General features: G+C 48.4%; 1 protein-coding gene across 1 annotated transcript; it reads right to left on the bottom strand.

Moving 5' to 3' along the window:
- Positions 1-18,460: 18,460 nt before the first annotated feature.
- On the bottom strand, positions 18,461-119,515 carry LOC138567559 (zinc finger protein Xfin-like). The gene is made up of 4 exons (XM_069645897.1): positions 119,216-119,515; positions 96,410-96,536; positions 48,939-49,049; positions 18,461-23,877 (listed from the first exon to the last, which is right to left on the bottom strand). The coding sequence occupies exons 1-4, from the start codon at positions 119,243-119,245 to the stop codon at positions 19,754-19,756; spliced, it is 4,392 nt and encodes a 1,463-aa protein (XP_069501998.1). The 5' UTR covers positions 119,246-119,515; the 3' UTR covers positions 18,461-19,753.
- Positions 119,516-144,179: the final 24,664 nt, after the last annotated feature.

Consider the following 144,179-nt stretch of genomic DNA (forward strand, 5'->3'; position numbering starts at 1 on the left):
AGGGACGGACTCCCCGGGAGAGGCTGCGGCCATATGTCAGCTATGGGAGAAATGCAAAGCCCTCTGGGAAAGATTGAGTAACCTAAATTACAAGAAATACATTGAAAGGCAACATGCGGAAGGCGATAAACCAGGCAGAGTGCTGGCCTGGCTGTGTAGGACTGAGGTCCCCAGAAAAGCAATCAGAGAGGTATGGAATGAGGACGCGTTAGTGGAGGACACTCAAGAGGGAGTGAATGAATGCTTCCACAGTTATTATCAAAAACTATATGCGGACAAGACTGAGGAAGAGGAAATGGACATATTGGATACACTGGAGGAGTTCAACCTACCTAAGCCCAGAGAAATTGATAGAGAGAAACTAGAGGCCCCTCTCACAATAGAAGAACTGGAACGTATGATCCAGAAACTGCCGACTAATAAGGCTCCGGAGACAGATGGTCTCCCAAGCGAGTTTTAAAAGACATATAAGGCAGACATACTCACACCGATGTTAGCTATGTTGAATGAGGCATTTGAAAAGGGTAGGCTGCCAGAAACCCTCAGAGAAGCGATCATTATTCCACTCCTCAAGCCAGATAAACAGAGCACAGACTGCGGATCTTACAGACCGCTGTCGATGCTCAACCAGGATAGCAAGATCCTCACGGCGGTAATGGCAAATAGATTAAGCCAATGATAAATAAACTTATACATCACGACCAGCCAGGATATGTGTTACGCTCACCTGGTATCCACGGGGACGCCACCCAGCCCTGGTTGGATGATTTGCACTCTCGAACCCTCTCCCAGTCCCTTGGGTCTGCAATATAGGAGAGCTGGATTCAATACCAGATTGTCTTTATGTATTCCCACCTCCCTTGGCTTCAACTCCTTCCTCCCCCTTGGGCCTTCTCCTCACCTTAATATTGTAAAAGGTGGATTCTCTGTCCTGCTCCTCGTGGCAGAGCGCTTAGATGTGGGGGGTGAGCAGTGGCCAAGTTACTACACTGGTGCAACCCCCCCTGTGGGAATTCAGGCCTGCTGCGACACCGTAGATTTGCTGCTTTAGTCTTTATATTCAGTTCTTATGTTTGTCTTAGTTCGAATAATGTCTTGTTTCTTTCCTTTTAGGTATGGAAAGGCATTTTGGTGTTGTCATGCAGTTTGAAGATGAGCATGGGCCGGTAGTCGAAAGCACGGTGCGCGCGATGCTGTCCGTTGAGTAATGTGCGATGCGTGGCACTGTTTCGCCTTTTATATTGCTAACCTGTGTCTTTTCTCTCCTTGCAGGTTGCGGTGTTCCTCACCGAGAGCCGTAATGTTCCAGCAGTGATACTGACCAGGAGATGAATTCCCAGATAAAAATTGTGTGGCTTTCTTCATTCAGGAGGAAGCGTGAGTAAACGCTTACTAATGCTGTCTTTCTTTCTCCTCTTTCCAGGTTATGGTATTCCAGGAAGCATGCGGTGCCGGATGATGGAGTTCGTACCTTCAGGTGAGTGGAACTGAAGTCAGTGATGGATTGAAGACGGGATACTGTTCCAGGTAAGTTCTGTAGTGTTATTTCTCTCTCTGCGGTCCTTGGTTTCAGGTAAGCTGGCATCAAAGAACTGGACACGGTGAGCGTTACGCTGCCCACAGCAGAACAACGCAAAGCATGTTCTGCTGTTTGGGTGCGGTTTAAATTGTCTCAGGTAAAGTAGTCCAGGTAAAATAGTCCCAGGCCTGCCACACCCAAAGTAGTCCAGGTAAAGTAGCCCCAGGCCTGCCACACCCAAAAGACTAGACCGCATAGCTCAGTTCCTTGTAACTGAGCTATGTGTGTGCCTCCATGTTGGCTGAACCCACCCAAGTCAAATAGTCCCAAGTAAATACTCCCATTCTAATGTTGGTCTTCATGATGGTTATGAACCTGGCGCCAAAGGCGCCAGGACTGACTCCAAGAGAGTCTTGGATGAGGTTTTAAGGCCTTTGACCTGGCCCTAACTGGAAGGCTGACTTGCCAGTGAGGGCCAGGGGCAAGGATCATGACAATATGTCCCACGCAGATGTATTTCTGACAATCTTAGGAGGCTTCACCACGTCATAGACCAGACTAGGGGGAGTCTTCATGAATTCGCGATTATCTCATTGGATGGCGGTTCTGAAGGAAAGCGGGATAGGGATCAGGGTATCTGAAAGGGCTCAACTGCTGTACAGTGAGCCGGTGGCATGAGTCCGGATGGGTCCGATCATTTCGGAACAATGGACTCTAAGTAGAGGTACCAGGCAAGGGTGCCCCTGGTCCCCGATTCTTTTTATCTTGGCCCTGGAACCTTTGGCGATATACCTGAGATGACACTATAGTGAAGTAGGAATCGACACGAAGGGAGGACAACATCTGATATCACTATATGCAGACGACATGCTGCTATATTTGCAATATTCAGAAGAAAACCTGCAATATATTCTAGAGGTAATGGATGGATATGTGATACTCTCCGGCATGACAATAAATCCAAAAAAGCCCACCATATTCCCCCTTGGCAGGTATGTGGGAATACCACAATATGAGCTACCAGTGTTACAGATAGGATGGACAACTGACACCTTTAGGTATCTGGGGGTGGATATATATCAAAAGGTTGAGGATGAACACAAACATAACACAGAGAAGGCGGTTGGGAAAATTGAACAGAGCATAGTGTTCTGGGCCGGGTTACCCCTTACTATGATGGGCAGAGCAGCAATATTGAAGACGATAGTACTGCCCAGGCTACTGCACTACTTTGCGAATTACCCGTATTGGCTACCTAAGCGGTTCTTCAAAAATGTACAGAGCATATGTAGGGGGTTTATCTGGCACAACTCTAGAAACAGGATAGCACTGTGGAAATTGCAGAACCCCTACGAGCAAGGGGGGGATAAGGTTTCCTAATTTCGAGGGATACTACCTAGCTGGCCAACTCCTATATGTAGCAAGATGGTTATCCGAGGACTCCACACCAGAGTCCAGATTGCTGAGGGCGGAGTGTGCACCTTATTTTTTGAATGAATGGATCTGGTTAGCAGAACCTCCGAAGTGAAGGGGGGCGGCATTACTTACCCTGGGGAGGAGGACCTGTCATAGAGCTTGCTAGATGATGGGAAGTCCTCTCCCATGCTCCCCGCAGGTTCCCTTGGTAGCACTGAGAGGGGTGGATGAGCAACTGACGAGGACTATCAGAGAACACTGGGAACCAGTGGGGGTGACAAGCATAGGGGATGTGTGGCAAGCAGGGGAAATGATTGAATTTAATACACTGATAGAAGATACAGGATTACATAATGGGCAATATATCACATACGCTAGGCTGATGACACTGGTAAAGAAAACGAGGTCTGAGGTGGAGTTGACCCAACAGCCGGAGGCTGCCATAGAAAAGTTTCAGGCGGTATCTGATGGGGGCCACGAGGTCTCCCGAATCTATGAAATTGTGATGTCCAAAATTGTTTTGTTAAGAGGTAATGCAATTGAGAAAGGACTGGGAAGAAGATGGAGGGGAAACAATAGACAATGGGCTATGGGGAAGAATGCAGGGATATCATATGAAAGTGCCTAGAAATGTGCGACTAAAACAAATTCAGCTATATGCCACCCATAGAGCATATATGACCCCTAGGAAGATTGCTAAATTCACGAATACCATTACACAGAAATGCCTGAGATGTGAAGAGATAGATGCAGGGATGGTGCACATGTTCTGGGCCTGCCCGGAAATTGGAAGATACTGGGAAGAGGTAGTACACCTCCTGGTAGGAAAAGGATTAAAATTTGAAGTGAACTCTCTATGGGCGTGTATGGTAGGTGGATTTCCTAGGCCGCAGCGACTCAAACATGTGAGTAAGCTCAAAGACCTAGCATTTATTCTAGCTAAACATAGGATAGCTATGAATTGGAAGGCAAGCAGGAGACCAAATGAAGAAGAATGGTGGTGGGACCGCCTGAAATGGGCAGATGCAGAAACGGTAGTGTGGAGGGAAGCGGTGGTCAGAGGGGGTGAGGAGGAAGCGTACACACTCTCAGCCTGGCTACAATTGATCGCCTCATTGGTGGGATCTGGACGAGATGACACTGAGGCTGATAGTTCCTCGGACAGAGAAGAAGACATAACACCTACAAATTAGGAAGCGAAGGCTGAGAACCGTGAGGCTCAAGGGGGGAGGGGTAGGATGTGGGGGGGTAATGTTGGGGAGTGGTTATTATGCACCGTGTTTTGGTGTAAGTGTGTTGTTTGTTATGAAAACCAATCAAGCATGTTTAAAAAACTGTGTTCTCACGTCTAATTGCTAACCTCTGGAACACCATGCCAAAAGAAATAAGAACTACAGAAGAACACATCACCTTCTGGAAACGACACAAATCCTGGCTATTCAACAGACAATGACAATCGCAAAGGGACACCGGCAGCAATAACATCTCATACAAACAACTAGAGAGGAGGCAGGATGGGCCGACGAACCACGACCACAGTAGGTAGTTAGAATGGATGAAGTATGTGGATGGAACGGGTGAAGTACGTAGTTGGTACGGGTGAAGTATGTAGTCGGAACGGTGAAGTGTGTGGATAGAACGGGTGAAATATGTGGATGGAACGGGCGAAGTATGTGGAAGGAATGGGGGAAGTATGTGGATAGAACCAGGAAGTTCGTGGGTGGAACGGGTGGTGTGGATGGATGGAAGTGGGAAGTGGGAGTGCATAGAATGGTGGGAGTGCATAGAATGGTGGGAGTGCATAGAATGGTTGGAGTGCATCGAACGGTCGAAGTGCATGGAAATACTGGAGTGTGCTCAATCTCAAAGATAAACTACCTTATCACATCTCCATGCTTACTCTCTTCTCTACACCACCACTCAACTAGAACACAGCAGTACTATGACACCATTCGGTATAGCTGTTCTCATACCATCACTTGCCTCATACCCCCAATCATCCTATCTAAACACAGCTGGTTTCACACGCACCAGCCTAGGCGTTCACCTCAGGCCTAACAAAGCCAGAATCGGTCCGGATAACAACCTGCCAGAACAAACACATACTCTTGATCTCCCAACCACCACACCTAACGCTAAGAAGCAGCTATCACAGGAATGCAAGACCGCTGCACACATATCCGGTGCCCACACGCACCTTATGACTCTCTCTCTGTCTCTACTGACTTGAACTTCGGTTCCCGAGTGCGTTCAACCTACCAGCGCCTTGAGATCATACCAATGGTACATAAAGCGAGATATAAATGCAAAATAACATAACATAACAACAGGGAACCTGGCTAGATACCATCAAGCGGCAACCAAAGTGTCAGACCAGAGGTTCGAACAAACCAACAGACTTACTAACCCACTTCCCCTTCCTGCTCCTCGTACATAATCAACGCCACTACACCAGACCTTGGGCTAGTCACGCTACAGATAAACAAACCAAGAATCAATTCTATGTTCACACACATAATCTCTGAGATGCTGGAAGCACACCTAGAGTGAACCACCCCAAATAATCCATTCAACTGTGAACAACGCAAGTACACACCAAGACACCCGATATTTACAGCTACGGTAACCCGCGACTCTGTATGCCCTATGCACACTATCTAAACCGTGTGCACAACCACAACACCACACTGCACACTAATACCAACATAAACACTATCACACACTCAAGGTACTGAATCTCACCAATACAGTTACAATGTACGGGGCTTCCTGCAACTCACATGCAAAACAACACTCACAGACACAAGTTCCTCAAGGTTCTGAACCTATCCTCTCATCTTATCCTCACTAACCTCCCCAGCCCCCACTCTTGCAGAGCCACAGGAGCGACTGGAGACTGCTCCTGGGTGGTAGCGGTGTGCAGTATAAATCAATATAGCATAACATAACATAGCAAATACTCTTACAATGCTGTTCTGCCGAGGTATCAAAAGCAGCTGTCATGATGACACTGTCCAAAGCTAGAACTACTACCATTTCATATCACGCACGTACTCAAACTGAAGCTGTCTTGTATCATCCATCAAGTTGTGATGATTGTGTGGAGCAGCGGGTAGATTGCGGAAAACGGATGGTGAGGGGATGAGTTGGTTTTGTTCAGTGGATGAGTATGCCCATATTGGGACCAATGTGAGAGATGATTGTTGTAGGGATTTTCCCTGTGAAGGAACAAGAACTTGGATTACTAGTTGAAGTATTAACTAAAGGGGGGAATGTTGGGGTGGTCAGGAAAGGTTCAGATGAGAAAGAGGGGTGCACGTTGCATGCACCATACTGTTGCAATTTTATATGTATCTAGCATCGTTAATGAAAATGGGATATGTGAGAAACCAGAGGGTGTCCCACCGCTAGTCTCCAGGGATCTCGCTCTCAGGTGGCCTTTGGATCCAGACCCTGGGGGTGGACCAGTGCGGTAGGATCACCTGGGTGAGGGGTCTTCGGGAAGTGGGGGTGAGACAGCCGATGGTGAGGTGCAGTATTCCCCCATTTTGTTCATCTACCCAATCCTATTGTTTAGGATTTTCTGAAGTCCCAACTCCCCCACCCCTTTACACAAACACTGGGTCGAGGAAGAGGGTGACTAAGAGTAACCAGACTAACTCTCTCACATCATACTGGACATGTCCCATTAATCGGGACAGGCAAAGTCAGGCACTTTACACTAAGTGCATACACCTGATACCAGTTAGCTCTCCTCAAACAAATAAAAGGCAACACCTAAAGATACACTCTGAGCAAGGCAGAACATGAGTATGAGCATAACTTCTGGGACGAAGGCACACCTACTGGAGCAGAGCAACAGACCAAGCGATAAGAGCAGCGGGCCGAAAGCCCCAAGGGTTCCCTACTAGAGATCGTTACCTCCGACAGACCGTGAAAGACACGTGGAAAAGGGCAGATCCCATAATTGAAGATTGCATTGTGTTTCAAGGATGCCAGCGACCCTCCCGGATGAACGGCAGAGTTGGGGAGGCGAGGCCAAGCCTGTGATACTAACCTGGATGGACTCGTGAATTGGGAATAGCAAAGCAAGAAAGAAGCGCACACAGCCGGTGGTTGACAAGCGACCTGAGAGACAGGTGTGTTTTAAAACAAAGGGAGTAGCAGTATTATATCACAAGTGAAGGCTGCACATGTGTGGATGAGATGCGAAGAAAGGCAGACCTGTGAATGAACTTTGAAGTAAAAGGCAGCTGTGAGATCAGAGATACTAAGTAAGAGTGGTCCGGCGAAAGGAAGTAGCCCATTCGAAAGTCTCCATGAAAGGTACTTTTGTTTGAAGTTTTAAAGCGAACAAAGAGCAAAAGTGAATTAAGCAAGAGTAAACGTGAACTTTGAGTCGAAGTGGTCCTGCGGTGGTCTGTAAAGAGAGCCAAGCACATTTGAAAGTCTTCGACATCAAAAAGGGGTCCGACCCGATTGAGGGAGACCCGAATAACAATAAGCTTGGTGAAGGGAGCCCCCCTGGCAAGTTTGTGTTGAACTGTGACGTGAGAGGTCTGAGCCCGACAGAAGGGTACTTACGTGATCAGTGTGCTGTAAGGTCTGCGTCCGGCAGAGGTGGACCTTTGTGAAGTTTACGTTGGAATACAATTTTGAAAGTTAAGAAAGAGACTTTAATGTGGCAGGCCAGGCGGGCCTCAATCCATGGTTTGGAACTGCTTAGAGTATGAGAAACCGAGCCAGAGTGTGTCATCCTGCCTACAAGGACAGCCTTCCTCTGTGATGTTTAACTTGAGGAGAACTGGTTCAACTACCTTTATTCTTTTCAAAACTGATTTTTCCTTTGCATACATTTCTCCTTTTTACACTTTTTGTACAAAAGATAGGGCAGGCATTAGGTTTTTGTTAGCATAGCCCATTTTGATTTGACAGACTCCACTTGGACTGTTTTATTTATCGTTTGATGGTCGAGACTACTTTCATTTTAGGGAAAAATAGGAATTTCTCTAACCCCAACATTTTCAATAAAGGTTTTACAAATTGTATCCATTGTGTCAATGTCATACTCGTGATACCATGCCTTCCCTACAGATATATTACTTTTGTGTTAATTTAAGTTGATACATTTAGATTTGCACGTGCATAGCAAGATAAATGTCAAAACCGCTGATGAAATATAGAAAAGATATGGGCATGGTGTGCCACGTAAGTGCCTAGAAACTGGGCAATGAGGAGCGTCTTAATGCTCATGTGAGAAAGGAGATTTGCAAATGAAGAAACCACTGTTAAAAGGACACAATAGTTTTAAACATGCATGCACCGATATACATATATAGGGGAAATGTACAAATCTGTATGCCATGTGCTCTTCCATAAATTTGGTTAGGCTCTGTAATAAGCGCTTGTGTGGTGAACTCTGAATGACTGAAAGGACTGGTGTTACGAGGTTGAAGGCAGAGGAAGGGCAGCTGCAACAATAATCAGATGGTCACACACAGGCGGGCCTTGGTATTTTATGGCTTAGCAGTATCGCAGAAAGGAGATGCAATCTTTTAAGTGCATGGGAGCTTGTTATTTATTGTTTGGGGAATCCGACCATTTGTTTTTTGACCAGCAATAAACCTGAGGTGAGGGAACGGCTGAGGCCGGAGTTGATCGATACATATATGTTTCAACTATTTTCTCAGATTGTGTCCGGAGGTCATGTGTGTTGAATTGGTAGTCGTTCAGATTTAAGTGTTCCAGAGAAGCCAGCAAGTCAGGGTAGGTGAGATGGTTAACACCAATTCAAAGGAAACTTATTTACTCTCCTCCTCCTCATATTGTTTGAAGTGTTTTTGTAAACCATGTGTAGTCACGTCTGGGGTTAGAAGGTCCCAGGCCAGCTGAAACTTGTATTGAATTATGTTTAAATGTATAACTATGTGATGATGTCACGACCTACCACAGAAACATCCAAAAAGGGGGTGTGCTGAACACATGAGTTGATGGGAGATAAGATAAAAGGTGACCAATGAGAAGGGGAGAATTGGAGAAGTTTGGATTTCTTTTGTATAGGTTTTGCCCAATCATGTGTGGGGGTGGTTTGTAATAAACACTTCCATACATTTAAACTGTTGCAGAAATGTCTTAGTTACTTACCTGTAACTGTATTTCTCCAGCATTGGTATCTTTCATAGATTCAGATGTTTGAATATTCCCCGTCGTCAGACTGGGAATCCTCGGTGATAAATTTAATAATAATATATTTATTTTTTTTTTAAATATACACACATTGCTACCTAGCAGTGCATGTACATAGCCCATTATGGCCTATGAGCCATTTCATTGTGTAGTCCCCCCACCTCACTTTGGTCCTTTATGGCCCCAGCCAATGAGGTGGCAGGGCTTAAGCTCCGCCCCCGGCAGCCATCTTTAGATTTTGAACCGTCGAGATTACAGTATGATGGATGCCGAGCATAGAAGCAGCCTCTCAGGGGAGGCGGGCGGGCGCATGTGAATCTATGAAAGATACCAATGCTGGAGAAATACAGTTACAGGTAAGTAACTAAGACTTCTCCAGCATTGGATCTTTCATAGATTCAGATGCTTGAATAGAATACCAAGCAGTTAAAACATGCCACCATTATCTATATATATATGCATAAATACAGAAAAAACATATTTCTGATCAAACCTTTACCATGCAGCAACACAACGGTTACATACTTCGGGAAAGGTGGGAAAGGAGGCTGGTCCTACCTTATACAAAGAGATGGCGGAGCACTGCCTGTCCAACTGCAGCTTCTTTGTTGGTATCTTCAGTCAGGCAGTAGTGTTTGGCGAAAGTATGCAGAGTGCTCCACGTGGCGGCTCTGCATATGTCCTTCAAGGCCACCCCTGCGTGGAATGCTGTTGACGCCGCCCTTCCTCTGGTGGAGTGCGCAGACGGCGGTCTAGTTAAAGGGTCGCCTTTCAACTGATGGCAGTGGGTGATGCAGGACGATACCCAGAGTGCCAGACTTTGTTTAGATATATGCTGACCCTTGGTACGGCCAGAGAAAGAAATGAATAGCCGGTTTGAGGAGCGGAACTCCTTGGTTCTTTGCAAGTAAAACTTCAACACTCTAGCAACGTCTAGAGAATGTAATGTTCTTTCCGCTTCAGAAGCGTGATTCTGGAAAAAGGTTGGTAAAACAATGCGCTCAGTGAACGACATCTCCGAAAGTACCTTGGGGAGGAACTTCGGGTGAGGCCTTAAGATGACGCGGTCCTTCTGGAACAAAGTAAACGGGGGTTTAGAAGACAAAGCTTGTAACTCACTGATCCTTCTGGCTGATGTGATGGCTATCAGGAAAGATGTCTTCCAGGACAAGAATTTCATTTCGCATCTGGGTATGGGTTCGAAGGGAGGTTGCATGAGGGCTGTTAAGACGGTGTTGAGGTTCCAGTCCGGAACTGGTGTAGGTGTAGGCGGATAAGTACGCATCAGTCCTTTCAGGAAGATTTTAACCGCTGGTAAGGAAAGTAAGGCTTGCGTCTCCGCGGTTACTGTGTAAGCCGCTATGGCTGACAGATGGACCTTGATAGAGGACAGTGAGAGCCCTGACTTAGCCAGGTGCAACAAGTAGGGCAGAATCTGATTAAGCGAGGCCGTGAGGGGATCGATTGCAGAGGTCTCGCACCATTTGGAAAACCTGGTCCATTTCCTGGTGTAGGTGACTTGCGTGGACGGGGCTCTAGCGGCCCTGATGATATCCCAGCATTCTGATGGTAACTTTAGGTGCATCAGTTTGCGCTGCTCAGGAACCATGCTTTGAGAGACAGGCTCCTCGGGTCGTGGTGGAGGACCTTGCGGTTCTGTTGTGTCAGTAGATATTGATGTGTCTTGAGACAAATCGGGGGTTGACAGGATAGATGCCTCAGCGTCGGGTACCAGACTTGCCGTGCCCAATCCGGTGCATTTAGAATCAAAGAACAATCCTGTTCTTTTACCCTGCGAAGTACCCTCGACATGAGGGGAATGGGTGGGAAGGCATAGAGGAACTTCCCCGACCAATTCACTGAGAACGCGTCTCCCAGTGATTGGTGCTCCGGGTATATTGAAGCAAATCTCTTGCATTTTTTGTTGTTCCTGGTGGCAAAAAGGTCGATCTGCGGATGGCCCCATAAGGCAAATATCCGTTGGGTTTCTTTTTCGTCCAGCTCCCACTCGTGGGACGCTGTGTATTCTCTGCTTAGCCTGTCCGCTAGGACATTGTCCACTCCTGGAAGATGCTCTGCCCTGATCTGCACCCCGTAGTGCAAGGCCCATGCCCAAAGCTGTTGGGCTTCTTGCGACAGGATCTGTGACCTCGTGCCTCCCTGCTTGTTTGTACAGTGCATGGAGGTCGTGTTGTCTGTCTGGACTGTAAGAACTTGACCAGCTATCACCGGTAGGAAGGCTTTCAGCGCCAACCTTACGGCCCTGAGCTCTAACACGTTGATGTGGAGCTGGGACTCTTGTGTCGACCAAGAGCCCTTGGTTTGGAGGTCCGCAAGATGAGCGCCCCAACCTGATAAGGAAGCGTCGGTCCTCAGCAGAAGGGTCGATGTCTGTGCTTGAAACGGCATCCCCTGCAGAAGATTCCTCGGAACATTCCACCATCGAAGGGCCTTGTGCAACGTCGATGGAATCTGGACAATGTCTTCCCAGCCTCCGAAAGCTTGTTTCCATTGGTGGTCCAGAGCTTCCTGCACAGGTCTCATGCGAAGCCTGTAGTTCGGTATGAGGAATATGCATGATGACATCATGCCCAATAGGGATTTGTAAGAGCGTACGGATGTTGTCTCTTTCTGTAGGAAGTTCGAAGTTGAGCGTAGAATCGCTGCTATTCTTTCTGCGGATGGCCTCACTCTGGGAATGGTGGTATCGAGTTCGGCTCCCAGGAAGAGAGTTACCTTGCTGGGAACGGGGCAGGACTTTGTCTGGTTTATGGAGAAACCCAACTCTTTTAGGAGGTTGACAGTCCTCGACACTGCCGAGCGAGCCTTTGCAGCGGAACTTGCCTTTATCAGCCAATCGTCCAGGTATGGAAAAACGTCAGTTCCTGCCCTCCTGAGACTTGCCGCTACCGGCGCCAAGCATTTTGTGAAAACTCTCGCAGCCGATTTTAGCACGAACGGGAGCACTTGAAACTGAAAGTGAAGCTCTCCCACCGTGAACCTGAGGAACTGCCTGTGCGCTGGATGGATCGGTATATGGAAGTATGCGTCCTCCAAGTCTAAAGTGGCTAAGAAGTCGTGCTTGTTTAACCAAGGTAGCACCCCTTGTAAAGCTACCATCTTGAATGTTATGCGCTTGATAAATTTGTTGAGTGCCCTCAGGTCCAAGATGGGTCTCCATTGACCGTTTTTCTTTCTGACGAGGAAGAATCGGGAGTAGAAACCTTTTCCCCTCTGAGAATAAGGAACTGGTTCTACTGCTGCCTTCTGGAGCAGTTTTTGCACTTCGGACATGACCTGTCTTAGCATATGCACTCTGCGAGATGTTGGAGGCAGGGAAGGAGGTTGGTCCAGAAATTCTAAGGTGTGACCCTTTCGGATCACCTGCAACACCCATTTGTCCGATGTTATTGATTGCCAGCGCTGGAAAAACTGGCTCACCCTTCCCCCCACCGGGGTGTGGTGAAGAGGGGAAAAAAATTGGTCGTCAGTTTTGCTTGCCTTGTGACTTCCCTTGGGCGGAGCCACGTCTGCCTCTATGGGCGTATCTGTTGGATGACTGATATTTATTGTCTTGGTACGTGCCGCCTTGTGCTTTTTGACCATACGAGGAACGACCGTATCCTCTGAACTTGGAAGATGAGCCTCTAAAGGGACGAAAAGACCGATGGTCCTTACTTTTGTCCGTTAAAGAACTGATGGCTCTGGCTGTGTCCGTGTCTGTCTTGATTCCCTTCAAATGATCGTCTATCTTCTTTCCAAAGAGATCTTGTCCATCAAACGGCATGCCTAATATCTGAGCCTGGACTTCAGGTCTAAAGTTAGTAGCCTTCATCCAGGCCTGCCTTCTGAGCACTGTGCCGTGCGCCATCTGCCTGAAGCCTGATTCGGCCACATCAACCGCTGCGTCGATCATGTGATCCGATGTTGCTTCACCATCCGCGATTATCGATTTTGCCTCCTCCTGGAGCTCTGGTGGTAATTGTTTCGCCAATTTAGACATGCGGAGCCAAAGCTCGCGATCGAACCTTGCGGTCATGGCCAGCGCATTGCCTGCTCTGATTGTAAGCGATGCAGAAGATTATACTTTCCTGCCCATGGCTTCCAGTTTACGTCCGTCCTTATCCGGTGGTGCCGACAACGGTGAGGAGGGGTTGGCGAGTTTCTTTCTGGCCGCCACTGTGATAACCGAGTCTGGTTTCGTATGACCTCTCAAACAAAGAGGTGCCGAATCCGGAGCTTTATATTTCTTTTCTGGCCTGGACACCAGCGCCGGAGTCGATAAGGGTGTGGATAGGATCTTGGATCCGGAATCCCAGATGGTATCGAGGAGAGGAATTGTGGTCACTGTCCTCCTTCGTTTGTCCCTGTGCTCATAGAGCACTGATTTCCTTTCCTCAGAAGAAACCTGAATTTTAAACAATTCTGCGGCTTTACCTATAATGGTGTGGAAAGAGACGAGATCATCCGGCGGTGAGGCCTTGCCCGGCGAGTCTCTCCTCCTGGGCTTCTCGACTACGTAGTCATCGCACTCACTGGATACGTCTGGCTCCTGTGTTATTTCTCCTTCTTCTGGTTCCGAGAATTCTCTAAAAGGATCCTCCTGCCAGTCTGATACCGAGATGGTGGACGGTACCATAGTAGGGTCCACATCCGGAGATCGCGGTCTGTGTGATGACTGTGGCGACGGGACTCTTGTAGGTGAAGCACTGTGGGTGCTGCTCCTTGGTCTTCGAGCAGGTTCCGGTGATCTCATCCGTTTTTGCGGTCTACTCCTGTGAGGAGAACAACCAGATGTGCCTGGAATCGGAGATGACTCTCTAGGAATAATTCCTGATTCTATGGGATCAATCGGGATTTGCTTCTCCTTTTGCCGCCTGTAAAATTCTTCTACAATCCTCTGCACGGATAACATGAGTATCGGGTCATGAGGGTATTCGGATTCTCCCGTGGACGGTTGCCAAGGAGGGCTGTATTGTTTCGGTAAGGGACCGGTGGACTCTTCCATCACTTCCGCATCAGAGAATTCTTCCTGAAGAATTACATCCGGAAGTTCTGCCATGTGACCCAAAGGTGAAAATTGCTGTACCAGTGGTTCAGTCTCAGTATTCTTCTCAATGACATTGCTTTCAATGACAGGAGTTTCAAATGTGGAAGGCAGCAATTCCTCCGTAACTGCCGAAATTTGTGGTGCCGCTGAAGGTGTTATGGGCGATGCTATCTTCGTCGACAAGCATCCCGTATGAGATTTCGTCGACGACTGAGATTTTCCCGTCGACGAGGGCTTCGCCGTCGACGACTGAGGTTTTCCCGTCGACGAGGGCTTCGCCGTCGATGAGAGCTTCGTTGACGAATGTGGAATGCGTTCCGTGGACGACTGCGTCATGGATGAATGCTTCGTGGACGAGTGGTGTTTCTTGCTCGTCGACGATTGCTTCGCGGTCGACGTGTCCGATGACGATGATCTTATTGTCGACGATGTCTTAAGCGTGGTCGTCGTCGTTGCTGGTCTCGTCAACGGTATGGCCGATGACGGGCCTTTACCTTTCCCTTCATTCGTGGGCGGTTTCCCCGCCGACTACTGCCCCCCCCCCTGTTTTTTGCAAACTCCTCCTTACCTCTGGAGGCAGATTTTGCTGACCTTTTCTGGCTTGGTAAGTCAACTGGAGGCAGAAAGGGTATCAATTCCAGCTTCCTCTTTTTGGACTTGGGAGAGGAACTCCTTTCCACTGAAGAGGCCCTTCTCTTTGAAGTTTGTCTCTCAGATGGAGTGCTGGATTGGACAGGAGCTGTTCTGACAGACTCTTCGTCCGAAGATTGATCCCTGGATTCCAGGTAAGAAAGGAGTCTTCTATGCCTGTCATGAAGGGTCTTGGTGGAAAAGGTTCTACAAATCTCGCATTTTTTAATGTCATGTGGGTACAGACAATAAATGCAATGCTCGTGGGGGTCTTTGTTGTAAACCAATTTCTTTTTGCACCTCGTGCAGTCCCTGAACAGGGAAGGCTTCCTGACAGCCTGAGGTGCCTCCATTTCTGAAGAGAAGTTCAGTCGACGATTTTGAGAGGAAAACAACAAGTTTTGTCTCCCAGGTTAATTGGAAACAAAGCCCCTGAGAAGGGGAACAAAATGGAATATATTTACCAACTATATTCCACACAAAAGTAGAAAGAATTTGAAAAAAAAAGCTCAGAGAGCTTGAGGATTCCCTGTGTCTGTTAGACTGCGGTGAAAAATCTAAAGATGGCTGCCGGGGGCGGAGCTTAAGCCCTGCCACCTCATTGGCTGGGGCCATAAAGGACCAAAGTGAGGTGGTGGGACTACACAATGAAATGGCTCATAGGCCATAATGGGCTATGTACATGCACTGCTAGGTAGCAATGTGTGTATATTTAAAAAAAAAAAAAAAAAAAAAAAAAAAAAAATTATTATTAAATTTATCACCGAGGATTCCCAGTCTGACGACGGGGAATGTTCAAGCATCTGAATCTATGAAAGATCCAATGCTGGAGAAGTATATAATGTGTCAAATTGTATGGTCCAGGGAGACCTGGGTTAGTTAGAATCTACAGAATCATCTAGCTCCTCCCGGCTGTTTGTACAATAAGCCTGCTTTATATACAAACATGCAGTCACTTTTAAGTGGTGGGCCTGTTTTGGGTTAATGTGATAAGAGGCCCATGCCCACACTTAAATTAGCATGTGTTGCTACCCCACAATGCTGTGAGTTCTACAATTGTGTGCAGCTGGCTCTCACGCTATCTGCAACTTTCTCTTACTAAATACTCTCCCTCTAGACCGCTGCGGTCCTCTGGCACCAACTCTTTGTGGGTAAAGCGTTTCGCTAAACAGAGGGCTGGAAGCCAATCACTTTCTTCAGCTGGCTCCCTCATATGCAACAGCCTCCCCCTTCCTCTTCATCTTGAGCAGTACTTCCTCAAATTCCGGAAGCTCCGCAAGACTTTCCTCTTCACCTCCTCCTTCCCTTCGTCCCTACTCTGCTAATCTCACAGTCGCTGTGATTGGTGGCCAGGGCCCTTATGTATCCCTCAGGGACTTGGCCTCCCATACCCAATCACACGAGCCTCTGCCTACCTCTCAGCATCCACCAGCCTCAATCCTGTAGGCATGCACTTTCTACCCAACGCAGCTCCAGGCCGCATAGCACTTACCATACTATGCACTTCATCTGCTGCTCAGCCACGAGCACGGACATTCCAGCACTTTCACCCTCATCCCCACTTCCCCTATTCTCACTGCACTTGCACGTTGTGAATTTTCACAAGGAATAGTAGGTTTGTCTTTTATCTTCCACTGTATTCATTGTTTTTCAATCCCATGTTGCCTGCCTGCTGCCCTGTGGGAGCTTTGAAACAGAATTGAATTACTGTAAAAGCACTTAACAAATGCACAAATTAAATTAAATGCATCTGGTAATTGCTGGATTGTAAGCAAAACATTAACTTAATTGATCAAAAGTACGGTTCTGCGTTGACGTGCTGACCAAGCTTCTACAGTCTTGCTTTTTTGCCGTGAGGTCACATGTACCTGGTCTGGCAGCCCTTGCTCTACATGTTTATGACAGTCGCTAGAACCACAAGTGAGAGTTCTTGTTAGAAGCGGTTTCATCCAACTCTGCATGCAACAACACATTCTAGCATACTTGTCATTCACTCACAGGTCCATAGCTGTAATGTCACTATTTCTATCAAGACTAGTTTATGTAAATAGGCTTTATCTTGAATCCTGGGAATGGCCAATGGGAAAGCTGCAAAAAGTGGCAGCCACATTACTTCTCAGGATAAAAAGGTTCAAAGACATCACCCCAGTACTTCCTATGCTGCACTGGCTCCTGATTAAAAAATGAACACATTTCAAAACCCTCTGTAGTGCCCACTGCACTTATCATGGATTTTTCAGCATTACGCACCCCTCCAGGATACTTAGGTCCAGTAACGCTACCCTAGTCCTTGCTGCAGACTTCAAGAGTAAATGACAAGAAGGTTCCTCCTTCTCCAAACTGGCCACCAAACTGGAACCAACCAAACATCTTTGCATGGACGCGAAGGACCAAATGTTCAGGAAACAACTCAAAACATGGCTCTTCAATTAAGCTATTTCATATACAAAAAAACATCTAACTACAACCCAACTAGGATCGCCGGCTTCAATTAATCTGTAAAAATTAAATCTCATCAAGTTTTCCTCACTCATTTGCTCGTTGTCTCTCTTTCATACTCTAGATCAGAACACTACCTCTGGAAACAAAGGAAGCATGCCATGAATGCACCTGGAGAAATCTTGAACACTTATTCCATGCCACTCCAATGCATCCATGGCTCCCCTCCTGCTCCTGGGACCGCCCTTCTGGGTAACACGCCACAGAGGACTTGGGCTGTCTGAATACAGTAAATCTCACACCAGCAAACAGGTAACAGATGCTTCCAACCTGCACTCATTAAAATCACTCTTTGTTTCTACCTTCCCAGCTATTCCACTAATACAAACACCCTCCAGTTTTTATTACATAGCCACGTTCAGTGGGGCCAACATTATTGGTAGAAAGGTGCTATACAAGACCAATTTACCTTACCTTAGATACTGCAGTCAAGTCTGCATCTATAGTGAGCCAGAATCCCTCTGGTCTGGGAATGAGATGAGCACAGGTCATCAGTGAATGTAGGTCTTTGGCAGGCTCTATGAAAAGGCCATGGGCCAGTCTGGTTGAATGTTGCTACCTCTCCACACCCTTGATAACAGGCACCTTCATACATGCCACTTTTAGGCCCATTAGTGATAGACTTACCCGAGTGGTCTGGAGTGGAGGTTATTACCTCAAACCTCTTTCAGCCACACAAAAAACAATGGATGCAGGTAAGGGAGTTCTGGAATGATTGCAGAGCAACGTAGACTGGCAACCGCCCTATGGTATTTCTCACAAGAAATAGGGTGCAGTATGTGACAACCCATTCTAAGAACGTTTTTGTCTGAATTTCCAGAAATAAATCTCTTATTCCATGTGTATTTACAATCAGTTAGGCGTGTTTGTTACTGGACTCAACCAACACCTTGGCATTTTCCTTGAGATTGTTACAAACAACTCAGCCTTTTAGTTTCATATACATTTTTGAAGCAATAACGGTGCTTCGGGAGAATCAGTATTTTCAGAAAACACTAATTTTTGTTAATTCCAAAATTCAGATGGACTTCACAGCCGAGGCCTTCCCACAAGAACTGCTGTGAAATCACATTTGTGGTGTGTGCTGCGTGAAAGGTGAATGTCACAGTACAACAAATTACTTGCCGGTCTGTTGTTTGCTTTATAATGAATACCGTGTCTTCAAGAATTACACATTTTATTGGTCAAGTATTGAATCCGCTTACAAGGAATCCCACTCTGCTTGGATTGGACAAACTGCCAGAGGCTACTTTGCCCTTAAAATTTGTGTCCTGCTGCAAAGAAAGTGCTGTCCTGATACATATTATGCACCAACCTAAGTTCCGAATCTGGGTTTCCCCCAGAGGCTGTGCTCACGTGAGTTGTGCACTTTCACTTCCTGTCTCTACATTTCTCTGGTGTTGTTTGCTTGCATATTTTCTGTTGTGGGTTTCACATAAACATCACGTTAACCGTGGGTAAAAATTAGATTTAGTGGTTCACCCTAAACCCATCTAATCATGTACACCAAATGCTACAGAACAGCAATGATTCAGCTCCCGGCTTGTACTATTATTTTGCCCAAGGGGTTTATATTCTAAAGTTACAAAAGAAAGTTCTCCTTGCAAGGAAAGGCATAACACAAACTGACTTGCAGAATTGGAGGTGGCCACCCAATAATATGATTTCATGCCCCCCAATCTGCAAGCGACACCAGTCTGTCACGGTAGACTAGCTGGAACTTGCGTTCGGTAGCTTCCAGGATTTGGTAAATTGACCCAATGAAGCAAAGTGCAGAGAATTTACTGCAAATTCTTTTCTGTGAAAATATCTTTCACATCTCATGATGTGCACGGAAGAAGGCTATGCAATGGTAGCTGATGAGCTACACTGCCTGCATTTTTGTCAAGGAATTTCACTGGTTTCATACGCTTAAGCAGTGCTTAATTTGTGGGGGTGTTTGCCAGGGCTCTGCCCTGGCATCTATTTCGGAACCCTGGTACTTATTGTCTCCGACTCAGATTGAATATGAAGTAATGACATCCAGAGCATCCATCATCCCCAATGAGCAGGTGAAAGCTATAATTTACCCCCAAATGTGTTGACACTGTGAGGGGCAACTGTGGGTGGTGGCAGCAATGGTGGGTAACTGCCCGCCCACAGTGTCACACGCGTGCTAGAAAATATTTGGGTCCTGGCACTTATCTTCTTACAAATTAAGCACTGCCCTTAAGGCCACTGCTGTACTTCATTTGAAAGTTCACTTGCAGTCTCTCAGCATATAGTGTGTGTGCCGGTACATTTTGAAAACAATTCAATATTGCACCGTGCCTCATAAAGGGAACTCTTTGGGTGTTGAAAGAATGCCGTTGTGCAGCATTTTTGACAGGCTGCACCTTTTCAGCTGATGCCTCATTTTTTATTTCAGAAGCTTCTTTGTAGATCTTGTTCCAAGAACATCTTAATGGTTTTGCTTATGTAATATCAACCTCTTGGAGTTCTTCTTTCTCTGCAAATTCTGGACCACAAAAGAGGTTGCTTAGATTGTTCTTAAAATTATCCGAATGATGTTGTGAACACAAGTGTTGGTGCTTGATAGCTTCAGAGTGAGTGCGAAAGCTTCTCCCACATCCCTCGCAGGAAAATGGTCTTACCCTGGCATGACAACGTAGATGCTTCATAAGATCAGACTTCTGAACAAAGCCTTTCTCACACAGAGCACACGAGTAGGGTCTCTCTCCGGTGTGGGTCCTAAAATGCTTAATAGCACCTGACTGATCAAGAAATCGCTTCTCACACACAGTGCACTGGTAGGGCTTCTCACCTGTGTGTGTCCGAAGGTGCTTGGTGAGGTCTGAGTTCTGCCTGAAGCTCTTCTGACAGACATTGCACTGAAACGGTTTTACTCCCATGTGTGTGCGAGAGTGTCTGATAAGAGCCGAATTCTGATTAAAACCTTTCCCACATTCAGGGCACAAGTGCGGTCTCCCGCTATTGTGGGTCCTAAGGTGACTTGTTAGAAGCAATTTGTGAGTAAAACTTTTCTCACATTTAGGGCATGGGTACAGTTGCCTTTCCAGGATTGTTTGGGGTATAAATTCCTCAGGAACTGTGTCAAAGGGATATAATGTTATTTCACAAGTTGCCTCTGGAGCCTCACTTGCATACCATCTCTGAATTAAACCTTCTTTAGACTCATTTCTTCCTCCTATATGAGTTCCTTGATGCTGAAAAAGGGCTTCATTCGTTAGGAAGGTATGGCCACATTGATTGCACACAAATATTTCACATGTATGAGTTCTTTGATGTTTCACAAGAGATGACCGTTCAATAAAGGTTTTGTTGCACTCACGGCATGTGTAGGGTCTCTCTCCTGTGTGTGTTCTATGGTGCTTCACTAGGTCAGACCTTTGTATGAAGTTTCGCTCACATTTATCACACTGATATGGCCTTTCCCCAGTGTGAATTCTTATGTGTTTGACAAGAACTGACCGGTATCCAAAGCTTTTCCCACATTCGGTGCAATGGTATGGCCTGTCTCCAATTATGGTGTTCTTCTGTGCTGAGATGGTGGGATCTGGATAACTGGAGACATTCTCGTATACTGTATGTTGAAAAGGTTGCCTTTCATGTGTGGCATTAGGATGCTGTATCCATTCAGGGTCAAGAGAAATGGTTTGAGGTTTGGCCATTTGACCTGGCCCCTCTGTTAGGGGGATAGCCTCCAAATTAAGTTTGTGGTTGCTGCTCATGTGCTTTGTCAGAAGGGTTTCTTTGGTGAAACATTTAGCACATTCCGTACAGCGGAAAGGCCTTTCTTTGGTATGAATTCTCTGGTGTTTCATGAGGGATGAAACTTCGATAAACCTCTGTTTGCATTCGTTACATTGATATGGCTTCTCTCCCGTGTGGATTCTCTGGTGTTTCATTAGGTCAGAGTTTTGTATAAAGCTTTTTCCACAGCTTAGGCATTTGTACGGCTTCTCCCCAGTGTGTATGCGCATGTGCTTGTTCAGTACAGACTTCTGAAGGAAGGGCTTCCCACATTCCCCACACTGGAATGGCCTCTCCCCAGAGTGAGTTTTCTGGTGCTTTATGAGGTCACAGTTCTGGATGAAACTCTTCTCGCACTCGCCACACTGATATGGTCGCTCTCCTGAGTGGGTCCTCAGATGCTTTTTAAGGTCTGAAGATTGACAGAAACTTGTCTTACACTCATTGCAGAAGAAAGGCTTTCCGTCACTATGACTTGTGGTGTGCTTGATGAGTAATGACTTCTGGAGGAAGCTCTTCTCACAGTGTGGGCACTGGTGGAAGTTGTCTCTTTTCGTGGCACACTTGCCCTTTGTATGTACATTCTTAGTATCTACTACAAGGTTTTGCTCTGTTCTGATGCTCTCTTTGGCATGGCTCTTTAGGTGTTTCACAAGATCTGAGTGCTTAATGAATGCTTTTGCACATGCATTACAATGGTATGGACGCACTCTGCTGTGAATCCTCTTGTGTTTTATGAGCGAGGATCCTTCTGTGAAGCTGCGGCCACATTCGGAACAGTGATAAGGTTTCTCTCCTGTATGGATTCGCTTGTGTTTCACTACATCAGAGTTCTGAATGAAACCTTTTTCACAAATGTTGCATTTGTAAGGTCTTTCTCCAGTGTGACTCCTGATGTGCTTGGTTAGGCCCGATCGCTGTGCAAAACCCTTCCCACAAATGCTACACTTATATGATCTCTCTCCTGTGTGTGTCCTGCGATGTTTAAGGAGATCTGATCTTTCTGTGAAACTTTTCTTGCACTTTAAACATTGGTAAGGCTGTTCACCTCTGTGAATCCTCCAGTGTTTTACTAAGTCTGATCTCTGGATAAAACTGTTTTCACATGCAGTACATTGGTGATGCTTCTCTGTTGCATGACGCTGCTGGTGTTTTACCAAATCGGAGTTTAGAACAAAATGTTTTGCACACACTGTACATTTGTAAGAAGCCTCTACGATGTTCAGCCTTTTGTGATTCACAAGAGTAGTCAACTTTGGAGAGCTCCGATTACTTTCCTGATGCTGGTGTGGAGGAGTTTGTGAAAGGTTGTTCTGCGTGTGATTCTTTGAATCTATAATCGCTTCTGGGCTCTGCATTGATTTGTTAAACCGACACCGTCTCCCCTCTGAATGGATTCTCTTATGCTTAACCATGTCAGAGTTTTGGATGAATCTTTTTCCACATTCTGAACATTTGTACGGCCTCTCTCCTGTGTGGATTCTATGGTGCAAAACTAGATTGGATCGCTGTGTGAAGCCTTTTCCACACACTGAGCACTTGTAGGGCCGTTCTCCTGTGTGAGTTCTGTGGTGCTTTGTAAGTGCTGATTTTTCAGCGAACATCTTCTCACAATACATACACTGGAAGGGCTTCTCACCCGTGTGAGTCCTGCAATGTTTCACCAGGTCGGATTTCTGGACGAAGCCCTTCTCACAAAGAGTACATTGATGAGACCGCTCCCCAGTGTGTGTTCGAGAATGCTTCAATAAATCGGAGTTCTGAAGGAAACCTTTCCTGCAATTCATGCATTGAAAATGTTTCTCTTTCATGTGCCCTCTTTGGTGCTTAGACAGGGATTGCTGCTGGTTAAAACCCTTTCCACATGTCCTACATTGGTATGGAATATCTTCTATGTACTCTGTCTTGAAATTTTGGGCATCAGAGGTTGAGATTGGGTTGTCCTGAGATGCAGGATGCTGCTGTATATTATCACCTAAGTGGGAGTTATTCTGTTTATTAAAGTTGGACTTATGCCTGAAATTTTTCCCACAGGCAGAGCGCAGATGTGGCCTGTCGCCACTGTGAACTCTCACATGCTTAATCAACGACGAACTCTCAGTGAAGTTTTTGTTGCATTCTGGACATTGATAGGGTTTTTCACCTGTGTGCGTCCTCACATGTTTCACCAGGTCCGATTTCTGGATGAATTTCTTCCCACACTGAATACATGGGTACGGCCTCTCACCGGTGTGCGTTCTCTGGTGTTTTGTGAGAGCGGACCTTTGATTAAAGCCTTTCAAACACATTGTGCATCTGTAGGGCCTCTCTCCGGTGTGGGTCCTCTGATGAGTAATCAAGGCAGACCTTTCAGAGAAGGTTTTCTGGCAGTCGGTACAGTGATACGGCCTTTCCCCAGTATGAATCCTATTATGCTTCACCAGATCAGAACTCTGGATAAAACTTCTATTGCACTGTGTGCAAGGGTATGGTCTCAGACCTTTGTACATTCTCATGTGCCGGATAATGGCTGAATAGCAGCTAAAGCTTTTTCCACAGTGTCTGCAGATATGTGCTTTCCCAGCAGATACTGATCCTGGTTCGGGCACATGGTCCAGTGTCCCAGTGACATCCCTACAATCTTTGGTCATGCCTATCCCATTCTCTGCTGCTTTTTCCCACTGCCTCCTCTCTTTAGTCTTGAATATGGGTGCCCTCAAAGCTTCTAAGCAGTGAACATTGTTCACAATCACAACCTTTGGTAACAATTCTGCATCTGCAGGATCAGTTTCAGCAGTGACGTTTTTGTAGAGATGGCTGGTTTCATGTTCTTTCAAGAGCCTACCTGCTGGATAAAAGAGAGAATTGGACAATAGATCATTTGGTCATCTCTTTTAGAGTCGCATGAATCAATAAAAAGAAGAACATATACATTGCAACTTTAAGTGATTTCTTTGACCACATACAGTTTGTATTTTGACAGGTGAACACCTGTTAGCACCTCCAACAGTATTGTCCAGTGTATTTCTGGCACTAACCCTGGAGCAAGTAGATGGTGCAAGGGAGCATGGACAATAAATAGCCATTAAGAGTGTCTGTTTGAATGCTCTTCTCCTGCCTTTCGATGGGCTGTGCAACTCAGCGAGGGAAGGGGCCCTCAATTTCACCCGCTTCCTGCTGCTTCCTTCTGCTGCATGGGCCAAGGGAGGAGTAGAGCTGAAGGATCAGGTTTGAGGCTAATCTTCAAAATAAGATTGGAAAACCTTTGTGTGAATGTTGTATGGTGTAGGTATGAGCAGGTGTGTATTTTAATCTGAGTGAGCATGTGTGTACAAACATCTGTGCATGCCTCTGTATGCATGGAGTGTGTGCGCGTGGGCAGGGAGCATTGCCAATGCCCTTGAGGGGCTTGTACATTGGGATCTTTAAATTGTGCAGGCAGGATATGATTGCCAACTCTCGTGACAAGTCTGGCATTAATGGGTAAAAGCAACACAAGCATTCTTACATACAGAAGCAGTATTGGTATTATTGGGCAAAGTCAACGCAAGTGTTCATAAAGAGGCAGTGCTAGTATTATTTGGCAAAGGAAATCAAGTGTTCGTACAGTGGCATTAATGGGCAAGGGCAACACAAGGGTCTATGTACATTGGCAGAACTGGTATTAATGGGCAAAGTGAACAAGTGTGTACTATGCAAATGTCCCATGCTTGGTTATGGGGATTTCTAGTGGGCTAAGTGGGTGAGCACCTCCTCAAACAGAAGATGATGGGCCTGGAAGTGGTATGCGGAATCTTCAATTACTGACCACAATAAGGCAGGGCACAATCACAGGGAACACATATCTCTCCAGTCCCAAAATCTCTCCACTGGTTCCCGGTCGCTGCAAGGATCAAATTCAAGACCCTTTGCATCAGCCATAAGGCTGTCTGGGGCGTGGGACCACGCTACCTGCAACTCTCTCTACTAAACACTCTCTCTCCAGATCCCTTTGATCTCCTTGCTCCAACTCTCTGCTGGTCATACGCTTCACCAAGCAGAAGCTGGGGGCAGATCACTCTCCTTGGCTGGCTCCCTCCTTTGGAACAGTCTCCCTGTCTCTCTCCATCTTGAACCGGTTCACCTCAAGTTCTGTAAACCACTCAAGACCTTTCTCTTCTCCTCCTTCTCCCCTCAGTCACTTCCATGCAAACCATCCCCACAGCCTCTGGGATTGGCAGACTAGTCCCTCAAGAGTTCATTAGGGTCCTGGCCATCTGCCCAAACACCACCAGCATCTGCCCCCTTGAACTGCTCTCCGGGCCCACACCTGCCAGTTGACTGGTTTGTCTCAGCCCTGCACTTACCTGATGGGCCTCAACCTCCCTTTTTGGCTTATGATGTCTCTGCCCATGCACTTATCTGTTGCTTCCCCAACAGGCACCACCCACCCCATTAGGGGACGCTTTTAGCACTTACTCACACGCCCCCCCCCCGTTCGCTTTCTCTGCACTTGCATGCTCCAAATGTCACAAGACCTAGTAGGAACGCTGTTTGTTTGTTTTATTAATTGTCTTTTCCACTGTTTATTTGTTCCCTTGCTCCCTTCCCTTTTGCATTGTGGCACTTTGAAACATTGTCTTGTTGTATAAGCGCCATATAAATAACCAATGAATAAATTAAATAAATAAATACTGGCCCTTTAAATTACGTCTAATAAATACCCCCGACACAGGGACAATTAAGAGCCTAGTCCTTTGCAGCAAACCTTTGGCCCTAAAACAAATCAACCTTCTCTTTGTATGCATGAACCGGTCAGTGGCACTATCCCTTTTAGGTGGGGCGATTCGGAGTGGTTCCCGGACTACAGAGCACTTAGTGGAAAGAGTTGCTAATGCGCTTTTGAGCCCCCACACAGAGAGCAAGAGCTCTTTATCAACTCCTGCATGTCCACACTCTCATTGTTGTACAGACTGCGAGACTGGGGGAAGAACTCCAGCGTGGATTGCAGTCAAGTTTGTGGGGGACCAGGAATACCGCGAACAATGCTGGCAACTCCCGCACCACGAAGGGAGCAAGTATCCAAGGAGCGGGAGAATGTAACCCAAATACCACATGCCTATTAACATTAACAGCTAACAGACTCACTGAAACAGCACAGAATATCTCCCTGGCCCCACGCGCAGATTCCTGCAATCACCTGTGTAGAATTGAAGACAGCAGACCAGCTAAACAACTGATCCACCTTCCCCATCATTTAGTGAGCTTAAGAGAAGTTGTCACTCACAGCCTACGCCAGCCCCTCTCCCATTTTCCCAGACAGGTGCAGATCCTCAAGGGTTGTCCGTCCCATGGGGAGTGCATTACAGGGCTATATAAGCTCAGCCTCTCAATCTGACAAGGTGCATGAAGTAATTGGTTTTGTGAGAAACCTGAGGGTGATCTCACTGGTAGACCCCGGGGATCCTTTGTTCGGGTGGCCAAAAGGGCCTTCGCGTTTGGACCCCGACCCTGGGGGTGGACAAGCGAGGGCACATCACCTGGGCGAGGGGACCTTGGGGACCACGGAAGGAACGCCCTCAGTTGAGACGCGGTATCCCCTTTCCTGTGATACACCCCTACCCGATAACCCCTCTGTCTTCATGGGATATTGCCACCACAGTCCCATCATACCCCAGTATTTCTCTTTAAGAAAAGACAGGAGAAAACACCTTTATCCACTAAGGCACATCTGTTCCCCCCTTTCTGACAGTAACCTTTCCTCCTCTTCAGTGGAACTCTACAAAGCCCATAATCCCTGTTTTCTTGTTGACAAACCTTTCAATAATCATTCAGCCAACCTTCTTCAAAAATCTGCAACTCACATTTCCCAGAATCCCCTTCATTCACCCTGTCTTTCAAATACTGTGAAGAAGAGGACGCAACAAGGAGGAATGAGGATTACCCATAGGAATCCCTGGACCATTAACTCCTATGTACGACCACCATTTGGTCCTGCTAATGAGAACAGGCGAAGTCAAGCATTCCCTTACAACCAGGCACACCTGAACCAAATCACCACTCCGAGGAAGTATAAAAGGCAGGGCAGGAAAGCACACTTTGAGCGAGTAGGGGATGCTGGAAGGTGCACGAATCCAGAGAAAGCCCGGAAGAGCGCCAGAGACCCTGGGACACCTGGAGGAGGAAAAAACCGCCCTGACACTGGCCATGTAAGTCCAGGAGAACTGCACAGTGGAGAGTAGGCTGTACATCCAGAAGGCAAGACCAGGGGCAGCTGGGGTGGCCTGGCGGTACCCACAGTGGTATCCGGTAATAAAATTGCGCCAGAAATGTCGCTGGTTAAAAGAATTGCGGCAAAAATGCTGTGGTTTGACCTGGTAAAGGTGTACTCCATTATACCATTTAAGGGGAGCGGAGGTTGCAGGGTTGTCCCCCGCTCCACTTAAATGGTATAATGGGTCCGGGGCTTGCGGGGGTGTCCCCCGCATCATGTACATAATTGTGGTGCAAAAACCCACAGCATTTTTGCCACGATATTTTGTATTCACAGACATTTTTGCTGCGATTTTAAGACACGAAACCCCCACAGCAGGATTCCTGCCCTTGTCAGTCAGGAGAACCCAGGTCTCTGATGGTCAGCGAAAGAGACCCTGATCCCAGCATAATATCCCCTTTTAGCTCCTGCAGTTCCCAATGCCAAATGCTGTTTTGAGGAGCTGAGAAGTGGAGCAAAATCCTGGTGTATTCTGGGACTGGAAGACCCAAAACGCTTTTTGAAAACTGTGAGGTTTGAGAGGAGATTCGAGTTCGGGTGAGGGAATGGTGGGGAACGCCAGTTGAACTGTGATTTTGTGAAGCCAGCACTTGCTATAGGCTAACAGATTGACCCAGCGAGACAAGATCGCCCTTTGGAAGTCTCTATTTAAATTGGGAAGGGCTTTGGGAGGCTGGCGCTGAAAGAAGGATCGGAGCCCGGCTGAGGGGGATCCTACGGTGAAGAGTAAATCGCCTGATGTGAAGATTTGCAGAAGGACCCTTTGTTTTGTGGTTTTTGCATATCAGGCCCTCTGAAGCAAAAGACTTTGTATGAAAAGAGACTTGGGCACAGAAGGCCCTGATATAGAGAAAAGGAACTGTAAGCTTGTGCCAGAGAAGCCCAGGAGTGGGCTGTGCTCAAGAGTCCCGCCTTGTCCCATGCAGTAAATGTGGGGAAGGGAGACTGCGGCCATAACATCTAGGCTTATCATTTTGTGATTACTCCTTTCTTTTCTTGTGAACATCATCCCACACTATTTTGTAGCATAGCGTTAAGGTTGGCAATAGTTTTTTTTTTTTGGTATAGGCTCTTTTTATTTGACTAGACTCTACTAGGACTGTATTATCCTTATTTGATGGTCATAGCTTGGTCCCATCTTAGATATGGGTTTAGGTTAGGCGTTTATCTCACCCATTGTAAAGTTTAATAAACACCGTTGAACGGTGATCACTTGTGTCTGTCTTACTTTGATACCATGCCTTCCTTACAGTTTCTATTAGCTTGAATCCTCTCATGCTACTGTAGTCACTGGATGACATATGTCCTGTTTTCTTTTGACAGGTAAGCCTATTCGAGCCAACAATGAGTCGAATCTGGAATTTTGTGACTCAGCTCGAATCAGCTCATGAGTCTGATCAGGTCAAGCTTATTTCATCCATATTTTAAAACAAGTCAAGCCACGATCGAGTTGAGCATTTTAAAGCTCACCTATTCCTAACATAAAGATTCCAGTTGAAGCACCTCCTCATATACCTTGAGGAACTTAGGGAAAAGGATATCCACACATTTAAAATAGTATTCTACAGGTAGACCATTTCCTTCCAGAGCCTTTTCCTGGTACAGATTGTGTATAGCCCATTTGATGTATACCACTTTCAAGGGGCAACCGAGGCATGCAACATTGTCATCAAACAGCGACAGTAGGTTGACCTCCTCAAGTAAATTGTGTATCTAGAAACACACAGAGACTCAAGACGTGCCTCTCACTCAAAAACTTTCAAAGTCATGTACTGGTTTTCACAAGTATTGGTTGATATATTGTATATTTACAATCTCATACAAAGGATAACAGTTACTCAATCAAGCAAAGCAAGTAATCAACCATTTTGAAACTCATGTACGATATATCAGATAATCAAAGAAAATAGGTAATCAGCCAACACGTGTTTTGAGCTTTGCTCTTCCTCTGGGCTGTTACTGACAAATATAAGATTTACCCCTTCGGGTTCTAGGAGTACATATTGAAAATCACAATTTGGTCATTTGTAAGAACATGGCAAACAGTCAAAAACAAACAAACAACAAAAAGAAAAATAAAGTGAAAATGTAAACTCAAATTAGTGTGTTCTCTCACTAATTACCTTAATTATAACAAAAATAACATCAACAGATTTGAAATCTGGTTCTGTGGCTAGGCTTAATATCTAACTGCATTTGCAGAATACCTACAATCTATTTCTCGCCGAAAGTGCATAAAGTATTCTAGCATATCCCTGTGTTAGGCAGAAACCTGTGAAGTTCCCTTAGGGACCACTGCAAAAGGCTTAAGACTACAGGTGTTGGCAGTAAACCCAATTGGTAGCAGTCTGTACCACCCAGATTTACCTGCTAGCTGTGGCTGAGCAGCCAGACTTCTCTCAAGAAGAGTTAGACAGTATATAGAGTATACAAAATAGGTACAGAGATACAGTAGCACAAGCAAACACTGACCAGAGCTTTGGTATAAAAGTATATAATTATTTATTTAAAAACACACTTGTAAAATACACTAATATGGCAAGCAAGTTCAAACACAGTCACTATCAATATATATACATCCCTGATTACTTATTGAACAAGTCTTAGTTAAAACACCACTTATTTGCAGACAGAGGTGAGCGCTTAACCTAATATGGCACTCCAATAAGTTAGTTAAAAAGGGAGGGAAAAGGCAAAATTAGGAAAGCACACAATACCAACACTTTTAAAAGAACTACAGCAAGTCAGAAAAGGCAGAGTCTACTGTTAGAGCAAGAAAGTTCATAGGCCAGGCCCACTCTTGGAGAGAGCAAGGCGGAATGTGTCCAAGATCACACAGTTGAATTATATTTTAAACGTCTTTGCAGATAGTTCAAAAAGAGTTGGATCAGTTCAGAGAAAGTTAGTTAGCATGTCCCAGGTCACCCCAGGATAGAAAGTCAAGGATTTACGGGACACCTTGAACAGTCTGCTGCAAGGGCGACCAGGCGGAACACAGCACCTGAAATGGTGAGAAAGCTCCAGCGGGGGCAGTTGTTCCTGGCAGCGGGTGCAAGTCGGTGCTTTGTCCAGGGGAAGAGAAGATCTTGACGTGGAGGAAAGCTGGAGGTCGTTGCACTGTCAGGGAAGAAACCAGCCGCGGAGTTTCCCGGTTAAAAGGTACTACCCTTTTATTCGCGGTAGTGGTGAAGCGTGGCTATCCGGTCGCTGGGGTGCTTGGCACGGGCGATTCGTCTACGAGATGATCCAGGAAGGCGAAAAGAGGGCGAACTGGTTATCCCCACCAGTTCAGAGGAAGAAGACTCTCCGGGATGAAGATCTTCTCTGTTGTCGGGAAGTGGTGAGGCGGTTCAGCAGGGCTCCACTGATGGTGTCGTCATTGCAGGTCGGCTCAGCTTCTCCCTCTTCGGATTCTTTGGTCCTGTGGCGACTTCTCAAGTTCCAGTCCCCAAAGCCCTGCTTTTATGCAGAATACCCCCATTCATCAGTCCTAGCTGTCACTTAAACACACTAAGTGGTGAGCCGGGCGGCTCACCACTGGGCCAATCACACAAGAGTGCGACTTGAGTTGCCGAGGCAACTCAGTCTAGGTTGCCTAAACCCCCCTCCCACACATCCTGTAGACCCAGACAGAGTGGCACCACTTTTGGAGGCTTCTGTGCAGAAGCCCGCCAAAAAGTGGAACAAAGGGCTCGACTTGGGTTGGAGTTACAGAGACAAACACAAACGCCATTTTAAAACCGAGTCCTGGCAAAAAGACCCAACCGGGGAATAAATATTAAATAAATAACCCAGCGGTATCTTTAACATTGCACCAAAAATAGTGGTGCGTTTAAAATGAATGGGAAAATCCCATAGGAAATATTCCGGTGGAATATTTTGCGTGGTAACCACTGCCACCAGCCAGAAACTCGACGAGGGGGGACTGCACAGTGCCCCCTCGAAAAACAGACCCAAAGGCAATCTAATTACCCCTACGGGTACTTCCACAATATGATGTTTTGTACTGGTTCTGTTCACAATTTAAGACTAGTAAAGTCAATGGTGACTTTACATGCCCTGGGAGACAGTAGTCAGTCCCAGGGTATGGAGTCTATGTTTGGGGGTCACTATGACACCCCTGTGTTACTGCACTGAGGGTGCTGTGTAACTCATTTACCAAAAATACATGACACCCCATGGAGTAAAGGACCCCATAGCCCATAAAACACATTACAAAGTCAAAGGATATCTCAAGAAAAAGAGTCTCACTCTTAGCAGGAGAAAAAAATAAACCCCAAAAATCCAGCAAAGCTGCTGGGGGACTCACTAGGTTTGGGAAATTAGCCTTAACAGAGAATTCTCCCTAAAACCCTGGGATTAGGCCAATCATGTCAGGTATCGGTTGGGTAACTGAAACCCTCTCCAAATATATTGACACCTATTTCGTACACCAGGGAAATTCTAACTCCTTATAAAACATCACTTGGCATTATCACTACTTTTTGGTCACTTTTGATGTTAAAGCTCTCTACACTAGCATCAGGCATGACTTGGCACTGGCATCAGTATTGGCTCAAAAAATAAGTCTTCATCACATTATCAGTTTGCTGAAATGTTAGAATTTGCACTTAATAACAACAACTTTCTGTTTAATGGACAATACTATTCCCAGAAACAGGGAGTAGATCTAGGAGCTAAATGTGCGCCAACACACTGGCTAATTTCTTTATGTGACAATTTGAGACCACATATGCATTAGCTCCCAGTTCAGATGGCTTGGAAAAACATGTACTACTGTGGAAACGTTCATAGATGATATTGTTGTCATCTGGACTGGGGACTCAGCTCAACAACATCCATGTACTTATAAACTCAATGCCAGCCTATTTGACATCGAACTAACATGCCCCTCCAATCCTAATTGCATTACCTTTCTAGATTTAGAAATTAGTATTGCTAACAATCACACCTACAGGAAAGAGAATGGGGTCAACTCAGTTCTGCATGCTCAAAGTAGTCACACCTTGGACCTCCTGCCTCTGAGTTTATCCATGTCTTGCCTGATCACGTTTAGATTATCCATTTTACCAACCAGTTCTTCAAGGCTCGAAATTGAGATTGGATAAGCAGGAGCTATAAGAAGCTCCTGGGCATCCAGTAGTAACCTGACACCAGGATCTACCACTTGGGGAAGGAGGAGCTAGTACATCGCGTTATGCAAATCGAAATTCCGCATAAAATGCAAACTTATAATTATATCCATTATTTATGACCCCTTATGTTTTAAATGTTATATAGATGTGTCCTAATGTTTATCTATACGATGTCCCAAAGGCAGATTAAATTCACATATTTGTGTTTGGTTGGCATATGTTGACCTGCTGAGCCAAAGGTAGCTCCTGGTAACTTGGTTTTAAGCTAACCATGCTCTTCTAGGATAGAAGCAGGAGCCAATAGCTCCCAGCTCCCCTCAATTTCGAACCCTGTTTCTTTATTTCTCAATAGAATTATCATTTTTAATTCATGTGTGGAAAGGGCCCCTTCAGCTGATCCAGTACTGCTCCCCTTTGCGAGATGTTGTCATCAACTGCAACATGTCAGCGGACTTGTGCTTGCTGATCCCTCATTGTGCTGCCTTGCTTAGCCTTATTCCTACTCTTATACAACTACATGGTGCACAAAAGGGGATGATGGGATGGGACCAAAATTAAAGTGATAAAATGGCTTCAAATCGGGCTTGAAACTTGCCCCCTTCACACAGATGACAAATAAAAGACAGAGTTGGGAGTTCAGCTGCTTTAACATTCACACTGCAGCGATGACTGTGAAGTGCTAATGTGCTATATATCTTAAGCACAATATTGATTGGCCGATTCATGGAACAAAAGTGTGCCGAAAATCCCAGCGCAAGGAGGCGCAAGCGGGAGAAAGCAAGCGCACGCGTGCGATTCAAGGAAGGCGCTGCGCTATTTTCCCACTGGTTGTGCGCCAAATCCGTGCATGGCGCACGCTGGCGCACAGGTCTCCAAACAGCGTGTGCTAAGCACACAGCGAAAGCCCACATAGCGCAGTGCACACAACAAAAGTGGGCGGAACAGTGGGCGTAACACGCGAAATGGGGAATAACGTGTGAAAAAGAAGGCGTAACTGGGGAAGTACTGCAGGGAACTACACGGAACGCCCACACGCACGCGAACAACCCGTATTCATGGATTCGAATACGGGAAACCCGCGCACGGCAAAAGACGCGCACAGGCGTCAACGCGTCCTCCACACGAAGGCAGGCGGAAGCGTCCCCGCGCACAGCATAAAAGTGCGCGCAAACATCAAACACGTACATACAGCCACGATGAATGTCCCATTTGTCGCAGCACTGATCGTGGGACACCGCAGGAGGAGCATAATAGCCAGGGCACGCATTTTTTCACCACGGACAAGCCTTTTTGGGATGTCTGACGACCAGGTCTATGGCAGGTATAGGTTTCCACCCCATATCATCCTAGACCTGGTCAGGGAGTGGGAAGATGACCTAACATCCTCCACCCTCTGCTCACAAGCATTGAGCCCCTTGGAGAAGGTGCTCAATGTCCTGCATTTTTTGGCCACTGGGTCTTTTCAGCGGACTACTGCCATAGTGGGGGGGTCTCATGCTGCCTACACCAGGTATTGGCAATCATGACAGCGCACCCCTCAGTCCGCAGGCACATATACATGCCCAGAACACCCGCAGAAAGGCAGGCCGTTGTCCAGGACTTTTACAGGGTGGCACACTTCCCCAAAGTGCTCGGTGCCATAGATTGCACCCATGTGGCCCTAAGTCCACCTAGGGCCACTGAGCACATCTACCGAAACCGCAAGCACTGGCATTCCATCAATGTACAGGTGGTATGCGATGCAAAGGGAATCATCACCTCGGTCTATGCAAACTACCCTGGCTCCACCCATGACAGTTTCATATACAGAATGTACGCCCTGAGCCGGGCCCTGGAAGCTGGGCAGCATGGCGACACATGGCTCCTAGGTGAGTACAAATGCCCATGCACATGCATGCATGTCACACACACACACAAATACACAAACCCCAATAATCACAACCATTATCACCTCTCCAGGGGACAGTGCCTACCCTCTGAGCAACCACATGATGACGCCAATCCGGAACCTCACCACACCACTCCAGGTAAGATACAATGCGGCCCATATTGCAACCAGGGCCATAGTGGAGCGCACATTCGGAGTGCTCAAGTCACGCTTCCGCTCCCTTGACCGCTGTGGCGGGCAGATACTCTATCCACCCCCAGTAGTGTGCAGGATCATTGTGGCAGCATGTGTCCTGCACAATGTTGCAACACGGCAGGGCGTACCGGTGGACATGGTGGTGCCCCCACATCCCCAACCACAGACACAGGCACAGGCGCTGCCCATGGGAGGGGATAGGGCACGTGGCGAGGAAGCCCGGACCCAGCTTGTGGCCAGATTTTTCACCTAAACTCCCAACCCTGCGGAGTGCACACAGGCCTGGCACATACCAGGTGACAATCGATGATGACAAAGAGACAGTCAACTGTCACAACCTTACCACCCTGAGATTGTTGCCATGGAATTGCCACATTGTGTGCATCCCTAGCTACTTAAACACAAGCAATCCTGTGTGACCAAAAAGCACACATGCAAGGTGTGAATCACACAGACCTGCAAAACAGGCCATGACTATCACTGATATGTCACTCAAACCCTCCCAAACCACAACATGACATGGCAAGCAATAGCCATACACCAACACAGTACCAAAAAGGTACACATTGCCATGTGAAAAATGTAAAAGGGCATCAGGCAATGATGCCTGACATGGAATCAGATGAAATGACTGACCAACAACCTCCCACCAAAAATAAGTCATACCCAAATGCATTCCAAAAGTTGTATTTTAAACATAACAATGAATGCCTGTCCACATGCACAATGTGCATTGCAAAATCAACACTGCAACTACTGTGTGCCGTGACCACCTCCTGCAACACACTGCTCAGTGCACAGCAGTGAACAGCCATTGTGTGTGATGCACACCCTGAGCATCACATCTAAGCGACAAACTACATAAAAAAACCAAAATAGGCATTTGTAGGATCCACAAATGGTCATCGAACATGTGCTGCAGGGACACAGTGGGCACCAGAAGGCAAACAGAGTGTACACGTGGACATGTAAGGGTGGTTGTACATGTAGTGGATCATAATGCGAGTGTGTGGGTCAGTAGGGACATGCACTCAACATATGCATGTGAAATCAAGTGACCATCAGTGTCCTCTACACATCACATGTGAACATTCACCATGTGTATACCCCAGCATGTAAAATCACAACTAACCCCTCACACCTGAAAGGTAAACACAACACATGAACAGGCATTGATCAGCAGAATACATCATGTAAATAGGAAAGCACAATTACAATTTCAGGGTGCCCATCACACTGCAGGGCAAGGCAACTATCAACAACAAAACACCCCCCATCCCTCACAAATCACCACGACCCACTGAACAACTGCATCTGGGTTATTCATCCGACATCCTTGAATTCCACCTGGCCACAGGATCACCCTTCCCCTTTGTCACCATCTCCCACCGTGTGTGTAAAAAGTTGCCAGCACCCTCAGAGTCGACCTAGATTTGCAGAAGCACAAAATCCAACAGAACTCAAGGCAGGACAACACAGAAGCCAAGCAAATAGCCTGCAGGCAGTAGAACAAACCAGAACAGCCTCCAGTAGATGACTTGAATTAGCAGTATGCCACAAAAGGCCAAGTACTACCACAAAGATGTTAACAACCAAGGTAGCACTGTAAAACAATGTCACAACAGGATCTGAACCACGTGTGGCACATAACATAGAATGATGCACCACGAACGGATGTCTACTGTCACAGCTCCTGTGTACAGGCGCAGGAGTGGCACGAAACAACCACCCCCACCGTGGTCTGGGTGCCTGCAAGGTCTAACTCACATAGGCCTCTGAGACCCTGGTGGGGAAGGAGGGTCAGGGATATGCAGTCGGGACAGGCATTGGCATACTGGATAACCGCAATGAGGGGCAGGAGAGGGGAGTAGGATTGACACGGGAAAGTAGGGAATGCACCAAAATGTAGTACACACATTAACACATACACAATTAGATCAAACTTGTTCACATGCACATAGCACCAAATTACTCAAATGTAAGTCAAAGAGAAACTTATCTCTGGGGTGAGTGCTGGCCTCCTGTCTGCGCACTCTCAGGTCCGGTAACAGGAGCATTTCAATGCTGCAAAGAGAGCCACAGTTAATAATCTGTGCATGCCCAAAACACACAAACACACCACCAAATATGCCCCAAAGTAACACAATACACTACAAACAGACAAACTTGTGTGGATGCTTCATACCCATACGTAACATTACCCCTCTGATGGTTCATACACAGTCAATGCAGTAGGTCAGGCACCGGTGGGTGCATGGCAAATGGAAAACCAATGTGTCACGATTCACACAACATGCAATATTCCCTGTGTAAGCAGACAGATGCATATAGCAAGGTCTGACTTCAGAACAAGTCCTGTACCACCATGACCAAAATAAGGTTGCCAGTGCATGTATCAATTTCTGCTTGGAAATAAAATGCACTGCACCCGAGTCTGTCCCTTGCTGTCTGTCCCTGTGAGCTGCTTCATTCCATGTCTCGGAACGCTACATGGCTAATACAAGTGCCTCAATGGACCATGGTGGACCGGAGGGTATGTGCCACTGCCCCTGCAGGTGCCCCAGACAACTTTCACATCAACTAGTCATCAGTCCACTAACACATCTGAGCTGTATTGTGCGCTTCTACACCAATATTTGTCCAAGTTCACCATCAGTGCTGCTACTAAGTATGCATGTTCAACTGGCCAGGTGGAAGGTTTGCTGTGTTGTAACCCCCCTGTACTGCTCACCTTGCCTGGAGTCCCTTGAAACAAGTCATCGATTTTCGGATGTACGATTGCAATCCCTGTGCCTCTGCTTGCGCACACATGCGCATGTCGGCAGCACCAAACGTGCCTGATTCCAGACGTCCAATGGCCCATGTCTGCTGGCAAAGGTGGTCTTGAGGCTCATCCCCCTGCAGAAAGTGCATGAAACACATGATTAATGCTTAATATTCATCTGTGTGTGTCTCTTCAGGCATTAAATGACTGGACCATATCAGAGACGTACATCAGAAATCACACATCAGTCAGTCTTTCACAGCAACAGTGTGGAACACACTATCTACGGCATGATTTGCAACAAGCACATGTTCATTAAAGATAAGAAACATACTACACAATGCATAGCAATGAATGTACACATGAATCATTAAACACCCCATCTAGCAAAAGAAGAACAGTGGACAATTACACCCCAATCATCCCCACAGCAGCAGACATGCCACAGATATGACAGTCCATTGCACTTGTGTAATAGGCTGTTACACTGAACCATCCTTGCGAGCCCATGGATAAGGGAAGCAGGAGTGGCATATGTGAGTCAAGGACCCCAAGCAGCAAACACATACACAAAACAAGCTTGAAGGGCCCAGCTGGAAGAGACACTGGATGCTTTCAAAAGCCACAAAGCACCACACCGTCACATGAAAGCACAATAGACTAGCAATTTTAAACTATATTAACTAATTACACTAACTATGAAAAACCTACTTTACCTATTTAAACTAACTATCAAACAGAAACTTAACTAACTAAACTAAAAGAAAAATCAAAAATGGCCACATACGACCCGGGGGGGGGGGGTCACCCAGGAGGGGGAGGTAAAGGGTGCTGCTCAACACCCACATGCGATGATGCTGAGGAAAAAAAAAACCTCCATGGGCTCAACGCCTGCACAGCCCGACCTATGTGGGAGATAGATTGTCGTCCGTGTGTGGCTCTTCCTGGAAAGGAGGACGTGGCACAGGAGCATGACCACGCCTAGCCGCAGCTTGCCCCTCGTCGGCAGCAGGTCTGCCGGACAGGTGAGCCTGGTTCTGTGTAGTGATGACATGTGGGTCTGCATGCAGAACCTCCCGTGATACACGTGCTTCCTCTTGCAAGGTAGCACGTGTAACACGGAGTTCCTCCTGCAAGGCCTGGCTTGACAACCGCTGCACCTCCCGGCAAGCATGTAGCTCAGCCGAGATGGTATGCTCAAGCTGTGCAAACCTCTCCTCTGCCCGCTCCCTCTGGGACATCAGAAGGACACCCAGAGTGGATCTGAGGGAAGCATACTCCTCCCTCAGGGCCTCCATGTGTGCCTCTGCGTGAGCAGCAATTGCTTCATGCAGAGACATGTCAGCCTGGCGTGCCCTGTCTGAGGCCGCGATGCCCAGCCTGAGCGAGCGGGCCGTGGACCGTGCCGCCTGCTGCTGGAGTAGCACCTGCCTAGCAGGGGGGAGCACAGATCGGGCAACACGCTCCATGCTTTCAGCGATGTTCTCCATTGCTGCCCCCTGGCGTTCAGAATTGGCATCCATGTCTTGCTCCCACTCAGTATACAGCGGTTGCGTGCGGCGACCGCGTTGCTGGGCTTGACCCCTGCGGGACCCAAGTACTGGGTGTCCTCGTTGTGTTGGCACCGCCCGTGGCTGCACGACTACATGCCCCCGTCGACTTGATGTCCCAGGCACATCAGTGACTGGTGTGGAGGGTGACCCTGCGTCCCGATCCACCACGGGCGGAGGTTCCAAGGCTGTCTGACCCCTCAGTGCAGGTGTCGCGGACAGAGGAGTGTCCACATCAGAATCACTCACCCCTGACATATGGACCTGATGCTCATCCAACTCGACATGGTCGTCAGAGTGTTCATCAGGGCTGGACTCATAGGCAGCCAGAGACAAGATGGACTGTAGCACTTGGTGGTTTTCGTGGCCTACCACGCCACGACCCCCACTTGTGCTGGGTTGATGTAGTGATAACAACCCTGTGCCTGGCATGACAACACCATCCTCCGGCTCCATTGCGTCATCACCTGAAAAATAGAGAGGAAAAAGGTCACTACACATGTTAGAAGCACACTACACACACACACACCGACACCAAACACATCAGGCAGACATGTGACACACAAAATAGAACCTGGCATGCATGCTGGGTAAACTTGAAATTGCTTCTGTGATTAGACCTGTGGAAAGGTGGCAGTGTGCACTGAAGTGGGTCTATGCAGTGCAGCAAATATGTATGTTACTCACTATCTACATGTACAAGGACTTCATGGTGTGTGTCAGAAAATGTGAAGGCAGTGCAAGGTCAACTTCAGGCATCACGTGCAATGTGCATTCAATGGGTAGCATATCTACAAGCAAACCACCCCTCCCCCCAAGTGTAAAAGCAGGGATGCCTAGCATGGTATCAAAAGGCTGACCATAGACCTGTGTATTGACAGACGGTGTTGACTAGCATCAACAGCATCATGTGAGTCAAGTGACAACACAGCAAATGATGATGGAACAGTAAGCAGGACACGTGATGGAACCTCTGGAGTACACCCACGTGTGAAGAAGACACTACACCAGTTGGACAGAGTCATTGGCCATTAAACAGGTTGAGGCCTGTGACCCACACAGATTGTCAGACCCTAAACATGTGTGCAACGCAGTACTGAGCCACAGTTGACATGGGAAGGCAGATGAAATGCCATGCAATTTGGGTCATCATGGACTTGTGCAACAGTGATCATCCAGTCATGGACACATATGGGCATGCGTGAAATGCACATGGAGCATGAATGGGCACTCATGTCCCTGCGGGGCATCTGACCTCTACACAGTCCAAGTGAGACACCCTGCATCAAGTACTAAGGATGTACCTCAATGGATATGTCTGGCAGATTGGCCGCTGGATGTTAGAATGTACACAGGAGGTATGACCAGGGAAGTAACCAAGGGCAATATTGTAGCAGACCAGTGCTAAGATGGAATTGGGGTGCAGAGCAGGGGGTTGAGGGGCAAGGGAGCATGCCTACATTGGCTACCCCCTTGCAGGCAGAGGACACATGCACGTCAGTCATGCTATGCATAGTTCCTGGGCTGAGAGGAAGGTCCCCCCACGCTACATGCAGAAGTGCCAGTGAGCTGGAACATGGACCGGAGGGGCATACTGGTAGCCAGCATGTGACTAGGGTGCAAAAGTGGTGATGTGGACAGTCCCCGTCTGCTCCACATGTCCACCATCCAGCAGAGTAGACATGCATCAGGGAAGCATTGCATTACTCACACATCATAACCATGTATACGTGACATGTAGTGGCAGTCATGCACAACACATCACACAAGTAAAACACACACGTCCTCGACAAACACGCATAAACACGCACTGGACTGGGCATCAAAGTCCGGCATCTCTCCCACTCCTTCGACCAATTCAGATGGTATGAACTCCGCAACGAGTGACTCATGCGGAGTGATGTCTTCCTCCTCCGGTGCAGGCCCACCGCCAGTCACCAGAGTCAAGTTGTAATTTGAGGCATGCTTAGCCTTAGCGCTGCGTTTGAGGTAATTCCAAAGCTTTTTGCACTCTTGCGCCGTGCGCACCTCATGGCCAAATGCACTCACATGTTCCGCAACTTGCTTCCAGTGGGTATCATGGTGGGCAGCCGTAGTCTGACAATTAGCACCCACTAGCATGTCACGGCTGTGTTTCCACACGTAGCCCACGAGGAAGTCCAGTTCCTGTTTGCAGAAAGGCTTCTTCCTCGACGTGCAGGAGGTCGTGGCTGTGTGTGGGGTCCCGGCCTGTGCTGCAGGTGCAACCTTCCTCCTCTATGATTGTTGTGCAGACCCTGGCTGGCTAATGCCGCCCTCATCAGTATGGCCAGTGGGTTCGGTGGATTGAGCCAAGGGAGTGGCAGGTGGAGGGACGACCAAAGGCCTGACTTGTGTCAGTGGCAGCTGGGTGCCCTCTAATGGACCCTGAGCAGCAACATCCGCTGTGGCAGGGTCATTGACCGCAACTGTCCTGGTTGGCAGACTCACAACCGGGGTGTTGTTGGGTGCATCTGCCCCTGCACTTGCCAATACCCGGCTGTTCGGGGCTGCAGATGACATAACTGCCACAGGGACACGTTTCTTGGTCAGGGCAGCCCTGCGTGCCCCTACGGTTTCCCTCCTGGCCTGTTGGAAATCTTCCAAGGGCTCTTCAAGTGCCAACGCAGCCTGCGCTGGCAGACCCTGAGCCTGGGTGGTGGTGTCCACAGCTGCACCTGCAGCTACCACTACCCTTGGGCCTGTGGCAGTCGATGAAACGGACTGCCGGGTCACACGGCGCCAGTGCCAGATGCAGAAGCTGCATCTCCCGGAACCACAGGGGGTGGTGGCATGACTGCATCGACACATGGCACAACATCGTGCTCAAGTGGCGCACCCCTGCCTCTTCCCCCTCTGCGGCCACTCTGGACACCCTGGGGTCCTACTCCCTGGTCAACCCGGCCATGTCCCCGACCACGCCCGCCACGAGGAGGACGCCCAGCTGAGGCGCCCCTCACCTTTGGTGGCCTCCCAACCATGGCACAGATGTAGTAGTGCCGGCACAGATGGAGTAGTGCCAATGGGAGGTGTACACCACAATTGACCTGGGCAATTGGGGTGAAGGGGGTGAGATGCAAGATGTCAACAGCCCCCCTGGACCTACAAGGGTGTATGTGACCCCGGTGATGTAGTGACGGGTCATGGAACGCTCAGGCACCCCAAAACTGCAGTAAAACCGTGCACGCAACCCTGCAGCCTACGTGCGTGGAATCAACCTCCCGCAGTACACGGTGGCACCCAGTAACACGAAAAACGCGTACGCGTGGGACACGCAGGCTACTATGACCTCGAAAACAGGTGCGATACACAGGGGCACCCGCAGTGGGAAAAAAAGCGTGCGCGACTCACCGTCTGACTAGCGCGATGCAGAAAAACACACGTAGCCAATACCCCCGCCAAAAGAAGAGATACGTCCTTGATAGCTGTGAAGTTGTGATGGGGCGCGAAACAACACGAAGCAGGAACACACGCCGGTCTCCACGAAAGGCACGTACAGCGAACTGCTGGCCCTAATCACCTTTAACCCGTGCTGAGGGAAACGCCCGCGCGCGTCACGTCACTTACGCGCGTATGCTCTTTCCTCAGATTACACGCATTCACACGCGGATGTGCAGTTTTTTCACGTGCGCTGAACCGCTATGCCCACGTCAGGAGGGAAACGCCAGCGCGCGTAACGTCACAGAAGCGCTTACGCGCTAAGGGCCTTTGGTCCAATTAAATCGTGTACGTGTGCTGACGCGCTTACGCGCTAAGGGCCTTTCCTTCAATTACACGCTGACGTGCAATTTTTTCACGTGCCAAATCACTCCGTATCAAGCTGGCCACGCAACAACACATGGAAGACCACGCTCCTGCCCAGAAGGCCAAATTACTGCCCCCCAGAGCCCCGAGCACGCTCCCACCTGCCATCTGCTGCTGCCTGCCTGCTGCCCACGTGCCCTGCTATTTGGTGCCTGCACGTCAGCCAGGGTTCCAGTTGCTGTGTCCACCCCTGCTGGAACAGAAGACTCCCGACTGGGATACCATCGCTCCACAGCCAAGCCCCAGGACCCAGTTTCCCACCCACGCCTGCCTCGGGGGTCGCCATGTCGGGGCAAACACCATCTGAGACCACTGGCGACCCACAGCCAGAGAGGCAGAGGGCCAAAAGCTTCAGTGTGAAGGAAGTTGGTGTCCTGGTGGAGCATGTCCTGGGGCATTTTGATGCCCTCTTTGGAACATCACGCGCCAACAAGGAAGGACGGGAGAGGATCTGGGACGACGTAGTGGTTGCCATCTACGCGGAGGGGGTGGCAACCCGCAACATCAAGCACGTCAAGAAGCGCTGGGAGGACTTGAGGTCCAGGACCTTCTACAAGGCCCGGCGCCTCGCAGAGGGGGGCCGGGTCAGCATGAGTGACATCCAGATGAGGGTCCTGGAACGCGTAGGCCCAGCGCTCCACGCCCAGATCCTGCAGAGGAAGACCCGTCTGGAGTTGAGCGGTAAGTGGATAAGCATTGGTGTGTGAGACAGGGCATGTTGCAGTGTGCTGGTAGTCTGATACTTGCCTCTATGTGTGACATAGGCCATGTATGGATGTGTGTGTGCAGGGACATCATGGTCATGCATGTGAGACCAGTAATGTGTGAACCACATGGTTGGTGCATGAGTTACAATGCAACATGGGTAGCTGTATGGCAAATGCACACATGAAAGCATGCCAGTGTCTGTTCTTGCACATGGTGGGGGTGTGAGGGATGGGTGCTGCTGTCATGTGCATGTATGGTGCACATGTGTGTGTGTCTGAGAAGTGTGTGTGTGACTTCCGCACGCCATGGATTCATGACACATGTCTGTGATGATGTGTACATTCACTCATGCAGTGCGGTCACCGTTGCACTGTGTCTATCCACTGTGTCTGTGGTGTGCAAGGCATGATGCATGACCCTCCGGTGATGTGTGTGCATGGGATCAGTGTGAGCCATGATGCATGTGAGTTTGAAGGCAAGATTTTGGTTAATAGAGGCCCTTGGACATGGATGATGATGTTGATTGCATGCGCCGTGCCTGTTCATGCATGTGTGTTGCGTGTGTTGTGGAGGGACAGGATGGAAGCGACGTTAGACACTGCAACTCATCTGTTATTGCTTCCTGTCTAGGGGAATGTTGTACTGTACCCTGATGCTTGTGTTCTATGTCTCCCTCTATGCAGCATCAAGTGAAGAAGAGGGCGGAGACGGCGCTGTGGAGCCAAGTGGCGGGGATGCCTCCACCGGGCGGCGGCGCAAGGCCCAGCCACCCTCCCAGGACTTGCCATCATCGGGAGCAAGGGCGCTGGTGCCGCGTCTGCCACTACGGCTGTGGCGGAAGGGCCGGGTGAGCCCCACAAGGGCTTGCAATGGCAGAAGACGGTAAGGAGACATCCAGGTTGGTGGTCTCCACAGAGGAGGAGGAGCCCGCTACTGAGCCGCATATGGGGCCTGGTGGGGGTAGTACCACTGGTGTAAGTGGTGCAGTCCAGGGCCAGGGTCAGGAGGCAGCACCCCGCGGAGGGGCCTGTGCATGTCCATGTCCTTGACCCTGTGACTGCACCACCATGCACCAGCAGGGATGCCCCGTCCCAGGCCCGTCCGCAGGTAGGGGAGAGTGCCATGTCATCTGCCTCTCCACTACCTGCGGACGAGGGGTCCCATGAACTTATGGGCTCCATCCTGATTGGTGTCGCGTTGCGCACGCGTGACATTCGTGATGACGTTCATTCTTCCTGGGCAGAGAACGCACGCCATCACGAAGAGCAGCGTCGCGATGTGGTACTGTTGGGAGGGGCCCTGGTTGGTGGGTTCCAACATGTGACGCGCACTCTGGCAGACCTCTCCTCCTCTGTGGAGACTATGCGCCAGTCGTTCTCCCTGCCGTCTTCCGGCCCAGATTCCACCAGGGCCCCCTGTGGACCTGGCCTGACCAACACAGCCAGCTTGGTGGAGATCCCATCCCTACCACAGTCGGGAGTCGGCGGTCCAGCAGGGGTGGACACCACAACTGGAGACCAGCTGATGGAGGATGTGCAGGCATCATCGGACAGGGCACATGGACAACAGCAGCAGCAGCAGGAGCAGGCTCTAGGTGGGAGCAATGATGGCTCAGGGCCATCGACATCAGGGGGGCAGGCATCGGCCAGAGGGCAGGAGGACCCTGGAATGGCTGCCGTTGGGCCAGCGTATAGGTGCGGAGCGGCGGAGAGCGGAAGAGGCGCGGCTCACTATGGTCAGAGCAGAGTTCTCCATGCGTCGGGCATTGAGGCGGGCAGAGTGCCTCGAGGCGACTCGCAGGGAGTTGGAACAGGCCATGAGTGCCTCCCTGCGAGACCTCGGGGCCAGGACAGAGGCCCGCCTCCAGCAAATAGACATGGAGTTCGATGATGCTCTGGCCGAAAACATCAATGAGTGAGCCGCAGGACTTGCCCGTCGCCATTGTAAATAGTTTATAGTGTTAGGTTTCCTTTTTTTTTTTTAATTTGGGGCTTTTGGACTATGCCCCACACTTTTGTAAATTGTTTTTTTTTTTTAGGTAGGTTATTAGATAGGTTTCATTTGTTTCGTTGGGCTCATGGACCCTTGAAAATTGTATTGTACATAGTTGGACGTTGGATTTATTTGGACATTTTAATTTCATTTCACCATGGATCAATGGATTTACTTTTTTGCGTTTCATTGGGATTTGGTTTGGTGGACAGAGAGTTTTGGCCATTTTTCTTTTGGATTACTTGGATTTTTTTGAGGAATTTTTATTTTTTATTTGGACATGCATTTCATTTCATGTTTGCCATTATTTTATGCTTTAAGTATTTTCAATTGGTTTTCATTTTAATACATTTTGATCTTTTACTTCAATGTGTGTGATTCACTCATTGGGTTCATGCATGTTGACAATCAATGGCAACGTGTGTGTATGTGTGTGTGTGAGTGTGTGTGTGTCATGTGTGGATGTACATAGTTGACTTTTGGTTTGTGTCATGAGATGGGCATGTCACTGCTGGATGGGTGAGTGGGTGGGGGGACATGAGTGGGGGCCTGCTGGCAGGTTCCCCTCACTGCTGGGGGGTGGGGGTGTAGGGGGACATGTGTGGGTGCCTGCTGGCAGGTGCCCCTCACTGCTGGGGGGTGGGGGTGCAGGGGGACATATGTGGGACATGAGTGGGGGCCTGCTGGCAGGTGCCCCTCACTGCTGGGGGGTGGGGTGCAGAGGGACATGTGTGGGGGCCTGCTGGCAGGTGCCCCTCACTGCTGGGGAGTGGGGGTTCAGGGGGACATGTGTGGGACATGAGTGGGGGCCTGCTGGCAGGTGCCCCTCACTGCTGGGGGGTGGGGTGCAGAGGGACATGTGTGGGGGCCTGCTGGCAGGTGCCCCTCACTGCTGGGGGGTGGGGGTGCAGGGGGACATGTGTGGGACATGAGTGGGGGCCTGCTGGCAGGTTCCCCTCACTGCTGGGGGGTGGGGGTGCAGGGGGACATGTGTGGGTGCCTGCTGGCAGGTGCCCCTCACTGCTGGGGAGTGGGGGTTCAGGGGGACATGTGTGGGACATGAGTGGGGGCCTGCTGGCAGGTGCCCCTCACTGCTGGGGGGTGGGGTGCAGAGGGACATGTGTGGGGGCCTGCTGGCAGGTGCCCCTCACTGCTGGGGGGTGGGGGTGCAGGGGGACATGTGTGGGACATGAGTGGGGGCCTGCTGGCAGGTGCCCCTCACTGCTGGGGGGTGGGAGTGCAGGGGGACATGTGTGGGGGCCTGCTGGCAGGTGCCCCTCACTGCTGGGGGTGGGGGTGCAGGGGGACATGAGTTGGTGATCATATTGCAAGGTGACATGTGGCTTGGCTGGGGGGCATGCCCATGGTGGATGGGCTGCCTGCGGGACATGACCAGGGGAGCAGGGTAGTCCCCTGTGGTGTGGGCTGCCTGCAGGGGCCGTGGAGGGGGTAGAGGGGACACCTGGGAGGGCCCACACTGCCAATTCACGTGAAGGACTCCCCGCGCACAACACTGGATACAGTACCCCGCTCTGACAGCAAAATCGCGTGTGAAACTTCCCGCGAACCCCAGTAATACATGTACCCCGCTCGCACAGGCCCTTTTGCGTGTGAAACTTCCCGCGAACCCCAGTAATATACGTACCCCACTCGCACAGGCCCTTTCGTGTGTGAAACTTCCTGCGAACCCCAGTAATACATGTACCCCGCTCGCACAGGCCCTTTCGTGTGTGAAACTTCCCGTGAACCCCAGTAATACACGTACCCCGCTCGCACAGGCCCTTTCGCGTATGAAACTTCCCGCGAACCCCAGGAATACATGTACCCCACTCGCACAGGCCCTTTCACGTGTGAAACTTCCCGCGAACCCCAGGAATACACGTACCCCACTCGCACAGGGCCAATCGCGTGTGAAACTTCCTGCGAACCCCAGTAATACATGTACCCCGCTCGCACAGGCCCTTTCGCGTGTGAAACTTCCCGCGAACCCCAGTAATACACGTACCCCACTCGCACAGGCCCTTTCGCGTGTGAAACTTCCCGCGAACCCCAGTAATACACGTACCCCACTCGCACAGGCCCTTTCGCGTGTGACACTTCCCGCGAACTCCAGGAATACACGTACCCCACTCGCACAGGCCCTTTCATGTGTGAAACTTCCCGCGAACCCCAGGAATACACGTACCCCACTCGCACAGGGCCAATCGCGTGTGAAACTTCCCGCGAACCCCAGTAATACATGTACCCCGCTCGCACAGGCCCTTTCGCGTGTGAAACTTCCCGCGAACCCCAGTAATACACGTACCCCACTCGCACAGGCACTTTCGCGTGTGAAACTTCCCGCGAACCCCAGTAATACACGTACCCCACACGCACAGGGCCAATCGCGTGTAATACTTCCCGCGCACCCCAGTAATACACGTACCCCACTCGCACAGGGCCAATCGCACGTGATACTTCCCGCGAACCCCAGTAATACACGTACCCCACTCGCACAGGCCCTTTCGCGTGTGAAACTTCCCGCGCACCCCAGGAATACACGTACCCCACTCGCACAGGGCCAATCGCGTGTGAAAATTCCCGCGCACCCCAGGAATACACGTACCCCACTCGCACAGGCCCTTTCGCGTGTGAAACTTCCCGCGCACCCCAGGAATACACGTATCCCACTCGCACAGGGCCCTTTCGCGTGTAAAACTTCCCGCAAACCCCAGTAATACACGTTCCCAGCTTGCCGTGTGATGTGTGGCGGCCCTGTATACTGGTTCAGGGTTATCGCAGCCCTTTGCGCTGGATTGGGGATTTTGATGGCTTTTCCTTGCGCGACGGGCGTTCTTGGGGTCGTAACTGTCGCTGTGGCAGGGTCGCTGCGCCACTGTGCGCCACGTCTGGTTTTGGTAGCTAAAATCCATGAATACGCTGTGCGCGGAAATGGATTTTAGCGCACGTGGCTGGCGCAGAGATTCACACGTGCACACTGTGCGCCAGCCGCGTGCGCCACTTGTGCGCTGAATTCTATGAATTACCCCCTGAATATCTTAAGCACAACATTGAAGTTTGGCTACATTAAGCACAACATTGAGGTTTGGCTACATTAACAGCCACACCACAATGATGGCTGGGGAACTACAGTCTGTCACTTCCCTCTGTTTTTCCTCTTGGACCCCTGAGTAAACGCTACTCCTCTCCGATAGTCCAACAACAAGAGCATGTCTGTCGGCTGTACTCCCCGGGCCTGTTCTCTCTGAACATATGCTCTCCCTCTGTAGACTTACAGCTACAGTGCCACTGTGTGTGCCGTTATTCTATGTCAGGGATCAGCAACCTTTGTCTCTCCAGATGTTTTGGGCTACAACTACCATCTGCCCAAGCTAGCATAATCGATGATGAGGAATCATGCGAGTTGCGGTCCCAACATCTGGGGAGCCACAGATTGCAGATCTCTACTCCCCCTGGAAACCCCTTAACGGAGAAAATTAACATGAAGGGCGCAAATGATCACACGGAAAGTTTTCTTTTTTTATTACGATGGGGGAACTCAGTGGATCGAAAATCAGATGTAGTGCAAAAGTAAACAGACTATTGTGACTTTTACTTGCCTGAAGTGGTACTTTGGCTCGCCTGCCCCTTGGAACTGCAGGGCTCCGAGATGTAGGGCTCTTCCCCGTCTTCAATCTTTGCAACAATTTCTGGCTTGTCCAGCTGGAATCCTGTACATGGGGAAGAGAGAAGCAGAGAGTTTCCAGACAAAGCATAGGCTGGTCTTTGAGCTGCAAAATAACTAATCAGGCTGGGGATGGCCGAAGTGGGTGCCAGGATGGGAAGAAGGATCTGGTTGTGGTTTAGCAATTAGACAAGCACATTGGTAGGTCTTATTTAGACTTATCAAAAGACAAAAATTAAAGGGGATGCATATGTTGAATCTATTACAAATCAATACAACTATGTTTTCTCATACGAAACGGTATCCACTGTTTCCCCCAAAATAAGCCAAATTCAAAATCTAAGCCATATTCCACAAAGGCCTTGCAATACCCCTAATACATCAATCGGTACATCTCCACGTTGTGAGAGACCAAAGAAGGGGACTGGGGCACTCTGGGGGCCAGGGCAATTCGCCAGCTCTATGATGCAACCCGTAGCAGTATAATACCCCCTTGGAAGTCTGGGAGAGAAGCAAATCTGAGAAAAATCAGTATCTAGAAACAGTTCCACAGAAGGTCCCATACATGGTAAACGGAGAGCCCGCACTGGGCTCAGGTCACAGGACTGCTTGTGGAGCAGAACTCCTTGGGTCAAATGTACCCTGGATGTGGAAGCCCTGGAGCAGATTATAAGCTGGAGTCTAAAAGAGGGCAAACAAAGGCTGAAAGAGGAAAGCAGTTAAAACTTGCGTGTGCAGCGCACACTTCATTATCGCAAGAAAAGACAATCCAAGGAGACAAAGGAAGCTTAACCGGGCCTGCCCAGACACCATTGAATAAATGCCTGATCCAAGATAGTGCTTAAGTCTTCGAGCCGCCAGGGCTAGTGTGATGATGGAATTAACGTATGAGAAACACCAAAACACATTTTAAAAAGTGGGAAACAAGGACAGACATCCACCAATCACCCGGCCGGCCCCGGGAAGGGCCGAAGTGGACTCACCAAGCTCAACTCAAACTCATTAGAACAATTGGTGCCTAAGCCAACATATTAAAGGAAGCAGAAACAAGATAGAAGTGTGGATGTTAGGATGGTATTCCAGAGAGTTGATCTTGCAGCAGAGAGGGATACAAAGGAAGAATCAGGAGTTGGCAAATAGGCCACATTGCGGAATAGGTAGCATAAATTTGCTCGAAAAGTCAAGCAAGCCACAGTGTAGAGGGGTTAAGGCTTGTAGTAGAGCCCAGAGTGAGGAGCCTGATGGTGGTCTTGACCCAAAGGCTGGTAAGAGACAGCCATTCAATATAAGGAGCAAGAGTAACTTGCTGGGGGCCCTAACTCGGATACCGGTGATAGCTGCAAAGTCACCAGAGCCAACTAAGTAATTTTGCAAACCTGGAGAACGTAAGCAATGCCAGTGGTGGACTCAAAACTAAAGGACAACCATTGGCTGCAGAGTTGTAACTAATGCAGCCTGACAAGAACCCTGTTTATGGGGGAATGTCCGACCTAGAGAGCACATACGGCAAGAGGAGGAACTGCAAAGGTTTTCCCTGGTAAAGGCACAAGGAGAACTCTAGGGAAATAGGGGGAAAGCTACAACATCTTCTGTCAGTAAAGAGACCAAGGAGCCTGCTAGGGTAAGATGGGGGTTATTTAGACATGCCGTGCCCTTGTAAAAGTGCATCATGGCTACAGAGTCACAGAGCACTACCCATTGTTGGTATCAGTTGCCAACTAAAGAAGTGTGCTGGGGCACTTATAGCTCCCTGATTTGGGGAATATTGATGGATGCTCTCCTGAGTGAGGATGCCCAGAACTGTGTGGATAAGTATAGGGACTAACATTGAACTAAGGCACATATGTCCTTTTAGCATAGGACCTTGCCTTGCTTTATATTTATTTTTAAGCATGAAATGGCTATAATATATAGGGCCTCATTACACGGTAGGCGGCAGCCATGGCGCTATTAGCGCCATGGCAACCCCCTTACCGCATTCCGGGTCAGTGTTCCCGGAATAGGGACTTACCGGGTCATTCCGACATTGGAGGACCCGGTAAGTCCCCATTCCGGGAACCATTCCCCATTCCCATTCGAGCCCCCATAGGGCTCAATGGGAATGGGGATGGAGCTAATAACGGTACCGCAATTTGCAGTACCGTTATTAGCTCTGAAGTCCCTTAACGGGTCCCTTCCATAACGCCTGGTAAAATCAGGCGTTAGGGAAGGGACCTGCTAAGGGACCTCGTAGTAGGGTGGTAAGGGATTACCGGCACCGGTGCCCTTACTGGTGCCGGTAATCCCTTACTGCCTACCCTGTAATGAGGCCCATAGACTTTTATACTAAATTAATCAACATTTGAAATGTAAAATATCAATTTCAAATAATACAATCACAAATCGATTTGATACATATCAATGATAACAAACAGTAAACAACCTTAAACATGTTCTGTTCACTGAAATATTAATAGCCATCAATGTTCTTGTTTAAATTGTGGACAGATATATGCATTGCATGCTTGTGGCATGGTGACTAGAAAGCACACACAATTATACAGCCACCACCATTTAATATCACACTAGCGTCAGCTCTTTGAGAAGGGCCCAGCTATGACAGGACTGAAGTGTATTTGCACCTGGTGGGCAGGATGCTGCCTCTATGATCCCCCAGAGAAAGTGTCTCCTTGCAACCGGTGCTTCAAAGGCAGCCCTGCCAAAACAAAGTCCCTCTTACTAGGGTACTGACCACTGGAGTCCCTTTGAAGTCTGCAGGCATGAGAAGAGGGCAGGCTTAGAGTAGCCTGGTGGGAGGGGTGGGCTGAGAGAAGGGTTGCAGCATCTTGGTTTCTGTTAGTGATCTCTACCTCTTCCTGCTCCTCCCCATTTTCTGCAGGCATGCCACTCTGGCTGGGATGTCAGAAGGCACTACATCGCTGTTGGGGTTATAGTCCATTCCAAAGTCCTGTGACATGGAGGTAAAGACAGAAGGCATCCAAGGCAAAGGCGAACTCTGTCCCCTAACAAACCCCAGGGAACAGTGGGGGTGAACTGTTGTGGAGATTCTGTTCACTGGAGATGAAGGATCCCCTGTAGGTGCCAGCAAGGCTCCCTTGTGTGGGAGTGCATAACAGAAGGACCCACCTCGTCCCTTGGCCCCAACGATTGGGACTCCCACCAAGCCAAAAGTCCAGAAGCAAAATTAAATCCAGTTTCATCGCATTGAGACAAATGCACACCAGCTCGACCATGCTCAGCACACGTAGAGCTGCAAGACAAGCTGCTGCTTTTGACACTCTACGAATATTTGAATAGCTTTTTGCATTTCAAACCACCCAGATGACGGTCCAGCACATGCCTGCAGATTGCCTCCATCAAGCCAAATGTGGGCTCGACATAATGGAACAAAGGATTTAGCACCAACTCAACTGCTGAAAGCTATCGAAATCAGCAGTCTTGAACGACGTATCGACCCAGCAGAGCCCTTGTCTCATCACCAACTCGACCACCACCCCAAACCACTGGAAGCCATCATCTCGCAGCCCTATATCCTGACACAACCCATCAGTAGCTTGCACATTCAAACTGACTCAGCACCAACTGCCAGTGAGATGGCATCAACTCATATGTCTCGACATCGGCTCGATCACAGCTAAAGCACTAAGTGTCAAGGAGTTCCCCCCTTCTCACCTGAATCCGTTCTTTACCGGTGTCCTTGGAGGCTCCCTTCTTTCGGATGGATCGGGTTTTGAAGAAGACGGCCCGTGTCTCTGCCGAATCCAGAATGCGTTCAGTTTTCCAGGAAGTCGAATCCAGGAATCCAGGAGGCAAGGTAAGTTCGCTAGAACTAGAATCCAGGAGGGAGAAGAAGGGGGGAGGTTCGAGGAAGGGATAGCGGAGTGGAAAGGAAAAGAACCGCGAGCTACGGAGCACACGTCTGGTCGCTAATCGCTATAGCATTGAGACGCGCGGAGCCGCAGAAGGCGTGGTCTAGATATAGAGAAGGTTACGTCCAACGCATGGAGCGAGAAGGGAATGCGTTGGACGGCCATATTGGAGGTATTCATGAGTATAAATCCGTTGTGACAAGGACCATGAGGCCCAAAAGGGGCCCACCCTGCGATTCATGACACTAAGAAGCCCAGGTAGGTGTTTGTTGAGTGCCAAATATAAGAATAAAGTTACTGTGAAGAAGCTGTGCCCCCATTGGTCCACTGTTTGAGACCATCATGACATTATAAGCCCCATTTCTACCTTTTCCTCAAAGACATACCCTTTAACAGTGCATTTGCCGTCAATCTATTGCCTGAACACGCATGGATATTTATCCAGAATACCATTTCACAAAAGCCTGCATTCTCTGTGCTTTTTATAAAGGGTCGCGTTTGCTAGTATTTTCTAATTAGTTGATTCCATTTTATTGTTTGATTAAAACTATATATTTTCTAGAACCTTGATTAGAAATGTCTTTTAACCATTCTATGCAAGTCATTTGGGTTGCTACAGTTGTTAGCTCATACCCCTACTGAAGGTGTAGCCTGCTCTTGATCTGCACTATCAAAAGGTGCGTGGAGGTATACCTGTACCTGTTCACCCTTCATGATTGGGATCACTGCTGGTTTAGTAGTAGTTTTCCGCTGGGTAAGGGGCTTAGCCACTACTCATCACTGTATTCCTGCAGAGCTGTAATAATTTCATCACACCTAAAGGAAGCCAAAGATTTAGGTATCCCTTACTTGTCTCAGCCCGGATACTTGAAGCGGTCTTTGGGGAGCTAAGCCAGAGAAGAAAGCGTTCCCGGCAAATTGATGTACAATTGTGACATTTAGATTTCCCCCAGATGCAAAACGCTGATTCTGCACACTGCATCAGAATGACATTTGTCAGATACAACTTCTCATCCTTTTTTATTTTCTCTCTTATGTCTTGGTGTAAACACTACACAAAAGGCATGCCCATGCACACCCATGATTCATCATCCAATTGCATCATACTGCCCATGTCATATGGATTTTCTACACTTGAAATGGTTCCATCTTTCCTTGTTAGCACTGAGGCACCATTCCTAAAATGGTGTCAACTGGCCACTCAGCCTATGATTCCTCAAGGCAGCAAGGACACACATCCCTTGCCACTATGGCTGTTTTGCGGTTTAATTTGCTGCTATCTTCTTGCCGACGAATACTAAAGTTAAAATGTAGTCTTTGTGTCACGTCACTCTCCAGGCCGCATTCCTCTTCTTCTAAAAACCTCCCGACCCCACCCCACCCCACCCTACCACACCACCTCCTCCCCACAAGAGGGACATTTATTGTAGTGTGCCTTGCTTGAGGTGCTGGGCTCAAAATGTAGTAGGTGCCAAGGTCATGACTTCATTTTGCTTTGCATTCCTCTGACATCAACTACACTGACCTCCAATCTCATCTTCAACCCCATTTGCCTAACTTGCATCCTAAAAACACATTTTTAGCTTTGTGTTTTGCGGCATTTGTTTAGGGATAAAAAGTGGCTTATCGTGGGCAAATGCCCTTTCATTCTAGTGGCTTACTTTTGAGATGGAGAATCAGGCAACTGGAGAACTGGAGTGCTAATCCCTTTATCAAACTGTATGATCCATGAAAGATAGTTTTGAAAAGGGCATTCCTAAAAAAAAAAAATCTTTAATTGTCCTAAAACCATTCTTTCTGTTATGTACTTAACAAAATGTACTTCTCCAATTGCACCATAATTCATCAAATTCTTTAAGAAGAGAACTTTAATATGCTTCACCCTCAAAATACCACTAAAGTGCCCTTACTTTATAAGGACATACCGACATTTTACTCCCCAAGTTCTGCAATCACCCACTAAAGTATTTGTCCAATTCAATTACAACTACACTACTACCTCCCAGTGTGGACCTCAGTGTTATGTGACAGGGTCAATAACCTGACCCTGTCCAGGGACTGGGGACCACTCTCAGCCTGGGGTGGGAGGCTTACCAGAATGGAATCCAGAGCCAGTCATACCCAGAGGGGGAAAGTAGCAGTTGAGAGGGTCCCAGTGCCTGTCCCTTCTCTTTGTGACTGAATGAATCAAGTACCACCTCCTGTCCCATGCCTGTTATAGACAATGATGGGCAGTTTATTTCTCCTAGGACACTACAACTACCAGAATGCCGAGCCATGGAAAAATAAATATCAAAAGCCTGCCTGAGGGAGAGACAAGGGGAGGTTGCCATACGTCAAAGCAACATGAAGCATGAACTAGCGGGTATATCTTACCATTTAACCCAACCCTGAACAAGAACCAAACCACTGTGCCCAGCAAGGATGAAACACGAGCCCCTCAACATTCCCATAAGCTCTCAGACGCATCTCAGAGAACTATCTGCAAACCCATGAAAGTGCAGAAGAGCTGTCCTCCTTACGAATGGACATTATATTATTTAAAACCAAACGGTGAACTGGGACATTGGCCTTTATTATAACTTTGCTGGAAACAGTAAAAATGCCGGTAGAACCATTTACTGAAACTTGTACCGGTCCACCACAGTTTATTTTTGCCGGAACCCATTTTCCAGAATTACTGGCGCCAATAGCACCTCATCTGGAATCACTGGTACAGGTAATCCCGTCAAAGTAAAGCAACACAGGAAAACTGTGCCCGTAATACTGGCACAAAGCTATTACGAGAACGGATTTGATATGATATGGAACAGAGGGGGGAAGACAGACAACTATCCTAATAGGCCAGGTGTCATTCAGATCGCGCAAGTGCATGGGAAGGGGGAGAGGACAGTGCAGTACAAGGGATAAGAAAAAAATGACAATAGGTAAAGTACGGCCAGCAGGTGGCAAGTGCAAGGGTAAGTGCAGACAACAGGTGTCAAGTGCTGGTAGTGGGACTGTAGGGATACAGAAACAGTCCCCAAGTGCAGGGTTGCCAGGAGGGCAGTGCAGGAGTGCGACTGGCGGGGGACGGGACCTGGGCCCGAGATTAGAGGGCGGCCAGGCAACCAGTGCAAAGTCAGTGTCAGCCAGGAAGTCAGCAAGGGGGAGGAGGAGAAAAAGCAGAAGCAAAGGGAAAGGTTTTGAGGTGCTTCTGGAACCGAAGATGATTCTCCTCAAGTATCAGGGAGGCTGTTCCAGAGGGAGGCCCCAGCCGAAGAAAGTGATCTACCACCAACACGTTGCTTGGAGAAGCGACTGACCCTGAGGGAGTTTGCGGCAGATGAGTGAAGAGCTTGAGAAGGAAGATATTTAAGAAGAGAGAGTTGAAGGTATTGAGGCCCCAGGCCCCAGAAGGCCTTGTGGACGGTGCTGAGGGTTTTGAACTTAATCCTCGCAGCCACAGGGAGCCAGTGTAGATATTTCAGTCCTGGAGAGATACGATCCCTGGGCTTGAGGCCAAGGACAAGTCTTGCAGACCTGTTCTGGATAGGTTGCAGAGGGCGGAGCGTAGAAGCAGGCAGATTTAGAAAGAGGCTGTTGCAGTAGTCCAGCCTAGAGGGAACCAGAGCTCTGGAGACAGTGAGCTTCTGGGGGAAGGAGAGGAAAGGAAGAATACCTCTGAGGAGGTGCAGTTGGTAGTGTGACTTCTTAGAGACGTCAGAGATGTGTGGAGAGAAGGAGAGTGTAGAGTCGAAGATGACCCCAAGGTTTTTAGCCACACAGGTGGGAGCAGGAAGAGGGCCAAGAGAGGCCAGCCAGAGAGCTACAGGAAAGGAAGGAGCAAGTGTGACAATGAGGAGAATCTCAGTCTTACTGGCATTAAGGCAGAGGTCATTGGCGGCACACTACTCCTGGATAGTAGACAGACAGTCAGAGATGAAAGAAGTAGAGGAGGAGGCCGAGGGTAGCCTGAAAATGTGCTGGGTGTCATCCGCATAACACTGAAAGTTGGGAAGAGAGCAGCGATGCGGTGGACCAGGAGTGCCAGGTATTGGTTGAACAGCCAGGGAGAGAGGTTAGACCCCTGGGGGACACCACAGGTAGAGAAAAAGATAGCAGAGAGGAAGTACCCAAGTTGGACCTGAGAGGGTCGGTTGTAGAGGAAAGAAGTGAGCCACGCCAGAGCCTGACCGGTGATACCCAGGTTATCACGGAGACGGTTGAGCAGGATGGAATGGTTGACAGTGTCAAAGGCAGAAGAGAGATCAAGCAGGATGAGGACGCAAGGGGTGTTAGAGTCAAGATTGGAGAGCAGGTCTTCACGGATGTTCAGGAGAGCAGTTTCCGTGCTTCTGGCTGCTCTGAAGCCAGACTGATGGTCATGGAGATAACCAACAGATTCACTGTGGAGATTAAGCTGGGAGATGACCAGTTTCTCCAGGAGTTTGCCCAGGAAGGGAGTGATGGAGATTGGGTGATAGTTGGCCGAGCAGGAAGGGTCGGCAGTGGGTTTCTTAAGAAGAGGGTGCACATGGGAGTGCTTCAGGGGGGATGGGAAGACTTCAGTGGCGAAGGAGTGATTACAGAAATCAGCCAGGGCAGGAGCCAGGGAGTCAATGTGGTCCTTGATAGTTTTAGAGGAACAGGGGTGAACCTGTTTCGACGAGGCTTTCATAGATCGGACTTGTCTAGAAAACTTGTCTGCGGAGAACAGGGGAAAGGCAGAGAAGGAGGGAGGAGAGGTGGCTGCAGAAGTGCCAGAGGAAGAGCAGGGAGTGGGGGGAGGGAGGGGATAGGAGGAGAGAGAGGACAGGATGTCCTGAGTTTTTGAGATGAAGTGAAACTCCAGTGCCGTACAGAGGGCCTGGGAGGGGACAGGAGAGGTTGAGACTGCGGCAGGATTGGCCAGTTCCTTACAGATTTTAAAGAGTTTAGCCGAGTTGTTAGATGCCGCAGAGACGCAGGCTTGGATATGCGCTCTCTCCTTAGTACAGAGAGCCGATATTGCCTTTGCAGCAGGCCAGTTTGTCAGAGGATGTACATGAAGCATGCGTTTTAGGGTGACGAGGTCTGTGTCGTACCAGGAGTTGCACTTGGCTTTGGGCTTCAGGCGGATTCTCATGACAGGTGCAAGGATATCAAGAGTATCAGAAATAGCAGAGTAGAGTGGAGAGGGCTGTGTCAGTATGCGAATCAGCCAAGGGTGGAGGGGGCGGTGAGAAGGTGGCGCGAAAGCCTCAGCTGACACGCGCTTCATGGGTCGGATGACCGAGAAGGTGAGTGGCAGTGATGGAAGTGGCTTGGCCTGGGGGTAGGGAGGGTGAGGTGGGAGGAGAGGAGAAAGTGATCACTCCAGGAGAGAGGCGTGGTGAGAGAGACAGAGAGGGGAAGGTCTGAGGAGATCTGAACATCAAGAGTGTGCCCTGCAGAATGAGTCGGGCCAGAGGGGAGAATAGTGAGTGAGAGAGAGTCGCAGAGGTCGCGAAAGAGTCCGGAAGGAGGACAGGAGGCATCTAGGTGGATGTTGAAGTCTCCAAGAAGGAGGCGTTGAGTAGTTGAGGCCAGGAGGAGGAGGAGAGGTCCGCCCACTCAGAGAGGAAGGATGAAATCTGACCAGGTGGCCGATAGATAGTAGCCACAGTAAGTGAGTGGCTAGGTGAGAGAGAGAAAGCCTGCAGATGAGGCATTCAAAAGAGGAGTAGGCCTGCGTAGGAGTGACAGAGGCAGGAATTCACTCGGGAAAGATCAGGGCTACATCGTCACCTGAGCGGTTAGTCCTTGGCGCGGAGAGGATCTTGTAGCCGTCAGGTAAGAGCGAATCAAAGCTTGTGACAGAGCTGGCCGTGAACCATGTCTTGGTGATACAGAGGACATCAAGGTCTAGTTCTTCCAGAAGGCGGCAGATATCAGAGGAGGTTTTGACAGCAGAGCGAGCGTTTAGTGGCAAGATGGAGAAGGTTGCCATCCTTGAAGTACTTCCGGGCAGGGGTACAAATCAGAGGTATGCCCTGTGTAGGTGTAGAAGGCGCCCGAGAGGGGGCAGAGAGGGAAGGGGACGGCAAGGTAGACAGGGAGGAGACATAAGGGGGAGACGAGGTAGTCAAGGAAAGGGGAGAGGGGACAGCAGGAGAAGAAAGGAAGTTGATGAGGCGCGGGAAGCGTCTATCAAAGAGGTGAAGGTTGGCCTGAGGTACTTGGACCAGGACGGTACCCATTGGAGTAGACATTAATGATGACTTTAGAGGAAAGGAAGGATGCCAGGAGGGCGTCCCAGCGGGTGCCACCATTAATGGGAGAAGATGAGAAAGGGGAGAGCACAGAGACCATATGAAGGGTCCATAGGTCTGGCGAAGGCACGACAAAGAGGATGTCGGTGAGAGTTTCCTTGGAGGAGGCACCGGTGTAGGTGTCGGCGATAGGGAGGCCTGGGTTGGAGACCAGGATGTCCTTTTTAAACTTTTTCCTACCAGATTTAGTGAGGAGAGCAGGATAGTCAATAGAGAAGCAGTTAGAAAAGATAGGAGAGACAGAGAGCACCATAGAGTAAGTAGGAGAGGGGGAAGGGTAAGGTGGAAGGGAAGACACTAGCCAAGGTCAGTGGAGTGGGTAGACCAGACAGTGGGAGGCAGGCAGGTTGCGCAATAGGACAGACGACAACATTCGAGAAAGGAGTTTTTCAAACAGCGCTGGTTTGAGACCGGTAGGAGGGCTCACCTAAGTTTGAGAATCCTAAAAGGGGAGAAAGGCCTGGTATTTCACAATGTAATTTTTTTAAATACAGATACAGTGCATATTATAACAACACAGGGAAAAAAACACCAAGTTTGATAATCCTAAAAGGGGAGAAAGGCCTGGTATTTCACAATGCAATTTTTTAAATACAGATACAGTGCATATTATAACAACACAGGGAAAAAACACCTAAGTTTGAGAATACCAAAAGGGGAGAAGCCTGGTGTTAACAAGGGGAAAACAACACAACCGAGAAGATGTGAAGGTGGCAGGAAAGCTCAGTGGACTGACCAGAAGATTGACTGGCGTCCCCTGCGGACACCTGCAGACACAAAAGGAGGAGCCGCCGAAAAGGGAGCCGCCCTTTGCCTTAGGGGTCCTTAGCCGTGGGGTTGCCGAGCAGGGGCTGCCCTGGTAGCGCCAATAATGAGGGGGGGGCGTGCCAATCCTGATGCAGTGGGAGGGGTGGGAGGTGGGGAGGAAGGCACGGGGAGACCATGGAGGGCAGAGGGGGCAGGGGGAGCACAACAAGGGGGATACAGAGGTAGGGAACAGTAAAATCACAAAGCACGGCCCACGGAGGGTCCTGGTACCTACACAGCAGCCTGTAGTCACCCGCTCAGCACACAATGTAAAATGCGAGCACGGGGACTGCAAGGCTACCTAACTTGGCCAGGAACTGGAGCGGCCAATCCGGATGCAGTGGGAGGGGTGGGAGGTGGGGAGGAAGGCACAGAGAGACCACGGAGGGGAGAGGGGGCAGGGGAGCACAACAAGGGGGAAACAGAGGTAGGGAACAGTAAAATCACAAAGCAGGGCCCATGGAGGGTCCTGGTACCTTCACAGAAGCCTGCAGTCACCCGCTCAGCACACTATGTAAAATGCGAGTGCGGTGGCTGCAGGGCTACCTAACTTGGCCAAGAACTGGAGCAGCCAATCCGGATGCAGTGGGAGGGTTGGGAGGTGGGGAGGGAAGGCAGGTAGAGACCACGGAAGGGAGAGGGGGCAGGGGGAGCACAACAAGGGGAAAATAGAGGTAGAGAACAGTAAAATCACAAAGCAGGGCCCACGGAGGGTCCTGGTACCTTCAAAGCAGCCTGCAGTCACCCGCTCAGCACACGATGTAAAATATTTGCCAGCAATACCGGCAGATAACTGCTGGAAATACCGGCAAAACCAAGGCAGAGATAACATCATCTCAGAGCAGCTGGTAAATGGACACAGGTGAGGGAAATAAGGCCACAGGTGCACCCAGTCCACCCAGTTCCGCCCAATACACACAGGAACAGTATTTAAGGGCAACATCTTCCCCTAGAAAATTTTCCAACACAACCATGCTGCCACTCATTGCCGGTACCATGGACCTGGAACTGCTACATACTGAGGTCCAGCTGCTGGTGCAGCAGCAGAATTGACAGGAGGCCAGGGAAAGAAGATGGAGTATGAGGATGAGGGTGGGGATAGAGGTGGTGAGGCGGAGGCGTGCCGTGATCCCTTGCACAAGGGCCACACCCTTGGCCCTCACACACAAAGAGATACACACCCTGTATGGCGTAAACAGGGAGACTATTCATGACCTCCTGACCCTTATCTAGGATGACACATTGTGTATAGGCGCATTATAAATACCCAAGAAACAAAAACATCAGGAGCAGGATCTGCATCAGGACACGTCACTGCTGTTGAAGCTGGTGTCAGTCCTGGACTTCCTGGCCACTGGCACGTTCCAGCACTCAGTGAGCCAGCTCCATGGCATTTCGCGGCCTGCCTTCTCCAGAGTGCTGGTTCGGGTACTGGTGGCCCTCCTGCGCCATATGGGCCTGCACATCGCCCTCCCCACCACCCAGGCACAGGTAAACACCACCAAGGCCTGCTTCTATGTGATTGAGGGCATGCCCAATGTGTTGGCAGCATTGGACTGCATACACGTAGAGCTGGTCCCCTCACCATGCTTCAGAGGAGGTCTACAGGAACCAGATGCATTTCCATTCCCTTTAAGTCCAGGTGACCTGTGATGCCGACCTGACCATCTCTGGGGGATGAATTTTCTGCTCAGAGTGATGAGTTTAGCCGTGTGGGCAGTGGCGGAAGCAAGAGCACTGATGTGCCAGGTTAGCTCGGCGTCTAGATATACCCCCAGAGTCTTTACATATTATCAGACTTGGATGGACGTGCCGTCGATAGGGAAGGAGGAGTAGTGTCCTTACTCGTTGCAGGGGATTCAGGCTACCCACTAGTTCCATGACTGATGTCCTCTCCGAGGGATCCCCAGATGCAGGAGGAAATGGCATATAACAGGGTGGATGTGAGGACCAGGGTGACCATGGAGCAGACCTTCGGGCTCTTGAAGACACGTTTCAGATGCCTACACTGGTTTGGGGTTGCGCTCATGTACAGGCCAGAGAAGGAGGGGCAGATAGATCTGGCCTGTCCAATGCTGCATAATATCTGCGTAAGATGCAACATAACCATGTCCCCAGATCTGTACATTCCTCCGACAGAGTATGATGATAATGCAGGGCCCATGCACGTGCGCATGGAGGCCAGGGATCGGAGCATGGCCCATCAAGAACTCATAGATAACATTTTCTGAGCCCTTCACTTTGCACGTCCCTTGCACCTTACTGCATATGATGTGTACACACAATAAATACTTGCACCAAAATAAGGTATGTCCACTCATTGTTTCAAGTGAAAACGAGTATGTATTAAAAAACAAATTCTTAATACAACACCCTGTGCCCCCTCCCCCCACACCTCCTCCTCCCCACACCCTGTCCCCACACACACCCCTCCCATCACACACCCTCCCCCTCCACAAACACCCAGTCAGTAAGTGAACCAAAGTGGCACACCAAGAGTCATTTTCACTGCCTCCTTGTCACAGGGCTCTTGGCTGGCCCAGGTGTCGAGGAAATCTGCTGGGAGCGGCGCTTTGGGCTGCCCTACTGCAAGCTCCCATGTGTAGTGATGTTGATGGCGTCAGACCCCTGGAACCCCAAATGCTCTCAGATGACTTGCATGGTGTGTGAGATGTACTCAGCCATGACTGAGATCCCCTCATTCCCCCGCTGACCCTTTGTGCCAGCATGAGTAGGGAGCAGTTGTATGGCCTTGTGGCCATGAGCTCTAGTGGCTTCTGGCTTGGATGCAGTACTGCAGCAGCCGCAGCTCATTGAGCTGCTGCTGGAAAGTTCTGTCATCGCCCAGAGCTGGTCCTCCATTGCACGGAACAGCACATCGATGTCCAATTGGGCATGGGTGGAGGAGGGGGGCTGTGCATTCTTGCTGGGCTGAATGAGGGGCTCAGGTAGGGGTGTGGTCATCCTCCTCCTCCTCCTCCTCCTCCTCCTCCGTGCTGTACCTACCATGATAGGGTGGTGGCTGGTGTGGCAATTGTGTTGTGTAACATCATCTATAAGGCAATCATCCTCAAGTCACCCAGCTACCTTGCAGAAATACTCTGCATCTCCGGCAGACAGCGCACCACCATAAGACAAGACACCACAGACTTGAAATCTGCCGCTGTAAAAAGGAAAGGACCAGAAAACAAGCCTTCTCTGAATAGGCCCCAATACTATGGAAACTCCTCCCCGTCGGCATCAGACTCGCCCCCATGCTCCTACAATTCCGAAAATAATTCAAGACCCACCTCTTCAAGGGGTCTCTCCTCCTCAACACCTAGGCCATCACGTCGGCCCTCTCCTCCCTGCCACCCGGTACAGCTGTACCCCTCCTCTGCCCCCCCTGTGTATCCTACCCCCGCTGTATACATGTTCTGTTGTTACCATTGAAAAGCACTCCATTATGCATCTGTAATGTTGTACACCTCTATAAAGCGCTTTGTTATGGATCTGTATTGGTGTATACCCGTGTAAAGCGCTCTATTGCTTCTCAAAGCTAGGTCCACGCTCAACAAATACAATAATAATAAAGGAGGGATGGTGGGGCCTCTGACCACAGGTGTGGTGTTGCCAGTAGCTGGCAGTGGTGGCAGCAGTAGGGCTGATTGCACAGCTGGCACAGCAGGAGGTGGTAGCTGTGCTGGTTGCGGAGCTAGCAAAGCAGGAGGTGGTGGTGGTGTGCTGGTTGTGCAGCTGGCACATCAGGAGGAGGTGGGGCATGCGCTGCAGGATGTGGTGGTTGCGGCCTTCTCGCCCGCACGTGCTCGGCCTGACAACGGTCAAGCCGCATCACTGTCGGAGGATGTGCCTGTTGAGGTGAGAGGAGCATGCAGTTCTGGGAGTCACATCTGCAGGCTTGCATTACACTCATGCTACATTGTGTGTGTCCTGCTCTTGTCCTGCTGCTTATTTGGTCTGTTTGCTCCGATGTGTGCTTCTATATGTGGGTGGTAGGAGTGCACATTGACTGTTGGTCTGCCAAGGTGGCTTGTTGTGTGTGGTGGGCCTATGATTCCTGTCCTGTTCTCCCTTGGCGCACATGTGCGCATGTCATGTGTCCATGTGTGGGGCAGTGCATTTTGACTACGGTGCATTTGCATAGCCATATGCCCACAACCCCTGGCATGTGTGTGCGATTGGCTTAATTGCTGTGGCTGACATGTTTTGGACCTGTTCCCTTGCCCAGTTGGTGTCCCTCTGCCTGTGGATGCATGTATTTGGACTAAAAATGTACATGGTGTTTGTTGTACTTACCAACGTCGCCTTGGGTCTCGGCTCCAGCCTCTGCTGCCCGAATCCCTCAATGCCCTCCATGTGCAAGATGGAGGTACACATCTCCTCTCAGGGCATGGGGTCAGAGGTGCCACCGTTCCTCTTCCTGTGGCAGTAGATTCCATCCTATGTGCGAGCAGGATGTTTCGGACCGCTTGTGGCAGTGCCATGGTGTGCGTCTCCATGGCTGTCACCTTGTCGTGCATCTCCTGCCAGGTAGCCGTCTTCCTTCTCTGGCTGGTCCTGCGGTTGCAAGCCACAAAAAGAGTCTCTGCATTGCGGACCACCTTGTCCACAAGAGCAGTCAGCTCCGGCTCTGTGAACCTCGGCTTGCAAAGCCAGACCTATGGGACTCGTGATTTCCCACTTACTGGCATGTCTGCACTCTCAGATCAGGTGCTTGGCAGCAGGAAGTGGGGAGTTTTCCGTTACTGCGATGGCGCTGTTTCCGGTGCCGGTAATTCTGGCCGGTCTCGGTATTTCCAGCACATTTCTGTCGTAAACACTGGCACTTTGATGTCTACGCCGGTAATTCCGGCACAACAGTATTACCGTTTCCAGCAGGGGGTGTGTGCACATGCCGTGAACCTATAATGTGGCAGTGATTCCAGAGGTCGGCTTGCCGATAATGGTAATTTCAGCACACCAGAATTACCAGCGTTTTTGCAGAAACTTGTAATGAGGGCCATTGTCTTTTATGGTAGCGAGTCCCCAATTAAAAATGACATCGAAGCTGTGGGAAAAAGGCATGGGTCTTAAGGCACCTCTTTTTGTGCTTACCTGTAATACCTCCCCTTGGGAAAGAAATAAAGTAGTTGGCCTACGGAACGAGGTGAGGCGTCTAGCCAATGGAGAGGAAATGGGGAGGATGAAGAGGGGCACAGGAAGGTGCGGGTTGTTCGGTTATATGTGATTTTAATGCTGGGAGAACATCGAAGTGGATATATAATGAAACTTAAATTAATTTTTTTAAAAAATAACAAGTTACCTTTTTCATCGAGCCTAATATCTACATGCAGTTTGTATCTATAGTCGGAGAGTGCCATCTAGTGGACCATTCACTAATTTGATTCCAGATTTTATGGTCGTTTAATGTCATTTCACTAACCCTTATTACACGTTATGAACACTTGCCTTATAAATACATTTTACGGGGGGCTACCGCCGTACCTCTGTGACATCTTCTACCCGTGAACCCTCTTTTTCTCCCTCCCATGTATACTATTTTTAACCAAAGTCTAATTATACTTTTCTTTTACAACCAAAACTCACACCTGTAATTCAACCTTCATACCTGCATTTCGACATTCATACCTCTATTCGACATTTTTTACCCTCTTTACTAACCAAAAATCGATATTTTTTACTCTAGTTTATGTTTTTTTGGTCGACTATGGTTACTGGGTTGTTCGGGTGAGGTCCAAAGAGGTGAGGGTGGAGTAAAATAACAGGTGGAGGAGGGACGGTGCAGGGGTGTAAGGAGAGGCGCTAAGTGTTTAACGGCGCCGTAAAAGGCTGCGGCGCCGTTAAACACCTAGCGCCTAATTACGAGATCCCGTTGCGGGAACCGACCTTAACGGCTGGTTTTACCACCTGTTAAAGTAGGGACCCGCAAAGGGATCTTGGTGCTAATTACGGTACCGCCATTTGCGGTACCGTAATTAGCGCCTTCCCCATTCCCATTGAGCCCTATGGGGCAAAAATGGGAATGGGGAAGGGCCATAGCGGCATGGGGAATTACCGCCCACCAACCTCGGAATGGGGTGGTAATTCCCAATTCCGCCATGGCGGACTCCGGCATGGACCATGGTGCTAATAGCACCATGGTTTAGCACCGGAGTCCTGATGAGGCGGTAAAAGAACATGGTACTTGGGCATAAGTGTGGATGCTAGGTGCATGAGGGAAATTGGCGGAGTAAGAGTAGGGCGTGCAAGGGTGATTCAGGGAGTGAAAGGAGTGTGAATGGGGAGAGTACTAGTAGTGTAGTGAGAGGGGAGAGTAGTAGTAACAGAGAGGAGAGGGGCGTGAAGGAGTAAGATCGGAGGGTGGAGGCAGTGGCGTTGGACCATGGTGCTATTAGCACCATGGTCCATGCCGGATTCCGCCATGGTGGATGGCGGATTTACCGCCCCATTCCAAGGTTGGCGGGGCGGTAAATCCCCATTCACCATTGCCCCTTCCCCATTCCCATTTTTGCCCCATAGGTCTCAATGGGGATGGGGAAGGCACTAATTACGGCACCGTAAATTACGGTGCCGTAATTAGCACCAAGGTCGCTTAGCGCCTTGGACTTTAACGCCTGCAAAAAGCAGGTGTTAAAGTGTGAATCTGGCATTAAGGGTTTAACAGCGCCGCAGCCTTTTACGGCGCCGTTAACCCCTTAATGCCAGGGTTGTAATGAGGCACAGTGAGTTGAGAGAGAGGAACATGAAAGAGACAGATGAGAAAGTATCATGGAAAGGAAGGCCAGATGGTGGGTGCAGTAAATGAAGGAGAGTAGAAGTAGAAACAGGGGAGAGACAGACACCTAGAAAGAGGAGAACAAGGGCATGGAATGAAAAGATTACTTGAGGCCAAAGTGCTTGAATTATGCCAATTCGTACATCATATTGTGCTGGGGAAGTCTCAGAGGGAGCCTGATAGAGAAGGCGTTATCCTTTGGGCTATCACAACCAGGTTTTTAGGTACTAGAGGGATACTGAACAATACAGTAGGTAGTAGGGGGATACCGTTTTTTAGGTAGTAGGGGGCATACTGAACAATAGTTAGGGAATGAATAGCCTAGGGTAGATGATGAGAGGGAGGGACAGCCCTTAGCGAGCCCCTTCAAGAGTTGGTTTATTCTTGAGTGCATCTGTGACAGATACCTCACCGTGGGCCAGGCTATATGCTATGGATGTAGGCCTGCACAGGTGTATAGAAATTAATTTCGGCTCGTGATTGGGCACCTCATGCTAGTGTTCATGTTTCAGGTGGGGCGGTGCTTTGGGCTGGATTTCCTATTTCTTCCTGACCGAAGGCTCTAAAAGACGCCTTCTTGGAATTCCAGTTTCCCTGAGGGTGTGCGTATGCACATGCGCCGAGCTCCAAGAGAGGAGCCACAGTTCTCTCCTTGTCCACATCACAGCAGCAGAGCGCTTTGGGGCTCGTTTTCGGTCCGGTACACCACAAATGAAAGACGTAAGGCTTTTATGTCTTTCATTTGAAGTGTGCCCCATTTCGAATTAGTAGGGGCAATGCATACCGCTGTGTGTTGCTGGAAATGCCTTATGGAGGGACAGGACCTCCTGTCCTGGTTCTACCACTTCTGTGTGTCTGTTTCCTCTATGTTTTCTGCCACTGAGGTCCCGGTTGGACCTCTGGCAGTGCAGCTCTTCATTCTTATCTTTTGGTGAAATCACAAATGGGATACCCTTATGGTACCCATGGGTGGGGGTACACCCTTGTACCCCTTATGTGTGTTTTGGGCACCTATGTGTTGCCCACAGAGCAGGGTATGGGGTGGTGGCAGCTACATTCTGACTTGGCAGTGGCTCTGACTGTCCTCCATGTTTGGGACACCCAGGCCCTGCCATAGGAATGAATGGATTCCTGTTAAGAGGCAAGATGGCCCCTGTGGCCTCTTAGTTTCTATTGCCTTTTACCTTGTTTTCCAAAGTCCTGAGAAGCCCTGACTCTATCTCTTCCTCTTGAATGGCTGTTGTATGGAAATACCATATATGGCTCTGGGGCTGCCTCCTATCAGACTGAATGGAGCCTTCCCAGGCATTGTGTGTTGTGGGTACACCCTAGGGGTGAGACCTGTGTGAATGGAGTCTGAAGCAAACTCACATTCTGTTGTGGGTGTCTGGTTTCTGTGTGTGTGATACAATGAATGACGCGGCCCTGCCTGAAACTGACATGAATGCAGTGTAGTGTAGTGTGCTGAAAGGCTAGGCACTTGGCACATCCACACTCCTTTATTATGGGTTTCTGGGTGTAGTGAATGACCTGAAGGCCTGTGCGCCTGATTGGATTCCTGGCTACATTAATGCACTAATGGGTTATTGGCTGACTGAGCCTGGCTTAGGCAGAGTGAATGAGGGACAGATGTGTGCATCTGGGGACCTCTCACTTACCAATTTGTTCAGTAGCTGAAGTCCAAGCATAGCAAGAAGAAGCTGTTCCTTGAAGCCCAGCTGGAAGAGAAGTCTGCGACTGCATTTCAACAATCCGAAAGCTGTTGTGCCTCCCAAAGACTGATACATAGAGGACCTGCAAAGGAGACCTCTTCCTGAGCTATGAGGGACCATCGTGCAAAACTGCTACTCTTCATCAATGTATTGTGGAAGCCAGTCCTGTGTGTGTGCCGTCCGGAGAAGGGATCTTCGAAGTCCAGAAGAGGAGTGCTGGAAATATCGGGCCACAGAAGTCCATTGGTGTCGCCCAGGGTCCGGTGGTGCGTTTCGTGACCACTGGAAGCCGTTGCTGTCTACCACCCAGAAGAGGGGGTACCCAGGCATAGTGCTGCTGGACACCCAGAGCTGCGAAAGTTCCAAACTGCCAAGAACATTTGAAAGGACATCCTTACAGTCACCACTGATCACTTTTTCCTGCCATAGAATGCCCAGAGTCGTGGGGCGCCGTTAAATGTCTGCTGATGGGTTTTCCACCACCAGACCCGAGGGTCCAGACTTGGTGTTGGTCCGAGGTCCACTTCAATGGTCAGGTCCAGGTCACCAGAAACCATCCAGAGGTCTGTGCTGCGGCTGCAGCTCTCAAGAACCGAAAGTCAGAAAACTGCAATATTCCGAAACCCAAAACCAAAAGTGACCTATGTACCCGTCACCGTCAGAAGTTATTGAAGGGTGCCAGGGGTCTTATCTTCATCCACCAAGCCTTTAAGAAGACCACAACATTTTTCTCCTTCACAGGACTTCTACAGTCTGAGAAATCGCCGACCAAAGGAGAGCACTGCGAAGAGCCAAACTGCTGCCATTCCGAAAGACTTTGGTTCCTTTTTTATTCTTGGACTCAGCATCCCAGTGGCTCCTTCTTCCAAAGGGGGTCCATGCTCAGAGGGAATCGTCGAGTAAAGCCGAGAAACTCTGCTACTTTGCCTGCCAAGGCACCACAGGTACTGTGACGAGGAAGAGCATCTTCTAGCGTCAGGAGTCATCCAGAGGTCCCAGATTCGTCTTGGATCCTGTTCTCCTGTGGCCTCTCAGGTACTTTGGGGTGGTTGAATCTTTTAAAAGAAAGAACAAAGTTATAGAACAATATTGGATATTGGACTGGGCTGTAAAAGACCTCATAAGTTACTCCCTAATGTTTCTATTACAGGTTGCCGAGGTGGGGGATCCTCACTCAGAATTACCCGTCTAGTCTAAAGAAAGCATTATGACACTGTTCATAACTAACCTACCTTTCTTTGCTATTCTATGCTGGTTACACCTTATTTAAGAATTCACCTGCCATTTAAATATGTCGGCAGTTAGTGCAGTTCTTACTGAATTTAAGTAGTGTGTGGTACCACATAGAGTGTATATATTTACCATTCTCTGAATAAGTATTCCATGTACGAAATGTTATTATTTATATGTATATACTGTTGGTAACAGTAGCAAACCTTTTTATATACAGAAGCTGTGGTATCATCTAACATAGTGTGTGGACATTCCTTTGTGGGGGCTTTGGGGAAACACTGTACTTAGGTACCCGTCTTCACCCCCTCCTGAAAGCTTAAGCCTGGGTGCTCGTCAATGGCTACCCAATTGAGAGGCTTGCTGGGGTTTGTCAGGCTCAGGTTTACACTCCCCCTTCTCCTCACCTGAGACTTCCGAAGAACTCCCCTTAAATGTAGCTTCCGACCTCTTTGGGTTCTTCTTCTTCTTAGGATTGTCTTCCTTAGGCTTCCCACCTCTTCGGTCGTGTAAGTAAGGTCTGGCCCCCCCAGAGGCCACCGTGGCAGAGTTGAGAACCTGCCCCCGGGGGCCCCCACGGGGCCAGCCTCGCCCCAGGGAAAAAGCCGGAAGGCAGAAAAAACCCTGGATATGGTGATATTCCGATGGATGGATGGTAGTTCCAAAGACCAATAGTCCAATGAGAGTAGCAAGATGATTATTGAAAAGACTTATAATTTGCCATCCGGGAATGGCAGAAAGGATGGAAAACTCAATTCAAGACTGAACTGGAGACGGCAAGCCGTGAAGGTGTAGAGAAAAGAAAGGATGCAAGAGCGGCACTACAGAGAAAATAAGGAAAAGAAAGGAAAAAAAAGGGAAAGAACGGCTAGTGCCGTGAAAGTAATTACGAAGGTAAAGGCAGGAAACAGGGTAGTATTAGGAAATACGGCCACACCGTACGAAAAAGGAAGGTTAGCAACCCAAGGATAGAGTAGGATTGGAAAATCACAGGCACAGGATACAGCAAAAGGAAAAAGCGGATCACAGATTTCTTTAGCAAAGTCACAAAAGTACGAGCGAAGTAACGAGAGGGTATACAGATACAACGCACTGGAGGAAGGGGCGGGGCAGGAAGTTATAGTGCAAGCCGCCATGTTGGATGAGGACTAGAGCGTGACTCTGAGTAGGTTAATGCCTCCAGTAATCCCAAAGCCTCCACCCGCCGATCCTGACAGTATACCCCCTTCTCCTTGGGGGACCCCCAGGTTTGCCCGGGTGATAGTGGTGGAATCTTCTAAGTAATCGGGATGCATGAATGTGGCTCACGGGTTCCCAGGATCTTTCATCCAATGGGTATCCCTTCCAATGAACCAGGTATTGCAATTTACCCCTGCGGTACCGGGAGTCCACCAGGTAGGCCACCTCATATTCTTCTGGAGCCGGGGTTACTTGGGCACGTACTCTGTGGACAGGTCTTTGGAATGGGTCATCCTTGTGTTCCTTAAGCAAGGAAACGTGAAAAACCGGATGCACTCTCTTAAGGTAGTCCGGAAGTTTGAGCTTGAAGGCCACTGGGTTTATTTGTTGCACAATGGGGAAAGGCCCCAGGAATCGTGAAGAGAACTTGCCAGAATGGACCCATCGAGGTAAGAATCGGGTGGACAACCAGACCAATTGACCTATCTGCCATGTCGGGTTGGGGCTTCTGCCCTTATCAGCCCACTTCTTTTGTGCTTGTTGACTGGCCTGGTGTGCTTTCTGAGCTATTTCATGTACTTCATGCAAGTCTTTAAGCACACCATCTACAGCTGGAATCTTGGAGGAAGGGGCACTAAGCCAGGGTAGGTGTTGAGGATCATACCCATAAGTACAAAAAAAAGGACTCATCTGGATAGATGTATGTAATGCATTGTTGTAGGCAAACTCTGCCTGCGGAAGGAAACGATACCAGTTCCCTTGTTGTGGGCTACAAAAACACCTCAGATACTGTTCCAGACTGGCGTTCAACCTTTCGGTTTGTCCATTGCTCTGAGGGTGATAACCTGAAGAGAGAGCCCTGTGAATTCCCAGTGTCAGGCAAAGAGAAGCCCAGAATCTCGAAGTGAATTGTGGTCCCCGATCTGAAACCACAGTCCGAGGCAAACCATGAAGTCTGACAATATCTCGAAGAAATACTGTAGCTGTTTCTGAGGCTGAAGGGACTTGCTTAAACGCGGAGAAATGGGCTAACTTGCTGAAGGAATCTACTGTCACCATGATCACTGTCATGCCATCAGATGGTGGGAGATCCACAATGAAATCGGTGGATATATGTTCCCAGGGGCGTTCAGGCAAAGTTTGTTGCTGTAGAAGTCCTACCGGTCTTCCAGTTTGATGTTTGTTGGAGGCACAAACCGAACAGGAAGAAACATACCGACTTACATCGTTCCGAAGTGTAGGCCACCAGAATCCCCTACGTAACAGGTTATAAGTCTTTCTAATTCCGGGATGTCCTGTTAAAGGGGTGTTGTGACACCAGAATAAGACTAGAGTTTGCAGCTTCTTAGTGGGAATGAACAGTGCTTTACCATAATAGTACAGCCCATCTTCACCATGGATGATGGAGGAAGGAAGGTCTAATCCTGTTTGATACTGTGGTATCAATTCTTGAAGGAAAGAGAGAGTGGATGCTACAATCTTGAGACCTGGGAAAATCAGTTCGTGATCCTTGTAAATTCCAGAACCTTCCCCTTGGCTCCGAGACAAGGCGTCAGCCTTCATGTTTTCGGTACCAGGAATGTAAGTGATGCAAAAATCGAATTGCAGAAAGAAAAAAGCCCACCTGGCGTGACGTGCATTTGTGCATTCCATTTGCTGCAATACCCGCAGATTACGATGGTCTGTTCGAATGGTAAAGCTATGAGCTGCCCCTTGTAAAAGATGACGCCACTCTTGACAAGCCAACTTAATGGCCAAAAGTTCCCTTTCGAGTACCGAGTAGTTACGCTCACTGGAAGTCAGGGTCTTGGAATAATAGGCCACAGGGTGTTCGAACTCATCCTCAGATTTCTGTAGTAGAATGGCCCCGACTGCTCCTAAGGAAGCGTCTGTTTCCAGGATGAAAGGTTTGGTCTGATCCGGCTGGACTAGAATTGGTGCTGTGGTAAAGCAATCCTTGAGGGTGATGAATGCCTTTCTGGGTTCTTCCCCAAAGATAAACCTAATCCCCTTCTTCAGGAGAGAAGTGAGCGGAAGCACGGTGTTAGAAAAATTGGGTATGAATCTTCTATAAAAGTTTGCCAACCCCAAAAAACTTTGTAGTTCCTTGACATTGGTAGGTTCCTTCCATTCACTAATTGCCCTTATTTTAATTGGATCCATTGCAATGCCCTCTTTGGACAGTATGAATCCCAGGTAGGATACTGACGTAGTTTCAAACTGGCATTTTTCTGGTTTAACCAGCAGTCGATGAGACTTAAGGCGCTGTAAAACCTGCAAGACAAGCTCTCTATGCTTCGCCAGTGTTTTAGAAAATATCAATATGTCGTCGAGGTATACCACCACTGTTATGAACAGCATGTCAGCAAATACCTTATCCATATATCTTTGAAACACCGCCGGAGCATTTACAAGGCCAAACGGCATCACTCTGTATTCATATAGGCCAAAGGGGGTGCGGAAAGCCGTCTTCCATTCATCACCCTGCCTTATACGCAATAGGTGGTAGGCACCTCTTAAGTCCAGCTTCGTGAAGTAAACAGCTCCTTGTACTGCTTCTAGTATGTCTCGTATCAAGGGCATAGGATATCTGTCCCGGATGGTGACCTTATTGAGACCACGGTAATCGATACAGGGGCGTAATTCCACAGTATCCTTCTTTGGGATAAAGAACAGAGAAGCCCCACAGGAAGACTTAGATTCTCGAATAAGGCCGTTCTGTAGATTAGCATCCAAATAGTTTCGAAGAGCATTCCGCTCAGGAAGAGATAGAGGATACATACGGCCAAAAGGAACCACCGCCTCAGGTATTAAGTCGATGCCGCAGTCCTCCATCCTATGCGGAGGCAGCATTCTGGGTAGGGTATCCATGAATACTTCCGCATAGGTCTGATACTGGAGAGGGATAGAAGATATAATCAAGGGATTGTGGACCGACCTTTCTTCTACTGACTTGACATTAGAAAGGGAGGCTGTTGACTGGTTCATGCAGTTGGTTTTACAGAAAAGAGAATCAAAATTCACCTTGTTATCTGACCAATTAATGTGCGGGTTATGCTTTCGTAACCACGGAATACCTATAACCAAAGGAAAATGGGCTGCCCTAATCAGGTCAAACGTCAAAGTTTCTTCATGAAGGCCCATCTTCAACTTCAGAGGGAATGTCTCTGCGGTGATTGGTCCAGAGGATAGGGGTTTGCCATCTACCCCTTCTACTGGTATGGGAGCGGGCTTGAGTCTGGTAGCCAGCTGATGCTCAGTTGCCCATCCTAAATCCATGAAATTGCCTGCGGCTCCGCAGTCCAACATTGCCAGTACCTCGAGGGGAGCTGATTCTGACAACCAAAGTACAACCTTAAATACCATCAGACTGTTCTCTTCTGTACCTTCTAAGGTTCTTGAGCTGTTGCAAGGATACTTGTCTAGTCCCCCGACTCTTCCCTTGCAGCAGAGCGGGGGCTGAAGTTTTCCTTCCGTCGAGGTGGGACCTGCGGACAGTCTCTGAGTAGATGTTTAGAGGAACCACAATACATACACAATCCGGTCTCACGTCGTCTTCTTCGCTCTTCCGAAGTCAGGGGACCTCGAGCTGCTCCGACTTGCATGGGTTCTTCTACCATGTTAGAAGCTCTTGATTGAGGTGAAGGAGGAGGAAGATTTAAAGCCTGAGGAGTTCCTCTGGGTCTTCTTCTTTCTTGTCTTCGTTCCTGTAGACGGAATTCGATCTGGAGTGACAAAGTAATCAGCTCTCGGAAAGAAGCTGGTCTGGCAACTCTGGCTAGTTCATCTTTAATATCTTCGTGAAGACCTCGTCTGAAAATGGTCTGTTGAGCCGAATCTGGCCAGTCAGCCTTGGCAGCTAGTCTCTGAAAGCGAGAGATGTAAGTTTGGAGATCCGTGCTTCCTTGACAGACGTCTAGAATAGCCTCCAAAGATGAGTACAGCACTTCGGGTCTGTCAAACCTTTCTTTAAACACCTCCAAAAAATGGTCATAGTCGTTCAGAGATGGATCATTGTTCGTTACCAACGGAGTGACCCACGATAAGGCATTTCCTGAGAGGTTAGCTATGATGAAGCCAACCTTTGATCTGGCTGAGTCATAAGCATGGGTTCTGAAGGCAAAGTACACTCTACACGCATCAATAAAGTCTTTAAAGCCTCCTGGGTAACCATTATACTTCCCGAAGGAAAGTGGCATTGTAGGCAAGTCGCCGTATTCATCCCGGCGTAACACTACCTGTTGTCGGAGTGCTATATTCTCTGTTCTCAAGGCTTGAACTTCGACGGTTAGATTCTGCATAGCGGCCACCAATTCCTGATATTGTTCCAAAGAAGCCATAGTGTGAGTCGGGCGTTGTATGCTGTCAGGCTCAGGTTTACACTCCCCCTTCTCCTCACCTGAGACTTCCGAAGAACTCCCCTTAAATGTAGCTTCCGACCTCTTTGGGTTCTTCTTCTTCTTAGGATTGTCTTCCTTAGGCTTCCCACCTCTTCGGTCGTGTAAGTAAGGTCTGGCCCCCCCAGAGGCCACCGTGGCAGAGTTGTGAACCTGCCCCCGGGGGCCCCCACGGGGCCAGCCTCGCCCCAGGGAAAAAGCCGGAAGGCAGAAAAAACCCTGGATATGGTGATATTCCGATGGATGGATGGTAGTTCCAAAGACCAATAGTCCAATGAGAGTAGCAAGATGATTATTGAAAAGACTTATAATTTGCCATCCGGGAATGGCAGAAAGGATGGAAAACTCAATTCAAGACTGAACTGGAGACGGCAAGCCGTGAAGGTGTAGAGAAAAGAAAGGATGCAAGAGCGGCACTACAGAGAAAATAAGGAAAAGAAAGGAAAAAAAAGGGAAAGAACGGCTAGTGCCGTGAAAGTAATTACGAAGGTAAAGGCAGGAAACAAGGTAGTATTAGGAAATACGGCCACACCGTACAAAAAAGGAAGGTTAGCAACCCAAGGATAGAGTAGGATTGGAAAATCACAGGCACAGGATACAGCAAAAGGAAAAAGCGGATCACAGATTTCTTTAGCAAAGTCACAAAAGTACGAGCGAAGTAACGAGAGGGTATACAGATACAACGCACTGGAGGAAGGGGCGGGGCAGGAAGTTATAGTGCAAGCCGCCATGTTGGATGAGGACTAGAGCGTGACTCTGAGTAGGTTAATGCCTCCAGTAATCCCAAAGCCTCCACCCGCCGATCCTGACAGGGTTGCTCTGTGCCTTTACCCTACCATATAGGGGCAAGGGTACAGATCCCCCCTCCAGTCTTTACACACTGCAGGGCACTGTGGATACCAGAGCAGCATGATGTGAGTGTAACATGGATTGAATTGTGACAAACTGAATCGTCAAACATATATATAGTGTGTGTCAGGGTATCAGGGCAGATCTCACCAGAACTTATTGCAGGTTAAAGTAGCACAGTGCAGAAGGTCTGAAAACATCATTGTACTTCCTAACACATCTTAATGTCACTTTGAAGCATCCCAAGGGTAACGCCTTTGGGGGAAAGGGAGAAAGCAGAGGTGGTTACAGCTTTGCAGCCTTCAGACATTTACCATTTAATAGTGCAGCATTACAGCGGTATGTGGAGGGTTTACAGAAGCCCTCTGGGGTTGTTTTTGGGAAGATTTACCCAGTGGTGACAAAAAGAGTGTGTCCAACGAGTCAGTCCAAACCTCCTTAATTGGTATAGTGTCAGTGATGTTAGGCTTCCCTCTCAAAGGTGGGATGGGCTGATATCACTGTACAATTTGTCCCAGACACATACAGAACAAAATGCATTGCACACACAAAAGATACTGATGTTTACCTTGCGATAAGCGCAAAGATCCCAGTCTCTGCAAAGCCTTTCATGCGATATAGCATTAGTTTCTGCTGCAAAACCTACCGCAGTTGCAGTGGTGGAGGTTAGGCTCTGGTAAGTGAGGAGGGATGAAAATCATGACAGTTTGCACCGAAGGTGGGACCCCTATCTGCAAGGCTTAGAATCTAGAAGCCAACAACAGAAATGGTCTTCATAAAAATGTTTTTTGAATTCATTTTTGTGGGGGTGGAAACCTCTCTATTCGGTCCATGGAGATGGGCTAAAAGGGTTGTTAAAATGAAAACTACAAAGATGTACATAATACTGTTAAAGAGATACTGGAATGATGGATGAACAACAATAACATATTTTTCAATGCCTCCTGAATGCACAACCATACCTCTCTTTCCATACTACTAAACGTCTTATCTTTTCCGTTTTTTTCTCACATTGACTAGTGTTCATCTCTTCTCCTTGGTTTCCCTGCCTCACATCTTCTTCCTTTTCGCTGTTTATAATTCCTCGGTTTGTCTCCTCTTTTCTCTACCGCCTCGTTCTTCCATTACTTCCTCCTCACTCTCCATTTTATTGCTTCCTTTCCAATCACGTCTTCTTTACCAATTCCTCTGAATTGTTTTTAAGCGTACCCATGGTCTGGCTCCCCTATCTTTCTTCATTAGTGTTGTTCTACTTTCCTTTTCGGTCTCTTCGATCACAGAATCTATTCTTTCTCATTGTTCCTAACTCCCTTATGCTTCATCTAGTTTCCATTCATTTGCTCTTCCAGTACCTAAATACTGTAATTCTCTTCCTCTCCCTGTCTGCTCTTCTACGTCTCTTCACATTTTCCATTCATGAAGTGATACTGCTTCCTGTTGCACTATGCCTGTTCGGATGCACGTGGGAGCACCAACGCCACATTGGTGCAGTCCAGAGCAGCAATTACGTTGGGCTGATGCATACAAACATACCTTTGTGGCATTAACCTGTGCCGGGGTGGTGGGCAGGGAGATGTGGCGTGAGGCACGGTGCAGCAGTGCTTCAAGCACCTGCCCAAGCACTAATAAAAAGGTCGGCTGAGACATGCCATGCAGCATGCCCACAGTGTGCTGGTAGGTGCCAGTAGCAAGGAAACAAAGGATTGACACAAGCTTCAGCAGCAGGGGTAAGACAGTTCTTATGTTAATCCTGCTCTGTATGTCATCAAGGAGACTAGCTCTACAATGGTCTCACTGTTCAGCCGGTACAGGGTAATCAGCGGGATATCAGTCAATGTCCAATGTGAGGGCCTGACCTGGGGAAGGTGCACTCGCCTTGTATGGCGTCTCCTCCTCCTCTCTGCGCCTTGTGCTCCTGTTCCTGCTTCTGCAGCTCAATATGGAGCAGGAGAAGCTGCATGTCCGAGTTAGCGACAGCCAGTGGCAGCATGGTGTTGGAAAGTATGTTTGGTTCAGGTACAGACCTTCTGTAGTTTTTAATAATGGATTGAGTGCACCTGTGACTTGTTTTCCATCACCTGTATGCATTTACCTCCGCCTTTTAGGGGGAGGCAACTGCACTGTGTTTTTAGTGAAATTACAGCCAATTGTTGGTGATATTTTGGCAGTATTTCAACTTGTAATGCGGCAGAAATACAGTTTTCGATCTTGGCTGTAATTCCACCAACGGATTTAGCACTGGGGCTAATTCCGCCCGATGTTGGCGGTAATTCTGTTGGGGCTAATTCCGCTGGTGAAATTAACTCCAACTTCTTATTCGGTGGTGTGGTAAAAGTGGTGGTAATTGCGCTCCAGCCACTTTTACCATATTCCTCCGAACTCCTAATGAGCCCCTGAGTACTTCATCTTATTAGCACGAAATGCCTCCTTAATGTCGATGAAGGTCTTCCTCGACCCCTGCACTGCAACAGAGGAGTCTGGAAAAATGCAGATTAGGTAACAGTTGTACTGCAATTGCCTCTTTTCTCTGGCCAACTTTAGTACAGTATCTCAGTCCCTGTAATTGAGCAGCTTGGGGATGATTGCATGCAGCACCACTGAAGGCACCGTCGTCCATCCCGGATTCCTGTGCGCCCGGTCCACCACAAACATAGGAGAAAAACTCACAGGGTCCAGTACCTTCCTTAACTGATGCTCAATGTAGAACTCCAACGGCCCTTCAAAGCCGGACTCCGCAAATCTGATTATCCTTATGTTACTCCTACAAGATCTATTTTCCAAATCCTAGTTCTTTTCCATCAGCGCATTAACAACATTATTAATCTTGGCAATATCCGTCATAATCGAGGCCACTCCATCTTCCGCAGTCGATATCCGTTCCTCATCAGCATCTAGCCTTGAGCCATGCTTATCCAAAAGGGCCTTCAGGTGGTCAACCTTGCACATGAGCAAATCCATCTTGGAATCACGACCTGAGATTCTGGCATGGAGTGGGAAAACATCTTGCGGTATGCAGTTGTTCACTCTGAATGGTCTGGTCACATGCTGGGGGGATTCTAGGCATACTGTCCGCTTTCTTCCGTTTCTTCACTGCACCCCCATTGTCAAAGGAGAGCTTTGACTGCTTATCATGCCTCCCCATCTCGGACCCCAAGCAGCCACAGTGGGCAGATGGATTCACACATTTTGGGTGTAGGTAGTTATGCCTCTCGGCACTGCCCCAACTGCCCCCTCAGCAGTGGGCCACCTGTCAAACGTTCTCATGCGCTTAGACCATGGGTGCACAGCATACGGCCCGCAGGCCAGTTGCGGCCCGCAATGCCGTTTTGTCTGGCCCGCCAGCAACCAAGACTTTCCTAATGGAGGGCGGCCCGCAAGCAGCAGCATCGGCCGCCCTCCATTAGGAAAGTGTTTGTTGTCTTCCGGGCCGAACAAAACACTGGCCCTCATTGGTTCAGTGCACACGAACCACGCAGCTCCTACGAGCCACGTAGTGCGTGTGTGCTGCACCAATGGAGTGCCAGCAGTACGGCTGGCGTGGCCAGTAAGGCTTGATGCCGGAAGGCATTTCAGCCTTGTCACGCCCACGCCAGCCATAGTGCCAGAAGCCTCGCCAGCGTTCCAGCACGTCTGGGTAAGTGCATGGTGGGGGAGCTGTATGTTTGTGTGTGTGTGTGTCTGTCTCGGGTCCGTCCTGACTGTGTTTTTTGTTTTTGTATGTTTGTTGAGATGCAGAGGTGGGGGGGGGGGTGTCGGGTGTGTATGGGTGTGTATGTATTTATATGTCTGCAGTGTATGTTGAGATGCGGGGGTGGGGGGTGTGTCGGGTCGGCCTGAATGTTTGTTGTTGTTGTGTGCACATTCAGCGTATGTTGAGATGTGGGGGTGGGGGGTCCAGGTCTGTATGCGTGCATGCTTGTGAGTTTGCTTGGTGAGTTGGGGGGTTCAGATCTGTATGGATGCATGGTGTATGCATGTGAGTTTGTATGGTGAGTTGGGGGTGGGGTCTGTATGGGTGCATGGTGTATGCTTGTGAGTTTGTGTGCTGAGGTGGGGGTGGGGGGGTTCGGGTCTGTATGGGTGCATGGTGTATGCTTGTGGGTTTGTGTGCTGAGTTGGGGGTGGGGGGTTTGGGTCTGTATGGGTGCATGGTGTATGCTTGTGGGTTTGTGTGCTGAGTTGGGGGTGGGGGGGTTCGGGTCTGTATGGGTGCATGGTGTATACTTGTGAGTTTGTATGGTGAGTTGGGGCTTGGATCTGTATGGGTGCATGGTGTATGCTTGTGAGTTTGTGTGCTGAGTTGGAGGTGGGGGGGTTTGGGTCTGTATGGGTGCATGGTGTATGCTTGTGGGTTTGTGTGCTGAGTTGGGGTGGGGGGTTCGGGTCTGTATGGGTGCATGGTGTATGCTTGTGGGTTTGTTTGCTGAGTTGGGGGTGGGGGGTTACGGGTCTGTATGGGTGCATGGTGTATGCTTGTGGGTTTGTGTGCTGAGTTCGGGGTGGGGGTTCGGGTCTGTATGGGTGCATGGTGTATGCTTGTGGGTTTGTGTGCTGAGTTGGGGGTGGGGGGCTTGGGTCTGTATGGGTGCATGCTTGTGAGTTTGTGTGCTGAGTTGGGGGTGGGGGGTTCGGGTCTGTATGGGTGCATGGTGTATGCTTGTTAGTTTGTATGCAGGGGTGGGGGGGTTGGGGTCTGTATGAGTATGTATGCATGGTGCATGCTTGGTGGCATGGGGCATAGTGTTTGCTTGAGGGGGGGTGTCTTTGGGCATAGTGTTTGCATGAGGGGTGGGTGTCATGGGGCATAGTGTTTGCATGAGGGGTGGGTGTCATGAGGCATAGTGTTTGGTCGGGGAGTGGGGGCTATGGGGCATAGTGTTTGCTTGAGGGGTGGGTGTCTTGGGGCATAGTGTTTGCATGAGGGGTGGGTGTCATGGGGCATAGTGTTTGCATGAGAGGTGGGTGTCTTGGGGCATTGTTTTTGCATGAGGGGTGGGTGCCATGGGGCATAGTGTTTGCATGAGGGGTGGGTGTCCTGGGGCATAGTGTTTGTATGAGGGGTGGGTGTCCTGGGGCATACTGTTTGCATGAGGGGTGGGTGTCTTGGGGCATAGTGTTTGCATGAGGGGTGGGTGTCATGGGGCATAGTGTTTCCATGAGGGGTGGGTGTCTTGGGGCATAGTGTTTGCATGAGGGGCGGGTGTCATGGGGCATAGTGTTTGCATGAGGGGTGGGTGTCATGGGGCATAGTGTTTCCATGAGGGGTGGGTGTCTTGGGGCATAGTGTTTGCATGAGGGGTGGGTGTCTTGGGGCATAGTGTTTGCATGAGGGGTGGGTGTCATTGGGCATAGTGTTTGCTTGAGGAGGGGTGTCATGGGGCATAGTGTGTGCTTGAGGGGTGGGTGTCTTGGGGCATAGTGTTTGCATGAGGGGTGGGGGGCCATGGGGCATAGTGTTTGGTTGGGGAGTGGGGGCCATGGGGCATAGTGTTTGCTTGAGGGGTGCGGGCCTTGGGGCATAGTGTTTGCATGAGGGGTGGGAGCCATGGGGCATAGTCTTTGCTTGAGGGGTGGGGGTTATGGGGCATAGTGTTTAATAAAAATTAGGGGTTGAAAAAGCCTCCTGCCACGCCATGCCCCACTGTGCCTACCGCCCCACCCACATTTACTTTTCGGCCCACTATACCCATCATGTAGGGTACTTTTGGCCCTCTGTCAAAATCAGTTGTGCACCCCTGGCTTAGAGCAACGGAAGCTTTGGAGGCCGCAGTGATCCTACTACTGGTATCCCATATCAGCAGAGCTTGCTCTTATATGTTAAGGGCCGGTGTAACGTCACTTTTTCCTATCTGTCAGAAAATCCTATCTTGCTGTGCGCATGCTCAGTCAGTACTTAAAGGATAGGATTTTTTGACAGCAGGAATGTGGTGTGCCTGTGTTTATGGGGTCCCAGGGGCGCCGTTTCTGTAACTTGATGTGAGCCAGGCTCACTGAAATAACAGAACACGGGGAAGCCCTGTTAAGAGCTACTCGTAAATGTACGCAAACCTCACAAATCCACTGGACTCCAGAAGATAAACACAGCGGACACCGTGTTTCATAAAGTCCCAGGATTTTAATAAGCACTAAATGTGCAAAACATATGAAAGTATAAATAACAAATATATATGTACCTGTATGTGAAGTAAGTGCATCATTATTCCGTTAATAATGCACTTATTTCACATACACGTACATATTCATGATAAATCCGGCTGACTGTGCATGCTCAGTCATGATGTATACTTAAGCACTGGGGGCAGGGCCGTAGAAGAGGCATCTTTCTACAGATGAAAGCAGTAGGGACATGGGAAGTCTTGCTCAGCCATCTGTTCATATTACACCACCCCCCTCTTAATGAAGCCTCATTACAGTGAGAAGTGTTGACACTGCATGGCTCAGTGAGTTCAGTGCTGTTGTTCCGCTTGTTTTCCAGTCCCTGCTCGACTTGGCCACATTTACAAAAAAGAAAAGAAAATGCATATGAAACAACGCGAACATCCCGTCCTCCCATAAGCAGTTAAGCACACAATGTGAAGCTCGGGCTGATTGCCATTCTAATTGAAAGCCACACGCAGCGTCCTGGACGGGCTGTCTGCAGCCCCTTAATGACCTGCAAGGACTCCCAGCTCCCATTGTAGGTTGTGTGGAGGCATTTTGCATTGATGGGCTCTTTCAATATTGGAGACCCTTTGAAGACGCATTACCTAGCAAAGAGGTAAACAATTACAGGGTATTTACGGCAACACTTAGTTAAATCAAGATGGAAACAAGCAATGGCAATGCCAATAGTTTGGGTTTTTGTTAGGCATGGGAAAGGCCCTTGGTAGGCCCTGCTGTCTTTAATGGTATGAACGGTAGCAGGTGCAAGTACCTGGGCATCTAATGGCAGTGCCTGGCAAATGCCTGATATGTTTTTAAAAGCCAAAAACTGTTAACAGGACTTCACTGAAGGGCACACACAGTGCTTATAAATTAATTGGCTGAAGGCAGACCAGGTTAAGACATTTTTATTACACCAGTAGCATTTACAGCTCAAATGAAGTCATTGTCGAGTGCAAAGTTTGATGTTAAGGCTTGATTAAAGAGAGCTCAAAGAGTTCCCATGAGAAGGTGTTTTGGGCGCTACTTGTCGGGTATGATTCTTATCTTCCCGCTTGTGCTTTTGTTCATATATAATTTTTCCTGTAGGTTTAAATTTTCCTTCTTGCTCAGTACATTGACAGGCCAACTCTAGCGTGGACCGGAAGACTGAGTCCGTTCACCAGTACTGCCACAGCACCTGGCTAGTTCACTTTGGGAGTACAAGTCAACACTTTGTAAATGGCTATTCTTTTTCTTATTACGCCAAATACCAGAAGGAAAAGAAGGAAGATGGCAAGGGGGTGGGGGCTATGTCATGCGTGTTGCCATGAGCCAGTCCTGGATTTTCCCTTTGCATACTGATCCTTGTAGGCCTATACTTATAATGGGAAGAAGTAAAATACCAGTCCTAGCATTTAACAGGAAATAACTGGACTCCGTGTCATGAAGGACATGGGGCTACTTGCCAGGTACCATCAATGGAGCCAAGGACCAGAGGTGAGCGACGAATCAAGGACCAGAGCAGCCAAGGATCCAAAAAGCCAATGATGCGCTTATAAATCGCACACATACAAGAAATTAAAATAGACACAAGTGTTAGAAAATAACAATTGTAATAAATGATTTTTGTTAACATAGTATGTTTGTGTTCGCTGTATGTATTATTTGTGTTATAGTTATTTTTCAACTTCTAAGACCTATCCACATTGTTTTAGAGGTGTGCTTGTTTTATCAGCTTATTTGGTTGGGTGTCTGCTTGTTTTTAGCTTGTTTTGAAGGGGCATTCAGCTTATTTTTTCCTTCTGACCTGGCAACACTGGGCTTGAGGGCCCTGGAAAAGACACAGTGGATTTTACAACCCCACCATGCAGGGGCGCCGAGTACGGGGGGGGGGGGCACGTCCAGGTATATTGCGAGGTAGGATGATTTTGAACAAATGTTATCATTTTAGTAAAATAAATGAAAATTACTATGTGGGAGACTACAGAAAAAAATTGAGGGACTGGCAGTGTCCAAAATTGGACTGTATATGAACGGGTAAGACTCAGGTCCACAGGATGAAACTTGAGTTGCTTGAAGCTGTTTGCATCTCTGTCATTCTGCCAACACCCCAAAAATATGCACACATCACTGCGTGGTGCAGTGCAAAGATAAAGGTAGGCCAGCATTCTGATGTCAAAGGAGCCTCAAAGTACAATTGTAAGGTGATTGCTGTGCATGTTTACACTTCACTGCAGACTCTTAAGGGCACTGCACAGACAGAGTACCTCCCCAAATGCCAAATTACAGAGCATGTTAGGGAGAAGTATGGAGATGAAAATCCCACCTTTTACAGCCAAGATGATTTGTAGATGTTGTAAACACAACTTTATCCTGGTACTTCAGTGAGATGGAAGGCAATATCACTGGGAAGATTCATAGATAAGAATAGCCTCTACCTATCATTGAGGATGGGTTTACCCCTCCACCTCTGTGGACCTCTTCATTCTCCAGGCATCTGACAGTCCAAATAACAGATACAAAGTTCATTATTGTGGGGTACTAATCCGTGAGGACAATTCTGAGACATATTCAGTGAAATGTGAAGAAATTGGATAGATGCATTGGATGCTGTAATGCCTCGCACAATAAATGAGACTTCACTATTGACTAGAAACTGTTGAATGTTCTGGCTCAGCGTGGACATGCTCATGCCTGCCTTATCAGAAGTGAATGCGGGTTTGTTCAGTCCTGGACCACAGGCACCTGGATTCCGTAGACAGGGATAGTCTTCTGCTTATGGTCATCTTTCCCGGAGAAGGCTCTCTTGCTGTCCCCTTTCTAGAGTATGCACTAGTGCCTCCTATTGAAGAATGCCACTTTGCCTACAAGAATCTGCCTAGCACCTGAGCTGTCTTCCTAAAAAGGGCTGCCCTGTGCCACCTCTTGAGGTGTCACCCATTGGAGACACATTGCAAGCCCACATTTCTAAGGATGGCACATGCAAGGCTGACTATTGCCCATCTACTGGCTGACTCTAAGTGGACAGGGGTTTTTGCATCATCTTAATTGATATCGGGTGGGTAAGCTGTAAAGAGGTTCTGGTGCTAATGGAGTAATATAACGCAGAGCATTTGATTGATTTGATAAGCGGCCCCCTTCCCCCTGTGGCCCCAAAGCATGGGGCCACAGTCCTGGAGACCCCTGGGGGCAGATGATCACTGCCCCCAGGGGTGAAAAAGAAAAAAAAAAAGGAGAGGGAAGGGGGGAGGTGGGAGGGGGTTTGGGGTCCTGGGGCCCACTAGGCCACCAGGGATATAGGAAAAAGTGGTGTCCTTGGAAAGGGGAGGATCTCCCCTTTCCAAGGACACCACGTATATGATGCATTGCTGGTTACGGATCAGCGCAAAGCGCTCAATCCGTGACCAGCAACCCACTGGACCACCATGAAAACGTTTGTGATGTGAGGGGGGCTGCCCTCTGCCCCCCCCCCTGGCTCCCCCCCTGGCCTCCAAAGCATGGGGGCACATATGTGCACAACCCTGGGGGCAGATGGCTGATCATCTGCCCCCAGGGAAAGGGGGCGAAAAGAAAATATAATAAATAGAACGAGGATGGGGGGTGGGGGTGTTGGGATTTTTTTGCCCCCATGAAATGGTGGTGGCCCTCCCCCTCCCACACCAAGTGGAAAGGGGGGCCACCCCTTGTAGCCCTCCCTGGGGGAAGATTTATGGCCCCAGGCAAGAGTACATGAGGTGGCCCCCCATCCAATTGAGGGGTGGGGGGAGGGCAAACAGGAATTAGTGTTCAGGCCCCACAAAGGATGGGGCCTGCAGGTTAGGCCCCCCCCCTGGGGGCAGATAGCTGATCATCTGCCCCCAGGGAAGGGGGCAAAACAAAAACAAAAAAGAAAAAGGGAATTTTGGGTGGGATGGGTGGTGGGGGGGCACTAGCCACCACGGATATATTTTACAGAAATGGGGGGTGGCCCTCTCCCCCTCACCCCAAGGAGAAATGGGGGCACCCCTTGTAGCCCTTCCTGGGGGCAGATATCTGCTCCTAGGAAGGGGCATCTGCCCCCAGGGAGGGCTGAATGAGATGCCCCCCTGCATTTGGTGTGGGGGTAGAGGGTCACCCCCCAGTACATTAGAAAATTACCCTCAGCCCGCCCATTTTCTTTTTGTTTATGAAACTTGCCTTGGCGCAGAGGGGCACATTGGTGTGCCAATCAGGCGCTGGGGTGCCCAAACCTTACTGCCCGACCCACTGGCGGGCCTGTCCCACAATTTTTGGGGGCCCTCTCCCCCCCACCCCAAATGGAGGGGGGGTGTACCTCACACAGCCGTTTGTAGTAGGCAGGACAGCCCTCCCCCCCCTTATCTGCCCCTGGGAGGGCTACATAAGATGTGCCGCCCCTCCAATTGGGCCATGTGTGGATTCCCAGGGGTGTCCTTTTTTGGGAAATGCATGGGGTTCCCTGTTTCCCTTGCTGGCTTTGACACCCTAGGCCCAAATCTGTAGGTTGCCCACATGAACAAAATGGGCAGTGGCGAAAGGCTTGGGGTTCCCAGTGGGATACCCTTTTCCTTTTGCGCCCCCGGTAGGTGACCCCACACATGTGAGGTACCGTTTTCATCAGGACACGTTTGGACCCCACACATGTGAGGTACCGTTTTCATCAGGACATCAGCTCATCCCAGCGCCCCATTCTCCCCAGTCACACAACCTCCCTCACACCTCACCCAACCTCACACTCCCCACCAAACTTCAACAAACCACTTTGCAGCATCCTACACAAGCTTACCCAACAACGTCACCACGCCCTAGCTCCCCAGCATAACATCGAACCCACCGTAGCTCTCCGCAGCACGCCACCCATCTACCCTAACTAATCCCCGCACAATACATATCCACCCTAGCTCCCTCTAGTACATAAACCTCCCGGCCTAGCTTGCCCTGGCACAATACTTATTGTAGCTCACCCAGGGCACCATAAGCTGCCTCAGCAAACCAATCAGCACACCAATCCCAGCTTGCATCAGTATACTCCCGACCTTTCCTCTCTCCAGCTCACCACCCATCCACCCTAGCTCACAACATAGCTCACCCAGGGCACCATAAGATGCCTCAGCAAACCAATCCACACACCAATCCCAGCTTGCATCAGTACACTCCCAACCTTTCCTCTCTCCACCTCACCACCAACCGACCACTCACCCTAACTCTTACTAGCATACAATCTACCCGCCCTAGCTCACCTGTGCAGTACAACCACCCTCCTCTACCTCTTAGCAACACCCCCTGCACCCTAGATCACTCCAGCACAAGATCACTATAGCACACCATCTGTCAACTCAAGCTCACCAAAGCATCCCATCATCCTATCCACCATAGGCTCCCCCAACACTGTGCAAATTTTTACTCATCTCAGCCCCTAGCCACTCACTCTAGCTCACAACAACACAGCACCCACCCACCTAGCTCATCACGTACAACATCCACTGACCGTAGCTCACACCAGCAAAACGCCCCATCCTAGCATGACACAGACTAGCACGCCGATCCTAATTCACCCCAGCAAACCATCCGTTCTAGTTCACCCTAGCCCCACACCCACCAGAGCTATTCCCACCAACCACACCCGCCTACCCTAATTAACCTCATTATCCCACTGGACTTAAGCTCATACCAGCACCCAGCCCACTTAACCTAGCCACCCAGCATCTGAACAAGCTTACATAGCTTATCACAGCACATCACCCACCCACTCTAGGACACTAGAGCAAATAACAACATCACTGTGGCTCATCCAAGCATGCCACTGTAACTCACCCCAGCACAGCACCCACCCAGCCTAGCTCACCCCAGAAGCCCACCCACCCACATAGGCTCCCCCGAGCTGTATAGCCAAGCACCCAATTACATCCCAGTACAGGCTCCTCTCAAGACTTCACACACCACCCTAGATTGCATCTTCTTGATGCCCACCCACTGCATCAACCGAGCAAACCTTAGCTCACACAAGCATCCCATAGCTCAAACAAGCATCCCCTAGCTCACACACGCAATCCCTTAGCTCACACAAGCATCTCATAGCTCACACAAGCATCACATAGCTCACACACGCATCCAATAGCTCACACAAGAAACCCATAGCTCAACACGACTCGACCGAGCACAACACACCCAACTGAGCTAAAAGCAGAACACTTTAAGGGCCTCATTACAAGTTCAGTGGCACGGCAAAAAGTGGTAATTCCATTACTGCCACCTTTTTGGGCGGTAGCAGAATTACCGCCAATTTTCACAAACCACTGAACACAAACACAAAAGTATGCCAGTCAGGTAACACAATGGTGTCCCCTCCAAAAACATCTTTTTTTTGGCAGATACCCTGATTACTGGACAATTATCAACACACTTGTTCTGTGACCAAATCGTACAGTTTCCCCTCATGGTGTAGGAAATGGTAGGATGATCCTATAATTTTAGCCAACCGCGCGTTGCACCTTGTAACTTGGAGTTCCATATTAAATTTGACATATAAAAAATACTGCAAGCACCAAAATGCAGAAGCCTGTAGCGCTATGTAAAGTGTGCAGTGGACCTCTGCTGCACCAGTCTGTATGCAGACCTGTCCACATTGGCCTCTTGGTGGCCCTGGGTGGGTTGCCCAATGCCTGCTCTTGGTAGGATTTTCTGACTGGTAGGAAAAAATGACAGGTAAGGCTGTCAGATTTTCCTACCCCATCACTTTTTCCTACCCCTGGGTGGGTTGCCCAATGCTAGCTGTCGGTAGGATTTTCTGACGGCTAGGAAAAAATGACAGGCCAGGCTGTCAGATTTTCCTACCCCGTCACTTTTTCCTACCCCTGGGTGGGTTGCCCAATGCCTGCTCTTGGTAGGATTTTCTGACGGGTAGGAAAAAATGACAGGTCAGGCTGTCAGATTTTCATACCCCGTCACTTTTTCCTACCCCTGGGTGGCTAGCCCAATGCTAGCTGTCGGTAGGATTTTCTGACGGGTAGGAAAAAATGACAGGTCAGGCTGTCAGATTTTCCTACCCCGTCACTTTTTCCTACCTCTGGGTGGGTTGCCCAATGCCTGCTGTCGGTAGGATTTTCTGACGGGTAGGAAAAAATGACAGGCTAGGCTGTCAGATTTTCCTACTCCGTCACTTTTTCCTACCCCTGGGTGGGTTACCCAATGCCTGCTCTTGGTAGGATTTTCTGACGGGTAGGAAAAAATGACAGGTTAGGCTGTCAGATTTTCCTACACCGTCACTTTTTCCTACCCCTGGGTGGGTTGCCCAATGCCTGCTCTTGGTAGGATTTTCTGACTTGTAGGAAAAAATGACAGGCCAGGTTGTCAGATTTTCCTACCCCGTCACTTTTTCCTACCCCTGGGTGGGTTGCCCAATGCTAGCTGTCGGTAGGATTTTCTGACGGGTAGGAAAAAATGACAGGTCAGGCTGTCAGATTTTCCTACCCCGTCACTTTTTCCTACCTCTGGGTGGGTTGCCCAATGCCTGCTGTCGGTAGGAATTTCTGACGGGTAGGAAAAAATGACAGGCTAGGCTGTCAGATTTTCCTATCCCGTCACTTTTTCCTACCACTGGGTGGGTTGCCCAATGCCTGCTCTCGGTAGGATTTTCTGAAGGGTAGAAAAAAATGACAGGTTAGGCTGTCAGATTTTCCTACCCCGTCACTTTTTCCTACCTCTGGGTGGGTTGCCCAATGCCTGCTGTCGGTAGGAATTTCTGACGGGTAGGAAAAAATGACATTACAATTCCTGTCAGATTTTCCTACCCCGTCACTTTATCCTATCGGTAGGATTTTCTGACAGGTAGCAAAAAATGACATTACAATTCCTGTCAGATTTTCCTACCGATAGAATTTTCTGACAGATAGCAAAAAGTGACGTTACACCGGCAACCTGGGGGCACTGTTAATTGTCACAGCCAAACATCTCCTCCTTCTCTCCCCGCTGCAGCTGTCTGCTGCTCCACACGCAGCTGTTCATCAATCACCTCCCTTCACCCTCTGCTGTGTGCGCTGCTCCAGCCGTCTCAGCATGGACACTGAGAAAAACTCACAGATGCTGCCTCCACAAGTAACAGGAAGTGAGCCACCTCCCCACTGGCCTCAGCATTTCGGTCCCCTGCAGCGCAGCTGCTCACCACTGCAGACACCGGGCCGAGTGTCCCTCTGCTCCTCTCTGGTCTTCAGGTCACCTGTGGCACATCCCCCCATTGTAGGTCAGCCACCGGCCGACGGACCGGCCGACGGAAAAGCAGCAAAGTTCCGGGACGTGTGCCCCTTCTCCTCTCTCCCAGCCGCCAATCATGTCCCTGAGCCAGCCACGTGCCAATACTCCTTCGGGCTCCGGGGGCTGGATCCGATCAGCCCACTCTCCACCTCCATGTGGTATTCTGGGCCATGTGCTTCTCCTCAGGGTCAAGATTAGATCAGCGCCCTCCAGACCCCATGCACTGCTCACTCTAGCATTTTAGGGTACTAGCCACGTTTAGCAGCCATTAGCCAAACGCGGTAAGTGTGAATGTGCACAGCAAAAATAATGCTAAAACTAAGAAAAATATAACTGCTGTCACCAGCTTGTCCTTAGGCACATATAAATGTATCGAAAATCCCATGTGTAAAAGCTAGAGTTATACAAAAGTATTCCCATTGTACTGCACTGTAAGGGGCTGAATGCAATGTTAAAAAGTACAAGAATTAAAAAGGGAAACATAGTTTCCCAGTACTGACAGTCTGAAGGACTGATCAGTGTCTCCATAGGAATGAGAAAAAGGTGAGGGAAGGGAAGCTGAAGGCTTTACTTCCCTTCAAAAAGTCAGGACGAGATCAAAACAGAGCAAAAAGAATGGGGCCCCATAAGAAACTATGGATGTAAATGTTTGCAAAAAGAAGAAAATCTTTCCTAAGAGTATAAATCCACCTTGTTGCTCCCTTGGCTCAGGCTCGCCACACCCACCATTTTAAGCCTTGCTTACAGTGCTGCTCTGACTCTTGTCACCGGCTCCTTGGCTCACACTACTGACATAGTGCTGTCCCATTTCTTCCTACACTCTTGCAGCACCTAGAGCCCTCTAGCACCTCTCTGCATTAGTACTATTGGCTGCTGCACCAAATGCAGCCTGTTCTGTAGCAATAGTAGCTTTACCGACCCTTGGGTCAGGTTTTACCAGTCGTTATGAGCCGACAAACCTCATTAAAGGCTCTTCCTTTCGATCGTGCCTTTAATTCGGTTTCCTGGGCCCATAAAGCCTGGTGTGTCCCTCGCCAAGGCGAGTCAGGAGGGGGAGGAGGTCTATAGAGCTAAATTGATCAAATGTTTCAGTGGTGCAGCGGTTAGATGAATATGGCACAACAAAACAGGTGATGGCTGAAAGGTTTACAATTAATCTTAACATCTAGCATTGCTCTGGACAGCCCTTCAGACCAACTTTCTTCACCTGCCAAGACATTACAGAAAGGGGAAAGAGCATATGCAAATCAGACTTGGTCCCACCCTAATAAATAATAATAATAATAATTAAAAAACAAAAAATATGGGAAATGTAACTTTAATACTGCACAGTGTTTTGCCCCAATTGTATATGTTCACATTTCTATTGTGATTGTTTGAAAATGGGCCCTTTAAAATAAATTAATTAAATGAATAAAAAATTAATTAAAAGCATGCCAACTCCATTACATAGTACCAACATTCCAGTGATTGTTCAATATCTCTGGGATACATTGGGTTTTGTAGACCAATATATTTCCCCCCAAAATATCTTTATTAAGAATTTACGCAGAGAAAACAAGAATGAAAAAAACATAATCGTTGTCAGTGCTCTTTCCAGATGATCTATTAATCAGTTTCCATCTCCACTGTTGTTCAGTTTCTACATCCAGGTTTGAAACATTGTCCAACTTTAAACCACCAATCCTGTCAAGTAAAAGTTAACTTTAGGCCTTGGGTATGCAAACCATATGTTTTTAATATCTCTCAACCTGATTAGGCTGTTATCTATTTCAATATTTTACGATAACTCGTCTTGGCTAGGTCACGTCTTGGAATAATCACATTCATCTCTGCCATGTATTCATCATGTCAACGCAATAGCAAATAAATGCTTCTACCTCCTGCGACTAATTTGAGGGATACTTCCCTAACTCACCTACCCACACAGAAACCTCACAATCATCTCCTTGGTATTATCAAGACTAGACTATGCAAACAGCCTCTTCTTTGGAATGCCAGAACGTCTCACATAAAAACACCAACACATACAAAATACTGATTACTCCTGAGACTAAACAGAAAAGACCACAACGCACCAGCCCTGAAAAGCCTACATTGGCTTCCAGTAAAAAACAAAATGACTCAACTTGAAAGCCCTCTGCATCACTCACAAATCACTACATGGACATGGAGACAAATTCCTCCAAGCCAAAATCAACCGCTACCAACCAGGTAGAAAACTAAGATCGTGCAATGACCTTCAAAGCTAAATGAAACACTATGAGAAAAGGAAGTTCGGAAGAACCACCTTTTCCTGTTTGATAGCCAAACTATGGAATTCAATCCCAAAGGCAATAAGAATGACAGACGATCACCTAACCTTCAGAAAACGACTGAAAACCTGGCTATTTAACTCACCCAGACAACTATAAAAACTGCCACTTCCAACAACTCTTAGCAATAGTAGCAGATCCTTAAACCAACACTAATCAACTATACTGTACTAACTACTAGCCACCTCTGCTCCTCGCTCCTCTCAGCATACCTTCCACATACCACACACACCCTAATGGACCAGCCTTACTGCACACAAAACACACAAGCCACACATCCGCCAAAAGAACAAACAACAAACAACCTAGACACTGGACGTTGCCCCACCGGACACAATAACTCCAGTGCACACAATCTAAGCACCCTCAGAAAGCCAACACGCACACCGCCAGTTTCTCCTGGTTCTGCAAGCACCAACAGAAGATCGCAACGCTATGTTATCCCTCTTCCCTCACTAACCTACGCCCACTCACTTTCTTGCCCATATGTTGCCTGAATTGGCAACCTCTCCAGACTTGTGGAAGGATATAGCTTAGATAATTGTACTGGTATATAGTGCCGTCTTGGTTTTATGCCATGCATTTTGTATTGTGATGCCAATGATGTTTTTTTATAAGCTGTTCTACATAATGTCTGCCATTTATTGCTGTCAGGCCCACTTGCAAGTTCTTTTCCCATAGTGCTTTTACTGTACTTCGCCCCTCTTCTCCTGTCTTCAGCAAACTTTTATATATCTGTGCTATCAGCACTTCGTCTCCTGCATAGTTGTTCAAGAGTTTTCCAAACAGTGTTAAATTTCTACTCAACTTACCCTTCCATCTTCCGTCGAACAATGCTTCTTTAAGGCATAGGTAAGAAATGACTCAGAGTGGGACCACATTCAATTATGTTTTTAGCTGGTTAAGTCCTATAAACTTTCATAACCCATAATTGTCCCTCTTTCTCCAGACCTCTTTCTGACCACGTCGGATATGCTCTGGGATAACGTTCTTCAGCAGCGGGTCCCAGATGCTCATAAAGGGTAAAGTCATGTCCACACACCCCTTGTATCTTCCCATCCCTCTATAAATCCCAAAGAACTTCCGATATTGGGTGATAGTGGACTCTTATTGATGGCTTGCTTGTTGGAACCCATAACCATTCCCCCACTGCGACAGGAACTAAGACATGGTTTCCAGCTATATCCATTGTTTCTCTCGGGAGGTCCATAGATGCGGTATCAATACCCTCAGCTGGGTTGCTCTATAATAATATGTGAGATGTAGGAAATTCTCTCCCCCCTTTTCTTTAGGTAGTGTTAATGTCTTGTATTCGATCCTCGGTTTCTTTTCTCCTATTAGAAAGGACAACAGTTCCTTCTTTGCCTCTTCAAAGAAGGGTTTCAGGATCTTAATAGGCGACTTTTGAAATAAAATTAAGAATTGCAGTAATATATTCATTTGAATATTATTCAAACAACTCATCTATGGTAGCATACCATTGTTATATCTTTTGAGGTCCTCTTTGATTACTTTCCATAAAGGAGTTAGATTTTCCCCTAATAAACATTTTGGTTATAATAAAGCAGAAAACCCCAAACTGGGGAGTGAAAAAGAGAATAACCCAGAGAGGGGAATGAGAAAAACAAGCAAGCCAGGGTGGAGAGAGAGCGACGAACACTCCAGAGTGGGGAGGAAGACTGAGAACAGACCCTCAGTGGGAAGAAACTGGAAGGACCCCAGAGAGGCAACTGAAAAGAACCCCAGAGTGGAAAGAGAGTGAGAAGACCCCAGAGTGATGAGTGAGACAGAGAAGCGCTGCAGAGTGGGGAGTAACTGAGAAGACCCCAGAGTGAGGAGTTAGAAAGGGAAAAACCCAGAGTGGGCAGAGAGAAAGAAAAGAACCTCAGAGTTGGGAGGGAACATGAGAGGAGCCCCAGAGTGGAGAAGGGGCTTCGAGAACCCTTGGCTGGGGGAGAGTAATACCCCAAAGACGGGAAGAGATACAAAGAAGTAGGCCTGAAATGCAGACATCTGGACAACAGTCCAATCCGTCAAGAACTGACTATTATTTTGAACGTAAACCATGGGCACTAAGGGTTAATAAATCTGGCAGGGTTGGGGAATCAGAAGCTATCAGCCAGTCCTTTCGGTCCACAGTTCCCTCAGTCTCATTATTATTGTATTTTGTTGAAAGCTAGGGAAATGGGTGGGTTAGAGTTGGATTCTAGACGGAGGATTTATGTAGCTTAATTTGACATCCTGACCAGCACCCTTGTGATTTTCTTTTATATGGTATAGCTTCAGCCCAGGGAAAGTATATTTTTGCGCTTAAATAAACAAACCCTTATAACAATGTCTGGTGGTCCGCATCCTGTTTCTGACCTGCCAGGAGCTCCAAGTGTAATTATATGAAAAACGTCTCCTACCCTCTGGTAGCTCTTACTTTCTTTGACACCTCTCTTCTGCTTTCTCGCGAGGGGAAGAGAACCCACAGTTTATCTCCAACTTTCAGTGTTCTCCTCCTTTGGCCCTTACCCCACTGGGGTTCCTCATCCTCCCAGTCGTCTCATCTCTGAACCTCTACTGTGTTTCTCACAGGCCTCCGGCAGATTGGGTTCTCTTTTCACTGTGTGACTCAGCTCAGACTTCTCAATGTATGGTTCATTCCTCTTGTGGGGGAGTTCTCAGTTTGTTGAGGTTAAGTCCCCTTAGGCCCACTTAGCAGAGTTCTTGTGGGGCACTTCTCCTCCTGGTTTTTTCCTCTTTCTATTATCGGTGTGTGGTCTCTACCGAGTGTTAAGGGGTTCACCTACACCTTTTGGTAGCTGGCTTCTCCTCCACTCTAGTCTTTGTCTCACCGGGTGGGGATTGCCTGCCTCCCCTCTGTGTGTTCTGGTCCCTATCTTTGTAGGGCATTGCCTCTCACTGTGGTCCCTTCGATCACTGTAGCCTCCGATCCGACGAAGCCAGCCTTATCTGCATTGCCAGCTCTCCCTGACTAAAGTTTTAAGGCCACCAGCGCCAGGGGTTTCTGTGGTCCTCTGTCTTGTATCAGCTTATGTGGTTTTTCTTTACAGTGAGCCACCTCAACCCCTCCAGTAACCATCAGTTCTCCCCCCATTCCGACTAGATTTCCCTTCTGCTGTCTTTTCCTTTCTCTGGCTTGCAAATCATTGCAACAATTGAAAATCATTGTTAAGTTGCCCGAGAGGCAGCAGATTCTTCAGGGGATTGCAGAGCTGTTTGTAAGGCCACCATCTCCTCCGCTGCACCTGGTGTTATCATAAATATTATTTTTAAGGTAAAACTTCCTTTAGATTGTCATTATTCTGAGCTGAACACTGGGGCGAGAGGAGACTTTCATGAGGTGCTTCAGGGATAAAAGTGGGAGCGGTTGTAGGTGGCTTTGGGGAAGTATTATTTTCCGACAACCTAGATGGAGAACTTAAAATCTACCCAGAGAAGGTTTTAATGCGGAGCTCTCTGCATTACATTCATATGCCAAAAGAGAGAAGGGACTTCTAGCATGAAACCTATGGCCCTGGATGGGCATTATGACTAGGCATCATAACTACTCCAATGGATCTCGCGGCAAGGCTCCCCAAGCTTTGTTACCATGGTTCGTAGTAAACAGAAAACAAATCTTTACCCAGTGAAATCATACATTCATAGTTGTCCTTCATCACATTCTTGTACAGCTGCTTCTGCCAGTCCTCCAATGTCTTCCACTCACTAGCGGAGAAATAGACAGCCACGTCGTCGAAGGTATGTGGCACCTGCAACAACAAAAAGACACAGTTCAAGCGTGGAGGATGAAGTTGGGCATAACCCGCAAATGTGCATTTCTGATCAGAGAAGAGAAGACACCTGTTGGAACATAACATGCGCTGAAACCGACTTTGGAGCAAGTCTTTCGTGATATTAATCTATGTGATTCATTGCCACTGGCATCTCATCATGTGGCCTGTTAAATGCCCAGGGTCTCTGCACTGTTAAAAGAAATCCCTGAAAATGGGTGAATTGAGATATTGAGAACTGATTTATAATTTTTCTTATTTCTATGAATTGCAGATTGGAGGACTGGCAAGCATGTTAATTACAGGTAGCATGTGGTGATTATTGGTTTTCCAAAATGAGGTCCTGGGAAAAAGACAAGGGCATCATAATTTTTACAATTTTATCACTGAATCAATTGGGACCGAATACCTAAATGTACAGTGTTAAAGTCAAAATGCTGAAATGTTTTGCTCCTAAGGTGAATTATGCATAGGTCTTCCTCAGAGCAGGTCTTACTATTTCATATGATTCTGCCGGCAAGGATTATTTTTTGACTGATTGTGTTCGATCTGTATAAAAATGTTGCATCATATACTTCTTTGTTTAATGAAGAACAATGCATTGCACACAACCCTACAGATAAGGGGTATATCAGACACTTTTACTCCCTAAAAATAGGCAAATGCTCCCAAAAAATAAAAATAGGGAGTAAAACTACTCCCACCAGAAAAATAAGAACCTGACACATAGGAGCCTGTCCCCCTGCTTTTATCCATACAACTATGTGTACCAGTAGTGCACGCAGTACCACAGGAGGAAACTACTAATATTACAGCTTGATCAGAAAAAGTAAATGTGTATTTTGATTCTTGACGAGTTAAAAATAGTATACTGTGTGCATGCGGAAAATTAAAAGGTGCAATTGACTTTCTATGCCTTGCTAGTAGCTTGCAACTTTACATTTGTAGCCCTGGGAATGAAGACACCCTGGCTGTCTTGCCAATTTCAGGGAGATACCATTGAAACCCCTTTATTAGATGCACATTTTTAAAATGGGTGGCAGCTATCTTTTCAAAGGAGCCCCTCTACTGACTATGAACATGTGCCAAATACCCTGTTATATGGAATTTCTTCCACTCAGGAGGGTCTACAACCACGTTTTAGCTCACTGCACCCTTCGCAGAGGAGAAATACCCATTTCCATATCAGTCTTTGTCCCGCCCACAAGGGAAGTCCAGCACCAAAATGCTAGGCAACTCTCCTCTGAACGAGAGTGCCATCAGCAATCGCAGGCATATGTTTCGGCTTTGTTGGGTCTCCTCAGGGAGGTGAAGCTGAGCCTCTCCAAGGCACAGTGAGCAAGGGGTCCACGTCTGGGTTGTTTTACCGAATTACAAAGGAGCGTGGGAGCCCCTCTACTGAGAACGAACATGGGGCAAATACCCTGTTCTATGGAATTTCTTCCACTGAGGAGGCTCTACAGCCACGTTTTAGCTCACTGCACCCTTCACAGTGGAGAAACATGCATTTTTAGCTATCTTTGCCAACTTTTACCAATACATTCTTTTACAGGTAATAATGGCCCTTTTGGATCTCTTCAAGTGTGTCCACTTTGCAACCTCCCCTTTCCTCAATAGAAGTTTAGAAGGGTCCCTGAATGGGGCGTACCCAGTGATGGAAAAAGAGAGTGGTCAGACTAGACCACGTGGGGATGTCACCTGAGCTCTTGTTGTTCTGAAGACTGGAGCAGCTGACTGTGCCCCCAATCACGCCCTTAAAGGATTTGTGAAGAAACTCCCCCACGCAACAATAGACATGCACGAAAATAATATGATTGCAGTGGCAACAACGGTCAAAATAAGTGCCCAGTCAGTAGATGTTCACAACCGGAATTCCATGTAAACCACTTGATGTGGGTAACGATACAACAAACACAGCCAAACATAAATCAGTATAACTGGGCACATCCCAGCATCTCCCCGCCGACACTGAGTTTCCGGACCTCCTCGTTCGTTCTCTCTCTCTCTCTTCATTCATTCATTAATTCACGAATTCATTCATTTCATTAATTTCATTCATTCTTAACTTTATTTCGGCATAGCGCCATAAATGTTACAGAAAAAACACTTCATAAACACATAGAAATCAAATTGAACACACTTTTCCATACCAACTACAGGTACGACATGCTAGAACACTTTAGCTACAGTAAAGTGCATCATAAAGTGCAATGCAGGACTGCTTCAGATAGCAGCAAGAGCTTGGAAGGAAATCTAATTACACAGTCTAAAAAGGTGCTATTTTAAATGCCCACTATTGCTGCCTAGCAGCGGAATATAACATGCCAGCTCGTATCCAGTGGCCCCTTTTAACAGGTAATTTCTTTTTTATTTGTTTTAAATGCATTTTGTTTATATCTTAAACCTTACATTTCTGATTCTATCAAATGTGTTTATCATTTAGTCTTTTCCATTAAAACTTGTCAATGTTGCTTCAGTTTTCAGCTGTGATGTCTTCCCAAAAATGGACAAAGGTAGCAACCATTTTTCTGTTATTTCCCATCAAAATTTGACTCCATCCGCTGTATATTCATCGTTTCTGGTTCAGTACGTCACATTCCATTAGAATGTGGTATATAGTTTCTATTTTCTCAGAAACTAGGCAAAATCTGCAATCTTTATTAGCAGCTTTGTTTTGGGTCCATTTCCCTAGGACTTCTCTTGTTGGCAGGTGGTTCAGTATAAATCTTAAAAACTTGTCTCAAATTCTTCTGTCAGGATAAAGGTTGAGGTAGTGTGGGAGTTGGTTAATTGCTCTTGCTTCACCTTCGCACTTTAAATTAATTTTATATCGATCTTTTTTCTCTTGGGCCTCGATCCAATCAAGTCGGGCAAGCTTTTTTTTGCAATCTGCGGTGTTTGTGTCAATGTCTCCAGGGAAATGTCTTTTTTCGTACATAAACTCATAGCTATTTCTTTCCATTTATTTAATACAGTGTCGTTGACTTTTAGAACTGAGGTTCTCAAGATATCCAGGGTCGGGATCTTTTCTTCACTATTCAGTTTTCTGAACAGGTCCAATGTTTTCCATTCCACTATTGACTGGAGTGATTTAAGTCCCAGCTCATAGCGGATACAGGCCATTGGCATCGCTTTCAGCAATCCCAAGGTTTTTCACCAGACTATCGCCTCCAGCTGTATCCATATTGTTCGGTCCAGGTTGATCATTGTTTCAGCTCCGTAAGCAAGCATAGCTGTCACCTTTTGTTTATAGAAAGTTAGCACTGATTTGAGAGAAAATGTGCCAGATTTTCTATGTATCATGAGGCCCTGTCGTGCAAGTGCTTTGGTTTTTTATTTCAAATGTTGTATCCATGGCGTTTCAGTTGCTGATTCCCAGGTATTTATGAGTAGAAACGTGTATCAATTTTTCTTTTTGCAAGTAGTTTGTGTAAGGTTTTTCTCCTTTTTTCTTTCTGCATGTCAGCAGCATCGTTTTTGTTTTCTTTATATTTATTGAAAGTTCATTTTGGATCATGTACTCTTGTGTTTTGTTCAGTGCTATTTGAAGGCCGCACAGTGTTTTTTCCAAGAGAATGATGTGGTCTGCATATATTAAGGAGGGCACTACCGTGGCATTTAATTTCGGCGGATTTATACTCGGATCCTTTATGGCATTTTTTCGAAATCCGATGTAAAAAGACTAAATAATGCTGCTGCCAAGGGACATCCCTGCTTTAGGCCGTGCCAAACATTGATTAGCTTTTTTACAACACCATCCGCTGTCATTCTAACTTGTATTCTAGTGTTGGTATACAAGAGTTTGATGGGTTCAAGGATGTCACTAGGGCATCCCCATTTCTCCAGTTTGGCCCACAACAGGTCTCTGTTGACTTTGTCATATGTTAGGCTGAACTCTACGTATGCTACATATATTTGTGTTTTTGTCCTCTCCGCTTTATGTTTCAGCTAATTTAGAATTGCTAGGTTTGCATTTGTGCCAACATTGCGGAAAATCCGGTCTGTCTGACTGCCAAATTATTTGTTTGTTTGGACCATATATTTAATTTTGTAAGTAGGAGGTTAGCGAAATGTTTCCCCAAGGGGTCCAAAAGTGCCAATGGACGATAATTCATTGGATCCTTGGTAGATCCTTGCTTGTATATTGGTATAAGTATGGCCAATTGCCAGGAATCCGGTACCCTTTTAGTACAGTTAATAAGCTCGATAATTTCTCCATAAAACCTGGCCCAGATTTCAGGGGTTTTTTTTAGTGTGGCATTTGACATGCCATCCGGTCCAGGGGCTCTTGATGCATTCAGCTTTTTGATTGAATTGGTAAGATCTTCAAAATCGTAGCTTACATTCCATCTCTTTTCCGTAGACGAGGTGATTTTATTACTCTCCAATGTTCTTTCTTGATAAAGCTCTGTGAAGTACTTTACCCAAGCAGATTCGGGGACGTCTACTATCATTACTTCTTCAGTGTTTTTATTCAGTTTCAGGAGTTCCCATAATCGTCTGGGGGATGTTTATCCTACGGCGCTCATTGGTATACATTTCCCATGTACGCTTAAGGATGTAATGATCGCTGTGCTTACTGTATACATTCACCGCTTTAGTCGTAGATTGAGGTATACCTTTAGTGGTGCAAATGTAATCAATAATTGATTTAGTTCTTCCAGGCGACCATGTGGGCTCTGGTGTATTCGTTGTTGTATTAAGAGCGTCCCAGTGTTCAAATTTCCTGTTGTATACCTCTGTTGACCATCTGCGAGCTCGGTGCTCAAGAAAATGGTCTTCCATTATTTTCCCTTCGTCATCAAGTGCTGTCTATCATGGTCATTATCAAGTATATTACCGTATCCTCTTTGGATTTTCTAGGATTCCAGTAGACGTTTGTGGTACTTAGATGTTTTCCATTAGGATTGATTATAGTAGATGCAGGCTTTTGCAGGCTCGTTGTGCCCATCTTCAGTACCATATTTTGGGCCCAGCCACCTATATTATGATAGTCAATAACTTCTAGTGCCAAGTCTTGTTTTATCAGCATAAGGAGTCCAGCCGATGGTCTGCCCGTTCTGTTAGCTGTTGCAGGATTCGTGTAGGTAAGGTAGCCTTCACATATTGGCGTTTCAATAAGCCATGTATCTTGGAGACATATGATGTTTGCTTTGTTCAATTCTGGCTGGTCAAACGGTGTCCCCTTGTATTCCATGAGCATAATGTGACTGTTTGATATTTTCTGTTCATTGTTATATTGTATATTTTAAATGCCCACTATTGCTGCCTAGCAGCGGAATATAACATGCCAGCTGGTATCAGGTGGCCCCTTTTAACAGGTAACTTCTTCTCATCTATGCTTGGTGCAAATATTTTGTCCCAAAAGAAACTTTATTCTGATTCGCCAACTGTTTACACAATATTAGCACTTCCTCAATTCTGCGTATATTATGTAAGTTGAGGTAGGGCAGCGTGCTTGTAAGATAGCCCAGAAGGTCGCAGGTTCGAATCCCGGCAAGGCCAAATCAGCGTTTCACCCTTCTGAGGTCGATAAATGAGTACCAACTTTGGTTGGGATGATTAATGTATGTAAATATGTTCTATGTACAGCACTTCGGTGTAACGCTATATATATTATCAAATAAATAGCTCTCAGGAACCTAAACCCTTCACAAATGAACATAAAATGACGAATAGTTACCTCTCTAGATCCACAAACAGGACACATGCTACTGCCTGAGGCTTTCCAAAAGGATGTATATTTCCCTCAGTGTCGACATTCAGAGGTATATAAAAAGTGCACTTGCATACGGAGGAGAAACGCAATCCCAGAAATCCTCATAACTAAAATAAAAGGTTGCTTTCCAGGTATTGAGGACCGAATGATAAATGTACATATGCAGTCTCCAACCTGGATCGATTCAAGTTAATAGCTGCCGGTTTAACTATGTTTTTGGATTTACCATCAATAGTATGTGGGTTTTCGCAAAGACCAATAAGACCTAGGGCCATCAACCAACCCTTATTAGGTAATAACCAAGGGAGAGAACGTTCACCTTCTAAGGCCATTATGTGCATCAATGCATCCTTAAACTTAGAGTCCAGGTGTCCCCCAAATCTGGATCCAGTCCATCACTGGCCTAAGGCCAATCCATCAGCAAGCAATCTTGGATCCGTTTCCATGAGTAGCAATGCATTGGGGGTATTTACCGGCAGCATAAGCAGCTTCTGTAAGAACAAGTTCTCAATAGAAGCCAAATCCTGTACTTTACAATAACCCCAAATATCTGCTCCATATATTACAGATGCCTTGGCATGGATTTTGTAAACCTCCAGGACAGGGGTTAGGGTGCCTCCACCATGCCTAGAGGCAAACCTCCTTACTGCCCCATGATTTCTTTCCAAGATAGTACTGGCCTTTACTATATGGGGAGAGACTTGCTGATAGTTTTCATGAAATCTCAAACCAAGGTAATCGTAGTGGGACACCTCTTCATATCAACCAGTTCTTTATTGGAATAGGATGTCCCTCCTCATACTCAAGAGGTTGGAGCAAGAGTTGGTGATGGGCAAAGATGAACCAAGAAATACAAGTGCATCATGGCTGCAGTCTATTACATGGCAACCATAGGGCTACTGGAAAATGGTTGAAACTCAACGTGGGGCAATACAGCAGAATAATGGAACGCATATGGAAGGTGCATAAGACATTTGGCTCTCCAGATAGTTTAGACTATAATTCCCCATCAGCCCTAGCCCGCATAGTCAACGGCGGGGCATCATGGGAGTTATAGTCCAAAACCCCTAGATCACCGCAGGGTTGCAGACCATTGGCTCATGTGATTGAGCAAGAGGATGCTGGGAACACATAACTATGAACACCCTTACATTTAAGTGTATTTCAGAAAATCCTTATCACCCACTGCAGCAACTTCATGGAACTGCAAGGTGACCCTTTTCAGTTCAGCTCTGCTGTCTTACCCTTCATTGGGCCGATTTCTTAGCTCCTCTTTCAGTAATTATCTTCGGCTCTCAAATTTCCTCTGATACCTCTCTTATTCTTTGGCTTGCTCTCTTGCTAAGATTTTCAGTTTGAATAATGCAATTGGGGTGTCATCAGTGCTCTTGGACCCACTTCCTAGAATGGCTGTCTATTCTGTATCAGTATTACTTCATCTCTTCTGACCGGTTTGTGATTTTGTCTGTGGATCCTGACCACCCCTGACGGTACGGAGTGAAAACATCTTTTTCACTGTACCGAAATGAAAAAAGGCTGCTTCAGAAAGACCTTTAAGAAGCAGCTCAAAAAAATCTTTCTAAAGTCACCTGTCACTCTCCTGGAGCAGCCCTCCTGGAAGAGGGAAGTCGGGACAGGTAAGCGTTGAGTTGAGAGAGAGAGTGAGTGAGTGAGAGAGAGTGCGTGTGTATGTGTGTGATGTTAGTGGGTTGAGGTGGAAGAAGAGACTGTATGTGTGGGTCAAAGAGTGTTTGTTGCACGGAAGGGAGGGGGGCGGGTGGGGTAATAAGTGTCTGAATCTGTTTGTGTGTGTGTGTATCTGCCTGCCTGTGAGTGTAGGGGGATTTTAGGGAGTAATGTTAATGGGAAGGATGGGGCAGGTGAAGAAAGTGGTGTTTTGGGAGTAACCCCTCCCGTTCATTTAAAGAGTGAAAACGGAGGGGGACAAGTTTCCACGGAGGATCGGAGGAGGGGGCTCTGATATTTGCAAATATTGAAGGGCGCATCAAATCGGCAGTGAAAAAAAAACGTCTTTTTGGCATGCAACCTCCAATATCCGAAAATGTCACATGGAACCCCACTGGAATTGTGTTGTAAAGTCTCTTCACTTTTATTTCTTACAGTTTCTGGAGTAGTTTCTGGAGTGACCGGCAGGGTTTTGCTGTGTATAGCTAGTTGACTCTTATGCTGAGGGATTCAGAGTGAACTGTATTACCATAGCCAGAGCACTAGTCCTCTCCAAGATAGACTACTGCAATGCTCTCTATCTCGGCACTAACCATCATAACCTAAAAAAGCTAAAAATCTTCAAAATCAATGCACTCAGATTAGCAACCAACCACCCTAGATCTCGCCACATTACAGAGTTAAGGTGCAGTGTACACTGGTTGTCTGTCCCCCAAAGAGTGGGCCTCAAAACTGTCTCACTTACATTCAAATGTTTACACAACCTAAGTACTTGTGTGACAAATTCATATGGAAATCATCAGATCCTCATACTCCAACTGCCTTGGTCATTCCTAGGTTCAAGATCCAAAAGGCAGACGGCAGTAGATTCCCAGTACTTGCAGCCAAAATGTGGAACTTCCTACTAGCAACTATCAGAGCCAAACCTTCCTTGCTTTTATTCAGACGTCAGGTTATATCCTGGCTCAAACTGACCGTTCAACCATACTGATTAACCTTACACATGGAACGTTAAACCCTGGACATCTTTTCCGTATACCCTGTCAACCTTATCACATCATCATTATGTACATCTGTAAGTATTTATCTGTAAATACAGTTATCCTTTGCAAATTACCTATTGTATGCCTATGTAACTACTTATGGTTTACTTCTGTAAGAAATGCGCCCAGATGCTTAAGGGCTTAGTGCGCTAAATAATAAAATACAATACAACCCTAGACAACAGCCCAATCACACTAAGTGCTGCGGTACTCATCACTGATCTTCTTCTTCTTCCTGAGCACAAGCCCTGCTCTCTAAACAGAATGTGCTCCTCTGCACGCCAGGAATTCTCTTGCATTAAGGTTGGAAAGAGAATCCCCTTTTGTAGTCCACAAGGGTTTGGTGGACCCTCTTCTTTATCTTCTTCATCATCTTGGCTTTGTTTCTCTTCTGATTGAAGCAGCTTTTTGCCTCGGTCTTTATCTTTTTGAAGCAGTTTCTTTCCTATTGAACTTTTCTTCATTTGTGCAGATTTTTGGTTCAGGAGCCATCCCTGAAAAAGTTATACACTTTTTTTTAATGGCGAGGTAAACCATTTGTATAATTTGTTGACTGTTTGATACTAGTCTTGTGGAAAGTTTCTGAAGATTTCTGGTGGTGGAATTTTTCATCACTAATGCTATCTTTGTAGTTGTTTCCAAGTTAGTCCATGAAAACCTCAATTTAAAGACTGGAGCTTTAGACCCAGTAAGAGGGAAGTACAAAACATAAACATTAAACATTGTTATTTAACATTTGCAATCCTTGTGTGCTTGGGAGGATTTCATGTAAGTAATGCTTCAAAACCTAGGCAAAAGGGTTTCCTTAAAATTCCCTTGGCTCCCCTAGTGGTAGCGGGGGTGAAGCAGTGAAGGTCAACTCTTAGGGGAGTAGAGTGAACACGTAGACAGAGGCAGTATGGAAAAAAGGTTCTATCTCATTAAAGGTAGGGAAATCATTAGGTTCAGACTTCTGATACAGTTCAGAAAGCTCTGTAGGACTTGGCCATACTTGTTATGGTCACCCTGAAAGGTCAACAGGAACATTTGGGTACAACATTTGACAGTTTTTACCCGGGGGTTACCTGTAGGCTTATATAGTCTCAATCGGGATTCATTGAAACACATTGTATATAGGCGCATTATAAATACCCAATAAATATTTTGTCCCGTAGGAAACAACAGATAGGCTTTCTTCTGATTAGCTTGCCCTGATGCCATATGGTATCTGTGACAGGGTCAGAAATCTGTCCCTCTCAAGAGGGGATGGTGACCCCTCTTAAATACTGGGGCAGGAGGCCTGCCAAAGGTCTCTGACAGAATGGCACAGAAATAAGTAGACTGCTATATGCAAACGACCTGGTCATACTGGTACCCAAGGAAGTACTCCAATACAATCTTAAACTCCTCGAAGGATACTGCAAGACCTGGGCACTTGAAGGCAGCCTAGAGAAAAAAGTCCAAAATCATGGCATTCCGGATTAAAGTGAACAACAACAGCAACAAATTCAAAGTATTCCTTAATGGAACAGAAATTGAGTATGTTACAGACTACACATACCTATGTCTCCGAATAAGTGCATCTGGAGCTTTCAACAAAAAAGTCCTAAGTGGATTCCATGCCATCAAACAGCAATATCATACATCAAGTCACTAGTAAATGTACAACTAAAGCTTTTAGACAGCACCATTACCCCTCACCTGGTTCTATGTGACTGAGATGTGATGTCCAGCACGAAATAAAAATAGTATGCAGAATGGGACAGATCTCAGACAGAAATTCTGCATCTACAGTTCTGCAAACAGGTACTTTTTGTGATTAGTTTATTACAAACATTTTACACATTAAAACATATAACAATTTGAATTCATCATTAACTTTCAATGGAACATCTTTACGACGTTTTCCAGGAACAAAAAGATAGAACAAAGTAATTTTCAGGGTCTAGTATTCTTATCATACTCAAGTTTTTGAGTTTGAGCTTAACACTTTGCCCAGAAAATGTATACACGCACATACACGAGGCAGATTATCTCCCATCAAAAATAATCTCCACCACGCGTCCAGCGTCAATATAGCTACGTTGCCAACGTGTATTTTTAGATATAGGGTTCTCTCTGCAGATAGGACAGGACAAGACGTTATCAAGTGTTTCGCGGACTCCATGATTTGGTGATTTTTACAGAAGCCCCACACCCTCTTGTTTCCTGGCAAACAATAATTCCTACGTGGGGTATACATTTAATCTTAGTTGCAAAAATTGATTGCGATGGTACATGCTGGGGAACTTCATCAAGTATTTGAGCATTGTATTCAAGGCTCGAGATTCAAATGATAGATCCAGCCTCAGTTTTACATTGCATTCTTGGACGCTGGGTTTCTATCCAATCCTGTCTCCTCAACTTCTGTTTGACTGCACAAGGGTTGTTTATTAGAGTCTCTATGGACATATCTAAACCGTGCAAGTGTGCCATACATTTGTCGTACCACTTCGTCAAGGGCCATGATTGTTTCTCTTTCCATGGTAGGCTTAATATTTTGTATGGACAAGCCGAGTCTGCCATGGAAATTTTCCTTAAGATTGAGAACACCTTCCAAAAAAGGACGGAGTGCAAGGACTGTAGTCCCAGTTCATACTTGATGGCCACTGCTGGGAGACTTTTTGCTAAGCTTAGGATCTTCCTCCAAAACTGCCCCTCGAAGGTGCTCCCGATTTTCCACGATAGATTCAAACCCGCCTCGCCTCCATATGTTAACGTGGCAACAACTTTCTGGTTGTAAAATGTTATCAAAGGGATCAATGTAAATTTGCCATATCTGGCATGTAATATAGATCCCTGTACAGCTAACATTTTAACTTTGGATGTGAGTTCTAGCACCCAAGGTTGTTCACTAATGCTCTTGTTGTATCGAATGCCCAAGCAAACAGGTACTTTATGTGCATAAGAAATGAAAAAAACTATGACGTAGAGCAGAACTAGGGAGATTCCCACTGCTGCTTAACACCGAAAGTACATTTTTAAATTCTTGTGCCATATTAAGAGCAGTCATCCAAAGGCCTTCCACTCCCAGGCGCTCAAGATGAAACAGCAAAACCCTTGAAACTATACCTTGATTGATATATTATAGAATCGTGGTCAATCAGCAGCAGAGCCCGGCAGTTTAACAACATAGGATTCCAAATACAGGAGGAGAAATTGGCCAAGAATTTAGATCAGGGTCTAAAGAAGCAATACACAATGTAATGGACAGCAGAACTAGGGCGACACAACGAACTAGAATGCTTCAGTGCACTGCGGCAAAACTTTAAACTTGCAAATTAAATTCCTGAAGCACAGCAAACACGCAACTAAAATTCACTGGCGACTCAATTGTGAGGCGCATGCAAAAATACAAAAAAGTGTTCTTCCACAAAGGAAGAACATTTTCCTTAAAAGCACCAAATTCTGTCAAAGTTAATATGTTATGGCATGGCATCAAAGCCTTGACTTTTACATGCGCCCCATTTATGGCTTGACATTGTTACGGTGTGCATGGGCACCGTGTCTGGTGACCGATGCGCGCTGCTGTCAATACAAAGGGAGGTCTTCCCGCACAGGGTCAGACACTCCCAGTTGCACTACCAAGACGTCTTGCATCTTCTATTTTACAGGGCCTGGAGCTAACTGCCCCGGGCCTACAACAACTGGCGACAAGGTGGACGGGAGACCCAAGGCGTACCATAAAGAGCTGGAGCTCCGGCACTCCACAGCATTCCAGACGCATCGTCGGGTAGCCCCCAGCCGGCTTCACGCCTAGCCACATTGCAGGTGGCAGCATGAGGGCCGGTGCAAGGCGTGGCTTACCTCTGCATAACCCGCTGGCCCATTCCTACCCGGTGTGGCTGGGTAAGTCTAAGCCCGAGCTCCGCCCCTTCACAACGAGATTCTAAAGGAGCCCGACATAACCCTACACAGAATCCTGGAGCTAGGAAGAACCCAGGAGCTCTCCACGCCCAGGGCTGTATAGATGGAAGAGGTGTCGAAAGGAGGACACCCGGAGCTTGTGCAGGCAGTGTCGACGAAAGGATGACCAAGGTCCTGCACAAGACACAGTAGGCAAAGTGTGCAGCAGGGGTGCAAAAGCCTCCGGAGGAGCGCCAGAGGCCGTGTGATGCCTGTGGGGGTCCGCCCAGCCATTCCCAGCGGCGGCAGCCACGTGCGGGCAGTGCTGCAAGGTCAACCATTATGCCCAGATGTGCAGGGCACCGTGGCAATCCGCTCAAGCGTCCCGACTGCCCCTGGCACCGCTCAAGCCTCGGTACTGGCAAGTGGCCAGAGTGGCAGAGGATGGGAGGGCACGACCCGCCTCCCTGGCGAGGATGGAAGCAGCAGTTGACATAGAGGAAGCAGTTGTTATCTCAGCAATATGCCTGGACTCTAGGCAACAGCGAAAGAAGCCCTGCTGCTCGATCACCATCATGAACACAAGGATGTCGATCCTGATGGACACTGGGGCATCAGTCAACATGATGCTGACGGACAAATTCAGGAAGCTCTCACCAGCGCCACCACCGCTGCAGCACCCAACCATTTGCATCTTCACATACGGTGGCTCTTCAACCCTACCATTGGACAGGTTCTTTGTCACATCAGTGCAGCACGAAGATATCACACGATACAGGCCAAGTTCTATGTGACGCCGGTGGCAAAAGAGACACTGCTCAGCTGCGCAACTGCGGAAGACCTGCGACTGGTGCACTTTGCCTTCCAAGTATATCGCCAAGACATAGGTTGCATGCTGGTGCAGTTCCCAGGCCTATTCGAGTGAGTGGGCTGCCTAAAAGGACAAGAGGTGCAGCTGCACGTCGACCCAACCATACAACCGGTGGCATTGCGCCACTTGTACCACTCTATCTGCGGTAGAAGCTAGAAACCGAGATTGCCAGGTTGAAAAAGTCCAGCATCATTGAAAGAGTGAAGGGCCCACGCCCTGGGTGTCACCGATCGTCACTGCGGCTAAGCCAAAGTGTCCAGAATAGGTGCGCATCTAGGTGGATATGAGGCTTCTCAACCGGGCGATCAAGAGGAAGAGGCATCCCACACTCACACTGGGTGACATCCTGGCCGACCTATGCACCTCAAGGCCGGTTAACACCAAGTCCCTCTGCATGTGGACTCAAGGGCCATCACAACGTTCTCCTCCCATATCGACCTGTTTAGTTAGAGGCGGCTGAGCTGCAGCGTGTCGTCGGCAAACAAGGTCTTCCAGCACACCACCAGGCGTGTGTTGATGGGCCTCCTGGGGGTCCTCAACGTGAACGACGACGTGCTGGTATACTCAGCATCGCCGAAGGAGCACATGGCCAGACTCACGGCAGTACTGGAGAGGTTATCCGAGGTGGGACTAACTCTGAACTGGAGGAAATGCAAGTTCATGAAACCAAGGGTCGAATTCTTTGGCTTCGTCTTTCATGATGGGGGACTGTCAGTGGACCGCAAGAAAGTAGAGGACATCAAGGCGGCAACTGCAACAACCTCGCCCTCCGAGGACTGCAGTTATCTCGGTATGGTCAACTTTTGCAGGAGATTCATCCCGAATATCGCCACCCTCACCGAACCCGTACGCATCCTGATGAAGAAGGACCAGGACTGGAACTGGGGCAAGGAGGAACAAGAGGCATTGGACACCACCAAAGATGTCCTCACGGCCGACACTACCATGGCATACTTTGACCCTACGAAGGAGTCGGAGGTGATGGTGGATGCGAGCCTGGTGGGGCTGAGGGCTGTGCTCCTACAAGTTTTCGAATCTGGTGTATGGCAACCGATTGCCTTCGCGAGCAAGGCACTCACGGCCACACAGTACAGGTATTCGCAGATTGAACATGAGCCGCTGGCTGTCCTGTGAGGGTGCAGGAACTTCCATATCTACATTTACGGGCTCTGTCATGGACCACAAGCCCCCAGTCCCCATCCTGGGCGGGACCGCACCCCCACCGCCGATCAGGCTTCGGCTCTGGCTCCTTCAACTGCAAGAGTATGATGTGACACTGACCTTCAGGGCAGGCAGCAATAACCTGGCGGACTACCTGTCCTGACACCCGAGAGGGCCGGCTGGAGGGGAGGAGACACCCGTGGATGACACCGGCCATGGTCGCGATGGTCACGCCGGCTGAGGTCCACAGATCCATGTCCGTCACCAGTGTTGCAGAGGCAACCCGCCAGGACTCCCGAGCAGCTGCGGTCGGGACCATGGAAGCACTCCTTGAGCATTACACAAACCCCAACACCTGAGGCACTAGCCTTTCTCCGAGGCCTATGAAACTAGAGGAGGGAACTCACGATTGGACCAGAACTCTTGCCACTCGGGGCGACGCAACTGGTAATACCTGTGTCCCTCCAAAGGTCGGTAATTGAACTCACCCACGTGGGCCACCAAGGAGTTACCAAGACAGTGGCGAAGCTCCGCGAGAAGGTGTGGTTCCCGGTGATGGAAAGAAAAGTGGATGATGCTGTCGCTGCATGCACCTGGTGCCAAGCTACGAGGTCCCTTGCCAAAGGACCCCCATCGCATCCCTGGTGTGCCCGATGGAAAGCCCTCAGCATGGATTTTGGATCTGCACTCCAGTCCCAGCACTTCCTGCTGCTGTTGGACGAATCCTCAAGGTACCCGGTGGTACACTTTCTGGGCAGTATGGTGGCCAGGGCGTCATCCCGGTATTGAAAGAGACATTCCCCACTTTTGGGTTCCCTGAGTCTGTGAGGTCGGACAATGGGTCCCCCTTACAGAGCAAGGAGGTAGCCACATTCCTGGCATCGTATGGGGTAGAGCACCACCTGATAATGTGCTGGCCCCGAGTCAACAGCGATGTGGAGCGGTTTATGCAGACCCTCAACAAAGCCTTCTGCATTGCCCTGGAGAGAGGTCAGGCGCTGGAGCCCCCACTCACTGAGTTCCTCATGGCCTACTGCTAGACGCAGCACTCAACCACAGCTGTATCCCTGGTGGAAGCACTGTTCGGATGCAAAGTCAAGTCAACAATCCCAGAGAACGAGGTTCGGCTGCCATGAGTGGTGGAACCCGCACTGGTTAGAAGCAGACAGGAGCAAACGAACGCCAGAGAGTCGGCTCTCCATGGCCTGGCAGAGGAAACACTGGAAATCAGTGATCAGATACTGGCCAGGGCCAGAAACCCCATGCACAAGCTATGCCTGCCCCACGACCCGTGGCGGCTCACTAACGAACAATAGTCACAGCGTCCCGCGAAGGCTCTTCCCTCACCAGAAACTGCAGTTGGTTCTGGCACATCCAAGGGACACCGACGAGGGACGAACCGGAGAGGGAGGACGGCCAGCCCCAACAACAACACCCGCGAAGCAAAAAGTGCCAGCAGCTCGGCACCCAGCCCAGCGAGAGATTCCCAGCACGCTGGTCACTGATTCCCAGAGAGGCTGAGAGACTATGGGCCTCATTACGAGTTTGGAGGCAGCCATGGAGCTTTTAGCTCCATGGCTGCCTCCAAACCGGGCTCCTTTTCCGGGTTCCTGCAATGGGGACTTACCGGGTCATTCCGACATAGGAGGACCCGGTAAGTGCTCCTTGCAGGAACCATTTCCCATTCCCATTTAAGCCCCCATAGGGCTCAATGGGAATGGGGATGGAGGTAACAACGGGCACATTATAAGTGTCCCGTTGTTACCTCCCTCTTACCCTCGCGGGACCCGGAAAGTATGGTATTACCAGACGTCCGATCCGGGTCCCACGATGGGAAGCTCATAATCAGCCCTGACAGAATGAAGGGGGCCGGTCCCGTACCGCCCCCCTTCATTCCGTCAGCGCCTGCCTCGTAATGAGGCCCTGTGTGATGGAGTAGACTGTGGTGACCCGCAAGTATAATAAGTGACACTGTTCAATAGTGTTTGTTACTGTTATATGTTCTTGTTTTGGAGGAGAGTTGGAAGGGGATGCTACCGTGCGCATGGGCACTGTGCCAGGTGACTGACGCACACGGCTGTCAATAAAAAGGGAGGTCTTCCCGCCCAGGGTCAGACACTCCCAGATGCACTACCAAGACCTCTCGTGTCTTCATTTTGTGGCCCGGAGCTAACTGCCACGGGCCTACAACAAACATCAGCTCTAGCAAACATCAAGAATGCAGGGCAGGCACTGTTATATCCGCCCTACGTCCCGCAGCGCGGTGACGTAGGGCAAGTGAATAAAAGCCCCGCCCCCTGAGTGGGAGGTAGTTCCGGGCGAAGCTAAGTCAGCGTGTGTGTGTGTTTCTTGTGAGCTCCCCTGCCTAGGCCGCGCTCCAGGCCATGCGGCCTCTTGGACTGGAGCCAGCCCCTCGTGCTGGGCCTCCGGCAACAGCACGACATAACAATGGCGACGAGGAAGTGAGCGAGCATCCACGCGCTCCAACGCGAGTTCGCATGCGGAGACCACACGGTCGCTCCGTGTACATTTTTGGACACCCGGTGGGGACCCCCATGACCACGTGACCCCCAAAAAAAAAAACAAAAAAAAAAATGTTTTTCTTCTCTTTTCATTCCCCCTTCCACACCTCATCCTCAGGGGGTGAACAACAAAAAAAAAAAAAAGAGACAAGTTTTTTTTTCACGCATCGTCCCGGTCACCACCAGCACGTCGTCTCCTGCATCAATCCATCGGAGCACATGTGCCGGTAAGACGCTGCCTCACCACAGGGCACGCACGAACCCGAAGGGCAGACACTCGGCGACCGAGCGCACGCAACACCATGGCGACTGGGCTATCTACCCCTGGACATTCCACACCGTCCAGAATGGCGGCAAACCTGTCCATGGCGTCACCACCGCCTCGCATGCAGGGAAGCTCGTCGACGTTGATCCAACCATTCGACCCATTCACAGACCCATCGTCCAGTGGGCCCAGATGGCAGCTATGGCTACAGAAGTTCGAGATGGCCATGGAATGTAAGGACGTCACGTCATCCAGAAAGATGAAGGCTCATCTACTCCTCAGTGTGGGCGACGAGGTGCTGCGCATCTTTAACTCCCTGGATGTGGACGACGGCCAAGATGCATACCAGAGTGCGAAGGACGCTCTAACAGCACATTTTCTCCCGCAACTAAATCCAGACTATGAAACCTTTATATTCTGCACGACTATCCAGGCCACCGACGAGACTCTCGACGCCTACCACACGAGGCTGAGGAAGCTGGCCATGTCGTGTGAGTTTACGAACACTGAAAGGGAGATTAGGAGGCAAATCATAAATGGAATTCACTCGGAGAAGCTGAGGCGTCTCGTGCTCAGTGAAAAGGGCATCCCTCTACAACGCATCCTGGAACTGGGCCGACAGAGGGAGCTTGCCCACTCCAGGGCCGCCAACATGGAAGTGACCCTACAAAAACTCCAGCCGTCACTGTCCACAGCGATGGTTGCTCAAATCTCGGACAGACAATCAACGAGGAGCGAAAATGGCAGCGGTTACACCCAGAACAGGTGGCAGCCTCGAGCACCAGGACCAACCGAATGTGGATGGTGTGGTGGCCAAAGGCACGGAAGGCGAAACTGCCCGGCGCAAGGCACCACGTGCGGAGCATGGGGCCGGAAGGATCACTACGCGAAAGTGTGCAGATCCGTGAACGCGCCACTGCAACCCCCACAAGGATCCCAGGAGAAAGGGTCATCGAAGAAAAAGAAACAAGCCAGCGCGAGGAGGGTAGCAGTAGTCAACTCCTCGACGGAAGAAGAAAGAGATGACCTCTCAGCCCTACGACAAACAGCAGGCACGGAGAATGAAGGAAAGGGCCGAAAGGTGTACTTAGTATCCACACTAAACCACGGGCCAGCACAGGCAAAAAGAACCGCCAGGCGACGAAAATGCATGGTCAACATACAAGGCCAGGACATACAAATGACCATTGACACGGGGGCCTCGGTAAACGTCATGCCAACCACCGTTTTCCGAACCCTCGCTCCACGACCCGAGCTAAAATCCACAGACACTCGACTATTTGCCTACGGCAGTCGGAAACCTCTACCTGTCATCGGGAGGTTCCGCACCACGCTTGAGCATGGCGAACAGAAGTTGTGGTCGAAGATCTATGTCGTCAAGGCGGGAATTGAAAGCCTGTTGAGCGGAGATGCGGCTGAAGACCTGGGCGTGGTCAAATTCATATGCCACGTTGACGACACATCCGAGGTCGAGAACTTCCTCAGGCAACACCCCATGCTACAGAGGGGGATAGGCTGCCTCAAAGGAAAGACCATCAAACTACACATTGATCAATCAGTGCAACCACGCGCAGTAAGACACCGAAGGACACCCTTCCACATGAGGGAACAAGTCGAGAAGGAGTTAAGGTCACTCGAAGCCGCTGGTATTATTGAAGAAGTCACGGGACCAACACCGTGGGTTTCCCCGATGGTGGTCACCCGGAAACCCAAACAGCCAGGGAAAGTTCGGATCTGCATTGACATGCGCCTGCCCAATGCAGCCATAAAGAGAGAGCGACACATAACGCCGACAATCGATGAAATCATCACTGACCTCACGGGATCGTGTGTGTTCTCGAAGGTAGACCTAAAGGCGGGGTACCACCAGTTGAAGCTACACAGAGAATCGCGCTATATCACCACGTTCTCAACCCACCTAGGCCTGAGGAGGTATAAGCGCCTGAGTTTCGGCATATCGTCGGCCGCGGAGGTCTTTCAACAAACCATCCAGAAGGTCATCAGAGGCATACCAGGGGTATTGAACGTGAGCGATGACATCCTGATACATGCACCGGACACCAAGGAACACATCGTGAGACTGAAGGCACTACTGGGCAGGCTGGAAAGCGCCGGACTCACTATCCATCGTGAGAAGTGCGAATTCCTAAAACCAGAAATAACTTTTTTTGGATACAGGTTCGACCGCACCGGCATATCGCCTGATCCCCAGAAAGTGGCGGACATACAAGCTGCCAGCCCCCCCACGACTCCCACCGAGGTGCGCAGTTTCCTGGGTATGGCCACTTACTGTGGCAGATTCATTCGGAACTTAGCAACCCTATCCGAACCACTGCGGGAGCTAACAAAGGCCAGCACCAAGTGGGACTGGGGACCTGAATGCCAGGAGGCATTTGAGAGCATAAAGGACTCCCTGTCAACGGATACCAAGATGGCCTATTACGACACGGACCTCCCGACAGCACTATTTGTGGATGCCAGCCCAGTCGGACTCGGAGCAATCCTGATGCAGGTTACGAAGGAGGGCACAAAAAGGTCGATTGCTTATGCATCCAGGGCGCTCACAGCAACGGAACAAAGGTACTCCCACATAGAAAAGGAGGCAATTGCCGTTCTATGGGGGTGTCGACACTTCCACATGTACCTATATGGGCGCAAGTTCACGGCGATCACCGACCACAAGCCCCTGCTACCAATCTTCATTGGGTCATCGGCACACCCACCAGCCAGAATCACCAAGTGGCTGCTACACCTCCAGCAATATGATTTCGAACTTGTCTACCAACCGGGCAGCGGCAACCCCGCTGACTTCCTGTCGAGGCACCCACGACCAGCCACCCAGCAGGAAGTGTTAGTCGCCGAAGAGACGGAGGAGCACATCTGTCAAGTGGTCCACACCATGAGGCCCAAAGCGATAAACATCGAGGACATTACAACAGAAACCCAGAATGACCCATGTTGCGATCTGGTAAAAGATGCCATTTTGTCAGGCAACTGGAAAGACTTCATGTCGCACACACGCAACAGAACCGAGGGGGCCAAGGCGTTCCTAGCAGGTATGTTCACGGTCCGACAAGACCTCTCAATCACTGAGGGAGGACTCCTGCTAAGGGGTGACCGCATCATCATACCCCCAAGGCTGCAAGACAGGATAGTTGCCCTAGCGCATGAAGGACACCAAGGGCTTGCGAGAACAAAGGCACGGATCCGACACAGGGTATGGTTCCCTCAAATTGACGATCGTCTGGAGGACTTAGTAAACACATGTCTGCCCTGCCAAATAACGAGTGGACCCCCAGACCCAGAACCGATCCTATCGGCCGAGCGTGGCCGGGCACGATGGGAAGCGATCAGCATTGACTTTTGCAAAATCAGAGAGGGTCTACATCTACTGGTGGCAATCGATGATCACTCACGATATCCAGAGGTCGAGATACTGGAGTCCACCGCCGCGGAGGTGGTCATCCCGGTGATAGAAAAGATGTTTGCCACCCATGGTCTGCCCACGACCATTAAGAGCGACAATGGGCCCCCATTCACAGGGGAGGAATTCAGGTCATACCTACAGGAACTGGGCATCAAATACCACCATATTATGCCAAGGTGGCCGCAAGCTAATGGGGACGTCGAGCGATTCATGAGGACTATCAACAAGGTACTCCGAGTATCAAAGGCCAACGCCAGTCCGTGGAGGATCGACCTATTCCGGTTCCTAAGGAACTATCAGGTCACCCCCCACAGCACCACGGGCATACCACCTGCTGACATTATGTTCGGAACCGTCATCAACTCGTCGATTCCTCATCATCCAAGTAGAACCCCTGACGACGTCGACCATGCACGCGTGGAAGCGAGGAGAACACGTGCCAATGCTCACATGAGCGCCAAGAGAAGAGCAAGGCCCTCAAACCACAGAGTGGGCGACCAAGTCATCATGTTGCGTAATCCCACGAAATCCAAGATGGACACCAGGTATGATGAACTGCCATGGACCGTCAGCAATCGGCGTGGGACCATGATAACTGTCACACGGGGAGGTCGGGAAGTAACAAGGAACGCGTCCTGGTTCAAGTCCGTGCCCCAGCACCTCTGGACGGATGGCGAAGAACATCACGACGACAACGAGCAACAAAGCAGCGACGTGCCGGCGCAAGACCCCGAGGAAGAATCTGCGGGGGATTGCAGCTGGCAATCACCGAGACTGCCCAGCAGTGAGTACACAGGCAGCGAAGGTGAGCAGACTTACGAACCGAGCGGGGACAGCCCCCAAGCGAAGCGGTACAGTCTGAGAAAGGCCACGAGACCGCCTGCGAGGCTGAATGACTATGTATGCTAATTCCAGCAGCGATGACAGAAGTTTATAGTTGAGCCTGCTGTTCATGTGTTGTTAGGTCATTTTGAAATAAAGGAGGAATGTTATATCCGCCCTACGTCCCGCAGCGCGGTGACGTAGGGCAAGTGAATAAAAGCCCCGCCCCCTGAGTGGGAGGTAGTTCCGGGCGAAGCTAAGTCAGCGTGTGTGTGTGTTTCTTGTGAGCTCCCCTGCCTAGGCCGCGCTCCAGGCCATGCGGCCTCTTGGACCGGAGCCAGCCCCTCGTGCTGGGCCTCCGGCAACAGCACGACATAACAGGCACCAAAATTCATATTTTTGCACGGCTAAAAAAAGGCGTTAAAATACAGCACCTGTGAGGTGCCATTAAACTCTACACACGTTTTCCCGTACCTTTATCACGAGCTCAGATTTGGGCCCTGAGCGACTACACGCTAGAAGGAAAGACTAGCCCACACGAATCGGTCAATAATGTCACTTAGAAGTAGAACACGAGAGACGCTTGATCCTGCACTGTCCTGCATACAAAGACATTCCAGAAACATGTCCTCGAATGCTGAGAGAACCCGGAAGTATTTGCATTTAAACTAGAAAACAGCTCTGCTTCAAACGCACAGCTAGAAGAATTAGAAAGGGGCAAACACATGTATCTGCAGATCACCATAGGCGACAACGTGCATTAAAGCAATATAGAAATTTAGGGGGGAAAAAAAGATGAAAGCAAAATGATCACTACGGAAGGAAAGCAACCTGCATGTAACCCTTGTTATGTTTTGTTTGCCAGTGTTTGTCATGTCAATGAATTACAATGTATTGCACTTTATTACAATATAGCACTCCTCCCGCGTTGCGGGTTTTACACAGACCCCCGCCACCTCTACTACCAACGAACCAAACCCATACTACCCCCTGGAGGCGTCGCACGGCTAAAACATACACCCACCCGCTGTCCCCGCGCCCCAATGATTTTGCGGTTATATACGAAAGCACCCCCTCCCCAATGACCCCCTCCCATCCTCTCCCCACCGAGGCTTTTAGTTGCCAACCTGATCTATTATGGTCGACGTTCTCCACCCCTTTTCCCAATCTGGCCCGTCGTAAACGCCCTCTCTCTGAAATCCACTCCTCCCTGATCAGGGCCGTAAAGAGATGCCGTCGCCTCCTGCCCTCTCGCGAGCTGCTGTGAACAGTCCCTACCTGACCAGTAGTCTCCTCTGCTGTGGCCATTTTCCTCCTCCTTTCACTTGGATCCCTCCGAGTCCTCGTGTGGGGATTGGGAAATGAGGGCGGGGTGACTCCTTCGCAACGCTAAATATGTGGGGGTGTTCGGGTGCTGCGCGGGAGCGTCTGCCTTTGGTTTATTACACAAATTTGATGTGGCACGTATGTAAAACGAGGCTGGCATAGAAAGGTAGGCCGTGTAAAGGGGTGGAATGCCGAGCAGCGGCGGTCAGTGCCAACCAATGAGCTTCCACGAAGCAACCTCCAGTACCCGTGATGCGTCAATGCCGGTCTCTGTACCCCGCTACCCAACTGCGACCAGTCTCTGACATGCCCATTTCCGTATAGTTCGCAGTCACCCGAGTCTTCTCGTTCGCCGCCAACTTTTATGTAAAGCCTCTACATGGTCTCCAGCTTTGCCTTTGTTTTCTCAGCAGCATGCCTCCACCGATTACCACACGGCCAGTTTCCGATTGTATTAAACCTCAATTCATCCGACGGAGGATGCCCATTCACTAGCCCCTTCTTCCCAACATGTTCTAACCTTAAATATGAGCCCCACCGAAACGCATTATTTATATCATTGGTCTCCGAACCCTCTGTCCCCAAGCACAACATTTTACGTAATATTGTTGCATAGTCTACTTATTTATTTTACATCGTACAAAGCATCATATGGCTATAGTGTCGCCCGAGGGCGCTTAGAAACAGTATATATATATGGAATCAGACCAGCATCATAGCTACATTTACAGACTCTATAGTAATTAGAATTGACCTAAATAATAAAAGACCAAAAGGCGACCTAACTTTCTGAATGTTCGTTTCTATACTCAGTGCTGTAGGAAAGGACTTCACTAACTATGGTTCTTATAACCTGACCTGAACATGCACTGAGAATGGCTTTATCTATTAACTGATTCTGAGCTCCATGTAAAATTAGAAAGATGAAATTCCGTGATGAAACAGCACTTTTCTTATTTGCTCCATATTCTGTATCTTCATAAACGGGCCCAGAATATGAAGCTAATACGAAAAATGTCGTTCCATCACGAAATTACACTTTTCTTGTTTGACATGGTCCCGGGCTCTGAATACGGCCCTCTGTCATGTAACATCTCAACATGCTAATCGAGGAATATTAGCATTAATGTATTTATTTGTCAAACACATTTTATTTGTTTTATGAGAATACACAAACATCGCACATAATCGCGTCCAACTACCAGAGCTTTATCCAGGTCTCTTCACCTTATCCAACCTACACCTTTCTTCCCTCCCAACCAAGTAGTGATCAAAAACACTTTATTCACGTAGTCTAGCTGCTTAAAGGAAAAAAGAACCCTAATTTCTATCTGCATATCAAGTCACAAACACTTTCTTCTTTCCCTGAGCAGCAGTAAGAGTAGCGTTATATAGACGGATATGAAATCTAAAATACCTCTAGAATTTTCTCACAGTCGTATGACTGATCACTCACTCAAAACGGCTTATTCAAAATTATTCCCTCTCTACCCTCCCCTCTGACCCGTCGCACTCTGCTGGACACACACTTGATGTCATGATCTCCCCTGGCCTCCCCCTCTCTATCCCTCTGACCACTCCCCTCTACTGGAGTGACCACTGCATTCTCTCCTCTTAACATTCATTCAGATTCTGTTGGCTGTCTCCATGACCACCAGTCTGGCTTCAGAGCGGCCAGAAGCACAGAAACTGCTCTCCTGAACATCTGTGTAGATCTGCTCTCAAACCTGGACTCTAATATTCCCTCTGTCCTCATCCTTCATGATCTCTCTTTCTGCCTTCGACACGGTCAACCACACCATCCTGCTCAACCGTCTCCGTGATAACCTGGCTGACCTCTTTCCTCTCTGATCAACCCTCCCAGATCCAACTGGGGTCCTTCCTATCATCCATCTTCCTCTCTACCTGTGGGGTTCCCCCCGGGGTCTAACCTCTCACCATGGCTTTTTAACCAATACCTGGCAACTCTTGCCCACTGAATTGCCATTTTCTGCTCAAATTTCCAGTTATATGCTGATGACACTCAACTCATTTTCCAGCTGCCCTCAGCTACCCCCTCTCCCTCTCACATCTCTGGCTGCCTAACTGCACTTTGAACCCATACTTTCCTTCTCCGCCCATATCTATGAGGTCTCTAAAAAGTCAAACTTCCTACTGCACCTCCTCAGAGGTAGTCTGCCTTTCCTCTACTTCCCTCTGAAGCTCACTGTCTCCCAAGCTCTGGTTCTCTCAAGGTTGGACTATTGTAACATCCTCTTTCTAAATCTACCTGCCTTTACTCTCCGCCCTCTGCAACTTATCCAGAACAAGACTGCGAGACTTGTCCTTGGCCTCAAGCCCTGGGATCGTATCTCTCCAGCTCTGAAATCTCTCCATTGGCTCCCAGGGGATGCAAGGATTAAATTCAAAAACCCTCTGCAGTGTCCAAAAGGCTTTCTGGGGCGTGGGTCCAAAATACCTTCAGCTATCTCTCCGCAAATACCTCCCCTCTTGAGCTCTTCGCTCCTCTACCTCTAACTCCCCCCGGGTCAATCGTTTTTCAAAGAAACGAGCTGGGGGTAGATCTCTATCTTTGGCTGAGGCCTCCCTGACACTCTAAAATGTGAGGAGAACCATCTCCGGTTCCGAAAGCACCTCAAGACCTTCCTCTTTGCTTCTGCCTTCTCTCCCCCACTCCCTTGCTGACAACAGGCTCTCTCTTGGCACTGTGCACCTGGCCACCCTCTTTCCCCTGGGCCCAGGTACCTGCTCACCATGCCGCCCTCCTGCACTGCCTCCTGGCCACCCCTTGCAATGGTGGACTGTATCTGTACCCATACAGCCCGCCCCCCTTTCTTCTTTTCTGCACTTATCAGACTTACCCAGTCTGCTGCCATAAACACAGCACTTGCTGGCTGCACTACCACTGTTTATTGCCTCCATTTCTATTAATTTTTATTTATTATATATTTATCTGCTCTGCTCTTTCCACTCTCCCCCTTTCATGCACTTTTTCTCTTTTCCCTTTCACATGCACTTGCACGTTCTCAATGTCACTGGGCCTAGTAAGATCGTTGTTGTTTTTGTGTTCTCCCCTGTTCCCCTCCCTTGCCTAGTCGCGCTCTGAAACACTTGTGTACGAGCACGATACAAATAAAATATATCATATATCATGTGTGAAAAACAGGTATATCCCCTTTCGTTCCCCCCTCTTCATCCGCTATACATCCCACAATGCTATATTTTCAAAGCTTTTCTTTAACACCCATATGGGTTGTACTGTTCCTTTCCCCACGTCTCCACTCCTGTCTATTTTAGGGTCCCACGCAATATTAAAATCTCCCGTAAGTAATATTTCCCCGCTTGCGAAATCCTCCAGCTTACTTGCGACCTCCTGCAAGAATGTCCCCTTTCCTGTGTTAGGCGCATACACCGTTGCCTAGGTGATTCATTTGTGCTCCATTTGCAGCAGCAGAAACAGATATCTTACCTCCTTGTCTGCTTTGTATCGCACCACCGATGCCCTTAATGTATCTATAAGTCCTATCATTACTCCCAAGGTCATTCCAGTTGCGTTAGATTAATAGTTCTAGAAAATGAACAAAATTTCCCCACTAATTTGTCTACCTTCCTAATGTGGGTCTCCTGCAACATAATTAAATCTATTCTTTCCTTTTTAAGTATAGCTTCCACCTGTTTCTGCTTCACAGGGGAGTTTAACCCTCTTACATTATATGATATAACCATGAATATATACTATATAGAAATATTCACTATTGAAATCAAAATTTTGCCAGTGTAGAAATAGTTGTCTCATCCGCTTTTTCTCTGCCCCTAACCCCCTCATTAAGCCCCCCCTGCTTCCCAAACTTTCCCCACCCTATCACCCAGCCCAGGATCAGGCCTGCGATCCTAAGATACTCTCGGGAGACATCCCCCAAGCTAAGGCCTGGTAAAAAAGGGTCACCCCCACAGGGAAGTATCCTACCACCTCCGTTAGATTCCAAGACATCCTCCACCAGCCCTCTGCTCCGAATTTCCCTTGAGCCAGCCACTTTTATTCATCCACCTCCCTTTCTTTTTTCAAGGCGCACTTCTTCTTTTAAGAAGTTACTTCACCACTCTTTACAGCACCTCCACCTTGCCCTTTCCCTTGAGGACCTTTCAATATTGCCCCTCGTCCACCCTTCTTCCCCGTTACCACAGACCAGTCCCATTGTCGCATCCCTCGTTGGGAGGAGGGCCTCGCTTGTCTCTCTCCATGCCCCTTTTCTTCCTCGATATTCAGCAGTGCCAATCCTTCATCGCACAATGTTATACGATGTTGCACTCCCTCCAGGATAAAAAGCAGCCCAAACGGAAACGTCCATTTATACAAAATCCGTTTTGCAACCAAAGCACATGTTTCTTGACTCATATCTCTTCGCTTTTGAAGTGTCACCAACGCCAAATCTTGATACAATTGAATTTGCATCCTGTTAACTGGAACATTCCCTTCTGCTTTTGCTGCCCACAGAATACTCTCTTTTAAAGCATACAGAGTCACTGCAACCAAGAAGTCTCTAGATCTAGCGCCGGGTTATCTCCTTCTGTCAATCTGGAAAAATGAATACCCTTCATTTGGCTGATAGACGTATCTTGATGGCCGAAGGCCAACCGTTTTATGCACAGAATTATAGAAATACAGACTGCTATGCTTGACCAACAAGCGGCCATTTTAAACGTAGCAAGAATCGCCATTTTGCTTGTTAACCATTGCTCATTGCTTTCTGTCTAAACTGCTTTGCAGCTTGCAATTCTTGTGAATTCTGCTTACTCTGCTCAACTGTTAACACTGTTGTCTGAATATGAAAGGGCAAGGCCGCGGGACTGAGGAGTTCATTGAAACTCCTCATGAGCAGCCCAGAAAGGAATGCCCACGCTCCCTCTCTGTAGCCTTGAGGGAGAGCTGCAGGGCATTTAATCATTTCACAGCTGCCAGCCAGTCTCATACTGTGGTAGAATATGTAAGAATAAAGCAGCTAAAGGCTTGAATTATGCTCTTCTTATGTCCCCTCACAAAACCCTTTAGAGCGTGTCGGCTCCCAGGACACGAATAGCACCACATAGATGGCAAAGTTTGGAATGTGACTCTTCCCCCGTGTGCAGCTTGCTTCCAAGAACAGAAGCACCGTGTTCTGTTCAACAACTAGAAGATGCCTCCGCACTTTCTAAATTGCACATTGTTACTAGAATAGACATCGAAAGTGTCATAATTGTCATACTCGTCGGAAATGTCCATCATCCCGAGTTCAAAGAAACTCAATAAAAGGGGGGTGTTAAACATGTCATAGCTGATTGTATGATATGCATTTTGTATATATGTAACTGATGTACGTAATTCGCTCTCTTCCGTCCCTCGAGGTCTAGAGAATATACGTCGCGGCCGGGCGTGAGACCACAGTTGGCCAATTGGGACTATTTTGCTTGCAATAAACCCTAGCATTGGGAATTTGAACCTCGTGTCTGGCGCATCCTTTCGTGTATGGTTATTGCCTTGTTTCCATATCGCGTGGGACTCCTAAGGGCCCCTTTCAAGATGGCGCCCGAACAGGGACCCTCCCCCACTTGCCCCATCGTATACATTGTAACAGAGTAAAGGCGGAGAACGGCGAGGACGGGACGATCGAGCCGGGATCAAGAGGTGTACGGGGCACCCTGTTGAAGCGAGGAGAGATTCCTTCGCAGATCTGCACACATCTGATCCCTGATCGAAGTACCGGGCCAGAGGGCAAAGGAGGCAAGGGTCCCGAAACGAGGCAGAAGTCAGAGAAGCGCAGACACGACATTGGGAGGGGGTTGCGTCAGGACACAGGCGACTTGTTTTATCAGGTGAGTCATTCCCCGATTCAAACGAAACCCTGATTATTGGTAGAGTGTTGATTTTGCAAATTCAAACATCCAGAGTAAGGTTGGTTAACCAACGGGAAGGTTAAAAACATGCCTGGAGTACTGTCCACTTTAGCGGGGCTTTTACGCTGCGGTAGATAGTCCTTGGAAAATGGCCAAAGTGTACCGCCTGGGGGAACGCCGGCTTATGACATGTATGCAAAATATGGTGTGGGTGCGCTAATATTTTGTGAAATTTGGCATAGGCAAACTAGAAAGCAACAGGACCATCAGTGGCTGATTAATGGTAGCTTTGAGATTGCGAGGATAGATAACTTAGAAAGGGTGTTGATAAGGGAAAAAGCACGACCCGCAGCTTTTGAGACTATCAAAGATTGGAGGAGGGAAGCAATGCTCCGATTTAGGAGTAGAGAGAAGCATGCACGTAGGCACAAATCGAAGCTTGAGGTAGCAGAGGAGGAGGAGGAGGAGGAGTGGACGGCAAGTCTAAGACGGGAAGGGAGACGTGAGCAAATGAACATAGAAGGAATATACCCGCAGCGGGAACTACACATAGCAGACGAATTAATGGAACATTTGTTAACCCATACGGGTTGAGGCCCAAAACCAGGACCGAAACCAAACACGCCAGTAGTGACTGCGCAGGCCCTACCAGTAGCTCTCATACCCCCTCCCGCAGCCCATGCACTTCCCCTCACGCAAGCATTAACCCACGCCCCACCCACAGCTCGAGCCCTCCCACAAACGCAGACGCGCAATTTCCCAGCACCCAGGAAGGCCCTTCACAGATGCCACCTGTGTCACTTGTCCCATCCGCACCTCCCGCTCTAGAGACAGATTCAGCACCATCCGCCCCTCCCAAAGTCGAAATTGAGACCGGGGAGGCGAGAGGCGGGGCTGAAGAACAGGATTTGGACGGGTAACTCGCAGCGCGATCAGCAAAGAAAGAAAGGTTGAATTACAGCAAGAGGCAGAAATGTACATAGAAGGAAATGATGGGACGGCAGCATTGGCCTCATTATATGGGTACCGAAGAAGCAACGAGAGACAGGTAGTGTTGGAATACATGGGGACATTTTTGGTGGGAGAATGGAAAAAGTTACTTGGGAAATTACCGCCACAACGATTGTTAGATTTGAACCAATTAGCATGTTGTAGAATAAAAGATGAAGAAGTAAAGGAACATATGAAGGGCCTTTTTGATCTTAAAAATCAGTTGGATAATGATTATGCTGAAATGTTTGCTGCACCTGGGCCCAGGGGTTGGGATATTAGAAGAGATGGGAGAGGGACGGTAGAACCATACATACAGCGGAGACATTCAATGTCATCTGTACAGAGGGGCGACAAACTGAAAGTATGTATACGGGAAGCGATAAAGTGGATGTCGAATCCTAGTATCCCAACAATGGTCATACATGACATATTTGACGAATATTCCATGCCAATGAAAAGAAAGGCACTGCAATCGATGGCTGAACATTTAATAGACAAGGATATAAAAAACAATAAGGCTAGCCCACCTGAGATACTAGCGGTATACAAGAGAGCATTCGAGCGAAGTACAGGAGAAACGGGCCTATCACTGGATTTAGGAATACTATTGAACCTAAGAGAAGGGGGAGGGATAGTGAGTGGGGCATTTCCAATGAGAGAGGTTCCGCCCACGTTTGTACCAAAAGTAGAGGTCCCTGCGACAGGTACAGTAGAAGCGCAGATAACACCAGCCCATTTCACCGCCCAGTATGTGTATGTCCCCTTTTCCAGGCAAGAGGTGAATACTATAAAACAGACGTTTCCCGATATAAGAAAGAATCCAGCAGATTTCTACAAGGAAGTAGAGTCAACCCTGAGATCAGCAGTGCTTACTATGAGCGATATAGATTTGATTTTCCCAGTCATTTTGCCAGCAGATATATGGAAACAGATAAGGACGGTAGATGACGTGGGGGCTTTTGGCGCCACATGGGCAGAGTTACTATTGGAGGACAAAAATAAAAAAGTAGGGGAAAATCCGGGAACCCGCATGGCAGATCTACCAGAACGGATAATGCGGAGATTGAGAGAAATAATTCCAGAAAAAAGGATTCAGTGGGACAAATTAACTACATGTGTACAGGGCAAGGATGAGCCAGTAACGGATTATTTCAATAGATTTGAAGGAGTATTCACAGACTTCAGTGGGCAGGATGTGAGCACAGAGTCGGGGAAAAGGCTATTTGTTGATAAATATGTGAGGGTACTAATATTACCAATTCAAGATATGTTAATGGCATCGGAAAGTGCCTGGGCAGCAAAACCGGTGAGTGAGATATTACACATAGCCCAATATTACGAGAACAGGGTAAATGTGGCGAAAGAAAGAGAGATGAAGGATAGAGTAAATTTAAAAACGAGGGTGTTACTGCAGCAGGTAATTGGATACAATAGAGGTAGAGGAAATGCACAAGGTGGGAAATTTGAATAATATGTACGGGGTGTCATTGGGATTAAATCAATGTGCGTACTGTAAAGAGGAAGGACACTGGCGAGCGCAATGCCCGCACCTACAGAATAGAGTTGGGTTTGGCCAGAGAAGGCCTCATAGGGGACATCAGGGGTCAAATGGCCCAAGCAGAAATAGCATGCAGCAGCAGCAGGGATATACCAGTGGAGGGAATCAAAACCAATCCCATGGTCAAAACCAAGCTCAACAGAACCAGGCATTGAACCAAAGTGTTCCGAACCAAAATCAGGGCGGGCAGGGCCAACAGAGAAATGATCAGAGTGGAGGACACCGAGGGGGAAATGGGAATATTTTTGATACACAGCCAAACACGTATTATAGCAGCAGCGGTGACTACACATCGGACGATGTGTTATTTTTGCAATAGGACAGCCCACGGCAGGGGTCAGAACCAATGTCTATTCCCGTGAATCAGAGAGGACCCTACATAGAAATGAGAGTCGGGAATAAGGAGCACCGTTTCCTTGTAGTTACAGGGGCACAAAAGTGTTCGATAGACCACCACTTGGTTCCGGAGATCCCACTGTCGGGGCAAAAGAGTGTTTCTGTAGGGTTCGCAGGTACATCAGTAATTAACCCCGTGTCCGAAGCTGTCCCAATTACAATAGGACCATTTACGGAACAGTGTCCATTTCTTCTGACAGAAAATTGTGGGGAGAACTTGCTAGGATTAAACTTGTTGAGAAAATTGGGGGTAGTCATACATTGTACGGCTCATGGGGTGTTCCTCACGATGCACCGGTGACAAGAGTTTATGTCAAAAGCGTTACCAGAAGAGCTAAGTAGAGTACCAATCTGTCTGTGGGCAATGCATGATAACGATGTAGGATGCTTGAAAATAGAGCCAGCAAAAATAACTTTGAAAGAAGGTGTTACATTACCACGAATCCCCCAGTATAAAATTTCTGTTGAAGGTGAGAAGGGGTTAAAGAGTATTGTTACTGACCTGGTGAGATTGGGGGTGGTTGAAGAAATTGCAGGTAGCACGTGCAACAGCCCGATTCTTCCAGTTTACAAGAAAGGAGGCAATGAAGTACCATATCGTTTCATAATTGATCTGCGCGCATTGAACAAAGTGGTAGACCCACAATTCCCTTTGGTCCCAGATGTTACAACAATACTGACCATGATACCGGCCACTGCAGAATACTTTAGTGTAGTTGATTTGAAGAACGCGTTCTTTGGCATTCCAGTGGATAAAAGCAGTAGATATCTGTTCGCGTTTACTCTAGGTGGTCGATCATTCACATTCACACGCATTCCACAAGGATACATAGAAAGCCCGAGCATTTACAGCAGGGCACTAAAGGAACAGCTAGATATGCTAGAACTACCAACAGGTTGCGCACTCTTGCAGTACATAGATGACTTGTTACTAGATGCTGACACAAAAGAGATCTGCAAAGAAAGTACTATATTACTATTGACACACCTAGCGACCCATGGTCACAAGGCAAGTTTGAAGAAATTCCAGTATAATCAAAAGGAGGTGTCTTATTTGGGTTACCTACTTTCGAAAGAAGGGAGAAGATTGACACCAGAACGCATAGAAAGTATTTCTAGTATGCCTATTCCAAAAACTCAAAAAGGAGTGAGAGCTGTAATAGGCATGGCCTCTTATTGTCGGCAGTGGATCAGTAATTTTGCGTTGATTGTGAAGCTGATGATGAAATTAACTAAAAAGGATGCAGTGATGCCTTTACAGTGGGATGAGGAATGTCAGAAAGCGTTTGAACAATTGAAAGTTGCATTATGTTCCACGCCAGTTCTAGGCACACCAAACTACAAGAAAATATTTAGACTATTTGTGAGCGAGAGTGAAGGATGTGCATTGGCAGTTTTGACAAAGGAACAAGGTGGAAGAAATAGGCTGTGCGGCTATTATTCTTCCGCGCTGGACCCTGTAGCGCGCGCACTACCACAATGTTTGTGATCTGTTGCAGCGGCTGCTGCGTCAGTGAAACAAACGGAAGGAATGGTATTGGGGCATACTTTAATTCTGATGGTGCCACATGCCATAGACGTTCTATTAAACAGAACACAGACGCAACACCTCACCTCTGCTAGACTAACAAGATATGAGCTCATCTTGTTTGCACCCCACATCCAAATTATGAGGTGTAGCGCATTCAATCCTGCAGAATTAATGCCACTGCCCATAGCAGAAATTGGTGACAACGAATCACCACCCCATGATTGTTTAATGGTCACTGAAGAAGAGACAAAGGGAAGAGTTGATTTGAGCGACACCCCACAGAAAGAGCCGGATGGGGAGTTGTTTTGTGACGGCTCTTGTTTTAAATTACCTGATGGCACATCAACTGCCGCCTATGCAATTACTACCCTAGAGAGTGTTGTAGAAAGCAGAAGAATCCCCTACTATTCGGCACACGCCACAGAAATAATAGCACTGACCTGAGCCTGTGAACTCTCTGAAAATTTGAATGTAAACATATATACTGACAGTCAGTACGCATTCGGGGTGGTTCATTACTTTGGTCAACTCTGGGCTGAGAGGGGTTTCTTGACATCACATGGGGCCAGGATTCAGCATGGGCCTTTGATTGTACGATTGTTGTCTGCACTCACGTTTCCAAAGCGCCTAGTTATAGTAAAATGCGAGGCGCATAAAAAAGTAACATGTAAAGAGGGAGAGGGAAACGCATTTGCAGACAGGATTGCGAAACAAACAGACACTGATTTGGGAAATAAAATGATGACAGTACAGATTGAGGAAGTACCTTGTATGATAGAGAATGGAGTTGCCACAGTCAAAGAACTGCAGGCTGAGGCCACGACCAAAGAGATTCAGGGGTGGGCTGAGGGCTCTGCTGAGTTAGATTTGGAAGGATGTTGGGTGGACAAAGAGACCATGAACTGGATGTTGCCATATTGTTACATAACCGCAATGGTTACAATGGCGCATAGCCCTGCCCACATTTGCGTGAAGAAGATGGTACAGCATTTATCCACAATATGGAAAAATGAGCACATAAAAAAGAATGCAGAAAGACTAGTGCAGAATTGTATTACATGCCTGCAACACAATATAGGGAAGGGAACCGTGACTCCAGTAGGTAATTTTGGCCCACCCTCTATGCCATTCGAGGTGATCCATTTTGATTTCATAGAAATGGAAAGGTGCCAGAACTACAAATATGTGTTAGTGGTGATTTGTGCATTTAGCAAGTGGGTGGAGGCATATCCTTTAAAAGACTGTACTGCCATGTCAACGGCAAAAGTAATGTTGAAGGAGTATTTCTCCCGGTTCGGGTTGCCCCGTGTCCTGTGGTCAGATAACGGCCCACACTTTGTGGGCGCAGTAGTACTACAGATCTGTGCAGGTCTGCAGATTGACAAGCGATTCCACAGCTCCAGGCTTCCGAGTTCCGCCGGACTTGTTGAGAGACATAACAGTATCTTAAAGTCAAATATAGCAAAAATCTGTGCTGGGAGCAAGTTGAGTTGGGTGGATGCATTACCCCTAGCGTTATTGTGCATGCGCACGTCTGTGCAGGCTAAAACTGGGCTCTCTCCCTATGAAATTATCATGGGGAGACCGGCAAATATATGGTGCGCACCGCAGCCCAAAAGATTATGTGAGGTCGAGCATCCTGTGTTAAGCACGTACTGTAGCCTTTTAATGCAGAAATTGCGTTTGATTCATCAGCAGGAGGCGTTACCAGTGAGGTACACAGGCCCGGGGCACGCGCTGGAGCCAGGAGACTGGGTGCTGCTGAAAAATTTTGAACGGAAGAAGTCATAAGCACCCAGGTGGCGCGGCCCCTACCAAGTACTTTTGGCGACACAGACGGCCATTCGAATGGACGGTCGCAAGGCATGGATCCATGCGACACATGCCAAAAGATTCCCTGGACTGCTGACAACTTCCGACGACCAGAGAAAGGAAACAGTCTCGGAAATGAAAGAAACTGTTGCCAGTCCACTGCCACAACATCAGCCTGAGCGAGAAGTGAAAGTTGAAACAAAGCCTAAGCGAGAAGTGAAACTCGAAACAGAGGCTGAGGAGGCTGCCAAGAAGGGGAAAGGGCGAAAAGTGCCCCAATGTTGCTCAACAGAAACAACATCACTGCCGAGCGACACAAACTCTGCATTGCAAACACGAGCAGAAACAACGCGTGTACCCCTTTGGCACCCACCAGCTTCTGCAAACGCACCAAGGCCAGAGAAAGAAACTACATCATTGCCACGGCGCTCATCGCTACCCATCATTGTGCCGCAGGCTGACACTGAGCCTGATACTGGAAGTGCAACGGCACTATTCACGGATCATACAATACCAGGAGTGAAACGGTATAATTTGCGGCCTCGACAGGCAAAGTGATCCACAGATCTTTGGTGCTTTTCTTTTGCCTTTGGTTCCACTCATGGACAGAGTAGGAACCAGGGGCGTAGAGGAGAGAAGTGTGAGAGTTGTGCAAGTCGGACAATTCAAGACTCACGGCTCCTCGGTGCGCTTGTAATAAAGTACATGTGTCCTAAGCCAGAGCGGGACAAGCTGGATGCACATAGTACTCTGTCAATAAAGAACTGTTCAGAAATCGTCTGAGTAGTGGGAGAAAGAACAACTAATCTTGCTCGGAGTGGATAAGTGATCTAGGCTGTGAAAGGGCTGGCAGAATTGAACTGTGACATTTTCATTGAACTTTTGGCATCAAGAACGAGAGACATATGCGACGAACTTTGCCAGCAAGAAGAAGGACGATGAAGAACAAATCAAGACCGGTTTCAGCCTCCCCCTCCACCCCTGCTGAAAAGATGATAGTTTTAGAGACTGTACATTTAGGGAAAAAGCATGGTAAAAGGAATAAGGTACTGATTTGGACATTGGTCCTGTGTTCTCTAAGTATGGTAGTACCAACAATAATAGCTATTACACTATGGTTCCTGGAGTCCGCGTACCCATTAGAAACACTTTTGCCAAAAGCAGCTACTGAAAGCCCGGTTCATGTAATCACTGGTACTTTGTCCCCAATGGAAGAAAGACATAGAGAAGGATATGGCAACAATACATTGTTGCTCATCATGAACATGACCCATGGGGTTTTAAAGAAAAAAGATTGCTGGGTTTGTGCCCATTTACCACAGCACGGTGGGAAAGGGATAGGCTGGTATGTACAACCGTTATCATTGGTTTATTCATGTGAAGTATCGTTGAGTGCAATGTTCTTTGGAAAATGGAACAAGAGTAATACGGGTCTGCTAGATGAGACCAATATGAATGAATTTGAGGAAGTGATCATGAGACCTGTGGGTTGTTCCATATTCAACAAAGCTCGCGTGTTTTCACCAGATCCCATGAGGAAAAATACACGAAAGACAACAAGACTAGATAGATTACATAGGCAGAATAGACTGACCCCGCCAGCAGAAGAAACATCAGTAATGACATTTCGAATGAGGGATGAATGGAATAAAGATGCTGTGCCCCCTGCCTATACAGTGGATTACAGCCCTAAAACTGCTCCCCTATGTTTAAAGAAAAAAGGTTCCTATAAAGTAGGAACGTTTTGCAGCTGCCTGAACACAGTGGTTTTAAAGCACGAAATAGAACCCGTGTACGTAGGGGACCCTGTTTACTTTATATGTGGGGAAAAAGCATATCCATGGTTACCTAGAAACTGGGGAGGTACGTGTTACTTGGGTCTACTATTCCCAGGAGTGTTCCTCTTAGAAACTGCAGAAGTAGTGAGGCGATTAAAAGGTAGAACCCGAAGGAGTAGTGAAGATGGAATGATAGCAATAGATATAGCCAAATCATTTTTACCATTCTTGGCCCAAATAGAAAATTCCTATAACATAAGGAAACTGTCCAGAATACTGAAAAATACAATAGATACAACAACGGATATCTTATACAACATGACGCTGGAAGAAAAAGGAATTAGGCTAATGGCACTACAAAACAGAATGGCTCTTGATATAATATTAGTTAATCGTGGGGGAGTTTGCAAACTCGTAAAAACTGCATGCTGTGTGTTTATAGATGATTACTCCCCTACGATATTTAAAGCAATCCGGAAATTACATGTCCTAAGTTCCACACTCTCTACTGAAGAAGGGGGTTGGGGATAGGATCCTGGTTTTGGGGACTATTGCGGTCCTGGGGATGGAAGCTAATTTCGATAATAATGGTGGTACTCAGTATATTCATAACATGTTGCTGTTGCATACAATGCCTACCAATAGTTTGCACTGAGATAACTGAGGGATGTACTAAGGGATGTATGCACATGGTGTCGAGAGGAAAACAAACGTATGACCAAAATAACAGAGACACTGATGAAACAAAAACAGTAAAACAATTCATGGCTATAGACATTAATGATGAAGATGATGCTTATGATAGCATGAAAGGTTCAGATATAGGTACCCGAGACTTATCCTCATCAGAGGAGGATACAATGAATGAATAAGACGTTTGGCATACGGCCAAAAGGAGGGTTTGTCAATCTGGAAAAATGAATACCCTTCATTTGGATGATAGATGTATCTTGATGGCCGAAGGCCAACCGTTTTATGCACAGAATTATAGAAATGCAGACTGCTATGCTTGACCAACAAGCGGCCATTTTAAACCTAGCAAGAATCGCCATTTTGCTCGTTAACCATTGCTCATTGCTTTCTGTCTAAACTGTTTTGCAGCTTGCAATTCTTGCGAATTCTGCTTACTCTGCTCAACTGTTAACACTGTTGTCTGAATATGAAAGTTCAAGGCCGCGGGACTGAGGAGTTCTTTGAAACTCCTCATGAGCAGCCCAGAAAGGAATGCCCACGCTCCCTCTCTGTAGCCTTGAGGGAGAGCTGCAGGGCATTTAATCATTTCACAGCTGCCAGCCAGTCTCGTTCTGTGGTAGAATATGTTAGAATAAAGCAGCTAAAGGCTTGAATTATGCTCTTCATACGGCCCCCCTTCACAAAACCCTTTAGAGCGTGTCGGCTCCCAGGACACGAATAGCACCTCATAGATAGCAAAGCTTGGAATGTGACTCTTCCCCCGTGTGCAGCTTGCTTCCAAGAACAGAAGCACTGTGTTCTGTTCAACAACTAGAAGATGCCTCCGCACTTTCTAAATTGCACATTGTTACTAGAATAGACATCGAAAGTGTCATAATTGTCATACTCGTCGGAAATGTCCATCATCATCCCGAGTTCAAAGAAACTCAATAAAAGGGGGGTGTTAAACATGTCATAGCTGATTGTATGATATGCATTTTGTATATATGTAACTGATGTACGTAATTCGCTCTCTTGCGTCCCTCGAGGTCTAGGGAATACACGTTGCGGGGCGTGAGACCACAGTTAGCCAATTGGGACTATTTTGCTTGCAATAAACCCTAGCATTGGGAATTTGAACCTCGTGTCTGGCGCATCCTTTCGTGTATGGTTATTGCCTTGTTTCCATATCGCGAGGGACCCTAAGGGCCCCTTTCACTCCTCAGGCTTACCCCACGGACCCGATCAATCCCTATGTCATCAGGTGGGACGCCCGTCAGCAAATTCCCAAAGCATCGTTGAATAGTAGTTTTTAAATGTATATCTGAAATTGTCTCACTTAGACCTATAATGCAGATATTACACCTCCTTGAGCGGTTCTCCAAATCTTCAGCTTGTATTTATAAATGTTGTGAGACTCTCGCCAGCTGTTCTAAAAGTTCACTGTTCTGCCGTACCTCCTCTGATGTCTCCACAAGGCCTTGCCCAGTGACGTCGACTCTTTCACCCATCTCTTTCATTTCCCACTTAACTTCCGTCAAAGAGGATCTCAATTCTTCACGCAACGACGTGAATTATTGTTGAAAGTTATCTGCAAGTCTTGCTTCCATCTCACAAAGGCATTCTTTGAGGTCTTCCTTGCTGAACGCCATATCACATGTTTCGAAGGTATACCATTTCTCCCCCTCCCTTATATCTTTCTTATTGTGTACTGCTCCTGTATCTGTAGCCGGAATGCCCTTATCTTTAGGTTTTGGCATTAGGATTTGTTCGATTTTCCACACACTTTCCCTGTATCATGTAGTTGTCCGTCTCTTCTGATGCACTCTGATTTTGTTGGGCTAACTACTTTATCTCAACTCTACACAAGCTTTCCACTTTTGAATCGAAATATAATTCCTTTACACCTGCCCAGCTTGCTTTTTTTTTCTTTTCTTTCCCCATCACTTATACCCTCAATTTGGAGGGAAGCACTGCAGACACCTATCTGGGGGAAGTCTGCAGATTCACAGTCACTTCTGATAAGTTTAAGCCATGTCTAGTGCCAATAGAGCTCCACTGCTGTCGGCTGTTACCTATTGCTTAATTTAGCTGATTCCAACTGTAGGTGCTCTCTGTAAACGTAGGCTTATTTATCTCATTTCTTGTCTCTGCAGCACTACAAACGGGTTGGATGTATAACTTTGCCCCCTTTCACCTTTAGCCTAAAGTTCCTTCCCCGCCACTTCTATTGCAATGGTAGGCACCATAGCAGGTCAACCACAGCTTCCCTTTACCAACCGCTGGAATCCTTACTCTACTGACTTCAACATACACTGATGGAGCTCCCCACCAGCTAATACACCTAATGTCTGCGCCTCACCGTTAACAGAGCATTTTCATCACTCCATTCGAATCGCGGGCCACTGGGCTTTAGCTTCTACTCCTCCGACCTTTGTGCAGCTTCGGAGACACCGAGGACAGTTCTTCATTTCGGGTCGCAATATTCCTTCTTGGGGCTGCGCCATCCTCAATATTCCTTCTTGCCATTAGAGGTTTTGCGCCGTCATTATCCCCAATGCTAAGCTCACTAGACTAGCGGTGTGCGCCTGTTGCTCCGCTCAATCAAGGGCTGCCTCTTCGCTTGCTCCGGCATCGGCTGCTCAGCTTCTGCAGCCTTCTCTGCCGCAGGCAGGTGCACCGTGCTTTCACTTGGGCGTGTCCCTGTTACCGCCCAGACTGCTCCTTCCTCGGGGGGACTGGAGACATCAGTTACTGTAATCAGGGGTCTACCCTTTGTTAATCTGGCTCACTACTTTCTCCTCATGCCCGGCCGGCACCGGATTCACAGGTACACGGCCTGCTAAGATTTCAGCCCAGATCGGAGGAAACAACTTTGTGTCCTTATCTACTGGTGGCCATCTTGGAATCCCCATTTAAAAAAAGAGGAGCGGGGCAACAGGGGAGATAAAGCATCGAGAAAAATGATCCTACTAGCCCTTGTCATACGGATCGTGCAAGTGCAGTAATATAGTGCTTGGCATTTGAAATTTCATCAAGTCTTGTTTTGGGACTTTTATGGGAATGGTCTGGAAAAAGAAAGGTAGATGTGATAGGCCATAATCTTGATTGTATTTATTCTCCCCTGGCCGCTTCTTCCTTTATAGAAGTGAATAGGCTTGGTTAATTAGCTTGATAAAGCTTTGACTAATCTGGAGTTGGGTTTATACCCAAATATCTAACATACCAAATAGCCCATTTTAAGGGAGTTGTATTGTCTGGTTTCACTTCTCGTCCGCTGTCAACCCCAGAAATAGTATCACTCTTTTTGTTGTTACTCTTAAATCCTGATACCTTTATCTTCCACTAGTTGTCTCAATGATGAGTCGGGGAATGAAATCGAGAGTAGCACGTCATCTGAGAACATCACTAACTGGTGTTCCTTCTTGCCAAATGTTATGCCCTGTATGTTCCTAGCTGCTCTGCCCCTCACCTCAAGTGATTGCATTGTTTTGGCAAAGAGAAGTGACGATTGCGGGGGCTCTTTCGTGGTGCCCTCCGTATCACTACTTCTCTGGACACATTCCCATCTATCCTTATATGTGGGTGGGCATATATTGGCAAAATCAAGAGCCTACAGACTTGCCATCCAGAGCCTAAAAATGTCTCCCATTCCTCTCAGAGTTTGATCTAGAAAGCCCAAATCAAATGTCAAATGCCTTTTCTGCATCTAAATATAAATATAACAGGATGGACAGGGGCTCCGGGAACATATGTGCCATATCTATCAGGTTTACCACCCTGGAAAATGTTTGCCTGGATTTTATAAAGCCAGCGTGATTTTAATGGATCAGAAATTGCAACAGTGCCTCTACTCTGGTTGCCAAAATCTTGGTCAAGATTTTATAGTCAAGGTTTAGTATGGCCATTGATCTGTATGAACCGCAGTTGGTAGGTCCTTTGCCTGGTTTTTGTATAATGCTATAGTTGCATGTGAACTAGTTGTAGTGATTTCCCTGTGTCCACTGAGAAGTTCATTAGGTTTGTTAGCAGCGTACCCAGCACATCTGAGAATGTTTTGTAAAATTGTGCTAGGCCGTGGCACTTTGTTAGTTTTCAGGGCAGGAAGTGTCTTTAAAAATGTGCATTGGGATTCCAAGATGGCCGCCGACACCAGGTAGACGTGTGTCAACGGCGCTCCAGAGCCTCCAACTCATTGAAGCGGTTCCACCACCCCTTGTGAGCCGAGGAACTCAGGATAACAGCGGCCGGCGCCCTCCCGCACCCCTGACCACTTGTAGCTGCCATTTGACCCAGCAGGAGCAGGGGAAAATACGGCAGCGCGCGCCAGTGGGCCGCAGGCGAAGGGAGACGCTTCAGGCCTACTGGGCGGAGCGGGAGAGGGGGCGCTCCAGGCGAGGCGAAATCGCAGCCCTGTCGCGTCCTCACGCGGGGGGGCGACGTGGCTGCCTGAGCTGGGGAGGAGGAGGAGACCCCGGGAAAGGAGGCACCTCCGGGACGCGCCGGTGGACCTGATATCGGCCTGGCGGTGGAGTCTCGGATCGGGGGACCCGCGCAAGCCTTCCAGAGCGGTGGTGAGCTCCGGGCAGTGGCCCCGCCCGCGAAGTGGAGCACGGCCTCGGGCGGCGAGAGGATACTACCGAAGCAGTGCGGTGAGCGGCGAAGGGAGCGGGGGCCGGGCGACATTTGCGCCAGGCTGCGGGGCTGGCGGCGGTGTCCCGCGCGGCCTCACGGAGGTACTGCCCTACTACACGTAACCCCGACAGGCAGCGTCAAGCACGGCAATGCCGGGGACTCAGGCCTGGTCGGGTTCAGCGAGGCAAGGAACTCACAACCGGGGGGGGGACACTGCATGGGAAGGCAGGACTGGGGGGGATCCCCCGACCTCCGAGCTACAAATATGGCGGCTAAAAACAAGGGCAAGGCCAATAAGGGCGGCCAGTCGCAGCCGGACGCCTCAGGCCCCATCATGGCCCTCTGGGCAAGCAAGGATGCAACCAAGGAACGCAGGGCCACACAAGGGGGGAAGTACGGAGCAGGACCACGGCGAGGCCCTGGAAGCGTCTGCCCGGATCTCACACCAGGACCTGCACGGGGAGCTGCTCTCATTCCAAGCATCTTTGGGAAAAACCTTTCAAGAGCAATTTCAACTAATACGATCCGACATTAACCAAGTGCTGGCCGAAATCAAGCAGGAAGTGGGTCAACTGGGGGAGAGAACAGACATAGTCGAAAAAGGCCTGCAGGAGATAGGCAGAGAGACCACGGAGAACAGCGAAGCTATCGAGAGGCTCGACATGGCGACGCGGAACCTGGAAATACGAATGGAAGACATGGAAAACAGGTCTCGACGGATCAACATCAGGTTGAAGCTCCTGCCGGAGACGGTGCAAGATAGGGACCTGAAGGAAACGATTCAAGAAATCTTCACGGAACTATTGGGCGAGTCCTCACCGGATCGAATCGAACTAGACAGGGTTCACAGAGTGGGTTCCCTCAATAGGAACCCGAAGTCTAGGCCACGAGACGTGTTAGCGGCGTTTACAAGATACGCTCAAAAAGAGGCAGTACTCAAGGCCGCTAGACAAAAAGAGCTGATATCCTTTAACGACCAACGTATCGAGCTGTACCAGGATCTCGCCAGCTGCACCTTGCTCAAGAGGCGACAATGGAGTGCCCTTACCCTGAAGCTCAAAGAAAAGGGGATGAGATATAAGTGGACCTTCCCGTTTGGACTTGTATTCGATTGGGCTGGTTCTCAGAAGCGGATAACCACGATGCAGGAAGGTGCGGACCTACTTCAACTTGAACTGAACCAAGAACTGGTCGAGGAACCGAGGATGGCGGGCCCGAGCGGCCCCTCGGAGGCGAAGAGTGGTGCCCGAGCCAGGCCATGGGAATGGTCGCTGGTCGGGGAGGGGAAAAGGAGAAGGCCCGTGCGGCGGAGGTCCCCTGGGAAGGGAACTGATGCGGAGCCAGCGGTGGTGGAGTGAGCCGGACCAGAGGAGAACTAATCGGGAACTTGAATAATTTCAGGGCGTGGTGGACACAAAGGCACTTTTGTATACAAGGAGGGGAAAGGGTGCTAAGAGCAAACATCATGGGATCATCAAGGGCGAGGAAGCATGGGGGGGGAGGGACGCGGGAGGACCAAGTTTTAAGGTCATTAGGAGTTGGGGGGGTGGGGGAAAGGGAGAGAGGGGGGATCCTCAGGTGCTGCACGAGGGACGGACTAGAAGTGGCCCACGCACCCGGGCAACAGGCATGGCGCAAATGAGTGGGAGTGGAGAACTGTCGGAGGGTCTTGAACGGCGGGGACAATTGTCTAACTACAATTCAAGTGGGTAACGCACAATGTTAGGGGCCTAAATACCCCGCTGAAAAGGAAAAAGCTGGAACAATTTACGAAGCGGGGAAAACCAGACTTTCTGGGATTACAAGAGACACACCTGCTTCGCAAGGACTAGAGTCGCTTAAGGCAAAGAGGGTTTGATCAGGTGTTCCAGGCGTCTGGCCCCGTGAAATCGGGGGGGGGGGTGACGCTGGCCATCAGGGGCACGGTGAACTTCCGCTTAGAAGACACCCTAAGGGACAAAGAGGGTAGGTTTATTGTGGTAAAAGGCACAGTTGCGGAAGAATCGTACACAATAGGGGTGATTTATGCACCCAACACAGGACAAGATCCATTCCTCTGCGATCTCCTGGGGAAAATAGGTGGCTGGGCAAGAGGCCAGATAATCATAATGGGGGACCTGAATATAGCTTGGAAGAAGATTAAAGACAGGTCAGGAGGGACCAAAAGCCGTGGGGGAGGGGCAGTAGCCTCAGCGGAACTCCGGTATAAAGTGGAGAGCATAGGGCTGAGGGATGTCTGGCGGGAATTGAGGGGGGATGAGGAGGGCTACACATTCCTTTCTGAAGTTCATGGGACCCAGTCCAGAATTGACTACATCTGGATCTCGGCCAACCTGGTGGGTAAGGTAAAAGAGATCGAGGTTGGGCCCATTGGAATAGCAGACCATAAAATATTGTCAATGCAGCTGGAACTGGGAAAGAGGAGCAGGGAGTTGTGGGGCTGTAAATACCCGGAACATCTACTGAGGGACCCTGTGGCAAGAGAGGAGATAGAGGGCAACATGAGAGAGTTCTTCGACAATAACAAGAGAGGGGACCCGAGGGAAGATACAAGATGGGACGTATTTAAGGCCACACTGAGGGGGGAAATTATAGCAGCTAGGGCACAGAGACAAAAACAGCTACAGGCCTTGGAGTCCTGGCTGGAAGCGGAAGTTGAGGAAGCGAGAGGCAGGGTAGCGGCGGACCCCAGCAGGATTAACCAGAAGGACTATAGGAGGGCAATAGGACAACTGGGGATCCTTGGGACCAAAAAAGCGGAGGGGGCCATGCTTTTGTGAGGCAAAAATTCTGCACAAGAGGGAATAAGGTGGAGGCCCTGCAAGCTCGCCTCCTTCGGGGAGCGACCTCCAGAAACACGGCGCTAAGCTCAAAAAAGGGGGAAAGGGTTACCTGAATAGAAGACATCCAAGAGGCCATGGGCGTTTTTTACGAGACCTTATATGCTTCACAGCACCCTTGCGGCCAAGCTCAAGAGAAATTCCTGGAAAGGGTTAACTTACATAAAATCGAGGGGGATGCCCAGATTGGTCTACAACAAAAGATAACGAAGGAGGAGGTGATGGGTGTTATTCGGAAGCTGCCCGCGGGTAAGGCCCCCGGCCCCGATGGGTACACTGCGTCCTTTTATAAGACGTATGCAGGTGTGCTGGTTCCACACCTGACCTACCTTTTCAACTCCTTTTTGGATAGTGGGAAAATCACCCCGTCCATGAAAGATGCCAAGATCTCCCTGATTCTGAAGGAGGGCAAGGACCCCCTTGAAAGATCCTCCTATAGGCCAATAGCGCTCATTAACGTAGACGCAAAGATCTACACTAAGATCCTGGCGAACAGGCTCGAGGGGCTCCTCCCGGATTTGATCCATCAGGACCAGGCGGGATTCGTAAAGGGGAGACAGACAGCTGATAATATCAGAAGGTTGGCCCACCTGTTTGAAAAGACTTGCACACCGGCAGCACACCGATCCCTAGATGCTGAAAAAGCATTCGACCGGGTGGAGTGGTCCTTCCTCTTTAAAACCATGGAAAAGATGGGGTTGGGAGGCGCTTATTTACAGATGGTCAAGGCGAACTATGAGGGTCCACAAGCGAGGGTGGTGGTAAATGGGTTTCTAACTAGACCATTCCAACTGCAAAGAGGAACAAAATAGGGATGCCCCCTATCACCCCTGCTACACGCAATTTACCTTGAGCCCCTCCTACAGGCAATACGGGAATCGGAAGGAATACAGGGAATACCGTTTGGAGGCAGGCACCACAAGGTGGCAGCCTTTGCAGACGACATGTTGCTCGCCCTGACCAATCCCATAGAGTCGAGCACACAAGCTAATTTATTGCTAGAAGACTTTGGGGAAGCATCCGGACTACGCATTAACATGCACAAGTCCGAATTGATGGACCTAACATTGGCAAGGGAAGAGAGGGAGGAGCAAAAGGGGACGACGCCCTTTGCCTGGCGACCAGGGGGAATTACGTACCTGGGGGTGAGAATCACTCTGGCTTTGAGCGGATGGTACGCAGCAAACTACCCCCCACTCCTGCAAAGAATTAAGAAAGATCTCCGTAAGTGGCGGAACTTGCGGATCTCCTGGTTGGGGAGGCTAGAGGCACTTAAAATGGTTACCCTGCCGAGGCTGCTTTACCTCTTCCAAGCTATCCCTCAAGCAGTCCCAGCTAGCTTCTTGAGGGAGCTCCAGGTAATAACAAACGACTTCATATGGGAGGGAAAAAGGGCAAGGGTGAGTAGGATGCAACTTATGGCCCCAAGAAAAGGGGGGGACTAGCTCTCCCCAACTTCCTTCAATACTACGAAGCAACCCAACTAAGGGTGATCAGGGAATGGCTGCGGGAGGGGGAAGGAAAACACTGGGTTCAGATGAATAGAGCGGTTACGCGACACAAACTGGGAGAGGTTCTGTGGCTACCCAGACAGCACCTCCCAGGCCATATGTACCTTAGCTCGATCACTAAACTAGTGGCAGATAATTGGGATAGACTGGTCCAACGGAAGGAAATTACAACCTTCCCGTCTCCTTTCAACCCCATCTTCAATAATAAAAACTTCACCCCCGGGTTGGAAAAAGATGCATTCCGGAACTGGCGGTAGGGGGGTTGCCGTTGGATGCGGGACATGTTTATAGGAGGGGAGATCAGTTCTTTTGTAGATTGTAAAAAGGATTTCGCACTGGGGGAGGGCGAACGACTGAGATACTCACAACTTCGACACTGGCTTCCACACCCCATAAATAAAGAGACGGCCACTAGATCACCGACCCCTTTTGAAAAATTCCTGATGACCAATGACGGCTCGAAAGGCCTTATTTCGCAGCTTTACAAGATCTTGGACGAGGCTACCCTTAGGACGCAATGGGCATACGTGGGAAGGTGGGAAAAAATTCTGGGCAGGGAAATAGAGAAGATAGAGTGGTTAAATCTTTGGAGGAAGATCCCCAAACTAGCGAGAGCCTCGCAAACCCGGGAGGCCTGGTATAAGATATTATATGGGTGGCACTATACCCCAGCTCGGCTACGCAGGATCTACCCGGACTCATCGGGAACTTGCTTGAGGGGATGCAGCCAGGAGGGCACTGCGGAACACATTTGGTGGCAATGCCCAAAAATAGTCCCGTTCTGGGGAGATATCAAGCAGGCGATGGAACAAGTGTTTGGGGCAGAGGGAGGTATACCCCCATAATGGTCACTACTAGGCTTGAGGCCAGCAGAAGGGCCGACGGGCTCGAGGGGCAGGGAAAGAGCGAGGGTGATGCTCACTCTGGCAGCAATGACAATCATAGCCCAGAAATGGAAGAGCTCGATCAGACCACCGTTTCAAGACTGGCTGCGTAAAGTGTGGGAGATAGTAGCGATGGAATGGGCCTCCTATGCAATAAACAACACAATACAAAAATTTGCGGGCGAATGGGGTGAGGTCCTTTCTTTTCTCAGAGACGATTTCAGGATTGGATGGCGCCCGCAACGTCTAAGACTTCTGGACCTGGAATAACCCCGACTAGACACTTTGTGGTGACAGGGAGCCACGGAGACTTTGGAACAGCACCTGGGGGATGGGGGAAGGGGGAAGGAAGGGAGGGGGGAGTTATGGGGATTGCTAATGTTGTTGAAAAATTCAATAAAAAGAATTAAAAAAAATAAAATGTGCATCGGTATA

Source organism: Ambystoma mexicanum, chromosome 2p (genome assembly GCF_040938575.1).
Source record: "Ambystoma mexicanum isolate Mex_15411 chromosome 2p, UKY_AmexF1_1, whole genome shotgun sequence".
Taxonomy (NCBI): Eukaryota; Metazoa; Chordata; class Amphibia; order Caudata; family Ambystomatidae; genus Ambystoma; species Ambystoma mexicanum.

Bases quoted from the DNA above. Each gene is read 5' to 3' on its own strand.
- LOC138567559 (XM_069645897.1), bottom strand. From the start codon at position 119,245: ATGGCCACAGCAGAGGAGACTACTGGTCAG. The intron at 96,537-119,215 runs GTAGGGACTGTT...TTGTTGTTGCAG, and splicing joins CAGAGGAGACTACTGGTCAG to GTGCCACATACCTTCGACGA. The intron at 23,878-48,938 runs GCAAGTAAAAGT...TTTATCCAGCAG, and splicing joins GAGCCAAAGTACCACTTCAG to GTAGGCTCTTGAAAGAACAT.